The 142,944-nt window shown below is 43.1% G+C and overlaps 6 protein-coding genes and 2 long non-coding RNA genes across 11 annotated transcripts; 5 read left to right on the forward strand and 3 right to left on the reverse strand.

Moving 5' to 3' along the window:
- Window positions 1–476: 476 nt before the first annotated feature.
- On the reverse strand, window positions 477–5,911 carry abt1 (activator of basal transcription 1). Of its 3 annotated transcripts, none has more exons than XM_085444846.1 (5): window positions 5,730–5,911; window positions 3,878–4,228; window positions 1,978–2,153; window positions 1,675–1,860; window positions 477–1,584 (listed from the first exon to the last, which is right to left on the reverse strand). In XM_085444846.1, the coding sequence occupies exons 2-5, from the start codon at window positions 4,224–4,226 to the stop codon at window positions 1,402–1,404; spliced, it is 894 nt and encodes a 297-aa protein (XP_085300972.1). In that variant the 5' UTR covers window positions 4,227–4,228; window positions 5,730–5,911; the 3' UTR covers window positions 477–1,401. The 3 variants fall into 3 exon arrangements, with proteins under 3 accessions (XP_085300972.1, XP_085300970.1, XP_085300971.1); XM_085444844.1 differs by lacking the exon at window positions 5,730–5,911 and adding an exon at window positions 4,364–4,442; XM_085444845.1 differs by lacking the exon at window positions 5,730–5,911 and having other exon boundaries at window positions 3,878–4,443.
- Window positions 5,164–8,658, forward strand: rad51c (RAD51 paralog C). The gene is made up of 4 exons (XM_085444843.1): window positions 5,164–5,520; window positions 5,902–6,145; window positions 6,318–6,534; window positions 6,626–8,658. Exons 1-4 carry the CDS (start codon window positions 5,403–5,405, stop codon window positions 7,124–7,126), a joined length of 1,080 nt encoding a protein of 359 aa, XP_085300969.1. The 5' UTR covers window positions 5,164–5,402; the 3' UTR covers window positions 7,127–8,658.
- Window positions 8,659–12,079: 3,421 nt separating this feature from the next.
- Window positions 12,080–34,551, forward strand: grm6a (glutamate receptor, metabotropic 6a). Its single transcript, XM_085443371.1, has 15 exons — window positions 12,080–12,664; window positions 16,687–16,903; window positions 16,982–17,117; window positions 18,413–18,567; window positions 18,684–18,824; window positions 18,916–19,116; window positions 24,549–24,688; window positions 24,788–24,910; window positions 25,361–25,625; window positions 25,721–25,956; window positions 26,047–26,208; window positions 26,314–26,463; window positions 30,431–30,571; window positions 30,658–30,773; window positions 34,142–34,551. The coding sequence occupies exons 1-14, from the start codon at window positions 12,080–12,082 to the stop codon at window positions 30,745–30,747; spliced, it is 2,742 nt and encodes a 913-aa protein (XP_085299497.1). The 3' UTR covers window positions 30,748–30,773; window positions 34,142–34,551.
- Window positions 34,552–46,307: 11,756 nt separating this feature from the next.
- On the forward strand, window positions 46,308–50,944 carry tsr2 (TSR2 ribosome maturation factor). The gene is made up of 5 exons (XM_085444093.1): window positions 46,308–46,485; window positions 47,555–47,645; window positions 48,410–48,501; window positions 49,721–49,879; window positions 50,573–50,944. The coding sequence occupies exons 1-5, from the start codon at window positions 46,408–46,410 to the stop codon at window positions 50,672–50,674; spliced, it is 522 nt and encodes a 173-aa protein (XP_085300219.1). The 5' UTR covers window positions 46,308–46,407; the 3' UTR covers window positions 50,675–50,944.
- Window positions 50,945–52,336: 1,392 nt separating this feature from the next.
- srpk3 (SRSF protein kinase 3) lies at window positions 52,337–69,406 on the reverse strand. Of its 2 annotated transcripts, none has more exons than XM_085444091.1 (17): window positions 68,956–69,406; window positions 67,866–67,962; window positions 62,227–63,359; window positions 62,022–62,130; window positions 61,846–61,933; window positions 61,668–61,755; window positions 60,739–60,845; window positions 60,487–60,652; window positions 60,083–60,108; window positions 58,394–58,486; window positions 58,250–58,301; window positions 57,952–58,170; window positions 56,869–56,966; window positions 56,659–56,766; window positions 54,638–54,707; window positions 54,425–54,517; window positions 52,337–54,267 (listed from the first exon to the last, which is right to left on the reverse strand). In XM_085444091.1, exons 1-17 carry the CDS (start codon window positions 68,963–68,965, stop codon window positions 54,083–54,085), a joined length of 2,742 nt encoding a protein of 913 aa, XP_085300217.1. In that variant the 5' UTR covers window positions 68,966–69,406; the 3' UTR covers window positions 52,337–54,082. The 2 variants fall into 2 exon arrangements, with proteins under 2 accessions (XP_085300217.1, XP_085300218.1); XM_085444092.1 differs by having other exon boundaries at window positions 67,866–67,959; window positions 68,956–69,405.
- LOC146685151 (uncharacterized) lies at window positions 54,182–56,187 on the forward strand. The gene is made up of 3 exons (XR_014917195.1): window positions 54,182–54,244; window positions 54,395–54,546; window positions 55,917–56,187. It is a non-coding gene; the product is annotated as an uncharacterized LOC146685151 (long non-coding RNA).
- A 4-nt stretch (window positions 69,407–69,410) lies between the features above and the next one.
- Window positions 69,411–71,503, forward strand: LOC146685152 (uncharacterized). The gene is made up of 3 exons (XR_014917196.1): window positions 69,411–69,483; window positions 71,034–71,201; window positions 71,305–71,503. It is a non-coding gene; the product is annotated as an uncharacterized LOC146685152 (long non-coding RNA).
- On the reverse strand, window positions 71,426–102,453 carry plxnb3 (plexin B3). The gene is made up of 38 exons (XM_085444090.1): window positions 102,065–102,453; window positions 101,175–101,898; window positions 98,966–99,145; window positions 95,097–95,225; window positions 94,843–94,943; window positions 94,457–94,589; window positions 93,553–93,712; window positions 93,180–93,288; window positions 92,978–93,086; window positions 92,780–92,896; window positions 88,700–88,813; window positions 88,506–88,596; window positions 87,518–87,687; window positions 87,025–87,176; window positions 84,417–84,519; window positions 84,198–84,334; window positions 83,939–84,115; window positions 83,695–83,860; window positions 83,478–83,609; window positions 82,634–82,738; window positions 82,383–82,544; window positions 82,072–82,223; window positions 81,715–81,815; window positions 81,282–81,499; window positions 80,965–81,143; window positions 80,789–80,855; window positions 80,373–80,519; window positions 80,213–80,293; window positions 79,032–79,110; window positions 78,756–78,859; window positions 78,562–78,649; window positions 78,221–78,387; window positions 77,620–77,780; window positions 77,377–77,524; window positions 77,217–77,281; window positions 76,992–77,067; window positions 76,824–76,898; window positions 71,426–75,531 (listed from the first exon to the last, which is right to left on the reverse strand). The coding sequence occupies exons 1-38, from the start codon at window positions 102,451–102,453 to the stop codon at window positions 75,427–75,429; spliced, it is 5,673 nt and encodes a 1,890-aa protein (XP_085300216.1). The 3' UTR covers window positions 71,426–75,426.
- Window positions 102,454–142,944: the final 40,491 nt, after the last annotated feature.

Here is a 142,944-nt window from a genome sequence, read left to right on the forward strand (position 1 = left end):
GGAACATGACTCAAAAATCCTGCCTCAGGTTGTACAGTTTGGTTTAAGTAGTCATCAATACGTATGGAGGAGGTCAGGAGAGAGTGAGTGTCTGCAGCCATCTATAAAACAGCCTCTGTCATCATGTGGGTTTGGACTTCAGTGTTATTGGAGATTTTGTCAAAACTGATGGAATTATGAATGCAGAAGAGTATCAACATCTTTTGATACATAAAATACCATCTGTGGGGTCTAATTAGCAACAACTTCATTTTTGAACATGACAGTGATTGCAAACATACTGCCAATGCAGTAAAAGCTGCATATAAAAACACAATCAGTCATGGATCAGCCTCCCCAGAGCCCACACCTCATCATCACTGAAGCAGTGTGGGATCATCGTCACAGAGAACAAAAGGCAGCCGACATCCAAAGAACAACTTTGGAGAACTATTCCTGAAGGCTGTGGTGAAAAAATAAAGGCGTCATATCAAATATCAAATTTCATGCTCATGAACCCATGAGTTTATTCAAACTGTTTCCCAATTTCCTAACAAAATATCAAGAAACCAGGAGTGGCTCAAGACCTTTGAATAGTAATTCTCCAGTGATCAGCAGATCCAGCCCACAGAATTTGTCCCCAGTGATTTTCTTCTCTCAGAAATGACCCCAGCTTCTGTCCTCAAGCCTGATGACATGTGAGCTGGTCCCGAAAAGATACCCAGGCAGAAATGTCTGCTCACCAACACTGCATCGCTGGAACAGCGCACAAACATTAACATAAAATAACACGTGAAGAAAAAATATTGAATCTTTCCAAAAATATTTTAATATAATCCAGAACTCCCACTCCAGACTCTCAGTGGACACTCACAGGGTAGCGTGTACCATATGAGGCCCTGTGGATCTTCGACTGCAGTCAAATATCTTTCTGAAGGTTTAAGAGACCTCGCAGCACCACATTCTGCTGAAGTGAGTATCAGAGAATTTCTGCCACACATGGAAACTTCCTGCTCTGGTTAAACTAAGCTTGTAACGCCTGTTGGGAGTCATCACTGGGAAACGTGCTTCGAGGTGACAGACCAATCAGCATGTTTTAGCAGAATGCTAGCATCTTATGAGCAAACTCAACTTTGCTTTAATAAAATCTAAATATAAGTGTTGTGTATTTCAGCTCAGACATGTTAGCGGCACTGCCATTAGCTTCACTGGGCGCCCTCTTCTGTACCTGTAAGTTAATCACAACAATTTCTATACAATGAGCTGAAAAGGAAGTGGAATGACTCCTCCATATTGGCTCTCCTCCACTCCCTTTGCTCCGCCCCCTCCCCTGCCAAAACTGGCCTTTGATTGGTTGGGGAAAGGAATCTACACTTTCTATGGAAACATTGGTCCAGGAGTTCATGAAGCATCTCTCTGTTGTCATTGTGACGGTTTGGAGTTGAAAATTTTGGTCAGAAGCGAGACATTCGATTGGCTCTTCTGCTCCATGAGGCGGGCCTTGTCCAGGTGCTTCTGCAAAACAGAGTCCTTCTTCCTCTTCTTCTTCATCTGGATCTCCTCCTCCGTCTGGCGCTGAGTGAAGTCCCACGTCTTCTCTTCCACCTGACGATGACAAACAGTTTTAGAGCGAACGTGCGTCTCTGCCTGAGCAGGGCTAACATTCGTCGCTTCAGCTCGTGCTTCAGCATTTACCTGCTCTCCGTCTCTCTGCCTCTTCTTTCTCAGCTTGTCCAGGTGAGCGCTCTTCTCCACGTTGTTCAGGTAGAAGTTTGTTTCTCTCTTCGCCTGTGAAACTTCAGTCCTGAGCCTCTGGTTTAGGACCGTCTGCTCGTAGGCCAGCCGCTCACTCAGGTGAATCCACTGGAACCTGTGCAGGTACTGCGGACACAGGTAAGCAGTAGGGACAAATTATTTGACACTATGATGACATTAAACAACTGTCTGTCTGCATTTTCAGCGTAACCGGTGTGCATTAATAGGGAAGAAGAGACCTACCTTCATGCACCACAGGTCAGAGGAGAAGCGCTGGCGTTTCCTGGTTCCCATCGGCGTGTTGTGGAGCGATGCCGCCACTTTCTTAGCCACACGTTTATCTCTGAACTCCACCCATCCTTCTGTGAAGTCACACCTCCGCAGCCCAGCCTTCTTCTTCCGTTTCCTCACCTGTCTGTCTGCAAGATGAGCGCATCGAACATTAACAGGTGATAAATATCTGAGGGGCTATGGTGAAAGCTTCACTTTTCCTCACTTGCTGTTCATGCAGTGGTGCTGACGTGTGAGATCAAGTGTTTAACATGGCTGAAACGTACCATCACAGGATCAGGTTAGCCTCTCAGAACTTTACCTGTCCCCCAACAGGACAGGTGGACCCACAAAACTGGTAGCCACGTTCTCCAACTCCACATCAGACCCACTGATTCAGGTTTTTTAATTTGTCACTCATTTGATCTTTGAGTGTACATTTTCTCAACACAGATTAGGTCCCTTAAACTTTTTTGGTGATAAATTTAGAATATTTATCGTAAAAATTTTAAACATGTTATGTTTCCTATATTTCAATAAAAACAAACCTTTTTGAAAGCAGCTGACTCAGTCTTATAGACATCCAAGGTCTCAATAAATACATCCGTTAAGAGTTTAAATAATGTTTAATAAAGATGTCACCAAACAGACTAGAAGTAAGGATATTTCCTCAATTTATTTTTATTTCAGTAAGCCTCCCAAGGCCCTAACATCTTTGTTAGTTAAAGATCTTTTGTTGGGATGATCAGGTCAGCGGTAAATCTGGAGTCGAGTTATAGAGCAGTACAGACCCGTTGCAGTTCGGGACATCTTGGCTTAACGCTGCCTCTTATTGATTTCTGGAGGAGGAGTTCTGTTTTCCTTTTAGGATGTTGTGGGCTGAAGTGAGATGTTCTGAAGGCTCCTGCCCACATGTGATATAAAACCATTGACTGTAAAATTACAGCTCGAGTGCGTTTCGTGGAGTGTTTTATTTCGTATAAAATAACCCCTCGAGGGGAAACAGAACCAAAAAACAAGCAGAATGCAGACACTCGCTGAAAAATTCTGCTTTAAACATTTAGTATCGCTCCATAACAAAAGGCATCCACACAAGGTTTAAGTCTGAGAGTTCAGAGCACTGCCTGTCTGTAGGTTAATCAAAAAAAGGCATTTTTGGACTGGACCCTCTGGAATTTTTATATCCAGGAGAAGCTTTTAATTGTGTATTTTTTTTTTTCAGGACATAAACCGAAAGAACGAGATCGCGAATACAAGCAGCGGAAATGAGTTTCCTCCGAAGGGTGGCTGGTCTCTCCCTTAGAGATAGGGTGAGAAGTTCGGCCATTCGGGAGGGGCTCAGAGTAGAGCCGCTGCTCCTCCACACTGAAAGGAGCCAGTTGAGGTGGTTTGGGCATCTGACAAGGATGCCCCCTGGGCGAGGTCTTCCAGGCATGTCCCACCGGACGGAGGCCCCAGGGCAGACCCAGGACACGCTGGAGAGATTATATCTCTCGGCTGGCCTGGGAACGCCTTGGTGTTCCCCCGGATAAGCTGGAGGAGATGGCTGGGGAGAGGGAGATCTGGGCTTCTCAGCTCGGGCTGCTGCCCCTGCAACCCGACCCCGGATAAGCGGAAGAAAATGCATAGATGGATGGACATAAACTGTGAAAAATGAAACAGTGACCCTTGTTTCATTTTTTTTAAATTCCATCACTCCCAGAAACACCCAGAAAGCACAGAGAGCTGGTACTCTAGATTACTGATCCAGGTACAGTTTGTTTTCGTTCATTCGTTAGTGTTGTGTGTGTATCGAATGAGTATATCTGCACCACATACTGTCTGTGTTATACTGTGGTAGTAATATCTGTGTGTATTCTGGTAGTACTTGTACCTTCAGGCTGTAGAAATATGCGTCCGATCTCTCCGTACACTGATAGCAGGTTCCTCAGCTGTTTGGGGCGGAACCTCGGAGGAATATGACCCAGGTAGATGATTCCAGGGACGCACTTCCTGTCCTGAAATACGTTCTTTACCTTCTTCTTCTTCTCTTTTACCTCAACAGCGTCTTTGTCACCAACATCTTTATCCTCATCATCTCTTCTGTCTGCAGCAGCTCCCTCCTCCTCCTCATCATCATCATCAAAATCACCATCTTCCCGCTTCTCCTCCTCGTCTTGTTCTTCTTCATCTTCAGTCTGAGCAAGCGCCTTCGTGTCCTCGTCTTCCTCTCTTCTCTCCATCTCTATAAAACAAAACGTGTTTGCACGTGACTCAGACTGAAGAGATAATCGCGAGAGCAGCAAAACTGGACCCAGAATAACTTCCGCGTGCAGACTTTTTCAAACTAAAACACTTAAAACTCACAATAAATGCTTACTTTAGGTTTCTTTGACGAACTTCTGTCACAGTTACGTTTCACGTGCGCAAACCGTCGCATGTGATTGACGAAACAGAGCGTCGCACTAACAAAGATCAGCTGACAGTTGACTTCCGGTTATGCCTTCAAAATAAAACATTAGGTGGGCGTTGTATAATCTTCTTTCATAAAGGAAAAAAATTTGTCTTTCCCCAGCAGTTTATTTGTTGAAACAATTTTTTAATCAGATTTATTTATTTATTTATTTATTTATTTATTTATTTATTTATTGTGTGAAATGATGTCAAAGCTGGGGGAGGTGGGCAAAATGTACCTTAAACTCCATAGCATTTTTATTAAAGCTTTAGGTATTACCTGTTATTTTACTACTACGTTCTGCTGTATTATTATAGCCATCGCTGCCTGGCAGTACAGAAATAATGAAAAACTTCTCAATTACAACATTAAAGTGGTATACACATAAATGGACTAGTATGTCTGATTCATTAGTGCCATGGATATGATTCTGAATAATTAGTTATAAAGTATTTTCACATGCTGAACTTCATGTACTGTTACTTCTGTAGATTATGATATTTACTTAAATAAAGAGTCTGAAAAATCATTTCTCGACTTTGTAAAATATTTCTTAAAAACAATATGATGTTGAATTCTAGCGCAGCTCCATCTTTAGGACATTGGCGGTTCATGAGTCTAAAAATCCTGCAGTGTTTTTCTCTACAAACTTTAATCTAAGCTGTATTTCTTCCACCTTGTTTTTTCAGTTTAATAAATCCCAGGAACCATGTTCTGCACTCAGTCATCGAACCTTCAGGAAACCTGGCGAGAAATGCTGCAAACAGGAGGATCCCAAATTCAGGACCAATATTAGATTTATTTATTTTTTTCAAAAAGTGAAACAAGAGATCATTAACAGCTGAAGGAAGTCAAACGGCTCTTATTTTGAAATTCAATCCGGATGTAAGTTTTTGTTTTCGCGTGTGAAACGCACGCCGGTGACGGCGGGTTGCTTTGAAGCTGTTAGCGTTTAGCAGCGGAGATGCAGAGACCGGTGTCCAGTTTGCCTCTGAGCCAGGCTGTGAGGCTGAAACTGGGTAGTGCTGGTTTCCAGCTCACCGCGGACCTATTGGACTTCAAACCGGACAAGCTTAGCAAAGGTACCGCTCCATTTCCCCCCACAGTTCCCAAAAACTCCGGTCAAAATGTGTCACATTTTAGCTCGTCTGTCTTTTAAAGCCCTGCAGCAGTAAAAATCACAGCTAAAACAGGTTCACAGCGTCCTGGTAACTCATGGTTTTCTCATAGCCTCTGAGAAGACCGTTTGTAATAAGGAGCAGGGATGGCTGAAAGCTGTTTGTTTGTTTACCTTTTATATTCTGCTGAAATGCAGACTTATGGACAGGAAGGTGCTCAAAACACTGACACTGAACTGAGTCACGTTCTTCATCACAATAAACATCAGGCTGCTTTTTATGTGAAACACAGCTGAGCCTTTGGAAGAAAACAAGTACGTGAGATTTATCGGAGTTTCATTTCAGAGACCGGCCTGAGCGAAGAGGAGGCTGTGGAGGTGCTGAAGGCTGTGAAAGGTGGAGGAGGAGGAGGCGGAAGTGGTGACATCTCAGCATCTCTGACCGCTCTGGAGCTCCTGCAGAAGGAGGAGGAGTTAAGGAGCATCGTGACATTCTCCTCTCAGCTAGACGAATGTCTCGGAGGAGGAATCCCTGTCGGGAAAATAACGGAAGTCTGTGGAGTTCCGGGAATCGGAAAAACGCAGCTGTGGTAAGAAATACATACACACACACACACACACACACACACACACACACACACACCATCATCTATAACCTTACAGATGTTTTGGAGCTGTGATGATGGCGTGAGGAAAACAGTTGAGGAAAATTAGTCACCGTGATGTGGATCAGTAAAGTGAGTGATGATGTCGCCCTTTCAGTCTGCAGCTGGCGGTGGATGTTCAGGTGCCTCAGTGCTTCGGGGGGGTCGAAGGTCAGGTGATGTTTATTGACACAGTGGGCAGCTTCCTGCTTCAGAGGGTCACCGACATCGCAGCAGCCGCCGTTAGACACTGCTCCTTATTGGCTGAGGACGATGAGCAACGAGCCGCCATGGAGACCTTCACCATGGAGACCATCCTGTCCAACATCTTCTTGGTAATGTCTACTAAGTGATGTATGCAGTGATGTCACTATGCATCTGCAAACTTCTAAAATTCTGATTGGCTCTCTATCTCGCCTCACTCAGGTGCGTTGCCATGACTATGTGGAGCTGCTAGCTGAGCTCCATCTACTTCCTGACTTCCTGTCCCAGCATCCAAAGATCCGCCTCCTGGTGATCGACAGTGTGGCATTTCCTTTCCGCCTGCTCTTTGACGAGCTTTCACAAAGGACACACCTCCTTAATGGCGTCGGCCAGCAGCTAATCACCATGGCAATAAACCATAACATTGCAGTGGTAATCACCAACCAGATGACGACCCGGATCCGGGACGGCCAATCGCACATTGTCCCTGCCCTTGGGGAGTGTTGGGGCCACGCCCCTACAATCAGGCTCCTCCTACAGTGGGAAGGGTCGCGGCGTCTGGCGACCATCTTTAAGTCTCCATGTCACGTGGAAACCATGGTGCAATACCAGATCACCCCCGAAGGCTTCAGAGATGCCGATCAATCAGAAATGGCGCACAACAAACGGCCTCGAATGGACACTGACCAATCAGCTGCTGAGCCAAAAGACACAAGCAGCTGATTATTGGGAAACTGTCCAGTAAGAAGAGGCTGATTGAGCATTTGTCTTGTGTGGATTTAATGACACTGCTGTGTTCACACAGGAGGTTCCTGTTTAAATAAAGTTCAGTTTGAGTCCAGCAGGTGGAGACACAGAACTGGTTATCAGTCAGTGGCTCCTCCTGTCTGCGCCGTTCATCCCTGACTTTCCCGAGCAGATGCTGAATACTTCTGCGTTTAGAGAAGCTGCTCTGCAGAAGAGCAGGGGTCAGAGGTTAGAGGGTGGCCCGCTTGCTTGCATATTCTTCATATTTAGATATGTCAATATTTATAGAGGGAGATTAGCACTACAGACACATCTGGATTCATTTAGTTTATTAAAACATTGTTTCTGTTGTTTCTACTGAGACGATCTTGTCTTACCCTCAGGTGCAACACACATTACTGTTGTGTTCAAGCTTTTCTTCTGCTGGAAATAGGCAGAAACACTGGCTCGTTTCCAGTCCACCTTCTCAGTCCATGATGAGTGTGATTCTGTTTAGAGTGCCTAAGGGTCGCTTAATTAAGGGGTGGGGTAGAAATACAGCGGCGAGCTTTGGGATGTCCTCGCTTTTCACTGATGGAAAACAAGAGGATTGATGTGTTAAAGCTTCTTACTGACTGATGACTATAAGCATCAAGCCACAATGGAGAGCTTCATGACTGCTTGTAGAAATCGTGTCTGGAATTTTCACCTGTTGAGTTTAAATTTCATTTAGGTCAAGTCAAAGTCAAAAAAACTTTATTTATCCCTGAGGGGCAATTAAGATAAAGTTTTTTGACATGAAATGGATTTATTCTTTTCTTTTATTATTGTGACAGCAACAATTAAAATAATGAACTTCATTGATGAAGCACCTTTCAGATCCAGCCATTTTTGGACAAATGTTATGGCCAGGGTCGCCACCAAGGGGGGCCAGGGGGGCCACTGGCCGCCCCCCAAAATTTACAAGACTGTCCAGTCTTGGTTATTATTTTAAACATGAGCACAAGAGACAGGAAGACACTTCACAGTGAGTTGAAATATTGTGTATCATTTTGAATTAACTGTATACAATTCTTTTGTCGTGCCTTCACGATTTCCCGTCGTCCCTTCCTTCGTTGTGTCCCTGCACTGTTCTGTTTTTGGTGCGCCATCTCAATATTTTTAGTGGCCCCCATATGAAAAAAATTCTGGAGGCACTCGTGGTTATGGCTTCAAAATCCAGACGCTAACAGCAATGCCCGGTGTCCATCTTTTATATACAGTCTGTCTTTTCTCATGGGAGGGTCCACACACAAAGCCTGTTGGGGTTACTTCAGGTAGGACATCTGACATAAATACAAATCTAGCAAATTAAAACATGTCGAGCTGCCTGCTGTGCTGTTGTGAATAAGGGAGCAGCTGAAAAAAGCTTCTTCAGTGTGTGGATTTTCCACACAGAAGTAAGGAGAGAAAGGGCAACTAATAAATAAACACCATCTCCCATGATGCACTTCTGCTGACATGATTGGCAGCTGCAGAAATAAACTGAAATAATTTCAAAGAAGTTTTTGTCATTCCGAACTTTTTTGTTATTATTATTGTTTTTGACACTGAATATTTACAGGCAGATGTTCCCTAGCAACAGATGTTGTTATCACTACACACAGGAAGATCAAAGTGGGTTTAAACATCAGGAGGTAAACACTGAACACCTGTCCGACACCTGAGCAGGTAAACACTCAGAAGTGACGGAAGCCAGCAGTGGTGGCTGTCGGTAAACAAAGGGTCAGCTTGGTACATTTTGGGCACTTTTCAGGGCATTTCTTATAACTGCTGCCCAGAGATGTTTCTGAGTTACAGAAATTGGATATGCCTATGCTTTATTAAAAGTAGGGTGGTTACTGGTTTCTCCAGCTTAGTGAAGACCAAACAGAAGTCCTTCAGCACAGATTTGTGCCTAAGCTAAAGGAAACTGCAGGTCCTTTTCAGAAACCTCGGCTTTCACTATAGATGTTCACTCACTTAAAAATGTTAATGTTTTGTCATTAATGCTTTTATTTCATCACCCCTGGATTGCTGTTGTTCATTGTTCATTTGTCTTCGTAAAACCTCCTCATTAGCTTCAGAGTCCACTTTAAGAATCTGGTTTTTAGTTGTAGAGCTCCGTATGGACGGTGAATCACCCCCATCTCTCAGCCTGAGATCGGTGGATTCAGTCTGTTTATAAAAAATTACTCTATCATTCTTTTAAACTTGTTTATAGGTAACTTTTTGGTTGTGAAGCATTTTATATTTACCTTGAAATGTCCTATATAAGTAAAATTGTACTTTTTGTCACACCTGACCTTCAGAGATCGACTCTAAAATAATCACTGGGCTAAATTAAAAAGCTAATAATAAAGTAAAAACATGTTCACGGAACACACACACCTACTTTCTCGTTGTGTGCTCGCAAAGACCCTCATTAACATGATTCAACCTGATTTGCGGAAACCTTCAAACAGCAGCGAGCAAAACGTGGTCCTCGCGCTGCAGGGAAGTCCTCAGCCCAGTCCTCATAAGGATGGTAAAACCAGTGCACGCCGAGCGTTAGTGTGCATGTTTTAATTAGACAGACAGACAGGCAGGTGGAGAGACAGACGGGATATTCAGTCCGCTGATTGGAGGAGCAGCAGGAGGCGAACCGGAGTTTGACTCAGTCGCCGGGACCAGCGGAGAGTTTACCGGAGAGGAGCGGCGGCTGTCTGCGGACCTGCAGGCGGAGCGGGTTCGGGACTGAGCTCGGACCGCGAGGAGAGGGATCCCGCTGCGGTGAGTGCAGAACCCGGTGAAGGAAAACCAGTCAGAGAAAATGATTCCAGCAGAACCAGTGAATGAAACCAGTCCACGATACAGCAGGACTATCAGGCGAACACGGAAAACAAGCTGCTTTTATGTAATGGTCAACTGTGAGGGTTATTTTTCTTTTAAACCCAGATAACTGATTAACCTCCGGGGAGGAGTGAATGTGATGTGCAGCACGCATTTGGCTGTGTAAACATTCAATGAGCTGAACTCATCTGATCAATATATTTGTGACTTAACTGATCAATAAATAGATACATGAAAGTGATTAATGTCTATGTTCTGATGGTCGCTCTATTACTGTTAAACTTTAGATTGCTTTTTTCAATAATATTGAATTTTTGGAGGATGTTGAGCTGAGAGATGCTTCTTGCCTCACACGCTGCAGATCATTTTTTCAGGACTTCCATCTTCCTCTTTGAAGACTCATTCTGTTGAAAGCCCCTCCGGCTCACTGATAACAGGCTCTCGCTGCTCTTCAGTAACCACCAGGCTCACTGGATGATCCTGTTAATAAAATCTAAATTTAAGATTAAAATATGACACATATCAAACTGACTTTCTACTTCAAGAACAAACTGAGCTGCTGATGGATCCAACATCCTTAATTAAATTCAGCACAGACATAAGTTTCTGACTTTCACTCAAAAGTAAAAAAGGTTAAGTCTGCATTTTTTTTCAGTACTAGGAAACAAATTTTTTCCATGAATATAGAGATAATGCTTTACCAGGGAGTGCTTAGTGAGAATACATCATCTGATCATTACTAGACTGCTAATCTAATCAGGAAGTGTTCCTCTGGGAAAATCAAGAAGGAAGGAGGAGGAAAAGATCTGAGTGAAGCTGGAGTCTCGTTAACATGGCTCGCACTTTTGTTTAATTTGTGTAAAAAGCGTTTTTTCTTTTTTTTATGGTGAGTTTGAAACATGCAATTAAGCTTATCTTTGGTCTTCTCTGGTGCTTTCATCTGCCACGTACGATGTGTCAAACTGCTGAAGGAGCAAAAAATAAAGAGTACATTTGGAGCATTTTATCTGATTCAACTTTAATTTGATTAGTAGTGTGTTAAATGGCAGTGATTATTGGAGTCATTCATCATTAGATAGTTTATTATTTCTAACGGAGGTTTGGAGACAGTGACACTGACAAAAGGATAAGAGGTGGTGCAAGGTGCAAAAGACAGCTCAGCGGTTTGGAGGCAAAGTTAGAGACATGAGGTTGAGAAGGTTTGGACATGTGCAGAGGAGCAGATATATTGGATAAAGGATGCTGAATATGAAGCTGCCGGGCAGGGGAAAAGGAGGAGCACAGAGAAGATTCATGGATGCAGTGAAAGAGGACATGCAGAGTGTTGAGGGGATGGTTTAGAGGGTGCAGTGGAGGTAGATGATCTGCTGTGGTGACCCCAAAAGAGAGCAGGTGGAAGAAGAAGAACAGAGCCAGCTTTTCCTCTGTTCCACTGGAACTGTGATTGCTAATAAAGTTTATCTCTTTAAAATGTTAGCACAGCTGAAAACTGCTGTGATCATCAAAGAGGAAGTAATAAATCTGGCGAACTGAGTGTGTGAAGCAACTGTGGGTTTGACTGTAGCCTCAAAATGCCCCTAAAAGCTAAACTGTGCGCTTGTCCTTTCACAGCCTCGCAGAGTTTGGCTCTGACCGTTTAATGAAGCAGCCATTTGAGGACCTGTGCCAGTTTCTGTTTGTATTTTGCTTATCACATTTTTGTGGTGATATGTGATAGCACAGCAAACACAAATTGTATCAAATTTATTTCATTTTGTTAATTTCCATCATGGAGCTGAAATAAAGTTCACGCCATCCTGTTGGCCATTATCAAACCCACACAAGCTGATTCTTCTGACTCTGAACTAGACACATTTTTTCCTAATGTAGTGAAATATTGCCTCTGTATGCCTACACAGAGAACCAGTCTAATGAGTTATGATTATTATGCAACAGTTCTGATCATTTTCAGGCTATATTAGATCAACCCAGGTCTTATTTTCTTCACAAAAACCAGGACAATCTTTGAGTCGTAGTGGAGTTACTGACACCACTGACTGTTTCTTGTCTCCTTAGGTTTCCACAGCAGGATGAAAGCTCAGTTCTGAACATCACCTCAGTATGACATCATCAGGCCCTGCCCTATCCTCTCTCCCCCTCCGCCATCATCGTCATCTTCATTACCTTCATGTCTTCTTCTGCACTTTCTACCAATATCATCTGTGGCCCCGCCTCCTGCTATCTCTCTGCCTCTGGACTGGTGGACAGGTGGTCCAGGTGAGCGCTTCTCACCAGCACTTCCACCCCCACTCCATAAAGATACCAGGTGACATCACTCTGGGCGGGCTGTTCCCCATCCATGCCCGCGGACCCCATGGTGTAAATTGTGGGGAGCTAAAGAAGGAAAAGGGGATCCACCGCATGGAGGCCATGCTGTACGCTCTGGACCAGATTAACAGCGACCCTGAGCTGCTGCCAAATATCACACTTGGGGCCCGGATCCTGGACACCTGCTCCAGAGACACCTACGCTCTGGAACAGTCACTCACCTTTGTTCAGGCTCTTATCCAGAAAGACACATCCGACATTCGCTGCTCCAATGGCGAGCCGCCCATCATCCGAAAGCCGGAGAGGGTGGTGGGAGTGATCGGAGCATCAGCCAGCTCTGTGTCGATCATGGTGGCCAACATCCTGCGGCTTTTTGAAGTAAGAGCACACCTGTCTTTATACAGCATGAATATAGAGATTATAGCGAGTTAGCCCTAAAGATGGTTAAAATAACTGGAGGTTGTGAAGTATTGAACTAAAAACTGAGAGATTACTCAGTATTTACTCCACACAGAGCAAAATACATCAAATGTCTTGTTTTAGATTACATGGGGTTGCAAAAAGACTTCATAAACATACACTGGTGCTGGAGACTGGTGCACATATGGACTGGGATCCCTTTAAAGTAAGGTAATGAACAAGAAATAGAGTGGCTATTGGAGTATATGTATCACTGGCATCATTTGGATGTTAAAGAGCTTCTTGGTGGATATTCTTGAGCAGTTTGAATTTATAGAAAATAATTTTTGAAAAGCAACTGTGGAGGGGAAGGAGTTCAAACACAAAAGCTGGGCAAAATCCCAACATTGTTGGTCAGATTAAATCTGGTAAATCCAAAAATGGAGACCTTATTGTTTGTTAGATTACAATTACAAAACAATAAGTATAATTTCCCAGTCAGATTAGACTCTGCACAGTTAACAAAGGGATACTGCCATTGCATAATGAAACAAGAACACAGCAGTGTGAGTTAAATCAGGTGTAGAATGAAGTTCAGTTTATTTTATATTAGATCATCATTTACAACAAAAAATTGTTTAGAAAGTTGAGAATTTGTTAGTTTATTTTTTATTTTACTTCATGGTTTATTTATTTCATTTTTGAACGACATAAATTCTTCATGTAAGTGAAATTAAAATGTGTGTTCATTTGTATGGTGGTCTGAAAAACACGTGCAGAATTAGATTTGTTTTTTTCAAGTTCATTCTTTATTTATTATTTATACAGCACTGATCCATTCAAAGCAGTTTCTATTTCAAGATAAAAACCCTTGGACTCACTCTATAGAGAGAAGGCCAACTGTTCTCCTATTAGCAACATGAGGGAGAATAAAACACCCTTTTAACAGGAAGCCGCCTCGAGCACACTTAGAAAAGATCATAGGGAGACAACAAACAAAATAATAATAACACACATTGTTGATTTAGCCCAGGAGCCGATGATACCAGTACGAGGAGGTGTAAGAATAGCAGTGACAAAGCACAAACTACAGGAGACCAAAAACGCAAAGTTAATGATATTCAATAGTTATTAATAACACATAAATGCAGGGAGAGCAAAAGACAGCAGAGTTGGTTGAGGTGGTGAGTGCATTATAAGAAGCCCCCCAGCAGTCTGGGCAATATTGAAGCATAACCTTATGGATGGATCTCAGTAACCTCATTCAGCGCTGACGATAAGACCGTGACCCAGACTTTGACCTGTAAAGTTTAAAAAGTACCGGCTCTATCACAGAAGCCTGTTTGCATCATTCTTCATTAACATAAAATGCAGGACTGAGATCCAGCAGGACAAATATGGAGACGAGTCCATGTGTGAGTCTTTGAGGAGATAGTTAGAGGCTGTCAGCGTTAGAGGCTGGATATCAGCAAAAAGGCTCAAAGTTAAAGGTTTATATATGCAGCCCAGCCGTCCCCAAACTTTTTTGTGCCACGGACGGTTTAATGTCAGACAATATTTCCACCACCGGCCTTTAGGTGTTGTGGATAAATGCAACAAAATAAAATGATACGACCAAAACATAAACTGTGGTATTTTTTTTAAATATAATAATAAATTCTGTTTGTAATTGTGTAACTTTATTAGCAACGTCCTCCTGAAATGCACCGACAACATTGAGAGTAACACCCTCCTCTCTGCCCCTTAGTGCTCTCTGGTCACTATGGTAATGTGTAAATATTTATTTCAAAATAAGACACAAAACTACAACAGGGAAGACCCAGGGAAACTGAGTTAACAACAAAACCCCTCAAAACCATAAATTTCACACCCGAGCCGGGTTTGGATGGAATATTGAGGTTGGTTTAGAAGCAAGCATCTGTGCTTGGTGATGTATCTGGGCCATCTGCAGGAAGCAGCTGAAGATCAAAAAACGAACCACAGCCTTTATTTATATAGAACTTCATAAAGTATTTAATATGAGAACTAAAGGATTACAAGGCTCAACAGAGCTGTGACCCTTTTGTGTTAAAAAGAAGCCTGAAGTTGTTCTTGGTTTCTTAATGATGAATATGAGTATACCCGCCACCACAACTTCTATAGATTAGCATTTTTGAATTGTACAATTTCTCTGAGTTGTTTCTTTTGGTTTCAAAGGGGCTGCATCAACTTAATCGACTTATGTAGGAGTACACTTCAGATCGCCGCTCTCTGTCATATATCAAGAGTGACTGTATTATAATAATTAAATGTGGTGTCTGGCTTTCATTTTCAGTATCTATAGTTCAGGTTTCCCATTTTGGGTGCAAAACTAAGAGCAGTCAAGTGTAGGTTGATTGTGCATGTGTGTTGTAATGGTGCTTTTTGCAGATGCCACAGACAAATTTCACCCACAGACCCATGCATATACAATATGTACGTATCTTCTAGGTGTGGATGGTGAAGCCACCACTATCTTAAAACTGCCCTCCTTATAAGAGCTTTGTGGTCAGCAGGCAGTGGCTCTTGTTAGAAAAACATGAAAGGGCATTGGGTTCAAAGGTATGCTTTCAGATGATTGTGCAGTATTGTTTGGTTTCTCAGTCAGATCCGCCCCTCTTTCATAACAACCCAGACAGCAACGGCATTGATTTTACAACCTTGTAGGTGATGTCACGACGATCACGCCCATGTTTTCTATACAATCCATAACTTCTTATGGATTGTGTATATATATATAAGGATGGCTAATCTGGTTTAACATACACTCTTAGAGACAGACAGGTACAGTAGGGCAGACAGTGAATGGATGAAGCCGTCTGGTTGGTGGATTAATGTTTTAAACAGACACTTTGTGTCTGGATGACTGACTGACTCTAATGAAAGCTTTTAATGACTCTGTTACGGGTGCTCTCTGTGTGCGTTTTTGTGAAGATGTGTGTCCTCAAATTAGGTCAGATTTTTAAAGGGTTTTTGAGCGTTCAGAGCCGGGTTTGAAGGTTCAGTCTAGAACCGGGTTTACACTCCTGACTGAGTGTCCGTGAACCACACACATGTGTCTCGGGTATATTTTCAGCAGCTGAATTTTAAAGCAAACCCCAGCAGAATACACGTAATCACACATTACAAACTTCAGCTTCTGGCACATATGGAGCCCCATCTGTATTAAATCATGACTGTTATGTTTTGACCGATGAATGGAAAGTGCACTGAAAGCCATTTTCTCCATTTACGTACTTTAAGCTCATGATTTGGGATGGGTGTCGTGCTCAGAGACACTGCTGCATGTATACTAGAACAGCCAAGTGTCAAACCACCAACCTTACAATTATAACCCAATTGATCCCATGAGCCATAGCTACCAAATTTAGCAAACTGGTCAATTAGCTGCAAGCAGCGTTATCTGCGTTAACGCCTTCTTTTATAGAGAACCGAAAGCTGAGAGGACCCGATCACCTGAGCACAGACCTGCACCCCTGCTAGGTGATGTCACAGAGAGTTGGTGGGGGGTTGATGGTGCCATGGAGTGTTCCTAGGTGCTCACTGTTGACATAAATTAAGTGCAGAGATAAAAGTGAAGGCTGTAAAGTGAGACTCAGTTCATGTCTGTTTCGCTCCACTGAGGATTCTCCCTGATGATGATGATGGCTGTCATAACGAGGTCTGCTCTCATTAATGTGAAGACCTTCATTATTTTGCTCACAGACACACACACATACACACAGGCGCAGTGTTGTGCGTTAATGTGATTGTTATTCTGTTTATTGAGGCTCTGACACACATTCTGCTCAGCTGTTACACAACATTAATCCTCTATGTGCGTGCGTGTGTGCGTATTGTGTTCCTGGCCTGTTAAACTCCAGCAGTGTCTCCAGTCTGACCAGTGTGTTTAATTTAACCTGAGCGCTGACTGTCAGGATAAAGGACGCGTCTTTGATCAGATTCTGTTTAAACCTGTCACCTGTTGGATGATTGTCTCTCAGATCCCTCAGGTGAGCTATGCATCCACAGCTCCGGAGCTCAGTGATAACAACCGGTACGACTACTTCTCCAGGGTGGTTCCTCCGGACTCATACCAGGCTCAGGCCATGCTGGACATCGTCAAAGCCATGGGCTGGAACTACGTGTCCACCCTGGCCTCGGAGGGTAACTATGGAGAGAGCGGAGTCGACGCCTTCATGCAGATCTCCAGAGAGGCTGGTACACAGAGCTTTCTTTCAACTTACGTGTTTTTCCTGATCTGTCCATCTCTTGGTAACATCTTTCTTTTTATGTCAGGTGGGGTGTGTATCGCTCAGTCGGTGAAGATTCCTCGCGAGCCAACAGCTGGAGAGTTTGACAAGATCATCAAACGTCTGATGGAGACGAGTAATGCCAGAGGCGTGATCATTTTTGCCAATGAGGATGACATCAAGTAAACACACAAACACACAAACATCACTTTGTAGAAATCCCCTTTTTATTTATGTAGCAACAGTTCACAACAAGGTCCGTTTCATAACTGTCTCACTGTATGGTAAAGACCATGAAGTATTAAAGAGAGAACTACAATTACACAATCCCCAGTGAGAAAGCATTTGGCAACAGTGGGAAGGAAGAACTCCTTTGTAACAAGAAGAGATCTCCAACACACCAGGGGCAGCCATTTCTGGTGACATTATAGGAAGGTTCAACAATCCTATGGGAGCTTAAATAAGGGATGCTTCAGGATCAGCTGATTCAGCACTTACTTTAACCTTTAATAAAACCCAAACTGAGAGCTGGCTCCACTGATAGCTGAAGGCGCTGCCTCCCATTTTCCTTATTGAAACTCTAAAGAACCATAAGTAAGCCTGCAGTCTAAAAGCGAAGCGTTCTTTTGGTATAATATGACACTTTGAAGTCTTTGAGACACAATGGAGCCTGATCATGAAACTTTGTATGTGAGGAAAACGATTTAACAGGGAGCCAATGAGCAGAAGCCAATATGGGACACATATGTTCTCCATTTCTAGTCCCTTTCAGTAATCACTGCAGCTTTTTGTGTCCACTGAAGGCTTTTCATGGAGCTTTTAGAGCAACCGGATAATAAAGACTTACAATAGTCCAGCTTAGAAACAAATGCATGAACTAGTTTTTCATCAGCACTTTGAGACCAGATGTTGCTGATTTTGGCAATATTGCACAGATGAAAGTGGGCGGTCCTAGAAGTCTGTTTAACAAAAAACCCAACCTGACCACAACTAAGTCCATTAATCCTTTTACGTTTAGTCCAGATCAGGAGTTTTGACCAGCAGTGCAGGTGATTAGACACTATGAAAAACCAGTGACCTCCAAAAACCACCAGCAGATATTTTACAACATTGTCATAATATGAAGAACTTATTGGAACTTTTCTCAGGTTTAACTGATTTTATTTTACTTCTCAACCGTTTAAGGTTGATGGAATTCGAAGTGTTCTGAAAATCTTGTTAATGCGATAACTCAAGAAGGAAGTCAGAATTTTCAAATTAATACCATAGTTGCATCTATTAAAAACTCAGATGAGTTTCAATCTCTTTGACCTTGACCTCAAGGTCAGAGGTCAAGTTTTCTGGGGAATGAGGCGACTTTGAAATCGATACCATATGTGTGTCTGCTCAGAGGCTGAGGAGTAGCAATGGCAGCGGACTCATCCTCATGTGTTGTCACATCACTTACTGTCTGATTCTTTCTGTCTCTTTCTGGTAGGCGTGTCCTTGAGGCAGCAAAACGTGCTAACCTGACGGGCCACTTCCTGTTTGTGGGGTCAGACAGCTGGGGTGCAAAAAGCTCACCGGTCACTGAGCTGGAGGATGTTGCCGAGGGTGCAGTCACCATCCTGCCAAAGCGGGCTTCGATTGACGGTAAAACCAAGAAAACAAAAACGCAACAGGCTGGAATCCCAAAAAGTTGATTCATCTGGATGTTTTCAGACTCGATGCTGTTTGTGTTTTATGCGTGTTATACTTTTGTTGTGCAGGGTTTGATCAGTACTTCACGACTCGCTCCCTGGAGAACAACCGCAGGAACATCTGGTTTGCTGAGTTCTGGGAAGACGATTTCAGATGTAAACTGACTCGGCCTGGAATCAAACTGGACCCCGATAAGAAGAAATGTACAGGTGTGGCTACACCTGAAGGGCGTCTGGGACCAGCTGTGAGTCAACTTATCGAGTAGTTTCCCATTATATGACACAGTGTGTGTTCCTGCAGGTGACGAGAGGATCGGACGGGACTCGCTCTACGAGCAGGAAGGAAAGGTTCAGTTTGTGATCGATGCGGTCTACGCCATGGCTCACGCTCTGCACAACATGCACCAGGATATGTGTCCCGGCAGCTCCGGAGTCTGCAACAACATGGACCCTGTGGAGGGACAAGTGCTGCTGAACTACATTAGAACCGTCAACTTCAATGGTAAGAAAACACGCAGACAAAACATTACACTGTTTTACGGTAACAGTGCTTTACCTGAAGTAAGGATACGAATGTGTCCTCATACTCAGACCTGGTCTTGAACCTTGGCTCGTGAGGCATTGTGGTTGCTAGAGGAATGGGCAGAGAGCTTGGTTTGGTTGCTATTGTAAAACTGGTTCCATGGACATCATCTCTCTGGGGAAAAAACGTGATGCCAACTGGGTGTAATTCGTCTCCGCACTCTGGAAACAAACCCTTGGAGAGCAGCTGGACTGCCTTTCCGGAGGTATCAAGGTTGGGATTCACACTACGTGGCAGTAGTAAGAAAAACAAGTGGCCCGAGGGGCGGATGCTGTCATATGTGGGTGGTAAACATTAAATTGGCATTTTTGAAGCACCAAAACACCTGAGGACCAGGATGTGGTCAGGTGTACATCTTCCACACTGAGGTTAAGAGGGGAGCAGAGCTTCAGGGCAGAATCAGTCCTGGCTGTTTTGAGTGAGAAGATGATTTGCATGCACTGACCAGGGATAACTGACAAGCAGTGGAAAGAATCCTTTGAGGAACTCCTGAAAGTGACGGATCTGTCCTTAATAGAGAAGGCTAATCTGTAAGACTTAGAGAAAAGCTCACACATATCCATGTACGAGTGTGCTGATGTGAGTCTGCAGGTGTGAACAAGATTCTTCTGAAGATGCTGAAGGCTCGGGACCTGACTGTGAAGCATCACGGCAGAGAGGAGCGCAGGGAGGAGGCTCATGAATCATTTATGTTAACTAAGAGCTTAATGTTAACACAAATGGACGATACAATGAATGTGGCAGTCAAAGGTGTGCCATGTGGTGAAACGACGTTGGATTTCATAAATCAAACATATGCAGGGGGAGAAGAGCTACACTCAGACTGAGGAACAGTGAGAGTTTATAGCAGGGAATGGGATTGTGTAGTTTGCTCTCAGTGCAACACGAGTGGAAGAAGAAGCTGCACAGCTCACATTTAGCAAGCAGCAACCTCGAGGGCTGAGGGTTGTTTTTTTTTAAAGCAACCATTTTTATGCAATCTATCATGTTTAAACAGACACAACAAAAACTGAAGCTCCTGCCAAGTAACCTTCAGTGATGCCACCAAATCCCAGGAACACACCCAATTTGACCACAGAAGGACAAAAGAGTAGAAAAAAATAAAGCACAACATGAACATGAGACAGATGAATAATCTTCTGACTAAAATATTTACCGTATGACTGCAGTGTAGCCTTTTTCTCTCTTTTAATTCATATACAAATATGTTTCAGTCAATTCAATGAACTTTTTTCTGTTTTTGCCATCAAACATTTAGACGTTGATTAACCGTCAGCTGCTGGTCTTTTCATGACGTCCAATCATAGTTGGACTTTACCATGATGTCGGCTTGAGTTACATCTTTGTTTCATTAGTTTCTAATAAGAATGATTCCTTATTCCGGAGTTACTTTCTACAATCTCTGCATCGAATAAAATGTCAAATAAAATGATATAAACACATTTTTAAGCAAGTTGTTTGATAGAAAGAATAACAAGAAACCTCCATTTTTCCTACTGGAATAATTGACTTGACATTAATCAAGCAGCATTCCTGAGTCTGTAAGTTCAGCGTGCCACAAATGAAACAGACGTGAAATTTAAATAACTCGTGTTGCAGCCTGTGCACGTCTGTCCACAGTCATGCTGCTGTTAGTTGTCTTTTAAAAAGAAAAACAGATAAATGTGTTTCATTCTGATCTCTGTTTCTACCTTTGTAAAGACGATTTGATCTTCGATCTCTAAAGATCTCTAATCTTTGTGGATCAATATCAACATTCACACGTCTACAGTTCAGTTTTTGCCGTTGTATCACAACCAGTTTTGACCAGAGAGAAGCTACAAAAAACTCTTTCTGTTATCAGAATCAGAATACTTTATTAATCCATAAGGAAATGATGTGGTTACAGGTGCTCGAAGACAATAAGAACAGCAACAGACTGAATTAAATTAAATAATACAGCATATTACAAAGTTACTGAATATAAGAAACAGCTCTGATACTTACAAATAGCTCAATTAGAGATATCCAGAATATTACAGAGATTAAATATACATGATTGACATTTTAATCTATTTAAATGCTGCATAAATGCGTTAACTGCAACTTTAGTTCAATTTTCAAGAGGAGTTTCACATTTTTAACCGTTAGCATTTCATAGACATCAGGGACACCAGCCGGGTGGTCTGCAGGATTTCACTGTCCCAGTGAAGGAGTCTCCATCCATCCATCCATCCATCCATCCAACATCCATTCTCTTCCATGTATCCTTATCGGAGTTGTAGAGGGGCTGGAGTCTATCCCAGCTACCACAGGGTCAGGGTACACCCTGGACAGGTCACCAATATGATGCAAGGCTAACACAAAGAGACAGACAACCATTGGCACTCACTTTCACACCTGTAAGCAACTTAGAATGAATCAACCAATCAATCTAACCCCATCGATGGGTTTTTATTTTTTGTTTTTTTAGCATCTCTCTACATCTACAGAAACTCCTCAGGACCAGGTTTTAGATTTTTTTTTTTCAAGCAACTGAACAAACTGTTCCTGTTAGACATCAAATCCATATTTTATAAAGATGTGAAGCTGCAGCAGCTGGAAGACCGAGAGGATTTCATCTGTAACCACCGGAGCTGCATGCCACAAAGCACGCCAGTCTCTCTCATTCCTTCGTCTCCCTCTACATAAACTTCATCTTCTTCAAATCATCAATATTTTATCATTTTAGTCCAACTGTTTTCTTATTTATGGTTCTTTCTGATTTTTAGGAGATTGAACTTTAAGAAAGGCTGATTTTTGGTTCTGTGAGACTAGACACAAACCTGAACAGGGACAACACAACCAAAGTTGAATCCTGCAGACAGACACCTGGTGGTCATGTGATCTCTGAGGCCCTCTCATACTAATATTGGGATTTTTCTCTATAATGAAAATATTGCATCATAAAGAGCAACAGAGTACGAGGAGCAGTGTTTTGAGTTCATGTTCTCTTCATTTAGACTGAAAGTTACTTTTAAAGGAGAGCCTGCTGATATATTAATATATTCGGTTATTACTGTAACCTCGGTGTTATGGGCAGCGGGTGCTGAAGGGGGATTGTTTGCTCTGATTTTTCAAGTTTTACTTATATAAAAAAATACAAAGTGCCTTGAAATCATAATAATTCTTATTTTTAACAGTAATAATCACAATAATGACCAGTTTAAGGTACTTTTTATTGTAAAATCGAGTCTTTATAACATTATTGTGAACTACACAATGATCGACAATCCCATTTGAGGAGCACTTGGTAACACTGGGGAGGATAATATTATTACATTGAAATCTATGTAACTATGTAATAATAGGCAAGAAACTGGGGATAATAATGTTATAATAAATTAATGCCTTTGAAGCAAAACCAGTTTTTATAGGACAGTAATATATTTGTAACAATGTCATAACCTGCTACCAATAAAATGACAATATCTTTGCATAATGTGCAAATTTTTATAAAGTGACTCGTGAAGAGTCAAAATTTCACATTTATATCTAATTCCATGTTAATAGCCTATTAAAGTAAACCTCAAGAAGAATGATGATAACCTGGAAACACATGTGATCGTTTATTTATAATTCCCTAAACAATGCAAAACTTCATTGTTCATTCTTAATGTGGAATTAGACAGAAACAGGACCACCATGCATGTTTTCAGTTAATATCACACAATGTTAAACACATTATTTATAATGTTACTTTCAAACAAAAAATACTACTGCAGACATAAGGTAGGATTTATTCAACCATTATTACATGGTAATAATATCTTGAGCCACGGGGCTCAAGAGTTGGGAGTTCGCCTTGTAATCGGAAGGTTGCCGGTTCAAGCCCCGGCTTGCACAGTCTTGGTCGTTTTCTCCTTGGGCAAGACACTTCACCCGTTGCCTACTGGTGGTGGTCAGAGGGCCCGGTGGCGCCAGTGTCCGGCAGCCTCGCCTCTGTCAGTGCGCCCCAGGGTGGCTGTGGCTACAATGTAGCTGCCATCACCAGTGTGTGAATGTGTGTGTGAATGGGTGGATGACTGGTTGTGTAAAGCGCTTTGGGGTCCTTAGGGACTAGTAAAGCGCTATAAAAATACAGGCCATGCCATTTATCCTAATATGGTATGGAATCAACCAATATTATGCTCATACTATGAGGTTATTGCCACATGTCAAGATATAGAAAATTACCATTTTATTGCTGGCAGGTTATGATGTTGTTACCAAAACATCACTATACTACTACAAACTGGTATTGCATTACAGGCATTCGTTATTACCTGTTCTTACCCAGTTACATACATTTCAATCTGATATAAAACCACTAAACAGCTAAAACCACTGTTGACGCAAGATAAATATTTGGATATTACTTTGGCAATTTCCAGTAATTAAGAGGTAAAAATTTGTTTCCATACTATTACTGCCTTGTTTCAGCTTATTACCACACTGTCACCATGTTATTACCAAGTTGTAATGGAAATGACTCTACGAGGACAACACGTTCTGGATCAGCTGGAGTTCTCTATCTTCTGATCGCTGCGTGGTTCAGGTGTTGATTTAATTTCCACAGCTGGTTTTTGTTTTTATTCAGAGTCACGGAGAGATAATAAGTTAATGCACTTTGCCTGTTTCCCCTGTGGACTCGGTCTTTCTGATGTACCGTGTGTGTGTGTGTGTTAATAATTAAAGGATGCAGCTGCTGAAAACTCTGAAGAAGCTTTCTGCTTAAAGGACTAGCGAGAGAGTTGTGAGAGTTGAGTGAATGTGCTGCAGTTACAGGCAGTAAAGGTAGTTCTGCTCTCTGTGATCTGCTGAACTATTCAGGATAAAATCAGATTTAATACAACCATGAATTTCTGATGTCTTGTCTGTATGCACAAATGCAAAAAGACCAGCAGGTTGGCTTGTGTTGGGATAGACCTCAAGAGCAGTTAAACCAAAGTTAAACCAACACAGAGCTTTGAAAGTCAGAGGTAATCCCAGCAGGAAGTCCAGCTCTGTCAAACTGATCCTTTAAATCCCTCCACCTGAAGCTTCAGTGTTCCCTTTGGGTTCATTAATATGTTGATTCATTCTGTCCTACTGTCAAACTGGATTATGTTCCTGCTATTTCTTTCAGCTCAGGTCCACGTCCATGTGAGAATTACCAACTTTTAGCTAAGTGTCCTAACTAGCTACACTCTGAGTTGTTGGGTCTTTAACTGTCTTGTCCAGCTTTCTATCAGCCAAATAATGTAGTTATTGTGCAGCTGGGTGTAGCTGCTGTTTCCCCTTAAAGTGGAGATGCCACATGTGGCCTCACGGAGATGAGCTGTTAAAGGTGACGTGGCCTGTCTGTCTCGCAGGAAGTGCTGGTACAAGCGTTTTGTTCAACGAGAACGGAGACGCTCCTGGACGCTACGACATCTTCCAGTTTCAGATGACCAATCACAGCCACCCTGGCTACCATGTCATCGGCCAGTGGACCAACAATTTGAGACTCAATGTAAGAAGAGTGAACATGAAAGTACTCCTGCTGGGTTTTAGTGTTCTGTCTTTCTTTGTGTGGCTGTATGCCTCTCTCTTTCTTCCTGGGTGTCTGTAGCTGGAGGAGATGCAGTGGTCAGGAGGGGATAGATCCGTTCCAGAGTCCATCTGCAGTTTTCCTTGTAAACCAGGAGAAAGGAAGAAGATGGTGAAGGGGGTTCCTTGCTGCTGGCACTGTGAGGTAAACGTGCAGCATGCATGCATCTTTTTATCTGAATTCTGAGAATTTATAATTAATTTGCTGTTTAGATCATCTTCGCTTTATCTCTGCACTATTATTAAAATTAGGAACATCCTGTCTTAGAGAAAGCCTGCAGTTGATGCAAGACGTTGCAGCAGAAACTAGAAATCAAAACTATTAGCTTCCTTTTATTGTCCCAACAAAATCTGACTACAGTTTAATATAACATCACTCTGCTGACATGCAAAGCCCTCAAGCACTAAGCTTCATCAGTTTTCTTCCTGTTAAAAAGATTTTTGTCCCTCACTGGCACCAAGTGTTGCACATTACAGATCACTGGATTCGAGTTTGTCTTCTAACCTGTCTTTTCTCTGATCGTTTGAATGTTGTGCTTCTAAAACCGATGACAGTCGTTCTTCAGTCTGAACAGTTTCTCTCCCCTGTCTGCAGCTGTGTGATGGGTATCAGTACCAGCTGGATGAGTTTAACTGTGAGACCTGTCCGTCAGACATGCGGCCGGTCCCCAACAGAACCGCCTGCCGTCCCACTCCCATCATCAAACTGGAGTGGAACTCTCCCTGGGCCCTAGTGCCTGCCTCTCTCGCTATGCTCGGTATCCTGGCAACCAGCGCTGTGGTTATCACCTTCATCCGCTTCAATGACACGCCCATTGTCAGGGCGTCAGGGAGGGAGCTCAGCTATGTACTGCTGACAGGTGTGTATCGGTAATTACATCATCAGCTGTGATGATGACGTCATCAGCTCTGAGGGTGCCGTCACCTGTCCGCCCCTCTCTCTCACTCGCTGCAGGTATCTTCCTGATCTACCTGATCACCTTCCTGATGATTGCGGAGCCAGGTGTGGTAGTTTGTGCATTCCGGCGCCTCCTGCTGGGCCTCGGCATGGCCATCACCTACTCTGCCATGCTGACCAAAACCAACCGCATCTACCGCATCTTTGAACAGGGCAAGAGGTCGGTGACCCCGCCCAAATTCATCAGCCCCACATCCCAGCTGGTCATCACCTTCATCCTCATCTGTGTCCAGGTGAGTCCACAGGCGCCACATGGCTTCCTGTTTCCGCCTATAGCATCTCCTCACATGATTCCCACTTTTTGTTTTCTGTGTGCGCGGCAGGTCCTCGGTGTGTTTGTGTGGTTTGGCGTCGTCCCCCCTCACACCATTATCGATTATGACGAGCTCCGCCCTCCGAACCCTGACCTGGCCCGGGGGATCCTGAAGTGTGACATGTCTGACTTGTCAATCATCTGCTGCCTCAGCTACAGCATCGTTCTCATGGTAACACACTGACCTGTAGCAGATACGTCAATGACCATCTTATAGAGCACAGATTCATCGATGTTGCTAGGCAACCTTTATCAATCCTGCTTGTTTCGCTGTTAGGTAACGTGTACGGTGTACGCCGTGAAGAGTCGTGGCGTTCCAGAGACGTTCAACGAAGCAAAACCAATTGGCTTCACTATGTACACAACCTGCATCGTCTGGCTCGCATTCGTACCCATCTTCTTTGGTACCGCACAGTCCACCGAGAAGGTAAGAACCAGGCCAAACCGAGCCAAGCTAGGTCAAGCTGCAACCAGAATCGGGTATATTTAAGAAGGCACGTACAAAAACATAGATATAATCATGTGACCTGACTTACTGGTTTGCATAGAGCTGTTTTGTGGTGGAGTGCATTACATACACACATTTACACACAGTTAATGCTGAGTAACGTGACGTTCAGATGCTGGAGTTTCACTCACCAAAACTAGACTGCAGACTTTTTAGAGTTAATCACACCGCGTTATATTATCTGTTAGATAATGGCATTAAGAATACTCCACAAGACACCAACAGCACAAATACAGTGAAGTGACCCAGTTCACTGGCACATATTAGCTGAAGTTCAGCAGAGAGTCTGAGCAGATGTGCTTCTAAAATGCATAATGTATTAATAATATGTAGATCTTTGAATTACATAAAAATAAAGCCACCATACTGCTGTTACGGTGGGGGGAAATAACCTAAGGATTACAAAGGTGTTTATGTAGCAGGTTGTAACATGTTTATTTCTGATCTAATTTCCTGTTTGTAGAAGATGATTCACTTTTGGACGCAGCCTCAGGTGGACATTCAAAGAACTGCAGTCAACTTGGTCAGAGCGGGCGGTACCAGGCTGACTGTCTTGTCAGCATATTGTTTTCGGGGTTAATCGAACTTCTCTGTCATGTTTTGGTGCTGGTGCCTCTGTGACGGACTTATCAGACAAACGCATGTCCATGCAGGAAGCCTGTGCTTTGATTGGACAAATTAGTTTTATTTTTATGCACTAATTACCAAATATCAGTCTAACACACAGGGTTCAAAATGTGAACGGTATGGCTGACATCATATTGGCTTCATCTGTTATATACATCAATAGATCCTCAGTTTTTCTTGTGACAGACCGTCAGGGAGATTGAACCCAGCAGACACATAAAAAGTCTTTTGATGCTAATATAAAAAATGCATTTCTTTACTCTCATTAACAAATAACCTGAAATGGTGAACCTCATAGGATCTCGTTACTCTTTAAGGAGGAAACCAGGAGTCACTGTTGAATTCTGGTGAGCTGTGCTTGAACTCATTTCTGAACTCGTCCTTCCTGCATGTCCGCAATAGGACCTTCATCATCACGCTGAGGAAGGTCATGTGATATAATCGCGAGCTGTGCCTAAACGCTGGGCTTATTTATTTACAGCCACGGGGAAACACAAATACGTCCTCACCTGCAGAGCGACGAGCTCCTGCTTTTGTTTCCTGTGAGGGGAAAATTAAAACTGTGAATTGACCCAGAAATGTGGTGAAAGCGGGTTTTAGTGTATGTGGTTTAGTCTGAGCTGAGGGAGGGACGAGTCTTTAATGCTGCAGATAAACCGGAGCAGAATTAGACACAAAGTGGAGGCATTTCCAGGCTGAGAGGGGAACAGCTGGATTATACAGATTATGGACAAACACAGGACGTAATTATAGAATAACTTTTTTAAACCAAAGTTACAAAGAGCTCCACCAAACAGATAAAAGAGACAATAAAAGACTAAAATAAGAGGAAGGAAAGAGCAGCGTCAGAAAGAAGCACGTCCAGCAGATTTATCTCAGAGCGGAGAGGAAACCACAGGGGAAGAAGAAAAGAGGCTTCTGGGAAGAAGAGATTTAACACGAGTGCAAACATAAAGATACAGAGCAGACCATCCTCGTGTGTTTTTGCTTCTGCTCTTTCCACTTTAATAGCTCGGATCCTGTAGCCTGAGGTCACCGCTTAGGCCAAACTTTCATGGTAACAGCACAGTTTGCAGTCCTGCTGAATGATTTGGTGACATGTTGTCTGCATGTTGTGTGAAGCTGTACAGCAGACCACAGCAGCCAGTCTGGCAGGTGTTTCATTAGACCTGCACTGAGCAGCCCTCCTTCCAGCTGAAAACCAACCAGAGCTGCCAGAAACAGCACAGAGGTGAAGCACGAGCCAGATTTCCTCCGTGTTGGAGTCGATCAGCTCACACGGGCTCCTGCCTGTCACCGTCAGCCTGAACGGAATAAGCTGCCGTCACCACGGAAACCGAGAAACGCTAAAACTACATTAAGTGCGATTGTTTGTTTGTTTGTTTGTGTAAAATCCAGGAAAGAGTGTGCGATATTGTGGAGGAGCAATCACTAAAATTAGAATTAAAATCCTTCCGCCTCCTCCTCTTTTGTTCCTCCTCTGCTCCTCCTGCCTCACTCTGATAACATTCAGTCCTCCTCGCTCCTCGTCTCTCCTCCTCCTGCCTCAGAGTCGAGGAGTGACGGATGCTGGATGGAGGAGAAAATAAAAGAAGCTGTTTTTATTGTCGTCTTTTTTTTTATCTGAGGCCGAGAGAACAAACACGCACACAGAGCTGCAGGAGGATTAACGGAGAGAGGGAGCGTGTGTGGTTTTACTCTGACTGTGGGGACATAAATCTGTTTACACACTGTGGCCACTCGCCTCTCTTCTGGAGACAAAAACAGGTTCCTGTAAATCACTGCGGTTCAGGAGTAAGACTTCGAGTGAAGGTCAGACCCCAGAAAGCGAATCCAGCTTAGTGTGATATCGTCTGAAGTGATGGAAACACAGCTGTGTGGTTGAGGGAATTAACATGTCTGCAGGAGTTCACACGCACTTAAATAAAGCAACGCGATGGAAACTTGCTGGCACTGTGTTTGTGGGTTCCTGTGCGTGCTGCAGTGTGTGTGCTGTATGTATTTTATGTCCTCACATGTCACACACAGCATTGTGCAAATGTCCTGAACTCTTCCTTTCTTTATTTTTTGCTTCCAACAAGCCAGAGTTATTTTTTTAAACTGGTCTTGAACCATCGCTCGTCAGGCTTTCTGAAGAGGTTTTTCTTTGGACATTCGCTGCTTTTTCTCTCATTTTCAGTCCAGTTTCTGTACCTCATCATTTTTTTATTCATTAAAGATCTTAATGTTGACCAATGAATCATTCAGGCATAAAAACTCTCTCTATGGAAGTGTAGTGTCTACACATAACAGACAATTTTGTTTTGTATATTTAGGCACTGCTACTAACACACAATGTACTCACATTTCTTTAGCCGAATCTAGGAAAAATGGCAGAGATAACAAAATTTGACTGGCATGAAATATTATTTATGCACCGACGAGGTGATTCACAACGAGGTTATAGCTGAAAACGTGGCATATCTCAGCACCGTGAGCAGTTCTCTTTCAAATTTGAGGAAACTAAACAAGTAGAGGACAAAAGAAGAAGTGACAGGCGTATAGAAACATCTACAGCAGATGAACCTTCAGCTGATCTGTCTACTGTTCGCTGAAGCCTCAGTAAAAAGGGAGACAGGAAGAAGAAGCTGAGGTACCAAATTATTCCTGAAGACTACTTAAAGAAATTACAGAAAGCTGCCTTGGAGATTTCAGCATGTGTTGAAGAACAAAAGTATTCATAACAAACTTTTATTTTCCAGCTTGTCAGTCTTGTACAAATTCAGTTTTTGTCTTAGTTTCTGTGTTTCCATCTATGTTTCTACTTGTTTTGATAAATTTCCTGTTTCACGTGAAGCATAAACTGGTAAACTGCACAGCAACACCCAGTACTGTTTACACCTCCGTGTTGCAGTGTGTGTTTTTGCATATTTCACAGGTGCACCAGTAAAACATTCGAATAGCAAACTGGTCGTCCAGTTGTGACCTTTAAAAAAATGTCCCTTTAAGCCTGATTTGGTCACAAATTGATTGAAATTCTTCTTTTCAGGCTGTTACAAAGGCTTACTGAACTCCGGGCGTTCACCGATATCCCACTGAGCAATTTTCTGCTGATTGGAGTTCTAAAGAAAATCTGCCTCGACCATGAAAAGTTTAAAAAATCGTGACTGTTGGTGAATCTGCTGGACGTCGGGGTTGCTAGAAGTCAAAGTAATGAATTTGTACAGAGGTCACCTTTACGTGGACAAACGTTCTTCAGCATCAGCCTCTCTTTCCACAGATGTTCATCCAGACAGCCACTCTTACCGTCTCCATGTCTCTCAGTGCGTCCGTCTCTCTCGGGATGCTCTACATGCCCAAAGTTTACGTTATCGTTTTCCATCCCGAGGAAAACGTCCAGAAGAGGAAGAGAAGCTTCAAGGTCTGAGAGCATCTTCGTCTTCCTGTCGTTGTCGTTGCTTCCAAGTTGCTGTGTTGCCTCACAGTTGCTGTGTTGCTGTGTTGCAGGCTGTTGTCCAGGCTGCCACATTGTCTCAAAAATCTACAAGTGACAAACAGAATGGAGAGACAAGGATTGAACCTGACAGAACGCAGTAATGCTGCAGTAATACTACAAACTAAAGGTACTGAAACTACAAACTGTACACACTGACGATCGGCCTTTGTTTGAGATGAGTCTTAAATGTGGGATAATTAGAGCTCCCCTTTATTGCCATTGGTAAACTTTTCCAATATTTAGCTTCTTCCTGTCAGCACAGTTTGTTCGGCTTATGAGGCATCTCACAGTGCCCTCTGGTGGTGGTTCTTTTGCTAACGCAACAGTGTGGTTAACCTTCAGCAACTGCCCCTCTAACACCAGTGTTGGATGAGTGGATGAAGCTGTCCACAGAGGCTGAGCCTTTTTTCTTTACCAGGCTGTTAGGTCTCCTAACATGTGAGTTTATGATAATTCACTCATTTTTAGAGGCAGCTTCAAGTGGCCATTAAAGGAATTGCAGTTTTTTGCACTTCCGCCTTTGTCTGGTACTAGTAAGAGACGGGCAGGATGTGAGGAAACACAACCCTGAAGCTGAGATGACTCCAACACTCATGTGAATTTATTCTGCTGGTTTGCTGATAGTCCAAGACTCCTGCATGGATGGCAGGTGGAGGTTACATGTGTCTAATGAACAGAAGGCAGATGACTCCTGGCTCGTGGAAGCCACTGCAGATATTTTTGGAGCTTCTGATGAATATTTCAGCCGCTGGTTAAAGATTTATCTTGATGTTAACAGCTGAGGTTCTTTGTCCTCAGAAGCAAGGCACTAGCACTAACGGGTGGCGGTTCTATTCCCTGTGGAACAGGGCTTAGCGTAGCATCTTATTCCTCTTCTGTATTCTCTGCTGGCTGATGCGACTGCTACCTTTCTCCTCGGGGAAAAGCACCAGACTGTTAGCCACAGGGTGAACTTAAGAGAGCAGAGGAACACCATCTTTGCACGTCCAGTGGTTTCCAGTGTTGTGTTTGATCAGCTTTCAACTGTTACACAACTCTGATTATTGCTGATAAAGAGGTTCTGCTGCTTCTAATTTGGGGTTTCATGTTTTCAAATTTGAAACCCTAATCGATGGATACTCCACAGCTGAGCTCTCATTCACTTCAATACAAACTGCACGTTGTCCATGTACTCAGCTCCTAAAGTACATTTCTGAAGGCAGACCATAATGCAGACACAAAGCATTAATAGAAAGGGATGCCAACACAGAAGATGGGTGGGTGAAGTGGAGCAGGAAGGATAAAAAGTGATTTAAAAAATGCATTTTTCTGCACTTACAAGAAGTCATAATTACTGCATCTTCTAGGTTTTTTTTTTTTTTTATTTGCTTCAAACTTTGATATATAAGTTCAAGACATTAAGATTGAAGTTCTAGTCGGTTAAAACTGTTTTTATTATCCAAAATCTGCAGAAAAAAATTAAGACTCATCAGACCAGGCAACGGTTTTGAGCCTTCTATTGTTCAATCAGTGGTCCCCAACCCGTCCGTGAGTCGCTTGGTACCGGGCCACGTGAAGCTCGGGGGGCAAATTTATGGTTTTCAGGGTTTTTATAGTTAACTCGGTTTCCCTGGGTCTTTTCCTGTGTTGTAAAATGGTAAATGGCCTGTATTTGTATAGCGCTTTAATAGTCCCTAAGGACCCCAAAGCGCTTTACACATCCAGTCACTCACCCATTCACACACTGGTGATGGCAGCTACATTGTAGCCACAGCCACCCTGAGGCGCACTGACAGATTTGTAGTTGTGTCTTATTTTGAAAGAAATATTTACACATTACCATAGCAACCAGAGAGCACTAAGGGGCAGAGAGCAGGATGTTACTCTCAATGTTGTTGGTGCATTTCAGGTGGACACCATTAATAAAGTTACACAATTACACCGTGAATTCGTGTTTATTATTATATTTACAAAATACCACAGCTACGTTTTCTTTAAATCATATTAATAGTTTCATTGTCATTTAGAAAATGCTTCACATTTGGAAATCCACAGATAAAAGCAAGTATCAGCACACTGCGTATAATAAACACCAGTGTGTGTGTGTGTGTGTGTGTGTGTGTGTGTGTGTGTGTGTGTGTGTGTGTGTGTGTGTGTGTGTGTGAGTGAGAAACATCACCAAGATTAAAGAGTGCAACTAAACCAAACTAAAACTACCTGATTATTTATGACGAGGTTGAACTTTAAGATGTGTTTTCAGCCAAAACATCTACAGGAGGCTGTTGCACCACCTCAGTGCAGCCTGGTGGTTTTGTGTGGGTAGCTCCCGAAATGCACAAAACATTCGTCCTTTGGTCTCGTGTGGACCTTTCAGCACCAGTTACATCCTGTAAATCTGGAGTTTTACAGTAAATGCACTGGAAAGACTACATCAAACCAGCTTCTGGTTCTTGCAGTCTGGTCAGTTTGTAATAGATGTGAGACTGCAGAGAAAAGTGAACAATGGAAAACTAAAGATTACTGATGATTTTAGCTCCGCCAGCTAAAGGCATGCAGGTATCACTGGGTCCAAGTTCATGTCCTTGGAGGTTCATATATGGACCATGTGCTAGTCAGTGGTACCCTGACCGCTGTTAGGTACCAGGTTAAAATCCTCACATTACTGTCAGTCATATCCTGATGCACTGGGTCCTCAGTTCATCCTGGTCCAGGACAATGTCAAGGCCAGTGTGTGTAGACAGTTCCTGGATGATTAAGCTTCTGACAGGACAGACCTGCATCCAACTGAGAACCTCTGGGATGTTATGCATCCAAATAACACCACAAACTGTACACTGTACACTCACTAATTATCTATTGTTGACTTCTACAGAAAAATGAAGAGGTTGCATATTCAGATATGTTTAGTTGCCATCAGATTAATGAAACGAGCGCATGTCAGACATAAAACTTCTTTCACCTCATTGTCTGATCGACTCCTGCTTCTTTCTGTTCAGACGTGTGCATGAGATTCAGGCATCATACCATTAGAGGTTTGTGTGCCCACCTGCAGCAGACTTTCAGATCCACACTGCAGAAGACAACCCATCACTTTCAGCGTGGCTCGTTGCTCCGACAAATAAATACCAACGTCTGCTGACTGCTCAGAGTGCAGCACAGCAGCTGGCTGTCAGCCTCACCTGCCTTTAGTTCAAATCAATTTTATTTTCAGTCCCAAATCCAAAGTTATGTAACGCAGAGCCACTTTTTCATAGGAAGGTCAAGACCTTCGGTATTAGAGTGAAAAAGCCAGCCATTCTCCACTGAGCATCAGATTAGTGCCCCTGCTTTACATGAGCATTCAGGACGTGTTGTTTTTGGTGTTGGTGACGGAGGGTGGGCCGTCACATAGGCAGGCACTTTCACACAGTTAAAAATTAAATCAAAAAGGAAATGTGAATAATAATCAGGACTAATGGAAACGTGTCAGGTAACACGACTCAAGCACTCACTTGTTTTTTGCTTTTTTCCCCTTAGGTAGCTGTGGACCAATCCCCATGCAGAGCCTGATGACATCATCATGAAGATCACATGGTCACACACACACACACACACACACACACTCAGAACAACAGTACACTCAAGTGCATAATATTATGTCAAAATGTCAGATAAAGCAACACCGGGAGCCTCATTCATAACCATTACATACACACAAAACTAGTACGGCACAGGTAATATTTGTGATCTAAACTCTCATTTTGGAAACGAGGGAAAATGAAACAGAAATACGACACATTTTATTTCTCACTTTCATCATTCCAACTTATTCCTAAACACTGAAATCAGTCATTTTATCATCATTTTCTCCTGCATTAAACCTTTCAACTAAATCAACCAGCTTAAACTTCAAATCAAATTCTGTTTACCACGGTCACCATCACACTCACCAGCCCTGGAGTGCAGATGAGAGGCCCAGGCTGTGTGCTGTGACTCGGAAAAGGTAAACCTGAGGATTTCCTGCCAGGACTGTTTCTTTTTTTTTATTATTCCTTTTACACTAATTATATTTGGTGATATAGCTCTGTTCTGGGACACGTCCGCTCTTAAAAGCAAATATGTGTAAAGCCTAAAGGCAGAGAACTAAACAGAGCAGCCACCGGTGACAGTGATTGTTTAAGTCAGAAGTAGCATGAAATAGAGGTGTTGGGGTGGTGGTGGGTATCAAAGTGGCTTGCAGAGATTTTTCAAAAAAGGTGTGCCGAATGGCACGCACTGGAGTGAGCTGATATACTGGAGCTGCTGGCTGAGCTTGACTGAGTGGCAAACCAGAGCTAATGTTATGTCTACTTAGTGGAGTAGCTCAAATGAAATGCATTATGATGCCGGGATGTAGCAGCTGGATTCTGGAAAATCAGACTCAGTTTTTCCCCAATATTAACCTGTTAACCTGTCAGAAATTTTCTTCACCTCACACAAAAAACACGATCACCGACTAACCAAGAAAACCAAGTCCCAGTTTTAGTGGATCACAAAACATTTAATAGTTGTGAGATTTTTTTTATTTCAAAAAGGAATTTTCATATTTTCTAGGAAATATTTAAAGACTTTTTTTGTTTAAACTTTGAAGAAATCCAATATCTCAAATTATCAGGACATTTCATTCTGTCCTGATAAGTAAATCATTAAATAACTTACTATTAAGACGGCATAATTACTGTGTATCTCTCAGTCTAGTTGGTTGCTGAAAAACCTGGCTGTTCAGAGTGATGTATAGACGCATATTAATGGAAGGTCGGCTGTAAGGTAAAGGTATGCCTGGAGAAAAGGCAACAGGGATGACCACAGCCTCGAAAAGATTTACGAGAAAAGTCAGTTCGAGAATATAAGAGCTTCACAAGGATTGGGCTAAGGCTGGTGTCAGCGTGTCAAGAATCACCACTGATGCATCGAGTCACTCCTGAACCAACGACAGCACCGTAAGCATCTTACCTGGTCAAAGGAGAAAAAGAGCTGGACTGTTAAGCAGTGGTCTGGTTTTAGAAGAAAGCACATTTTGTGAAAGTCCAATCCTAGGATGCTAGAGAAAGTCCCAGAGTCTGGGAGAAGAGGTGAATCCAAGGTGTTTGAAGTCCAGAGTGAAGTTTGGAGTGTCGTATCATCTACTGTTGGTGGTCACCCACTGTCAGGTGCCATTCGGTTCATCTGGACGCAGCATTTTCAACAGGAAGAACATTTCTTAACATTTCTTAAGTCATCCAAGTGAGTTCTTCAGTCTTCAGCTGACTGCAGGTTTCCCCAGCGCTATCAACAGACTCTTATGAAGACTCTAGAGCGGCTCTTCCTCAACCTCCTCCGACCACAGGTACAACATGCCCAGGACCCACTACAGTTTGCATACAAGGCGGGTGTCGGAGTGGAGGATGCCATCCTGTACCTCCTACACAGAGCCCACTCGCACCTGGATGGGGGAAAAGGCACGGTCAGGATACTGTTTCTTGACTTTTCCAGTGCCTTTAATACCATCCGGCCCTGTATGCTTCAGGAAAAACTGAACAGGATGGAGGTGGACCCCTGCCTGGTGGCTTGGATCTCCAACTACCTCACCGACAGACCACAGTACGTCAGGCTGAATTACATCACGTCTGACACAGTGGTCAGCAGCACAGGAGCACCACAGGGAACTGTGCTGTCCCCTCTTCTCTTCACCCTGTACACCTCTGACTTCTGCTACAACTCTGAATTATGCCACATTCAGAAGTTTGCAGATGACACGGCCATCATGGGGTGTATCTGGGATGATCAGGAAGAGGAGTACAGAAGTCTGGTGAGGAACTTTGTCGCATGGAGTCACACAAACCACCTGCAACTCAACACCTCAAAGACTAAGGAACTGGTTGTGGACTTCGGGAGGTCCAGAGAAGGTCCACTGCCGGTTCAGATAGAGGGGGAGGAGGTGGAGGTGGTCAACAAGTACAAGTACCTCGGGCTGTGGGTGGACAATAAACTGGACTGGTCATGCAACACAGAGCACCTGTATAAAAAAGCCCAAAGCCGACTGTACTTCCTCAGGAGGCTGAGGTCTTTTAACATCTGCAGGAAGCTCCTGAGGATGTTTTACCAGTCGGTGGTTGCTGGAGTACTTTTCTATGCTGTGGTGTGCTGGGGGAGCAGCACAGCAAAGAGGGACTCATCCAGGCTGGAGAAACTGATCAGGAAGGCTAGCTCTGTGGTCGGCATGAAGCTGGACACTCTGGTGACAGTGGCAGAGAAAAGGACATTAAAGAAACTGATGGACATTATGGACAATGCTGGGCATCCTCTGCACACGGCCATTAACAATCAGAAGAGTCTGTTCAGTGACAGGTTGCTTCTCCCCAAGACAAGAACTAACAGACTTAAAAACTCCTTTGTCCCACACGCCATCAGACTGTTTAACTCCTCTCTGGAGGGGAGAGGGAGGAGAAACAGGAGGACAAAGGAGGGGGGAACAACTAAGCTGTAGTGCCTCTTCACCTCACTGTGCAATACCTTGTGGGTGGCTGTAGCTCAGGTGGCAGAGCAGGTCAGCCACTAATCAGAAGGTCGGTGGTTCGATCCCAGGCTGCATCCTGGCTGCATGCCAAATATCCTTGGGCAAGATACTAACCCCATGTTTGCCTACTGGTGGTGGTCAGAGGGCCCGGTGGCGCCTGTGTCCGGCAGCCTCGCCTCTGTCAGTGCGCCCCAGGGCAGCTGTGGCTACAATGTAGCTTGCCATCGCCAGTGTGTGAATGGGTGGATGACTGAATGTAGTGTAAAGCGCTTTGGGGTCCTACGGACTAGAAAAGCGCTATACAAATGCAGGCCATTTACCATTTGTGCAATACTTTTTGTAAATAGTCAACAGTGCAATAGACTCAATACTTGAAATGTGCAATTCACTTGTATTTTTATTTTTTATTCCTATTTATTCTATTTATCCCCTTCGTATATTTTATTTATATTTCCCAGAGGAACCCACCCGAGGGATTAATAAAGTTCTATCTTATCTTATCTTAACAGTACAGATTCAGTTGGGTGGCTGAAGCTCAGGAAGCAGAGCAGGTCACCTGCTCCAGTCTGCATCCTAAATATCCTTGGACAAGATAACAGCACATATTAACAATCATGAAACTGAGCTTGTAGATTGTTAAGCAACGGTACTAGTTTTGGTTGTAAGATGGTGAGATATGTACTCTGAGGCCCCCTCTCTGGTGCAGAGATGGTCTTCCCTTTTTCATGTAAACCGCCTCCTCGACTTCCTGCTCAAACTTGTGTTCCTTCCTGTCCAGGATGCACACATGCTCCTCTCTGAAAGAGTGGTTGCTTGCCTTCAGGTGTAAATAGACTACACAGTCCTGGCCTGATGACGTATCTCTTCCGTGTTGTGCCATTCCCTGAGTCAGCACTTGTTTGGTTTGCTCAGTTCAGAACCTGATCCATGCGCCGGATTACTTTCTGGCATGGAGCGTTTTCACATTTGAAAGCCACAGAGACCTGATGTACTGTAAAATATGTCTCACCTGTTCCAATACTTCTGACTCATAATGGCTTACCGATGGTTTCTTTGGGTATCTTACTAGTTTTGACACATGACCAGCTGGGATAAGCACATTTGATCTGGGTCTCTTTGATTGGATGTTCTTCTGCTTCTCTGCCCACTTTGTCTGTGGGACTGGTGTTCGCTCTGTTTTGCAGAGTCCTGTGTAATGTGGTAATTTCACAGTCTGAAAATGCACAGCTGTAATTTTTATATCCTCTCTGGTGAACGTGATGTGTGTGTCCACCAAGTTAATAAGATCAGTGAACTGTGGCTCATCCTGAGATTTGATTTTCACCCAGGTGTCATCCGCATACCTGAACCATTAGCTCGGTGGTGTTTCAGGAATGATATCAGAGCCCTCTTCTTGACTTTCTCCATATGCAAGTTAGTCACAATAGGGTCAAGTGGAAAACCCACGGTGCATCAATGTGTCTGTCTGAAGTCCTGGCCTTTGTATATGAAATATGTAGCTTGAAGTAACAGCTCTCAAAAATCTGAAACCTCACATTCAGCCTTGGTTAAATAATGCCACCCAAGCACTCAGACGGGTGTGTAGGAGAGCTGAACAAAAATAAAGGATAGACTTCTGGTGTCTTTTCATGTTCTTAGAGAGTCTCTGTTAAATTATCAGAGGCGTTCCAGTAAAAACAAAGTGTTTGTCTGATATTGTTTCTCACAACTGTCACAGACGACCCTGTTTTATTCAGCATTATTAACTCTGTTGTTAATCCTCCTGGTTCCTCCTCTCATAGAGTCCAAAGCAGTAGATGAGAATTTGCTTTTGATGCCAGGATTGTAAGTATTCGGTCTCATATCATCCCTCCTGGCTTTGACCCATCGTTTCACACATCCTCTGTTGCTTTTGACCACTTTGAGTCTGTGTCTTTGCCCCTTAAAACCCACAAAATGTCTCCTGGACATTCATCTTGGCGACTGATGGATATTTTTGGCACTATAGCAAAGAGTTTACTCACTATTATCAATGGCCGTGGCATACTGTGGTGGAGTCTATTGTTTAAAAGCAAAACCTTGAGCCCACAGTTTTATCCAACTTCTGACTGATTTCTAAACTTCTTTCTAGTCTAAGGTCCTGGAGAAAGCTGTTTTCCTTCTCTCTATTCCTTTTTGTGTCAAAGCAGTGTTACTGAAGAGTTTCAGAATAAAAGGGGCTGGAATGGTTTAAATCTTGCTTTACCAAACAATTTTACAGCTTAGGCGTGCATCTTCCTTTCTTATGTGGAGCCACTCGAGTCCATTCTTGGTCCTTTTTTCATTTTTAGATGCTTTTAGATGCTCTGGCAGTTGACAGTATTTTTATTCTTTGGCTTTTAAACCGGACTGCGTTCCGATGACTTTTTATCCACGCTGTTTTACTTATCTTCTAATCTTTTTTAGATATACAGCACTTTTTACATCTGTTGTTTTCAAATGTGCTTATAAATAAACTTGACTGGACAGAGACACTTGGTTGGTGTCAAGGGTGGGCTTGTCCTCTAATCTCTTATGAGCTGGTCCGGTAGCTGCAACACAAGTGAAGAAGATGTAACGGCCTCATAAGAGGCCATTGTTTCATCTGGTGTCGTCCAGCGTGATTCGAATGTTGCGTTTGGTGCTGCACACGAAGCGATTCAGGACCAAAGCCAGAAACTTGGAGATAGGTGACAGAAATGATCATATAAAGTTGGGGAAACCTGCAGTCAGCTGACATGAGTGATGAAACCTTTTTTCCCACAGACAATGCTGAATCCAGATGAACGAAATCAACTTTCTGAGATTTCCTTATCTGGATCATTGAGTCTACACCAAGACATCTACCAGGAGTTTTTGAAGTAATGTTTCCTTTCACTGAAAGCTTTATGGAGAAGCCAAATTCCTTTTCACCAGGACTTAGCACCACTCACAATGTTAAAACTGCTCCCAAATGATTTGCTGACCGTGTTATTATCATGTTATTATCATGCTTAATCATACAGCCAACTTGCCTGATCTGGATCCCACAGAGAATCTGTGGAGATTGTCAAGAGGAAGATGAGAAAAACCTGAACCACAGAAGGCTTCTGTCAAAGCAACCTGAGCTTCAGTAACATCCATACCTCCATGCCACGCTGCATTGATGCAGTAATTCATGGAGCCTCAAAAGAGTACTGTGTATACAATCAAAACATAATAAACTACACATTATTACATTATTATTATTATTATTAAAATATATTCTGCCCACAATTCTAATTTTAACCTTTGATTTTATATATTTCGGGTTTTTACTCAAAATAATTGCTTCATGTTTATTGAAGATGACAAATCTTATTATTATTATTATTATTATTATTATTATTATTATTATTATATAATAGATACAGTTTTCAAAGGTTTCTGCATTTCCTTTTTAGATTGATCTTTGGAAATATCCTAATAATTTGAGATACTGGATTTCTGATTTTCATTAGCTGTAATGGTGTAATTAGCCATAAACACCAAAATGAAAACAAAAACCATCATTTTTAGTCAAAATATTCAAAAGTTATTTATTGAAATTACCACAAATTTATTTTTTTGTGATATTCAATGGTTTTTAGATGCACTAGTAGATTGTAGCAACACGTGATCCTGTTAGTTTTAATTTTGTTTTGTGGAAAATTACTGCAGTTAACACAACTGTCCTGTCAAATAAAAAAATAAATGATGTTCACGTGAGAATCCAGAGGTGAAGGTACTGTAGTTGCCATAGTTTCGGAGAGTTGTGGGTCATTTTCTCTGGTGTAAACGTACAAATACTGCAGATAAACTAATGCGCAATGATGGTTAAATGGACTAGTACTTAAATGGCACTTTTCTATTCTTTTCCTCCCTGACATGCGTGTAAACATGTTTTATGAATGAGGCTTCTGGACTCCTGTTCGCGTAGCATTTATTTTATGAAGAGGATTTAGTTTGATGGTGAAGTCACGCGAACCAGCATCAGTTTGATGTTGGCGCTCAGACTCAGATCGGTGTGCCAGATGTTGATGGTCAGAGGAGTTCGGGATGACTCACCTTGTAGGTGACCAGGATTTCTGCCCCGCTCACGCTCAGTAACGTTTATTCAATTCAGTTTTATTTATACAGCGCTAAATCCCAACAACAGTCGCCTCAAGGCACAATTTTTATCCAGCTGCTGCACAGACTTTATGTGTTTTAAACCAGCTACCATTTGAAGACACATAAAACATTTCTACAAATATATGCATCAGAACCTAGACACAACTGAAATAAGCCAATGACTGCTCAGAGTGGGCGTGGTCATAGACAGGAACCAATCACAGTGCTCAGTGTCCTGGATTAAGACCCAGAGAATCTTCTGCAGCTGCAGCTCCATCGTTGCTTTTAAACCTCCTCATTTATTCATCCATTCATGTCAAAGTGTTTCTTTTTCCATCTCATTCAGACAGGATTTAATATTTCAGACAGAGCAGGTGATGAAATATTAGTCTGATACTCAAACACCTGCAGCTGCTGGTCCAGGATCTGGTCTGGGTTCTGGAGCCATGAAGGGTTTTTTGTTTTTTTCTGAGGTTTCTAAATTCATATTTAGTTCTTAAAAATGGAGTTCACATCCAGATCAGCCCTCACGCACTGCAGGAAACATCACATACATACAGAGGATTCACAGATAAACGTGTGGGTGCTGAAATCAGTAAAAGAAGAAACAGAGCACGAGAAGGAGAGAGTGCAGGAGGAGGATTAAAAGCCTGCAGTGAAATCCTGTCTGAATGAGCTTTTATTCTGAAAGAAAAAGAAGACCAGCAGGATTTTCACAATAAATTGGTTGTCAGAGAGACAGAAAGCTGCAGGTCAGCAGCTGATTAATTCGACCCTCACTTTTCTGTTTGTCTGTGAGGACCCGTGATTTCATACTGTACTGCCAAAAGTACGTGGACGGCACCGGCTGGGTGTAGCCAAATATTTAGCATCTTGTTGCCTGTTAAAGAAGAATCTCCCAGTTTCCATCTGTGGTGTGCAAAGATGATGTGGTGATGTCATAATGAAGTGTTCATTATTTAGACGAGGTTAGTTTTTTTTCCAGGTTAAATCAAATATTAATGACATGTCTTATTTTATAAAGACTGAAAGTTTTATCTTGAAATAAACACTTGTTTTACTTTATATTTATCATGTAATTAGACGACTTTTTGAGGATGAGATTACTGAAATATTTTAAGGTACTGCTGAAAGATTATTTTTGCGGTTTTAAAGTTCGTCTTGAGAAACGTCATCAGTCCTTTTGGGCGTTTGTGGTGATTTTACAGTTTAGTTCCACATAAATGTGTTTTTAAGGGATTTGTTGTGTTTGTGTTTTTAACACAAACAGCTGCATGTTACGCTGTCATGTGTGTACAGCTGTCCACATACTTTTGGCCATAAACTGTTTCTATATTTGCTGTGTTTATAAAGTTGATGTGATCGTCATTTCTGCACTGACAATAAAGGTTTCTGTTAAACTGATCAAGGATTTATTATTGTTATTATTATTATTTATTTTAATAAGCTTAAGAAAAATGATCATTTTTCTTTCTCTGAGGCGTCCACGAACTAAATTCTCAGACACATCAATGTTTCTAAATAGATATGGAAACAATACAACCACCTTCCACCACTTTAACCCAGTTAATTTGCAGTTTTTATTTCCTTTTATCAGAGGTAGCCTTCATCATATTCCCCAAATAATTTTTGCATATGACTTTCAACTTTTGGCGGAGCACAGAAAGCAAAAGATGGTGACCAGCTCACCAGCAGGCGACATCTTCATCAACATGTATCAGATTCCCCCTAAAGAGGGACATCTGCTCACCCTGAGCGGCACATGGGGGACTGAACAAAGCAGAAAGGGAACACATTCAGTGTAAAGAGCTGGTTTAGAGCAGAGTGCATTGGTTTTGGTGATCACGGGGCTCATGTGCAGCCCTGGGCCTGCCTACTGATGTATTACATGAAAAATGGCTGCACAGTAAGTTTAAACATTTCCCTTCAGGTTTATTTCTATAGTGCCAAATCGAAACAGCAGTTGCTTCAGGCTCTAAAACTCTACAATAATTGTATGGACAAAGTTTGCATCCAAAATTTTAATAACGCAGAAGAAGGAAGCATAACACAGAAATACTTAGCAAATATATTTGGACATTGACACGAGTTTATGTTTTTTTCACCTGTTTACTGAAGCATATTCCAATTCTAGTTATATAATGGACATGGACATAATGTGCAGACCCTCAGCTTTCATTTGAGGGTATACGAATATTTATGGACCTACCTGTAAATGACTGAAAGCTCAAATGATCATTTTGGAGGATTTCTGGTTATTTTTATAAATTATATACACTGCCAATTTCCAATATATGTATTCCCAGGACACTTTAAACTGTAAGGTAAAATAAATAGCAACGATCACAGAGATAAAAGCATGTGGAGAGAAAAAAAACTCCCTTTTAAAAGGAAGAAGCTTCCATCAGAACGGACACCAAATATCTGCCTTAAAAGGTTGGAGTAACTGGAAAAGAGAAAAGATGAACACAAAGGCCCAAAGGGATGACAAACAGCAAAAGAATATATGAAAAACAACTCAGCAGGTTAGTGGAGCCATCAACCAAACATCAGGAATATGCAGGTCCAGTGTCAGAGATTCCTTTCTGTGGGAATTTATATTATTCCAGGAGAAAGGCACAGAGATAGAGCACAAACTGTTGAAGAGAGAAGACAGAAAGGCAACGGCATGCAAGAGCAGTACATAAATAAATTCAATGAGTGCGAAGGAAATTAGAGATGAAGAAAGCTCCTCCGGGCCTATAGCGACAGAACTAATGCATGCTTCAGGGTCACATTTAAAAATATAATACAGACTAAAAGCAACACAGCTGCTGCTGCCGGTGCTGAAGGAAACCTGGAAAAATGTGACTGTGAACATGTGAGTTAATATTGATAGGATCACTGGGGAGGTGAGGAAGCAAGCGTTGCATCCATTCATTAGGTGAATATTTGAAAATGTCTGGAAAAGTGAAACAGCTGCAATAACACAATCTCCACAGCTGCAGACTCCGAGGTAACGTCAGCCAATGAACTAAAATTCTTCTTTGTGCTTTGATTGTGCGATTAAAGTTTAGTTATTATGCTTTTTTTCTTATTCTCTGTCTTGTGTTACGATGATGGATGTTCACTTTAAACATGGCTGAAGTTTTAAATAATAAGTTTGGCCATAAAAACGATCCCTATGAGCCAAAACCTCCAACATTTTATTCAACAGCGGTGCCGGGTGGAGATCAGCTCCATTTCATTAAATGTATGAATTGTTTAATACAGTTTCAAAATGCAGTTCTGGTTGTGTTTAGAGGTCGTAGGAAGAGTGAATACACAAACAACAAGTAAATGATTTCAGGGTCTGCAGTTTAGGATCACATCCCTGTACAAACACTATGAAACACTCGGACTGCAGCTCAGCGCCGTCCCTGAGAATCTCTTTTTCACAGTGATGTTAATCAGTGAAAGGTGTCGAAAAACTCCTTAATAACTCTCACAAATGGCACACTGAGACCTTTTAATGCCATATTCCTGAGAACTTATTGCTTTCATATGAGCTGAACTGATATCTGGAACCTAACCTGCTTTCACTCAGGCCTCCATCCAGAGGCAGACATTTGAGAAGCCTCAAACTGAATCAAATCCTTTCTCAGACAGCAGATGAAGACAGCATGAATGTAGAACATTTCTAAGTAAAATAATAATAAAAATTATGGACAGTAGGTTTGTTTGTTTTTTGTAAGTCTCGCTTATGTTTAGGTGGATTTCTGTTGAGTTGCTGCCACCTGGAGGTGGACAACAGAACCTGCACAGATCGAAACTGGACAACAGTACATATTTGATTCTATTATGCGCAAATACATACCATTCATCTTACATTAGTGTTGAAAAGGATGATGATGGTGACCCTGAGAGGAAAGAGAAAAAATGCTGCAAAAGCTTTAAAAAAAATCAGGAAAGAAAATGGAAGTGTTTCTGGGACACTTGACTGAACAGCTGCAAAGAACTGCAGTGAGGCACGTTCAAAAGAAGCAGAGGGTTCATTAGTGTTGTGAGATCTAAGGATGTAAGGCAATGAGTGATTTAATCACATCATTCGTTTAATACTCTACACACATGTTTGTTACTGTTTACTGTTAGCGTGTCACTTCCCCCGGCGTTCAGTCAAGTTTTTGTTTCCCAAGAAACGCTTCTGTTTTCTTTCCTGATTTTTTTCCTCAGTTTTTTGTTGCTGTCTTTTTCTATTTCCTTTGTGTTTTGTGTGCTTTTGCAGCATTTTCCTATTTGCTGGTGTGTGTTTTTTTAAAAGTTGCAGTCCATTTGAACTCTCAGGGCCACCGTACAATAACAGTTGAGCAGTCTCCTGTGTGTGTAATGTCTGGTTTAAAAAAAACAAACTAAAATGACAACAGTGGAAACCAGCAGCTACATCCATCATTTATATACAGTCTATGAGAGTTTACGTGTTTCTCATTTTCTCATTTGCTATTTAAAAGTAAGTGCGGTTAGTCAATGGTCTTCCTAGGGGAAGACATTCTTTCAGTTACATAATCTGTAAAACCTTAGATCTTCCATGTCATGTTCATCCATTTATGACCACAGTGTGCCCGTGTTCTGATACCAGGCTAACATACAATGTCACAAAGCTAAAATCATCTTAAACCGGTTTCTGGTTGTGGTAGAAAAGGACATTCACATCATGGACAATTGTGGAGAGCTGGGAGTGACAAAACTGATTAATTAAATAATGAATTAAATGTTTCATTAATTATTTAAAATTGGAATTAATTCATTAAATAAATATTTCAATAATTAATTAAATGGCCATTCATTTCATTTAAAACATTTAATTATTTATTTTCAGTTGTATTTAATTGATGACATTTTAATTAATGATATATTTAATTAATTATTGACACATTCAATTCATTTTTTAAATGATGTATTTATTTAATTCCTTTTGGCACTCCTGGGCCTCCACAGTACAATAATGTCAACATGGGCGGAAAGTTTCCAGCACCTTGATGAATCTGACAATTAGAGCAGTTCAGAGTTTACATGCATGTCTGTTTATTTCTTTAGCTTTTTGTCACAGTCCCGTTTCGATTGGAAGGAGCACGCTTTTCCTGAACGATCGCTTCTGTCTGATCTCTGTTTCTGCACTCGGCTCCTTCCGTCTGTCAGACCCAACATGGCGGCCTCCGCGGCTTCACGTGAGGTCTTCACAGAGGGAGTCCGAGCGGTTCTTCAAACCTGGCCAGTTCTTCAGGTGAGTTAGAGCCGATCGAGTGCCTCCGGAGCGGCAGGCAGACGGGTCCAGCTGATACCCAGACGGGTTACTGATTCAACGATAACCGATATGATGCTAACATGCTAATAGCTTCTCACGTGAGGAGCTTATGTTCTGTTAAACCAAATCACAGACCTACACAGAGCATTTTTATGGCAGCGGGACCTTTTAACTGGATAAATAAAGGATAAATACAAAAGTCACTCTGCCACAAACTGACGGCGACTTCTACCTTGTGAGAGGAATGTTGTTTGTGGCTCAAGATGACTTGATATCATACATGAGGGAGACAGTTCACATATATCTCACATATTATAGGTCAAAATGTCTTTTTTATGGAAGTGTAAATACCGGGAATCACTTTTTGGCACACGGGGGTTGTGTGGTGATTGTTTTTATGTTGCTAAGTAGACTGTAGTCGGCAGGATTTAGAAAGCAGTTTTATATCAAATAAACAGAGGACCTGTTTTGGAAGTATCTTCATGATTCTGCGTTACTGTACCCACATCATCATCAATCCAGTCCTTCTTGACCAAGATGAGTGTTATTTATTGAAGTGTGGAGCTCAGTTCGGATGTGTAAAGATGGAGCTGCAATGCAGGAGGACAATTTGAAGACCAGGATTAGATTCAACGATGTAGTGAAGCAGCACATGCAGAGAGTTGGTGTGACTGTAGACAGATGATCTGCTGTGGCGATCCCTAAAGGGGGCAACCAAAAGAAGGTGATGAACTTTGACCTTTGGATAGTTCATCTTTTTAAATGTTTCAAAATGATTCATTACTTCAGCAGAATGCAGGTAGAGCTTGGAGTGTGGGCGTCTGGATGCTGGGGGGTGGAGTCAACACATAGAAGAAGAAGTGGGAAATTTAAACAGACGTGTGGGGAGGATGTGTTTGAGTTGGGTGCCTGCAACATCTCGCAGGATTCTCTGTTTATGAGATTTTATTAATTAGCTCGTTTATTCTTTAGTCAACATTAGAAATCTGATGTTATGTATGATGTGAGGTCACAGCAATAAAATGTACCATCTCTGTTTGTCGGACAGATTGCGGTGGATAACGGGTTTGGAGGCATCTACGGCCAGCAGAAAGCTGATTGGATGGTGGATGTGGTTCAGCAGTATTTCCATGACAACGGTGGGTATGTGTAGTTGTTACGGTGCTAATTAGAAGTGGGTGAACCCTTTAAATCGAGTTTAAGCTTTCAGTGATCATTAGATGTGATCTGGGTCGTCTCAGTTTGAGCTCGTGAGGATGCATGAATAAAAGTGACTTTGAACCTCCAACGGTTCAGTCTGTTCTTTGAATCTGACAAAGGACAGCGTGAGATATGGATTGAATTTAATGTTGCATAAGAAAAGACAAATAATTAGACAAAGTTTCTGTCGATATCAAGTTGATTAAAGGGAAACTCAGTCAAGTGTGTCTCAGAGGTTTAAAGGGCTCCTGTTGTCCTTCTTTTCTGCTCCATGTTCACATCAAACTTAAGTCTCAAATAATGAGGTATGTATGTAAAAGCAACCCATGTGAGCCTAAAGGCTTCAGACTGCTCCAAATGCTCCTCAATAAGATGCCAGAGAAAGAGGGTATGTTTAATATGTTCATCTCAACACGGCTCTGCCTGTAGACGCTGAAACCCCACCCACCTGTAGTTTAAACCCTCTGTTTACAAGACGTAGCCTGTCAGAAGAAGTTTGGTTTAAAGGGAGATGATCTATAATATTTCAGACAGGATGAACTGAGGAGCAGTTTAAGATGTTTTGAACTGTGCGCCATGCAGAGCTTTACTAGTGGAGTCTAAGAATAGAAATAAGGAGCAGAACCACGTTTAATTAAACAGTGAAAGCTTCAGGGTCATTTTTGATGTTGTGTTAACATCTCCGTGTGTCTGTGTGTGTCAGCTGACCTGCAGCAGTACGAAGTCGAGGACTTCATCGCTGAGCTGATGGATCAGGAGTTCAATACAGTGGTGGATGATGGGAGTTTACCACAGGTACACACACACAAAGACAACAGCAATAACAGTGTTTCTTTTTTAAATCCTGTTTTTAAAATGCACTCATCTTCACTATATTTAAGTCTTCTGTGGAGAAAAGTAAACCCTCGGGATCAGAGGCTACATTTCTCATTCTCTGCATGGATATGATGTTATAATAAAAGCAGCATGTTTATGACATGTCTGCATGTAAATTCTGGTTGTCTTCATCACCTTCCTGCCTCCTGATGTCAGCATTATATCTGCGCGGTCTTATTAACGTCTTCATCAGTTAGTTCAGTAGGACGAGCGAGGCATGAGTTCATCGGTTCTTCTTCTCGCCAGGAGAATATTTAGTTTAGTCTTTTTGTTGTGTTTGTGAAAATACACGGCAGTTCTCGCGCTCGTACTGCCTCACGAACGAAGCTGCAGCGTTCACTATGATGTGATTAATGATGCAGAACTCGCGGTTGAAAATGGGCTGTTCGTGTTTTATGGTCGAGCAGAGGTGGTGCGTTCGCTGTCCGCTCCAGAGCTGGCAGCGAGCTCTGTATTCAGATGGAGGCGGTGCACGATGTGCTACAGCCAGTCTGTGGTTTGCAGAACATAAACACTGTTTGATGATGAGCTCCCAGATGTTTCCATAACCCCGTCCGCCCATCCTGCTGCTTCATCACTTTTCTTATCTGATGCCTCCTCTTTCCTTTATGCGGTTTTTGTTCCTGGGTGTTTCCTGGTCGTCCTTTTGGAGCTGGCGTTGAGTCCTCAGAGATTCATGTCGGTCTCATCCTGGAGAAGAGTCACACCTGCTGCTTTTCTCCAAATTTAGCATCCACCTTAACAACACCTGCTTCTCTGTCACTTTGAAGTTTTGCTGCCTTTTGAACAAAAGCGCTGCGGATTCTGTTAAAGCGGCTCCGTTTGATCTCTTCTGCTTTGTTTGAGCCTCGTTATTTCTTCTTTCCTGACGCTTTCCAGGACGACTCGGTTTCTCTGAGCTCTTTGTTCTTGTAAACATTCAAGCGGCCAACTTTTCACTGTTCAAACCTCTAAACTCTCCACACAGTTGTTTCCTCATTGACGTCAACTTGTTTGAACTAAAGCGCAGCAATTAAAGTAGTTTTATTATTTTATTCCACACCGAACAAAAACTGAAGGAATGAACACAGAATCGTCCGCTTGGTGCTGGTCTGCAGGTGTGGATGTTTGAAGGTGATGTGTGTGTGTGTGTTTGTAGGTGTCCGCCAATCTGCTGCAGATGTTCGGTCAGTGGCGGCAGGGGGCACTGGAGCAGCTCAAACACACCATCAACACTCTGACACAGAATAAGAGTCAAAGGGCAAAGGTCACGGCTCAGCCCACACAGTCTGATGAAGAGAGCAACGATGACGCACAGGTACGGCTCACCTGACAGACACACACACACAGGTCAGAATCAGGACTGTGGATTTTGATCTCCGTCACTCCCACTGAGAATCTCTGAGCGACGTTCAACCTTTTTGAACGAGTAATCTGAATCTTTCACACCTGAATTACATTTTATAGGCTTTGTTAAAACCTGCAGCCCCATCAGTTGTGCGCCCACTCGAGCAGAAATTTTCAAAAAGTGTATTTTGTGTGAGTTTTGCAGTGTTGCATCCATTTTGATCTTCTAGCCGTGATTCCTTTTGTGGTTTAAAAATGACTGTATCACATAACTACGGAGTATTTGCCATGGACTGTCCAGTATGTGTCTTGCTTTCAGCTCCAGCTCTGGATGGATGGAAGGAAACTGTAGTTTGAAAATCTTTCAGCTTCTCTGATGCAGTTACATCCTCGTTCTGTCCGTTTGTAAAGTTGTGCTGCTTCTGTGCTCATATTATAGTCGTAAACAGACAGAAAACATTACGATATGTGGAGTGGGTGTAAAATGGATTTGGTTGCTGTTTTAAAACAAAACTCAAATGTGTTTCATGAAGTTATGAAGGTTTAAAATTCCTGGAAAAACCACGACACTAAAAAGCCAAATATGGCCCCGCCCCGTGTACGTCAGGGGCTCATTCATAGTGTGAAATCACCCGGGTTGAGTGATGGTTGTTTGTGTGTGCAGGAGATGGAGTGTGAAGCGTCTGGTCCATCGGTCAGCAGGACACATCCTCCTCCTACTCAGGATGAAGAAGATGGCTGGACGGTGGTGAGGAAGAAGAAGTGAAGATTTTAGGATGAACTGTTAAACTGAGAGACTGAAGCATCTCACCTTTGACCTACAGGAAGAGACTTTTTAGTGAAAGCTGGGCCTCAGCCTCCACCTGCTCCAGACTGAAAGGGTCCTGCAGGCTCAGAAAGGCGTGCTGTTTGTCGGCCGCCTGCTGGGACGTTCAGTCTGGAGCAGGTGGACGGGGACGATGTCCTTAAACCGGAGTCACTCTACTTCCTGTGGATGAATTTTTTATTATTATTATTATTAAACACTTTGACCATACGCAGTGCTGTCGCTATACTGTACATCACAACATATAGAATTATACATCTTACTAGTACTGGGTCAGACAGACTTCAGAGGTTCGTGCAGTTGCTTCAGGTTTGTGGAGACCACCTGAGTCCAGTGAACTCGTTTTCATTAACTATGTTGCCAAAAGTATTCACTCACCCAGCCAATCACTGAACTCAGGTGTTCCAATCACTTCCATGGCTACAGGCGTATAGAATCAAGCACCCAGGTATGCCGACTGCTTCTGCAAACATTTGTGAAAGGGACCCCAGCGTGGTACCGTGATTGGATGCCACCTGTGCAACAAGTCCAGTGAAGTTTCCTCATTACTAAATACTCCAGTCAGCTGTTAGTGGGATTATAGCAAAGTGGAAGTGATTGGGAATGACAGCAACTCAGCCATGAGGTGGTAAAATCAGAGCGGGGTCAATCGCTACAGACCTCCAAACTTTATGTGGCCTTCAGGTTAGCTCAAGAACAGTTCGCCGACGGCTTCATACTGTGTTTAAGAAACTGGTCCTCTGTGCTGTGCACCACTGCATGGATGACATCGACCTGATGAGCCTCTCTACGGGAACACACCAGGTTCACGTCCGACAGCTTTGTTCAAGCTTTCGCTCAGCTGGAATTTCAGTCTGCGTGGGGTCGTAATTTGAAATATAGACTGCCTCTATGTGCCAGAACTCCTGCTCTCCTTATTTGCTCTGTGCAGCTTGACTTTGCATTAAAGGAAAAAATATATTTTTAGCAGCGAGCAGAGTCTACTGCAAATGCGTCTGCTCGAAATGCAAGCATTGTTTTGAGTGAACACGAGCAGCTTAGTCTACAGGCACCTGTAGTTGAACTACTCACAGCAACTTCTGGCCCGTGTCTTTCTCTGCAACCAGTTGCAGTTCTCACCAACCAGCTGGGGAATACACGTTTTTCCCTAAATAGGGAGGGGGGTCACTGATCGGTCACTGGGCCTGTGTGAGCGAGGCCTTAACCAGCCCACCACAGTTGGAATGTAATGCAGCTGCAAGTGGTGTTTTCCCAGGATCAGTTTCTGCCACAGGCCCATCAGCAGCTAAATCCGGCTCTGACACAGAATCAGCCCCGGCTTCTTGTACACTGATTTGTGTGTTGAAAAGCAGGCTCCCCTTCAATTTAAGCAGATGCAGTGAAATAAGCAGACGTCTCTCGTCATCTCAGGAGGATATAAAGCAGTGAGAACGGCTTCAATCAAAGGCAACGTCTTCAGTTTCAGGTTTTTCTTCTAATGACTGATTTTAAAAAGTCAGAAGAATTAGCCATGAAATAATGAATGCATATAAAGGAGGTGATAAACAGCAGTAACCCAGCATATACTGCAAGTGATCAATAAAGCTTCAACTAAAAGTCAGGTGAGTGTTCGTTCATCTTTATTTTCACAGAAGAAACATTCCACACTGACATGTAGAAAAAAAACAACCTTATTATATCAATGTGATGGGGAGGAGGGGGTGGGGTTATTTCAAGGCACTATTTATCATATGAACATAGAAAGAGGTGAGGGCAGGTGAACAGGGGAGGTCAGAGGTCATCAGAGGACAATTCGGTTTGACCTTCAGCTACAAAGATCAATACCATCATCAATAATACTGTGGTCAGTGTGGGCTGGGTGGGTGGGTGGGGGTCAACTGTTGTCGGGAAGCTACAGTGTGCTCATCTAAACAAAAGTCATCAGGGAGATTCACGAGTCCTAGAAGTCTCTGATCAGTAATCAATAGTCATCATCTCACAGGTTCAGCAGGAAGTGACAAAGGGACAGGTAAATATGAACTCAGCAGAAATCAGAGAAATGCAGCCGAGTGACCGGGACAGAGACAAAGTGCAGGAAGGAAACTTAAAACTCGCTCATTCAACCGAGCCAAAGGTCAGCAGAGGTGAGAAGACTGAGGCTGAATCCAAATGTTTCCACCGTAAGGCTTCGTCAACACCGGCTAGGCTCATTGTAGCATTTCAGCATAGTTTTATATTTAATTTAAAATAAAAATAAAAAAGGCTGAAAGCAGTGGATTGCTTAGAAAACTGCGGGAGGAAGAACAGCAATGGCAAAAGGTTCAGGGCAGAGATATCCTTGCTTTACTGAAAGTGACAGACAAGGATGAAGCAGGTTAGGACGTGAGCCCAGCTTTAATTTTCCCGTCATTTTGTGACTAATAACAGATCCAAACTCTGGAGTAAAGTCGACACAAAGGTGCCAACGCAGCAAACACACAAAACAAAATCCTCTCGCTCATCAAACGCCCTCACACACTTCACTGGCATTCACTGGTGTCGTTCGCTTACAGTGAATGAAACGTAACTAATAAATATTAAAATTTACATTTTTTAAAAATTCTTAATATAAGGAACTTTGATGTGCTCTGATTCAGTTCTGCATTTCCTTCTGCCGCAAACCAACACACTAAACGTCATTTCCCATGCTTATTAACACTAAAACTATATTTAACGTCACAACACTACGCTAATATCCTCAAGCAAAGCCTGCAAAAATGCAGACTTTTGTGAGGTGTGCATAAAGAGATAAAAACGTCTGCGAGCGGCTGATAAAAGTTAGGAGCAGGACGGCCCTGATCGCTGACGTTTGACCTCGGGGAGGGCAAAAAACTCACCTCCGCACAGTCAAACTTAATCAACACAGGAAGATCAAAGGAGGAAGAGTACAGCTTATTTCGCTTCAGTGGACACATCAATAAAGACTGCATGTTGGTTAAACTGGTCTTTAGAAACAGGCTGTGTTTACTGCTGCATCACCTGTTCGGACTTAAGTCCACCTGACTCTTATTTAAGCACAGGAAGTCCCACAACAAGTCAGCAGGAGACGCAGGTTTAAGTTCGATGTAGAAAAAAAGAGAAACTTGGAAGAACTGGAGTTTTCTATCAGAAATTATACTGAACATATTAAAATACTCACATATGAGACGTGAGGACTCCGATTCAGTTTGGATCCAGCCTCAGCCAATCAATCATCCAGTTACTTCAGGAATCAGCGCAGACACATGATCAAGATAACAATTTCCCACATTATGTGAACTCAACAGACGCTTCCAACCCTCCCCGACCGCCGACTGTCTCTGCGTGCAGCCCCTGAGGCTGCGTGCGCATCTATGTCTGCAGCCACGGGTGCTGCAGGCACTCCGCCGCCGTCGCCCTACGCTCAGGCTGCAGCTCCAACATGGTCAGCAGGAAGTCACTGAACTGAGCCGCCTGGTCCAGTGGCCACTCGTACTTCTCCAGCAGAACCTCGAACAGACCCCACGGCTTCAGGTTGGAGATGTGACGCAGGTCACCTGAGACAGGAAGAGTGAGGCATCTGGTTTTAAAAACAACCAGGTTCACTGAATAAGGAGGACAGAAAAACTCCCAAGCTTTACCATCTGCAACAAGAGTTCCAACTTTCCCCTCCTTTCTCTACAGTTTAGGATCACTGAAGGTAAACTGTCTCACCTCTCCTGCTGAAGTACTCTCTGGAGTACCTGCCAGACAAAGCGAAGGGCAAAGGAATCGGCCCCAACAGCTCGATGATGTGAGCGATGTGATCTGAACACACAGTGAAAAGTCACACTGAGGTAGTGTAAACACAGTCAGTCTAACACTACAGTACTGTGTGTGTGTGTGTGGGTGGTACAGCTGAGTGTACTGCCAGCTGTGCAGTAGTACCTTCATCTCTGGTGTAGTCTTCTCCTGAATGGGGCTCGAACAGGTAATCTCCTGTTGCCAGCTCAAACGCCTGAAACACCAAAATCAATGTTTCATTTAGTCATGTGACCACTGACTGAATCACACATCAATAACTTGTCAGGGAAACACAGATGAAGGACACACGGGTGGCGGTGTGTACATTCTCTGCATAGATCAGTGCACGCAATCAGAAGGTCTGCTGCCTGCACCTATAAGAATACCAAGTGAATTTAAATTCGCCTAAAGCAAAACGTCTCAGGACCGAGCTCGCAGTACAGTTTACACAGTTTACTCTGCCTTACAGAAACCTGGTTGCAGCAGGATGATTATGTTAGTTTAAATGAATCAACACCCCCGAGTCATTCTAACTACCAGAAACCTCGAAGCACAGGCCGAGGGGGCGGCGTGGCAGCAATTTTTCACACCAGCCTGTTAATCAACCAAAGACCCAGACAGACTTTTAATTCATTTGAAAGCCTGATGCTTAACATTGTCCACCCCAGCTGTAAAACTCAGAAACCAGTCTTACTTGTTATCATCTATCGTCCACCTGGGCCTTACACAGAGTTTCTGTCTGATTTCTCAGACTTTTTATCTGATTTAGTGCTCAGCTCAGATAAAATAATTATTGTGGGTGATTTTAACATCCATGTAGATGCTAAAAATGACAGCCTCAACATGGCATTTAATCTGTTATTAGACTCAATTGGCTTCTCTCAAAATGTAAAAACCCTTTTATCACACTCTAGATCTTGTTTTAACATATGGCATAGAAACTGAACATTTAACAGTGTTTCCTGAAAACCCTCTCCTGTCTGATGATTTCCTGATAACATTTACAATAATTGATTACACAGCAGGAGAGTAGACTTTATCACAGTAGATGTCTTTCTGAAAAGAGAAAGGCTCTCCCTCCCATTTGTTCCTAGAGTATTTAAAAGTAGAATGGGAGGCAGAGCCTTCAGTTTTCAGGCCCCTCTTCTGTGGAACCAGCTTCCAGTTTGGATTCAGGAGACAGACACTATCTCTACTTTTAAGATTAGGCTTCAAACTTTCCTTTTTGTTAAAGCATATAGTTAGGGCTGGATCAGGTGACCCTGAATCCTCCCTTAGTTATGCTGCAATAGACGTAGGCTGCCGGGGATTCCCATGATGCATTGAGTTTTTCCTTTCCAGTCACCTTTCTCACTCACTATGTATTAACAGACCTCTCTGCATTGAATCATATCTGTTGTTAATCTCTGGCTCTCTTCCACAGCATGTCTTCATCCTGTCTTCCTTCTCTCACCCCAACTGGTCGCAGCAGATGGCCCCGCCCCTCCCTGACCCTGGTTCTGCTGGAGGTTTCTTCCTGTTAAAAGGAAGTTTTTCCTTCCCACTGTTGCCAAAGTGCTGCTCATAGGGGTTCATATGATTGTTGGGTTTTTCTCTGTATCTACTGTACAATATAAAGCGCCTTGAGGCGACTTTTGTTGTGATTTGGCGCTGTATAAATAAAATTGAACTGAATTGACACCACCACACCAAATCTGAGACTTGCAAAATCTCTTCTGAGCATCATTTTGTGCAGTGACAGCCAACACTCCCATTACTGTGTGACCCTCAAACCAGTCAGAATAACAGAAAAACACAGATCAGCAACTTTTATGTGTTGCCAGATGGGTAGAAACTGCATTTCATAAACAATCTGTCAGATCAACCTTGAAAAAAAAACAATCTTCATCAAATTATCCAGATCAGATGACTTGGAAATGGGATCGTGCAGGGACCGTGTATAAAACGCAGAGTTTAGGCAGAGTTGTTTCACACACACCACTGCTCTCATCTCGTTTATTTTAGGGAATTGCTTTCGAAATAAAAGGCCTATTTATTTATACACAGGGACAATATTTAATGGCTACATACAACAATGGTCTGATGAATATGCTGTAACAGTCAGACTGGGGAAAATCCCGCATGTAAAGCATGTCTATGTATTTTGCACCAGTGAGTACGTGTACCATGCAGGCAGTGCTCCAGATGTCAGCCGGGGGTCCGTACTCTGCTCCAATCAGAACCTCCAGAGCTCTGTACTGTCTGGTCTGAATGTCCTCTGTGAAGTGTTTGTGCTGGAAAAGAGACATAAGACGGGAAAAGAGAGAGGAGCCGTCTGATTGGTCTGACGGGAAAATAAACGAGAGGAAGAGATGACCATGAAAAAGGATTCTCACCACCCAGCATGCATTTCCCAGATCAGCGATCTTCACTCTGATCTTGTCTGCGTTCTGGGAATCCAGAGGACTCAGGACAAAGTCGGAGGCGCTGAATGCTGAAATTTAAAAAAAGGAAAATCAGTTAAACCTGATTGGTTTAACTGCTGTTTGTGTTAATGCAGGATTTAGAAGGAGTTGGCTAATTTGCAGACACTGAGTGAGGTGCTGGAAGAACTTCTGCTGGGTGGCTTCAGTGGTCACGTGGACAAACCTGGTGGTCCGGGGTGGTGGTGCTCTATTATTGGATTAGTTTGCCCATAACACCATGTTTGAGCATTAGCATGTTCATCATGAGTCCAGTTAGCAACAGGACATCCTAGGCTGCCACTCAATTCTAGATTTTCTGACTGCATCATCGGACCTGTGGCTGTAACTCTTTCAGCTGTTTGGATGAAGACGAGTCAAACTGTCAAAAGATCACCACTCGGCGGCGAGTAGGATCATGAGGTGGGGGAGCATGTCTGGCATACTAAAGCATATAGCGAGGGTGGAGTGGGAGTGTTTGGCAGAGGTCCCAGTCCAGGAGATTTAAACTTTCATTTGGCAGAGATTACAGGACTCAGAGTACAAATGGGCCACGTTCCACCTCCAGTTCAGAGTTCCCTAACCAACCATTGAGCTGAAGAAGTCCCTTCAAGTGTGGTTAGCTTATGCTGTGTACAGAACATTTTTGGATAGAATTTTGGGGACAGTGGGCTGTCTGAATTGTTGAGTCTGAGGATCCCTTTGATACAAGGAGCACAAATCAGCTTCCTCTGAAAGATCTGTGGGAGGAGCTAAGAGTAGAACAACTCCTTTGCTTCATCATCATATCATTGTAGGGGATGCCTCCCTGGGCTGGTCCTCAGTCCCCTGATCAGAACCTGCTCTTTATCCTAAAATCTGTAGAATAACTTAGAGCAGTGTGAGAAAGATAGTAGTGAAATATAAAACTGGAAGTCTTTCTAGGGAGAATGGGCCAAAAATCTCTCAGTTGCTACAAAAACAGACTACAAACGATAAAGGCGAAGTATTAAATTGAAACGTGTGAGCGTGTCCAACCTTCTCGTCCACTCGAGTATCCGGACTGAGTAGAAAGTGCAGATTCAGACGTTGCTGACATCACTGAGCTGGAGAACCCTGATAGGCCAGAAGCGGGACTTGAGAACCGTCCGGGGGCGTGGCCGTTACACCCATCCTCAAACCAAGAGCAGTTGGACTCTGGGCTGGTTTTGCTATTGGCTATAGAGCAGGACGTGTTGCCATTGACAACCAGAGAGCCTAAGAACAAAGAAACACCGTATTTATACTGTGTTAGACAACAAATTCTACTTCGGCCTTTACTAACGGTCACACTCACCGATACTGTCTGCATCCTCAGCCTGCAGCACACCATCGTCTTCCTCCATCCTCTGAACACACAAACAGAAGAGTTAACCCTGCAGTACTGCTGGAGGACTGGTGCAGCATGTTTCACAGTACTATTACTGCAGTGCTACTGTACCTGTATATCAAACAGTCTCTCCTCTAACAACTTCTGCTGTCGCTTTGCTTTTCTTTTCAACTTCTTCTTCTTGTTTTTAGACAGTTTTCCGATCTGCGCGCACACAGGGCGAGACAGGCAGCAGGACAGTGAGGCTTCAACAACAACAGTAACAATTTTATGTTTCTGTAATCAAGACGCTCAAACACACGCCTGTTGTTACTGACAACACACACCCATGCACACAGTTCCTTTTCTTGACCTTCGGCCAATCAGCTTGCAGTAGTTTACTACAGCTATAACGTATCTGATACCTGCACTACAAGGCAGGATCTGAGGCTGAGTGAGGTAACTTCAGGTTTGAACTCATCTTTTCAGTGTCACAAACGCAGTTCTTATGGAGAACAGCAGCAGGATAACTTATCCTGTTTGAGATACCTTAGAGCAGGAGTGGGAGAACTCCAGGCCTCGAAGGCCGCTGTCCTGCAGGGTTTAGATATATCCCTGATCCAACACAGCTGATTCAAATGGCTAAATTACCTCCTCAACATGTCTGGTAATGAACTAATCATTTGATTCAGGTGTGTTGACCCAGGGTGAGATCTAAAACCTGCAGGACACCGGCCCTCGAGGCTGGAGTTCCCCACCCCTTCTTTGCAGGTATGCAGCACATATAATGCTCGCAGAAGGAGTTTCTCCAGTTTTTTGAGACCCAAATAATTTTTCATTCCTGATTAGCTTCAGTGAGAGATACAGTACTCAGCAGAAGTGAAAACATAATTCCTGCCTAAATTTCTGTCCCACTAGCAGCAAGTAATCTTAGAGCCATTTTGCTCCATATAGAAACAGCAAACCCTTTTAGTTGCACACCAGCGTATTACCAGGTTGATTGTGAACTTTTTACCTACTTGTGGCTCCATAGTGTAACATGCAAAAGGTCCCTGGTGTGACGCTACCTGCTGTGGCGACCTCATGAATAAGGGAGCTTCTACATTTATTACTTTTGTATATGCCTGCTCTCCCCTGCTCTCACATTTCAACACGAGCTGAAGAATAATTATTTTAAAAATGATCTTGCTGTGCCTCAGTGTTGGAACGATGATACCGATCAGTCTAATAATTCACACAGTCTGATTTTCTTTCTGGTTTTAACAGGACTGGTTCCAGGGCTTTCCAGTTTTACTGGCCACTCACACTGTTTTACACTCACACATCAATACAGTGCTTTTTTACACTATACCTGCATATAAAAATATGCTAGTAGACCCTTCCATGTTTTCAGTCGACTACATACTGCCAAACAATTGCCACTGGAGTTTGTGGTGATTCTAACTAAAGGTATCAAGCCGATAATCTCCACATGACTGCTTAGCCTGATTGATGATTTTAGGGTATTTGAAGCCAGATAAAGGAAAGATATCCTAGGTCAGGGGTGGCCAACTCCAGGCCTTGAGAGCCGGTGTCCTGCAGGCTTTAGATAACACCCTGGGTCAACACACCTGAATCAAATGATTAATTCATTACCAGGCCTCTGGAGAACTTCAAGAAATGTTGAGGAGGTAATTTAGCCATTTGAATCAGCTGTGTTGGATCCAGGACACATCTAAAACCTGCAGGACACCGGCTCTGGAGGCCTGGAGTTGGCCACCCCTGACCTAGGTGTTTAGAGGTTGCACTTGAATACAGTAGGCATCACATCTGGACACTTACCTCTAGATCCCTGGGAGCCGTGCTAACTAGAGAGAGAGACACACAGGGACAGACAAACAGGGAGGAAACGGCAGAAACAGGAAGAAGAAAAGGAGGAAAACAGAGAGACAGGAGAAACAGTGCAGTTAGAGCTGTGTAAGAAAGGAGAAGGAGACAGCTCAGAAAGCAGACAGACAGGCAGGTAGATGTCTCTCTGGATGGAGTGGAAACCACAGCTCCCAGTAACTGTATGTAACACGTCTTAGCATTAAACATTTCTGTTTGTCACTGATCACTGAGCTCACTGATCGATTTCTCACTTTGATTGGAAAACACTTGACAAAAGCTTCATTAGCAGGTTCCTGACACTTAAAAAGAGACACTAACGCTTCCTAGTTCCGACCAATCACATAGCAGCTGATCACCTGATGATCCAGAAGGGGGTGGGGCTCCAGCTCTCTGCCAGATAGTAGCTTCAGCTGCCAATCTCCTGACGTAAACCTCATCAACCTCCAGCAGGATGTTCTCTGGTTTGATGTCAGTGTGGATGATCTTACACTTGGTGTGGAGGTAATCCAGACCCTGCAGCACCTGCAAGCGCACAGCCGAGTCCATGCGGGTCAGCAAGTCCAAGTCACTGTATATATACTGTATAGATCTGTGTTTGCATGCGCTACCTGTCTGATGATGGCCTTGACACAGGCCAGAGGAAGTCCCATGTAGTTTGACTTGATGATCCACTTTAAGAGCTGGTGGCCCAAAACTTCCAGAACCATACAGACATCTGAGAACGGCTGAGGAAACTAACAGCCCACTCTTTCTAAAATTAATTATTAAACAGTACCACACAAGTACCAAGTCTACTTGGTAAAAACGAATGGAAAAACATAATCAGCTTCCTCTCCAGCAAGTCTCCTTCACGGATGGATCTGTCCTGCTCTGCAGCCTCGCTGAGCTTCGTATAGCGGCTCGCTAACCGGTTCTTCGTGTGCTGGTGAATCTCCAGAACAGAACCAGCAGATTTGCTTTGATATGATGTCGTCAGCCCGCGTAGATTTACACAACACCACCTTAAAATACCTCAACAAATATAAAAATTCTTAATTGATAATAATCAGGAAAGTACAGCAAAGAGTTTAATTCATTCTCAGCTTCTTCTTCTTCTTCTTCTCGATGTCTTTGATCTGCCGACCTTAAGGGCGAAGAGGAAGGATTCCTGTTCACAACTGTGCAACGAAAGACCTGTGACTTTTCACATTTGCAGTAACAGGGCTCAGGATTGTGTCGATCCGAAACACTGTGGTGTATATCCACAGACAATGAAAGGATAACACAGGTCTTCATGTCTGTCCCACTGCAGGGCCAGACTGTGGCACAGCCGCTGAATGATTCAATGAATCACAACAACAGCGACTGGTCAGCTTTCCAGTATGAAAAAGCTACATGGGAAATGCTGGAGCTAGCTCCACAGCAGTGACTGAACTTTCAAATTACAAACAAGGGGGTCATTTTTTATATTGATCACTAATTAGCGTGTAGCGTCATTCTGAAAGATGGAAAAATAAATCTTTTAAAAAAGAAATTAGAAAACTTGGTTAAAGGATACGCACTCCATTGACTCCAGAGATCTTGAAGTCATCAATGAGCTGGACGATGGTTTCTCTGTAGGGGTCAGAGGGGTCGCTGTCTCTCACCTGGAGGGACCGACAGACACTCTGGTTACCTGAGCCACAGCCCACGTTGTTGCCGTTGTTTAGAGAAAGCATAAGAGAGCAAACACTCACGCATCGCAGCAGTTTGATCTCGTCCAGAGCCGTCTCAGTGTAATGAGGAGCGCTCTTCACCACTTTCAGCGCCACAAAACGCTTCTTCCTGAATCAGACACAGATTCAGATCATGTGACAACAGAAACCATGCAAAAAGCCAACGAACTGTCTTCAAAACATCATGTGTGCCGTACTGCAGATCCCAGCAGAGCCAGACGGTGGAAAAGTGTCCCCAGCCTAGTTTCCTGACCACATGGTACCTCCCGTTAAACAGATCGCCAATATCCACAGGGTAGTATCCACCTGGAGCGCACAGAAAGAGAAGAAACCAGAGCTTTTATTTGATTTTAAACCCACGACAGATCTTTACTCTTGCAGGTTTCTCTGATAAATTCTCACCTTTACAGTAATCAGACGGGTCCTCCTGCTCCTCATCATCAGAGCCCAGCAGCTGGGCTGGGGGTGGGGTTAACTCTGGAGGGGGCGGGGTCATAGCTGGAGGAGGTGAGGTCAGTTGATGGGTTGCCGTTGGCATCATGGGAGGAAGGCTAATGGGAGGTCCCAGAGAGTCGAGAGAGCGCATGAAAGAGGGGGAGGAGGAGCAGAGGGGGGAGTACAGGTGGGAGGAGACACTGGACGTAAAGGTCACTGAGGTAAGCAGGTAAGGATCGGGTTGGGAGGGGCTTAATGGAGGAGTGGGAGGAGCTTTGGCAGGATGCGTAGCAGACACCGACGGGGACTTAGAGGCATTGTGGGTAACCGTGTGCGGTGAGGTAGGAGGCGATTTGTAGAGCTCTGTTTGACCGTCTGCTGTGACGGACTGAAGAGTTCTGTGAGGCGATCTGGAGGAATCCTGGGTATTATTACTCTGAGTAACAGTTGGCAGTGGTTGGCTGGGACTGTGAGGAGAATGTGGAGAAGCTGCAGGAGGTGACCGGTTGCAAAACTTATAGCTGCTGAGGGCAGTTTGAGGAGGTACCAGGGGTTCCTCGGGGGAAATTATTGTGCCTAGAAATGGTGATGAGATCTGGAGGGGAGGTGGTGACGGCGTACGGGGAGCATTCAGCGCTGTGATTTCAGTGGTTAACGGGGGTGTTCGTATGGGCTCCTGTGGAGGTTCTTGGTGGGGTGCCGTGGTAGTTTCATAGGGATCTTCTGAGCATGCTGAGGTGTTTTCATGTGGCGTGGTTACTTCTGGAGTGCTTCTAGGATCATCTGGAGATGTTGACATGTTTTCGTGTAGTGTGGTTGTGTCTGAAGCGCTTCTGGGATATTCTGGAGATTTTGATGCGCTTTTGTGCAGTATGGTTACTTCTGGAGTGCTTCTGGGATCTTCTGGAGATGTTGACATGTTTTCGTGTAGTGTTGTTGTGTCTGGAGTGCTTCTGGGATCTTCTGGACATGCTAACGCGTTTCCATGCGGCGTGGTTGTGTCTGGAGTGCTTTCATGGGGTGGCAGAGCAGTCTGTGGGAGTGCTGTGGGTACCCTGCTGTCAGCATCCAGAGTCTGAAGGTTACAGAGGTCATCAGACCTGATGGTAAAAGAAAGTAGAGTATATTGAGTGGATTGAGAATACAGGGCAGAAAACTCCCAGTAAAAAAAATAAATAAATAAAAAATAGAAAATTCATAATCGGCAAGAATTATGGGGACATTTTTTAGACATTTAGTTTGCTGACAAAAGTATTAAAGATAATTCAGCTGTGAATCTTAGACATGGGTTGCAGGGGAAAGCTATAAACTCACACAAGTGGCAGCTACGTGAGCCCGATCAGGATTTCTCTTATTTATAAAATGTTTCATCCACCAAAAGTCAAAAATGGACAGTGACAAAAAAAACCTACTTTTTTAATTAAATTTTAAATTAAATGCCTTTGTGTCTCTCAAAGGGCTAAAAATACCAATAAATGCAGAGATTTCAGTCGAATAAAGTAACAAAGACTCTGTGTCTCATCATTATGCAGCTTTTATGTACGACCAGGGGGCCAGTCGTGCTTAAGTGCAATCAAAAGGCACATTTTTAGCCAGGAAGAACCCCAGTTGATACAATAATAACAAAAATAATAATGATAATTTCACAGTGTTCAACCATGTGGAAAGATTAAAAGACTTCGAGAAGGGAGTAACTCATGTGTAAGAAGACTACTTCAAAGAAATTTGAAAAGCTCCTTTAAATCTGGGAGAAAATAAACCAACGAGGATGAACCTCAGTCGCTGAAATGTCAAAAAGTTACTGGAAACGTTTCAGGAATATGAACTCTCAGACCACACGACAAATCAGGTGAAACCTCGTACACACAACAAAGATGCGGACAGTAAAATATGAAGGTCGAAGGACTCTTTTTGACATTCGGATGAAGATTTGGAGAAGTTTATTTTGTGCTTTTTGAAATGAAGCAGGTGTGTGTGTGTGTGTGTGTGTGTGTGTGTGTGTGTGTGTGTGTGTGTGTGTGTGTGTGTGTGTTTGCTGGTGTACAAACTGCCGTGGGTGGAATCAGACAAGCAGTTTGTTTTGTTTGTTTCTGTAAAAATAATTTTAAAAACTTTTGAAAACAAAAACAAACAAACAAAAAGACTAAACCCTTAGCTCTGTGGACTGTTACAAGCTCAGTAATTATCTCATTCTGGACACAGACAACCTGCAGAGATCAAATAACACACACACACACACACACACAAACAGAGAGCTGCTTTCCATCATATCTGAGTCATGGACATTGTTGAAGTTTGCCTGAGCTGTACTGAAATAGACTGAAGTGCGCACGTGTGTGTGTGTGTGTGTGTGTGTGTGTGTGTTGTGGGATCATAATTCAGTCTCCGGTTCTATTATTGGATCTGAGTGTCTTCAGGCTGAGACCAAAACTGTTTCTGTCAGCGGGACAGCAGCTAGCTTAGCAGGAAGCCTGCAGCAGGCTAGCTGTTTCGCTGACATTTTGTGTGTCGTTATGTGACGAGCTGTTTATCGACAAGACTCACAGCTCAAAACTTTCACTGGAAATCTGTCAGTCCTCATTCGTGGGCAGTTAAACTCAGTAAATACCCAGTCTGATTGAGTTAACTGTCACATGTGTTGATGCCCTCACTTCGGTCTGGCAGGCAGCTCTTTAGTCATGGAAAATTAAAGGTCATTACTCAGCCAGTGCAATGCCAACCATGAACCATGAAAGGAGACATCTGCTTCGTCTTAACGTCTGTATTACTGTTTCTTCAGTTACCTGAAAAACCAAAGCTACCAGCAAACTTTGAAAAACTTGAGCTTGTTCTCCATCACTCCAAATACTTCGCATGGAAATCAGCACCTACTAATCAACTCATTTTCAATCAGACCCAGGTAGCAGATAGCAGACAGCAGGCTGGATGGCTCCACAGAGACTTTCCCCTTCTGTGCACAAGTAAAAACTTTGATTGTCCCTGTCAAATATTTAAACTACTGCCAACCGCCAGTGCTACCGCTCAGCCTCTGTGTAGACACACCCATGGTATCGATTTCTAAATGATACATCACCTTGTTATAGAGTTATTACATTCACAAGATATTCAGAAAACTTGACCTCGAGTTCAAGATCACTGAGATTTGAACTCGATACACCTAAGGTGCTACTACGTCACCTCATTTTTTAGTTATCACATTCACAAACTTGGGTATCAACACCGGCTGCCTGCCCCGGACGGTGACAACAACACCTCGTCAGCATTTTACAGCTCAGGAGTAAAAATACTAAACATTTGACGTGGTAGCTGTTCTTCAGTTTAAACCTGCAGAGGCATAAAGTCAAAGGTAAATGGTTGGGAGGCCATGTGAACGAGGCTCTGTGTAGTCTCCAAAACAGCCAGTGACTCGATAGCCTCAGTGTGAAAAGGTAAAGTACTTTCACCTGCATTCTTTCTAATGACCAGCAGGGGTCGACTCAACAGAAGTCTCACTAAACACAACCTGATGCCCAGTTTGTAAGGTATGGTTCCATGATCAATGACAATGACTATCATACACTGTGACATATCAGTGAGTACCCCTGATAACTACGAGTACTGCCTCTCAGCAGGCTTCCTGGAGTTGGCCAATCAGAAGAAAATGGGCTTTTGGGCAAGGTGGTCTTAAAGAGACAGGAGCTAAAAGACCACATTTAGACATGTGGACTGAGGGGGCTTCTTAAACTGCATAAACATAAACAGCTGGATATTAGCAGAACAGAAACACTCAGGTGCAGATGTTGCACTCATTTTGTTAGGGTCCGTGTCCACAGCGAGAGAGATTGTTGTTGCTAGGTTACAAAAACCATCTTCTTTAAATTTTTCTTCTCTATCCTTAACTACAGTGTTGATACTGTAAGTCACGACCTTTCTTGAATTTAAGTGGTCGTGAGAGAGAGGTGCCAGTGAAGAGCACAGAAGTGTTCCCAGAGATGGTCTAAGAGCACCGCGAGAGCAGAGCAGAGGGGAAAAAAGAAAAAGAGTGTGCTGAGGCTGTTTTTGTGATGGATTTCAAACACCATCAACGCAGAGATTCAAAAGATTTATTTTCTGTAAAAAAAAACAAACAAAACAAAACACGAAAGAACAGATGACAAAAGTGCAAAAAAAAAAAAAAAAAAAAAGGCTGTCTGTACACTCAGAGCTTTACTCTGGTACAGCTGATCTGCAGTTTTCTATATTTCTGCACAAACATGTCATAGAGGTAGAAATAAGAACCATATTAACCAAATTCAACATAAATATTGGTCTTAGCTGTTGATTTATTTACATAAAAATAAAAGGGAGACAATATTAACCTGTGCTTCAATAACTGGTGCAAACCCATCGATGCTGCGATAACTACAACTAAACATAACTCTTGATTAGTCCTGCACACCGGCTTGCAGGAGTTTTTAGTCCAAACTTCAGCTCATGTAACTGACGTGAACGCCTCACTTCAGACTATTTCACGGCCATCTCCATTATTCTCTGATCATTCTTTGCACTAACAGTGTGTATGCTGATGCTTATTTTCTTGGTGCATGATCGACTTTCTCCTATTTCAGGTTTCCTGAAATTATCCTTCAATGTTTGCTGACATGATTGAGAAAACAAGCCCAAACCATGTACTACTGCCACCATGTTTCACAGATGGGATTAGGTTCGTATGCTGAAATGCAGTGTTTTCCTTTTTCTACAGATGATGCTTCAAAGTTAAACCTAAAAAGTTCTGTAACAGGCTCATCCACTTACAAAGCACTGCTCAAACAGCCTTCTGTTTCCTCCACATAATGTGTGGAGAATGTGCACCGACGTTGCACAGTGATGACACGCTTATGAACATTAACATTAACATGGGTTATGATAACCACACTTTGATAGATCTATGACCTGCAAGGGAAAAAGCGGGGCTTACTCACACCTGATTGCAATCCCACTGAATAAAAAACATCTGATAACAAGTTCATCTTCAAATCTACGGCTAATCCCTCACACACTTTCACCTTCCCCCTCACAGATAAATAATACTGAGTCATTTTCTGAAAATAAATCAACAACAAATGACAATATTTGCATTTTATCCATTTAGTTAGGTTATTTTTGTCTAGTTTTAGAACTTGTATAACGTCACTTTCATGCAGAAATAAAGAAAATCTAAAAATGTTTCCCCACAGCTGAAGATGCTGGTTAAGTTCTGACAAGGGGAAAAATGAACAGGTTGGTTCTAATGTGTTTCTGTGATATTAAAGCATAATAGCAATCTTATCTTATGAAGCAATCTTGAACTTTAAAGTTACACAAATTAGAAAAAGTGAAAGCTCATTAAGACACCAGAGATAATTCTTTGATAAGATAAATGAGCTCAAACTTTTCAGAACTTGTTAATATGACGCGATCAGGAAATCAGATTAAGGAGTAAAAATCAATGCTCTAAATGAATGGAGGTGACACACAGGAAGTTAAAACCAATTTTCTTGGAGTGCACCCACATGCATTCACATTAAGACACGCCTCTAAATTTAGCCTGTGAGTTTGTGTATGGGGTAAGCAGCTGATCCAGTCTACAGTCTCTGCTGGTTTCTTACCGGTTCTCTTCAGCTCGAATTCTCCGGTGTTTTTTGCCTCTGCGGCGGTGTTTCTTGCCCGTGCCGGCAGGGTTTCCGGATCCGGCACCGACTGCTGCTGAGAGGAGGAACAACGTCTTTAAAATACATCATTAACACAAGGTTCAATCACATAACAAACACCATTAATAATGTGAAAATCCAATGATGTGAGCCTTCCTGTTAAAAATATCATCATAAATAAATAATCAAAATACTTTAAAATAACACTATCATAACTCTGACAAGTCTGTTCCATAAATATTAGATAATTTAGATTAGCATTATGTTACCAGCATTTTACAAAAAGTAATCTTTTGTATGTTGTATAGTTTAATTTGCATAAAGATGTAAAACTGCCAGATTACATGTTACTGTTTATTCTGATGTTTGATACTAATTAATAAAATACAAGAAAACAGTACATAGTACACACACATCACTGCTACAAATATCCAACACATTGTAACCAGCTGTCATGCATATATTCCCTAGATTCACGACAAAACAGTAGAACACGAACCAAACACGATTCATAAAATTCTTAAATTTGGGATCTTTAATAGTTGTGTAGCACCTACACAACTATTAAAACAGAAAACAGCACCGGATGATGGTAACCTGACACAACCCTACAGTACGGCCTGAAAACATATAACACAAGACTGCACGTTTATGACCGAAAACAATAACTCCAAAGATCCTGTTCTCCATAACCCTGAACCCGGGATGGGGTGGTGTAGAGGCGACAATCATGGAATACATTAGAGATTTGAGTTAATGAAGTGTCACCTGGAGGCTCAATCGTGTGCCGAATTTATCAGCAGACGTTTTTATTTAATTTGAGACGTAAGTCAGGTCGGTGAATTCGACAGTTATCTGATAAAGAGGCAAAACCCTTAAATACAACATTTTTCGAATGGAGTCTGGCATTGAAGTTGGCGGAACCCGAAACCCCAGTCCGTGTGTGTCACAGCCTGGTACCTCAAGCTGATGCGAGCTAGCTTAGCATGTTAGCGTTGACTCCAACTGTATCGAGCTGTAACACCGAACTAAATCCAGTCTACTTTACCTATCAGCATCTCGGCTCCCGGTCCCCAGTCCGAACCGGTCAGAGAGCGTCTATCTTGTCCGGGCTGACGTGCTCTGACGGCTCTCGAGCGTCCTCGACCCGGTCGAGCTTCACAAAAAAACAGCCGCTGGACTCCGTAAACAATGCGGCTGCAGGAGGTTCCGAAAGTCCAAAAATTAGATCGGGTCGAGGCGGATCCGCACGGTGCAGCGTGGTTACCACGAGCCGCTGGCCTGTCCGTTAGCCCGTTAGATAAGAGCTGTCGGTCCGCTGTCAGTTAGCCTGTTAGCTCCGTTAGCTCCAGCTGCAGATCACCAGCTGGTCCTGCTGAATCCGCCCCGACCTGTTCGTCTCTGAGCCGGTCCAGAACCTGGTCCGCACGCTTTATTTGGGTGTGTTTAATTCGCTGTCTCGGTCTTGCCGTTCATGGACTCAACAGCTGCTGACAGCCTGACACCGGACACCGGGCTTTACGCATGCGCAGTGACCGGCCACGAGCTAAACTGGGAGCAGTGGCGCATCTAGAAGGTAATTTAGGGTGTCTGTGATAACAAAACAGCAACAACCCAGTGCCCATTCTTATTGTTCATGTGCAAAAATGACGTCAGAGAAGTCAGAGGAAGTAAGCTGAATCTGCTGCTGATGCTGATGTTGGGTAATACCTGGGAGACCAGGATAGGATACATGTGTACATAGTTACTATTTCTATTTATTTATTAGTGTCCTTGAGCACGATGCTGCTTTCTCATGGCATTCCTGTCAATGGGTGAATGCGAGACACATTGTTAAGCACTTTGCAGGACTGCTGAGATTAAACGGTGGAATATATGCATTAAACCGTTTAGGTTTAAGCCACAAAACTCCTTGGCTGTGGTTTCTGTTAAAATAGACCATGTTAGGCAAGCTTAGAAAGAATATCTGTCAGAAAGCTTTTCTTCTTCTTCTTGCTGTCATAAAGTGCTGAAGGCAAACTTCTCCTATGTGTGCTGGGATGTGGTTAATTCACTATCTGTAATCACAGCAGGATGGCAGGCTTCATTTTCCTCCAGCATATGCTGCAGCAGAGCTGATGCTGAGGCAGATTCCAGATGCATTCAGCTCAAGAACTTGTATATTGTGGGTTTTGTGCACACAAAATGCTTACATTCATCAAAGGGCTTTCGTCATTTCTCACATTTTTTGTCTCATCGACGGGAAATTGATCTCTGTGAGCCATGCTCAAGTTGATGATGCACATATAAGAGCCAACACACACACACAGCTGGAATATTAGCACAAGTATTTTTCTCTAGAAGTAGTTTCAAATATTTTTGAGAATGATGACACATTCTTACTGCCCTTTGTTTAACTGAAAGGTATGCTATCTTGTCACATTGCCTTATTATGAATTTAAATAAAGGTTCAATATGAAATATTGTAATATATGTTACCATAATCTCCGTTACAAGTGAGATCATAAAAGCAGCTGTAATAAGGCAATAATATAACAATAAATGATGCACACTGCAGCTGTGCCAAATATTATTTCAATATGGAGAGATCATTCGGAAGAACTGAACAAAATCTATTGAGACAGAGAAATTAATTCATCTATTTGGCCACTGGACTCTGATGACCCATCATGGCAGAATGGAATCCCAGCGGGGACAGGATTTAGGGCAGGACCCCCGTAGTTTAGGTCCTGATGGTGGTGAAGATTAAGATGAAGGCTTGGATGGAGTGAGTAACTCGGGTGAGGTGAAGATGGGAAGGAGAGTCTGAAAGGGAGAATGTATCTCAGTGCTCTTCTTCAAAGCATGCAGAGTGGCGGCTGACTGGGTCAAAGAAGGCGGCAAGAAGATGACTGGACTGGTGTAATGATGCCAGTACGGAGTTTGACAGCATGGGAAAATGGTAGTGACTAGCAGCTAAACATCCAGGAAAGCAAGCAGATGAGTTAATATTGCAGATTGTTCTTGTTGAACTTATGCATGAACTTCATATCTTATTTGAAAAGCTTGAAAATGAAAGAGATGAAGAAGGTTTCATGTTGTAAAAAGCCTGTTGTCCTGACTATTCTTTCCTTCTCTTTGGAGCAGAGGGAGACCAAGGGCAAAACACAAACTACAGGAGAGAGAGATGGCAAAAGTTTGTGACTTTTCCAACACCAACATCTCTGCTGCTGCTCATTCAATGGTCTGAAATCAAAATGGTTGATGCTATAAAGTGGGTCATGGGGCTGTGACAACCCTAGGAGCTAAAGAAAGGTGATTTATTACGATTCATAAAAAGATCCAAACATACTGTCTCACCTCTTTTGTCAAAAACATGATAAAAATAATCCAGAAGGAAAAATGTTTTTTGCTACAGGTCCAGAGGGCCTCGTTTCCCCCCAGGAAACAGAAAATCCAGACTTCTCATGATGATGTCGTGAGAAATGATGTCATCATGACATCAGAACTAAAGTTTGAGATGCCACAGCACAGCTGAGAACTGTTAAAATTATAACTTTATTTTTACATGATACAAATTGTGTTTGGCCTCCTGCCTTTTCACAATAAAAGCACATTTCCATTGCAGACTGAATCATCATCATCATCATCCTCAGACAGGTATTTACAGGCACATTTACACACTGTTAGCAAACTGTACACAGTCAGTAGAAACAACTGATCCTGGAGTTCTTTTATACAAACCCTTAAAGTTTCTTTTATTTATTTTTTATTCCCTTATAGTAGAAAAAAAAAAACAATTTCGTAACAAACAGAGCTCAACCAATTAGAGCTGAGGATCAAACTGTACAGAGATCAGGTGACATGCGCATCATCACTGACAAGGCAGGTTTTAAGCCCCGCCCCTCACCTTTAAAACAAAAGAAAGAAAATTATACTGAAGAAGCACCATAAATCTGCATCTGCATCATCATCATCATCAACACACGCATGCAGAAATCTATTGTGACCGAAGAACTACAACTACGGGTCAAACACAGGCTCAAAAAGCACACAAGCAAAACACAGAGTCAGAAATAGAAGAAGAAGAAAAGTCCAGCAGGAAGAACTGGGTCAGCAAAATCTGGTTCAGGTCTCTGGTTTGGTTCAGTTCAGTAGCAGGGACCATCATCAGAGTCCACCTGCTAGGTTCAGTCCAGCCAGAGGCCATAAACACCGGGGGCACGCACCCAGTGTCGTCAACGCCATCCACAAAGACCAAGACGACACACTAACAGCTGAAACATCATGGCTGCCTTGAAGACCCAGCTGTGACGTCGAGCAGAATCCAAATATCCCGAGAGATGTTGACTCTTTAAACCGGGATCTGGAATTTACACGACCCTTTAATCCCGGTATGTGCAGTGAGTCCGGATCCTCGAGGGCTCCGACCGTTTTTGTGCTATAAACATTACAATACTGATGAGAACGAGAAAGCATCCATAGATTTAAAATGTGGTACTGGATGTGAACAGCCCAAGACCTGAAAGCTCTGTGGTTGGTGATTAAAACCACGCAGGGCATCAGCAGCATCCATCTACCCAGTAAAAGTGATACTGGTGAGATACATGCACAGATAAAACCCACCCCATCCACAGCCTGTTCACCCTGCTGCCATCTGCCAAGCAATGCAGGAGGATCCAGCGGTGTACCACCAGATTTCTTTCTTTTCTTCCTTTTTTTTCTTTTCTTCAGGCTGCTGAATTCATCGCCCATCCTTTTTTCATTAGTAGCATGCAGCAGCTACGTCTACAATTTCCTTTTACCACCGTGTGTTGGGTAATGGTAATAAAAATGAGCCTTCGATCTCTTAAACTTCACTCATTAGATTCGGGCAGATCTGATATCAGAGCTGTAAACTAATACCTGTCACGTGTAGCTCAGCAGATCTAAAGTAGATGAAAACGGCTACCATAACAATGGATGTGGCAGCAGTCGGTAACAACCGTGGCACGACACCTGGACCAGTGTTTCAAGTTACTCGTAGCTTCGTTCTTGAAGTACACTGCGTCCACCTAATGATAAAAAACATTTTTAACAGTTGCAACTCAGCAGAAATGCTGGGGGACATACACGCCAAGCAGAGAAAAACAGGAAGCTACAATCGCCACAATCTGTGACCTGAAACAGCAGCCGAGCACAGTGTGGTACGTGCTGTTTGTGCTCAGGGTTTGTGGCTTTACTCTGTTGTGTTTGGTGGGGGTGGGTTCTTCTGGCATATTGTCAGGGTTTGTGTAAGTTGCTGTTGTTGTTTTTCCTTCCCTGGTTCAATACAAGTTAAGCATTTAAACTGATTTATTTTCCAAATGAGCAGGGGGATACGTGATCAATAAGGCTGCTGTCAGAACAGACAGTGCCACCTAGCTGCAAGAGTGAAGGCACAGCTGGGATTAAATAAGTATAAATAGGACTTACAGTATGTACACACAATAAGTTAGTAACTAGCTAGCACACAGCCACTCTTTATCTCTTTATGTCGCTTACACAAACACACAGACACACACACACACACACACACACACACACACACACACACACACACACACACACACACACACACACACACACACACACACACACACACACTCTTTAACTCCTCCCACAGATTTTAGATTGTTTTTTCAGCAGGTTCGACTTCAATGTTTCAGTTCAACATTCAGTGTGACTCCAGTCTCCGTCTCCACCACTGCCTCCTTTCACCTGCACAATACTGTCTAAATTAAGGACATCAGTCATTCGTAGGCTGGACTTTTGTTCAATTCCTTCGGTCCTAAGAAGCTCCAGCTGCACTCTGAGAAGCCTTCAATCACCTAAAATGCTCCAGCAAGCGTACTAGCAGGAACAGGGACTGAAACAAGACAGAAAAGAGCTTCAAGGGTTCCTTTCAAGGAGAAAAGAGTTAAAAAGTTTCTTGCACACAATAGCCATAGTGACCTGCTTCTTAGCTTCATTATGGAGTTACAGGAAAACGGTTATAAACCCTTCTGAATAGACAATTCAAAAGGGTTTATTTATAACATTAAAATAATCTATGAACTTTAACAATTAGAAATAAAATGACATTAGAGCACATATCCTTCAATGCACATCAGCAATAGGCAGGGAGAGCAAGATAAAACCCAGCACAGGGCAGAGCAGACATCAGTGAAGATATATCACTTTGATGAAGTCAGATGCACCATGAAAGGTGAAGCTGGGCTGCAAAGCAGCTTGCACATCAAAGCAACTGCGGGCAGGCTGAAGCAGTTAAAAACATGCTGAGCTACCAGCTGATGTGGGTGAGGACTGTGGCTGAAGTTTGCAATTGTGGTGTGTATGAGCATGCATGACACCCACCTGATTCATAACTACTTCTGTAAGTGGTAAAAGTACTTTTTCCTTTCAGCATATCAGAGTGGAGAGATGCTGCTGAACACATCTGGTGAAATCAAAAGGATTGTCTAGAGTAAGGGTTTCCTAAAATAGAAAGAGAAGTAGAGCCAGCTCCCACTTTGGCTTTGGGAAGCAGACACCCTGTTTACTTTGAAGACTAAGCTTCAAACTCTCACTCTTCTTAAAGCTAAAGTTCAGACTGGATCATTAGTCTGGGACAGTCTAGGAGAGGACTGTCACACTGGATCCTGTTACCACTGCAGTCCCTTCCTTGGAGTCCACAGTTTAAAAAAGATGTGGATTGAATTTGTTTTCATCTCTGACAAAGATCCTCACTTGGTCACATTCAGCACTCGCTGGTTTAGTTTCAAACTAAATCTAAAGCTGCACTCATACAAAACAGATTGATGAAGCAGTCTGGACCCACACCTGTAACTGAGGAAGGCTGGAAGGACTGGGACCAGCAGGTCACTGTTAATGAGAAACTGGAGTCACGCTGAAACGTGGTTTAAATGCTCCCTGATTTTGGTTCTTTTATTGCGCTTCTTAAAACTCTGCCCAGATCGGCAACATCAGAGCTGCTGGTTTCAGTAGAAAAGGCGAAACTTACAAACAGCACGTCTGCGACCAGGAGCTCAATAATCAATACATGAGAATCTGAGTATTTCACTTGTGCTTTTTGACTCACAGACAGTAGAACAGCAGGGAACTCTGGGAAACATAGTGCAAGGCAGCAGGTGATGGTGATATTCCCTGATCTAATTGGTAAGATTGTCGTTCTCCACCATAGGCTGGTGTCAGTCGGCGTAATGCGGCTTCAGGTTTGGTTTAGGTTAGTTTAACTTTAGTTTCAGTGCTGCTGCTCTGTGAGGAAATCTAAAGACCTAGGATCTCCTGAGTCGGACTATAAAAGCTCATATATCCTGACACACACACACACACACACACACACACACACACACACACACACACACACACACACACACACACACAGATGCACACAGCAGGAAGACACAGTGCCACAGCAGTCCAGTCATTTCCACTGCTTCAGTCTTTGTAAAGATGTTTCTTATGATTCTTCATCCCCATCCTCCATCATCCTCCTCTCCTCATTTAAGATAAAAACACATCAGAGGTCCGTGACCTTGTTCTCCACCAAGGCGGCGACCTGCTGCAACCGATAGGCCAGCTGCATCTTCTGCCCTGAACTGTCCTCCTCCAGAGACATGATGATCTGAGCAGTAGACACAGTACAGAGAGTTGGACAAGTGCAGAAGTGTAAGATTAGTCTAGAGAGCTGCTAATAACCAAATACATGTTTGTTTCTTTTATTGTAATCTGTCATTTTAACCACTGGATTGCAAAAATGCAATGTAATCTGAATACTTCGTGATTTCTTCAGAAGAACAGAGTGCACCTGTTACCAAGTATTTTATTTATATAATACACTTAATGCACTGCAAATGTATATAAAACATTTGTAGTGCAATTAAAGTGCTAAGTGAGAACTTACAGGTGTTCACAGTAAATAAACTTTATACGAACTATTCAGACACAAACTGTTTCTTAATCAGAAGACTTGTGGAGGACTCACATATTGTAGTATAAGATAAGTTTTCCCTCAGAACTACTTTTATATTTTATTTTTCCTATAAATAAAAACAAATAAAATGGCTATTTTTTCACAGATTATCATAAAAAACAGATAATGATCTGGCAGCGTGACTTACTTGGATACACTGACTTCAACATTTAGATTTATTTAGAAACAGATGCTGAGATAAAATCAGATTTACTGTTCTGTTTCTTTTCTTGTAAATAAAATAATTTATTTTTTATTTTATTTTATTTAAAAAAAAGTTATCAGGTAAACCTGACAATGAACCTGTAATCTACTTACAGTTGCTTAAAAAAAAAAGTCAGGGCTGAAAATAGATTTAGTGAGAGGTGAAAATGCCTGTCAGACGATCCCATTCTTTACTGTTTTTATCACTTTTATATAAATACCATGCAGCACTCTCTCACAGTATAAGGCCCTCATTAATAGGTGGCACCTTTATTTTAACTATGTTGCTTATTTATTGTAGACTCCATTATTTTTATTTTTATCTTGCTGCTGTAACACAATATTGATGCCACAAGGGAAATTAAAGTATTAAAGTATCCATCCATTGATCCGTCCATCTACATCCCAATAGCATCCAAGCCATTACCAGCCCATAGCCTGTGTGTGTGTGTACATGTTTAGACATCTATGTGAGGACAGAAAATTTGCATGCTACTAAAATTGTGGAGACCAACAGTCGCTTACGGGGACAAAATACCCATTCCTACGAGTTTGAAGGCATGTTTGAGACTCAAAATGTGGTTTTAGTGTCAGGTTGAGGGTTAGGGTTAGGCATTAATTTTTGATGGTTAGGGGCTAGGGAAAACATTATGCCAATGAGATATAAAAACAAGTGTGTGTGTGTGTGTGTGTGTGTGTGTGTGTGTGTGTGTGTGTGTGTGTGTGTGTGTGTGTACTACCTGATCATAATATTTGTTGATGTACTTGTAGAGCTCATGGAGAGCCACAAGATTGTTCATTTCTGATGCAAAACTCTGGAGGCAGACAGGCAAAGACAGTTTTAACATCAGTTTTTCTTACAGCTGAATTTCAGTATTTCAGGCTCTGTTCAGTCTGTGTTTACTGACCCCAGAAAGTTCAGTCAGAGTGGAATTCATCTCTTGATAACAGCCTGACGCAGCACTGTGGATGTCACTGTAATACCTGAGCGCATACACAGAAGGTTATCAGTACTGCGGCTCTCGGGCTCAAAGAATCATCAGCTAAATTAGATCTTATCTTCCCCACAGCATAAAAACAGTCTCTCTATAGTGCATTATGAGTTAAACAATGGGGACAAGAAGCTGTCTCACCTTTCCACCAGCTGTTTGTATCTGGGGATCTCTCTGGCGTACAGCAGCTTGTTTACAGGCGAGTCCTGATTGGAGAAAAAGTAACCATGAAGCCTAGAAAACAAAATCAAAAAACCAAAACCAATACATAGCCAGGCTGAACAAGAGACAGAATTTTTACCCGTCCCACTTTGTGCTCAGAGGTGGTGCAAGAGTCTATGAAGGTCTGAGCGATGACAGACAGAACGGCGTCGATGCTGTCGGTCACCTGAACGTCCAGAACGAACTGAGGGTTCTTCAGGATGTTGACCCAGAACCTAAGAGGGAGACTGGAGGGAGAAAGACATGGGTCAGAGAGAGGGAAAGGGGTGAGAGGGTTGTGGGAGTTGAAAATCTCGATCGGATAACCAGATGTGTGCCTCACCTGTTGGTCTTCCAGATGTGGACAGTTTCTGGGTCGTCAATTCCATGTTTCTCAGCCATGTCGTCCAAAAAGTCGAAGAAAAACCTCACGGCGATCGGAGGAGGACGCTTTGTACTGAGTATCGCCACAAACACGTCATCCACAAACTTTTGCAATGTCCCCTAGTGAGAGACAGAAAAGTAAAGTTGAAGGACAGATAGCCAGGCGGTCAGTTCTCTGGCGTGTATTTGTTTGTACTTATCACATGGCAAGGACAGCTACCTGATAGAATGGAGACCAAACAAACAAGTCTGCACAAAAATAACCTTAAATTTAACAGGTATACCTGTAAAGGTTTTAGTGTTTATCCCACACACTCCTCAGACCAAGAGTTTGTCTGTGGAGGTGTGTGGTGGAGAGTTAACTCTTTACCGCCCCCTAGTGGTAAAAGATGGTATGGCAACAACACACACACACTAATATCAGAACACACACACACACACATCTATTTTGCGCATATCTCCACCATGTGAAATTAATTTGCTGTTTAACCTCCAGAATCAATGGTGCCCACAATGTCTGACGTCCCCACAATGCTTAAAGGTAAGGATATGTGTGTTACCTTCATGGACAGCAGCCTGGTCAGGTAAATCTCTGGGATGGCCTTGGCTCTCTCCCTCTCCCTCATACTGCTCTTTCTGTGTTTTGGGATTTCAGGATCTTCACTGCTCTTCACCAGGTGCCATAGACGGAGACCCTCCTCCTCCTCACCCTCCAGCATTGGCGTTTCTGCAGCCACCATAAAGAGACGGTCAGCCACCATGTTTTGGTGTAATACTTTTACACAGAGTTTTATTTTTCCTCTTTTTTGTGCTACATTAATTTTAATCTCTGGGAGTATTAGATTTTAGGGTTATATTATATTTTTAATATTGAGATATTCTGTTAAGATGTGTTTCTTACTCTCTCCAGTTTGGAAGACCTGGTTGACTCCCACTCCACCTGAACTTTGAGAACGAGGGATGAGAGCGACTGTGGCGCCGTCGGGAACCTGAAGAACCAAAGAGCAGAGAACGATGTGAACAAGGAGATGGACAACTGGAAGGAGGAGCAGAGAAGGTGGTGATGGTGGAACACGATTGGCCAGTTGTTTTCACCTTATAGTGCTGCAGTGTGTTGAGTCGTTTCCAACGACCTTGAACCACTGCTGTGACATCATCATCCGACAAGGTCAGATGACCTGCTTGGCCTGAACGCCACTCTATTGACAAAGAAACAGGTACATATGAGCTGCCAGTCTGGATCTACGGATATGATGACACTATGCATTCTCAGATCCACTAACCGAATATTTAAAACACCCACTAATGCTTCGGCCAATTTAATCTACTTTCAGCCATCTCATACAACAGATAGGTGAGACAGGTGTTTACCGAGGTCAAGACTGTCAGCTGATGGTCTCTGAGAGAATGGAGCTCCTCTGTAGACCTGATCCAGAATCTTATCTTTCACCTGAACACAAGCAGACAGCAAAGTGACAAAGGTATTTAGAAATCCCAGTGGAATTAAGAATATAGACGACTACTTCTATGAATCTGAAATTAAATGCTGCAGTGAAATTTTGTATTGTAGTGCAACAGAAAGAACATGCCACCAGAGGGCACTTTTTATCGATGGATCGATGTAGCTGAGCTCAGTGAGCCGTGAAAAATAGCGAGACTGGGAGGGGCTTACATTGCAGAAGGTCAGAAAGGTGAGACAAAAGATGGCAATGCTAGACACTGCAAATGCCACTGGACCCTTCGGCAACCAGAAACAAGAAGGTAGGCATTTCCCCAAAGAGTAATTGCCTAAATGAAAACTCTAAAAGTAAGAAAACTAGTCAAAGGTGGCTAACTTTAGCAGTTACTAACTGCAGGGGCTTTTCATTGCAAATGAACACTGCAAATGAACACACACAGTATTATTAGTATTATTAATATAACCAATACAGTTTAGATAAAATAACACTTTTTTTAAATCATCATTTAACACCTGTTCCGCCTTCCAGCTTGCAGGTTTGCAACATCAGGACTTCGGTTTTGACAGAGTACAGCTGCCCTCAGTTGCAGCTATATGGGCTGTAGCCACTGATTAATAGCTGCTTGCATGACCTAACAGTTGTCCCTTGATGAAACATCAGTAATTATTAAATCATCTATTATTTCTTATGCAGCAGCATATGGTCGCAGCAGATGGCCGCCCCTCCCTGAGCCTGGTTCTGGCATAGGGTTCTTCCTTTTAAAAGGGAGTTTTTCCTTCCCACTGTCACCCAAAAGTGCTTGCTCATAGGGGGTCATGTGACTGTTGGGTTTTTCTCTGTATGTATTATTGTAGGGTCTACCTTACAACATAAAGCGCCTTAAGGCAACTGTTGTTGTGATTTGGTGCTGTATAAATAAAACTGAATTGAATTGAAATGATGCCAAGCAAGGTTTATTCAGCTAATCAAACATATATTTGTAGCCACAATAACTATCACCATCACATATCACTTACTATCATATGCAGTATAACCAAAAGGTGTGAAGGCATTAAAAATAGACACCGCCCTACCGTACAAACAAGCATGTACCTGTGTGATCGTGTCGGTGTCGAGCACTTTAACAGGACATGGCTGAACTTCGACTCCGTTTTTCACCAGCACTGTCAGAGTCTGAGAGAAAGAGATGACTTGTCATAAATGAATCAGTGATTCAGCTGCAGATCAGTGTGATGTCTGTTACTCTGGTTACCACTGAGCAATATTCAATGTCCTCCCGCAGCAGGTGACTGTCATTGAGCGTTCGTTTGGCTTTTCCCGTCACAGCATCCACCGGCCCTTTGTCCACCTGATACTTTATGGCTCTGTAGAGCATGTAGAGAGGCTCTCCCGCCACCTCCTGATAGACAAAAAGAGCAGCGACCGGGTGGCCAACATTATGCATGGTAGTTTTATACCCAACACTGAGACAATCTCGTGTTTTTTGATTGGTTCTAATTCACAACACTCAAAAAGAAATGTATCAATCTCTGGATACCCTCTGCTGAAATGTGAATTAACAATTATGGCAAAAGAAAAATGGACTACACCTCAATGATTCTACTGGGATGTGGTCAGGGACCTGGTGAGATGGGACAGGCAGTGGGACAGAGCCAGAGAGACACTTACCTTCAGGAAGGAATAGAGGCAGATGGACATCCAGTTGGTCAACATCTTCTCAACGACCGTCTCTGTTCTGAAAGACAAACAGGCAAGCCAAGACATCAGTAGGACAGACACCTTTAAACCTGAAAAGACTTCCTGTTGAGTTCTAATGTGACTGAAGTTGCTTTTGCTTTGCGTACCGGCGCAGCATGAGTTTGGGGTTCTTGGCAACATACTGCTGCACCAGGTCCTGCAGCAGGCTCTTCATGACTTCAGTGAAGTATTCCAGTTTGTCGTGCAGAGCCATGGTGAGCAGGCTGGCCACGTAGCCACGATCTCGCTGGGAGAAACCCTGCTGGGCCTCCAAAGTGTGGATGAACTGAGACACACACACACACACACACACACACACACACACACACACACACACACACAGAGGCATATAGAAAAAATGTCACCTGTGAGTCTTAGACGTCATATGACCATTCTCCTGCCTCCTCCCACTATCTCCACTCACCCTGGTGAGGAAGAGTCTGTTATTGAGCAGGTTGTTGAGCTGCTGAAGGCCCTGCTCCACAGTCTGCCTCCTCGATTCAGGCAGATCTAGCTGACGACTCAGTGGCGCCGTCTGCTGGCCAGGGAAGAAAACTCTCTCTGCATATATCCTGTAGTCCAAGAGGGGGACTCCTGGTCCTCCCACATCACTGCTCAGATCCATCATCTCTGTCATCAGGTCTGAAGGACAAGAGGTATACGAGGAGCAAATGGCAGCTTGAGATTTCAAAAACGTAAAGAGTTTAAATTTAAATGTATCCAATCAAACACAGAGGGCTCAGTAAATCTTTAAAGTTTTAACATTTTTGGGCAGATCTGCCATCAGGAAATCCAGATGACTAAGAAGTCCAACACAATACGAAGGTTTGCAGTTCATTTAAAATGTGTTTTCATACCAGTGAACTCTTTGCGGCACTGATCTCCCACGTTGATCTCCAGAGTTTCTAACTGCAGTAAAACCTTTTTATAATCTCGGAGAGCCTGTTTACTTTTCCTCCTGCACAAAGCAAAAAACAACAAAACAAAAACACTGAAGATTAATGATGAGATGAAGAATATTCTCATAAAAACATTGAGTCGACTTTTAAAATGTCACTGCAGACAAAAATGAAGTGATTGTCCTTTTTGTTTTTTAAGCACAAAAATACAAATAAAGGCGTTTGAGAGGAAACAAAATCCAAAACAAGACGTCACAACAGCACAGAAAAGTCGCCTAAAAACACACCTGGTTTCACACACAGGTGGATACTTACCTGTACATGAGGATGATGACCAACACTGACAGGATGATGACAGCTGCTCCTGCCCCCAAACCGATCTGAGCAGCCAATGGGACAGCAGGCAGCAGAGAGTTGCTGTCGTACTGAACCAATCCCAGGTCCACTTGCAGGTTTCCCATGAAAACCTAACAGAAGACATGCAGACAGAGAGTGAAAAAGGCTGAGTGTGAGAATGAGTAAACCACTGGCCCTTGTATACCAACCGAGCTGGAAAATCCCTAAAAAGCATCTCTGCCTTGGATATGAATCCCTGTAAAAGCCAACAGCTCAAAACCAAAGATCACCTTGAGGCTAGGAAGTTCATGGCTGTCATCCACACTGAGTGGTTGGACCTCTGGAGGGTCACAGTACAGGTGAGTACTGTCCAAAGTTTTCACGTCACACTCCTGATCTCCAAGCCAAGCCTTCACTTCCTCTTTGGACATGGCTCTGGTCAGGTCCTGGCCCTGACGGACGAAAAGAGACAGAAACGGAGGTTAAATCTGAATTTATTCCGTCTGCATGGCTCAGGATTCACGTACGACAGTTGCTGTACCTCCACAGCGATCACTCCTCCAGGTTTGAAACGGAACGGCACATCTAGATTTTCTCGGTTGATTGGAAATAAAACTGGGTTTGGATAGTAAGTGAAGCTTTTACCCTGGAAGACAGACAAGCAGAGAGACAAAAAGGTTTTCCATCAAGCATTAGAAGTGGAAAATTGTTCAGTAAGGCTTCATTCACACTGGATTTCTGTCTGTCAGGCAGGTTTCAAAGCACGTATGCCTCATTTTTCAGCCTCGGGAATAATTCCAGTTAAAATCTGCTTTTTTTTAATCTCCTTTTATTTAAAACCCTTTCAGTCCCTTCCTTTTCTTTTAAGTAAATTGCTATTCAAATCCCTCTAGAGCCTCATCCTTTATTTTCAATCATCTGCATCCTTTTTTTATGCTTTTATATTTGACTATGTGAAAATTAACGAAGTGGAAATTTTTGTGGGGCTCTGCTAGACGTTAGGGAAGCAACGTGACAACATATGCCCCATTTGTTCATATTAATGCGTCACACTGTGTTTAAAGTGAAGTAAAAAATTAGGCTTTGATAAAGAAATGCATGTGTGCCGCTTCACTCCTAATTCCAATAAATCCATACAGCAGCCCAGTATCACCCCTTAAAAAGTATTTGAACTGACAAAATTCAGATTTTGGAGATTTAATCTGCTCCTATGAAAGCAGCAGAACTGACTCTGAGCAGCTCCTGTTCGCAGTGCATCGTGGATGTACGATCAAACGTCACAGGACCAGACGCTGAAGAAAACTGGACGAGTGAAGGAAGTCATCAAGGATGTATTCTCACTATAATCCACCCTGGTGTTTGACCCTTTTAATCATGGGAGGTACCTTGATGCTCTCATAGTGGACTCTGACGTTATCAAGCTGAAACCAGACGCCCTTAACTTTGACCTCTGGGTTCACTCTGGGGGTCGGGCAAGTCATCTGAGAGGACGACAGGATGGAGCAGCGCTCTGATACCTGAGAGGCAGACGGGGAGGTAAAACAGGCGTGAGACAGGCTAAGAATTTTAAAAGCTCGTCTCCGATTGGTCCGTTTGTCTTACCGTTGTCATGGTGCTGTTAAAGACAAGCTGCTGCTTGGAGGTGAGAAGAGCCAGTCGTTTCTTCCGTTTCACCCTTTGTACCTCTAGAGGCTCCACCCACACAGATATGATTGGCTGCTGCACCACATCCAGGTTCCTGCCCTCCACTCGTATGACACGCCCACCCCTAAAACGGTCAACAGCTAATTAGCAGGTGTGCGTGTGTGTGAGGATCGAGTGCAGGTGTAAGGCGACTGGCGCTTACGCGTAGAAGCTCTCGGCAGGTATGGCGCTGGTGATGACGGGGTCTTCGAGGTAATGGAAGGTAACGTTTGGAATAGTCCGCTCGGCTTTACCAAACAGAACCCGAACTGGGACGAGACCCGTCCGATTGCTGGAACCAGTCTGACACACCAGCTGCGTGTCATTCACCTCTTCAACTCTGAGAACAGGCGAGGAGACAGACAGTCAGGCAAGTAGTAGTATTGGTGCTGCAGTACCAGAAGCCGTGGCGTTGTACTTACATGTAGCAGGGCTGGGTGCCCAGGAAGGCGCTCAGGTCAGACGTCTGCCCGGTGAGCAGCTGTCGTCCTTTGATGGTCAGCCTGGTTCCTCCGGAGACGGGACCTTTATTAGGAATGAGATCCTGCAGCAGGGGATCCTGAACCACAACATGTTAGACATCAGATATACCTTTATACTGGTGACCAGATACCACGTAACACTGGGCTACTCAGTCTTACCTGATAGGTGAACATCTTTGTTGACCTCCCACGAGTTGTTCCCACAGTAACCAAGATGGGCCCTTCTTTCTGCTTCCCACTAGGCTGCAGCTCACACACAACCCTGATGCACACACACAAACACACACAGAAAAAGCAAACATGAGCTTGTGTGTCTCCATGCAGAGGAGGACAGCTATACTGGCGTGCCGACTGTGGAAGATTCCTATTGGTGGAACAACACTGGGAAAAAAACAACTTTTGTTTATTCCTTTGAGCTCTGAGTCACCATAGCCACATCCCAACTGTTCTGACGTGTGTCACTTACGTGTGTGTTTATCTATTTATCCAGTGACTGTTTTGGAAAATCAATTTTCAAGGTCAAAATCACATATTCTGATAACATAGCCCTGCTATAAGACACACTCGACTCGCTGCAGTCTGTCTACACCTACACGACAGATGTCACACCTCAGAACCTGATTGGTTCCACACTGGAATAGAAATGGAAAAAGTCAACTCAGGAACCAAAGTAACCATCCTCAGAACTTTCTAGATTTTTAAACTGATGTAACAGTCTCATCCTCACTCTTTTTACTCTTTAAAACATGTTCTTTCTGATTAAGATAATAGTTAGGGCTGGATCAGGTGACCCAGAAGTACCTGTGCGACAACCGTATAATAAGCAAGCCTGGTTAAACCCTGTGAATCTCATTTATCAAATGCACTGGAGCATCCTTCATGGAAGCAAAGGAGATGATGATAACCCTCAACTCAACGAGTGCACCATAAGACTATTAATGAAAGCAAAGATAAAAATATCTGACACGATGATGGAGGCCAGCGTGTAAATTACAGCTGCGGCTTCCATCTTTTACAATAATGCATATGCTTTGAACTTATAATAGCCTTTTATTAAAATCTGCGTGTTATCTGTAATGTAGATTTAGAAATATAATAAGCTTAATTAAAATGATCAAAGTGAAGCGAGGGTTACAGTGTTACACTGGCTATGTTCTCATTTGGGATATTTCGGGATTAGCATCAATTAATTCTATTTCAGAGATGCTAAAAGCCTTAATATGGTTAGGAGATGTTAGATTTAACAATATTTCTTAATACCAGCATTTTATTTCACCAGCATTGATGTTACATTATATTGTTCATAGTTATAAAGCCTCCATAAAACGTCAAGCAAAGAACACAAGTTTTTGTAGTCCCTCTACTAAAATTGTAGTTTTATCACGGAAGACCAGCGTCAACAGAATTCACTGTCACAAGCTTTTGCATCTTTTCTTGACCTTGTGACATTTTCCATGAAGGTCAAATAAGATGTGACCCAGTTCTTTTTTTCCCCTTGTTATTTAGCCTCGTTCCAACCTCGAGGAAGCGTTAACGTGTTTGTCTTTACTTGGTAACATCAAGCTGAAGTTGAGATAACAACATAAAACTAAACTGATAAAGTTTTAAACTTTGGAGCAGGTCCCAAAGTTCCTAAAGATACGAAATCCCCGAGGCTGAGTTGGTGAAAGTATTCTAAAATTAAACAAAGTCATGCGGAAGATTTCAATCTGATAGCTTATTCAAATAAAGCACGGAGGCTAAATCAGAATGGAGATTTTGCTCCCGAGGGAGTGAGTTCAAACAGAATCAGTTCTGAAGAGAAAAAGGCTTCGCTCCATAAAAGCTTGTGTTTGAATTTTCTCCCTGTGTGAGCATCAGATAGATTTGTCTCCTGTTAAAGGTTCTCCCTGATCTAAATCGAGGCTCTGAGGATGGGAGGCGTTATGCGCTGTACAGGTTGTAGAGCTCCTTAGGGCAATAAAGAAAAGTGACTCAACGGGCTGCTAGTGTCACACAGACAGGAATAAGAATATTTGACTATGTTAGAGCTGCTGAAAGGAAATGAGAGAGGACACGTTAGAGTGGCATCCTTGGAGGATTTCACCTGATTCTAGACTTTTTCTGTTTCAAGGTGTTCACTGAAGACTGTTTCAGCGCTTTAATATGAGACATATGAGCACAATCGAGCACTGAAGCATGGCTGGAAGTGTTTCTGATTTTATTATGATGTCGGAAAGGTGACCTGTTACTGTTTGGATTTAATAGGTCATTTCACGTGTCAGAAGTCAGTACACAGCTTTGTGATCACATCCACAGTACGAAATAAAATCGTAAAAATGCAGAAGTGTCTTAAACCTGCATGGTTTCTAATGGCCAGCAGGGGGCGACTCCTCTGCTGCTAAAAGGAGCCTCAGTTTCTCTATCAGATCACACATATGGTTTAAAAACACCAAGATGGCGACAGCATAAAGACTCACTTGAGGCTTCTTAATGGGACTTCACTAACCAGTGGGTGATGTCACGGCTGCTACGTCAGTCTACAAGTGGGTGTCTGTGGTTTTACACCATTCAGAAGAATATTGTTGGATTGAAAACTTCTGGACTATCATCATCAAGACATCAAGAATCCCAGTTATTGATATGTTATTGTGCTGAACTGGTGACTGCCAGGTTTGTTACAGAGCAGACAGAAAGGGAGGTCTCATCACATCTCTCTGTGATTCAGTTATGTGCTGAACGTTTGCATAAATGAATCCCGTAAACACTAATGTAATCATCATGTTACCTGGTGGAGATCTTGTAACCTTTAGACTGAGGCAGGCATTGAATACCCGCCACAGTGACGCCGCCCACCACATCCTCATACTTCATGCCCAGGTTCGATCCTGTGATCGTCACCAGAATGCCGCCCTCTAGAGGACCGGAGGCAGGCTCCACCTGCAGACAGACAGGTAGAAACAGTTTGAACGAGCTCTGCAGACACACAGACTGATCTTCCGATCATTATAAAAGGACGAGAGACGGAAATCTGCGGGAGAATTGTAGGAACACAAAGATGGCAGCTGTCCTGCCCCCAAATAGCCAATAACCACCTTTGAAGCTGCTTTTATTGGATGTGACTGATGATTCTGTACATGCAGTTTTTAGGTCCCAGTGACCACTGAAATTAAAGTTATACCAGGTTCACTCAGACAGGGCATCAAAATTACTGCCTGGATTTGATCCAGTATGGTGCACAGTTGCGGGACTTCCTCTACGTGGACTTTGACGAGACCCACCTTTGTGATCTGAGGAGGCGGGCAGGTGTCTGCAGGTTTACTGGAGCAGGTTCGGCTGTACACACAGCTCGGGGCTGGGCTTCCAGGACACCATACACAGCCGTACTCTTTAGGCACCGCCCTGCACTGTGAGCAATCTGATTGGCCAGCTGAGCAGTCATACAGCTGGACTGTATATTAATAAGAAAAGGAGACAAATATCATGAATGCATTTCTCTTTCTGTCTTTGTGAAAACATTAACCCCCATCCTCACCCACATGCTGACTTTGGTCAAACACAGTGGGCCTCATCACTGTGTGAATGCATGAGTCTGTGTGAGTGAGTGTTTTTCACACAGACTCAGACTGTATGCACAGTTATAGAATGACACACAGCTGTCCTAGAAAATGTTAATGCAGATATTTAAACTGAATAATACTAGTAGTGATATTAATACCAGAAACAATATCAAAAATAGTTAAATCTATAGTTGCTCGTTTCTAATTCTAATAAGCAATTGATCTTTTATACTATATAAAAAAGATCCAAAGACTTAATAAAGATAATATCTGAGTTTCAAATGTTTAAATTAGAATTATTAAAATGCTTTAACATTTAAAACCATTCATTTTCTAATGCTTTGGTATTAGAGCTGTATGAAATAACCATGAAATTGATGTCCTTTCATCCTTACTGCTGAACCTTCATTTCTTGGCAATATTCCACATATGGTTTCAGTAACTGCAGCGAGGCTTTTGTCGTAGGTTGGAGCTTTCCCTTTCCCTGCTTCCTCTTCCCCTGGTCTGTGTTTATTTTATGTATCACATACAGTTCAGGATTCAGGGGACACAACACTCTGATTCACTAGTAAAAACAGTACTGGGCACTAGAAACTTGTCATGAATCCAAGTGTAATTTCATGTGTGTACTTATTTTTTGTCTAAATATTAGTAAAGGAGGCCCACGCCCTCAGTGTGCACTACATCCGCACACAGGTAAGGCTCTTACGTCGGAGTCCAGGTGAGGCATCAATGCGTCGTTCCCCTCTCCGCAGGTAGACAGGAGCAGAATACTGAAGTTGACTGACTGGATGTTGAAACTACAGACAGTGGGACAGGTGGACAGACAGAAATTTAAATATCAGCTGTGTGGTTACTGCCATTAACTAATTATCTGCAAACGTGTTTGCGTGCGTCTCTTACTTGATGCTGCATGCAGGTGAAGGTGTGCGTGTTGTCGTGCATTTTCTCCACAGAAGCTGTCAGATTAGTCCGGGATCCTTCGATTTCAACAACACACACATACGGAGCTTCATCCTGCAGAGAGACCACACACAGACACTCAGCTGTTTGATTTTAGTGATTCAGGTCAATAGAACAGACCAACGCCCGAAGGCTGGTACCACGAAAATAGTTCAACATACCCGGGATACCTTTGCCTTATCTGGTTACATTTCATCTAAACGGCCTATCTCTTTAAAGTAGGTACCAGACAAAGCCTGGGGGCTAGAATCAGCCTGCCACTGATTCCAGTCTTTGAAAATGTGAAGGAGGGTGTATAATCTAGACTTTTAACTGTGTTTTTAGAGCTTGTACTACTGATAAAAACCTCCCCCACGCCTATTCATACTACACGAAAGTAAATACGATATATATAAACAATTAAATAACAGAACATTCCCGTTTTTTCACTACTACAGGAATTCATGATTTTTACAGTGAGTCCACAGGAAAAACATGAAAAAAGAAAAAACAATCTGTGCACTGAGCTAACAACATTTTTACACATTAATTTCTTACAATTTAAGCCAAAAGTATCATTATTGTATCACACAGACAAACTGAGATGTATTGTTGAATTTGCACTTTTTTGTTGTATTAAAGCGTCTCAGGAGTTAAGTGTGTGGTTAAACTGTGCGGTTTCGCTGATTCGGTCCACAATCACAGTGGCTCATGATGTAAAATGAATTTGAGATCCCTGCTATACTCTCTCACTATCTGCACACAGAGGTTCACAGGATTTTGCTGCGTTGGAATGATTGGTCAGTAGGTGGTGGTTTTGCACATGTTGATCTTGTTTCTTGTTAAGAAGAGTAAACCAAGGTTAACCCTAAATAAATTCATCCGAAAGTCCCAAATCATAAATTGCAGCACACGCTTACGTTTTATTAGCAGACTGATGGATGAACATAATATAGAAGGTCGTTTATTTTAATTGAAAGCAATACTTTTTAAGTGCATATTATCACAGTAACATGATGGAGCTGCAGCTGCTTTCAGGATTAGTTCAAAGCTGAATTTTTATCTGATGTTGGAGGTTTTTTGATGACAACAGCTCTGAAGATGAAGAAGTAACTGAGGCTGCTCATGAGGATTCTGTGCCTTTTACTATTTACATTCAGAGTTATTGCAGTTCTTTTCTAGGAGTCTTTATTTTGTACAAACGGTGGTGTACCGCAGGGTTCTGTAAGACGGCTTGTGGCTTCATAAATGTCAATTTACATAAGAATGAAATTAATTTATCCATCCAGCAGCAGCAACCTGATAATACCACAATTCTCCAAAATCCTAGAAAACCTGTTTAATAAACGATTAGACAAATTCTTAGATAAATATAAATTACTCTCTGACAGTCAATATGGATTCAGATCAAAAAGATCAACATCTCTGGCATTAATCGAATCAATTGAGGAGATTACGAATGCTATAGATCAGAAACAGTATGCAGCTGGAGTATTTCTGGATCTCAAGAAAGCATTCGACACAATCAATCATGACATATTAATTAATAAACTGGAACGGTATGGGATTAGGGGGGTTGTACTGCAATGGGTGAAAAATTATTTAAGTGACCGGAAACAATTTGTGAAGCTGGGTGTCCATTCCTCATCATGCTTGGACATTGCTTGTGGTGTTCCACAAGGCTCTGTACTGGGTCCAAAATTATTTATTATTTATATAAATGATATTTGTAAGGCATCTGATATATTAAAATTAGTATTATTTGCAGATGACACAAATATTTTTTGTTCTGGGGGGAATCTAAAGGAGCTGCTGGATACAATTACTTCAGAAATGTGCAAAATTAAAAAATGGTTTAACAGGAACAAACTATCGCTAAATCTAAGTAAAACTAAAATTATCTTATTTGGGAATTCCCTTAGAAATGCACAAGTGCAGATTCATGTAGATGGTGTGGAAATTGAAAGAGTACTTGAACATAAGTTTCTTGGTGTGATTATAGATGATAAATTAAACTGGAAGTCTCATATAAATCATATACATAACAAAATTTCAAGAAGTGTCTCAATCTTGAGTAAAGTAAAACACATTCTGGACCACAAATCACTCCACATTCTCTATTGTTCCCTGATTGCACCGTATTTGAATTACTGTGCAGAGGTTTGGGGCAATACTTACAAATGTTCGCTATCATCAATCTTTATATTACAAAAAAGGGCCATAAGGATAATCCATAAAACTGGTTACAGAGATCATACAAATCCACTATTCTTAAAATCAAAAATTCTAAAATTCACAGATCTGGTTCATTTTCTCACAGCACAAATTATATATAAAGCAATAAATAACCTGCTTCCTGACAATATTCTAAAAATGTTTTCTAAAAGGGAACGGGGATACAATTTGAGGGGGGAATTAAATTTAAAACATCCTCGTATCCGTACAACATTAAAAAGTTTTTGCATCTCTGTGTGTGGAGTGAAGCTGTGGAACAGACTAAGTAAAGATATGAAGCAATGTCCAAGCATGGCGCAGTTTAAAAAGCGGTTTAAGGATATGGTTTTTACAGGGTACAGGGAAAAGGTAGAGATTTGATAGGGTGTTCTTGTCTAATATTTTCATGTGTGTGCGCATGCACGGGTTTGTTGGTATGGGTATATATGTATGTGTATGTGTATATGTATGTATGTATGTATGTATATGTATATATGTGTATATGTATGTGTATATATGTATGTGTATGTGTGTATATATATATATATATATATATATATATATATATATATATTAAATATATATAAAATTGTAGGTTGTGTATCCTTCAGGTGTTAATGGGGTTATTGAAAATGTGTATATGTGCGTATGTGTGTATATACGTAGGTATGGATAGATAGAAACATATATGTGTATATATTAAAAAAAAAAAAAAAAAAAAAAAAAAAAATTACACATAACATATAATGTAATTACAAGGAGGTATTTCTGTAGTCTATTGATACTAGATAGTGGAAAAGGGGTGGGATTAAATAAGCTTATGCTTCTTCCTGCTCCTTTTTGAACATGGACGTTATTTGGAGTTGTGGTTGCTCGTTTTCCTTTTGTTTGCTTTGTTCATTTGTCTCTTTTAATTCTATTTTTTTTTTTTATACTTTTTCAACATGTTCAAAATAAAGATTCAATCAATCAATCAATCAATAATTAGCTCAGACTAAAACACTGAAAATGAATTTATGATTCTCTCAGCTGCCTCGAACTCGCTGCTGTTAACAAACAAGCAGATATCGAGTAAAAATTTCCTTTTTGTGGAGCCAGAAGACCTGACGCACTCCTGGAAACACCTGCCTACAGCTGCTGCAGACACAGATGTAGAAACACGATGAGGAGCCAAGGCTTACGGAAACTAACAGAGACTCCTACACTCTTCAGTCTCTGAGCGTTTCTTCTTCACTCACCTCTCTACGTGTTCATTCACCACTTTGCATTTAATCGTTAGTTATGATTAATCTCTGGCTCTTTTCCACAGTCTGGTTCTGCTGGAGGTTTCTTCCTGCTAAAAAGGAGGTTTTCTGTCCCACTGTCACCAAGTACTTACTCATAGGGGTCATCTGATTGTTCGGGTTTTCTCTGTAATATTGTAGGATCTTTATCTTACAATATAAAGCACCTTAAGGAAGACTGTCTAAATTGAACAGCATCAAATCGGCTTCGTGTTTATGTGCACGCCACACTCAGACAGAGAACAGTGTAGCAGTGCAACCAGATACAACGACCAGGCTCCAAGAAACAAAAGCTCTAACTTGGTTACGCTAAGTGTCACTTTTTGGGAGGTTACAGCAGATGTTGCGGCACCAGACAGTCGAAACATGAAATATCAGTCTGATCTGACTAATGTTCATCCACTTCAAACAAAGACTGTTTTTACAGTTTTAGACATGAAAAACATTTTTTTGGTGTTTTGCATTAAACTGTTAATGGGACCATTCGATTAGACTCCATTTAGATCCCCGTCAGACTGAAATGAGGTCAGAGACGCGGACTTACAGTGTAGACGTCCAGGTTTCGTCCCCGCAGCACCACTGTGGCGCTCAGGCCCATGGGAACTAAAGCAGAGCTCTGTAGGTCGTAGACTAGCGGACAGGAAGTAGGACCAGGAGAGTCCTGCAGACAGAGAGGAGGCGGGGTTAGAGACAGGCTGACAGACAAAAAGATGGAGACAGACGGGGCAGCGGGCCGTCTTACTCTGTGGTTGAGGATGATGTGCTGGTTTGGACAGCTGTGGTTGTGAGTGCAGAGTTGATCCAGAGGACACCAGTTACAGCGCCACACACTGCTGACACACGCCAAACACCTGAAACACACACCACGGCCTTCAGCGTCTCCTCCATCACTGATTTAGATTCAGATAAACGTACAGCACTGTCACTGTGCCTACGTGACTTACTGGGAGCTCTGGTTCAGTCGGCTTACAGCCATGCAGTCATAGAAGGTCATGTTGCCCGTTGTGACGGTCACATGACCAAACATCAGTGACACGGGCAGGATCATGTGATCTGCAGGTGAGAGGTGACAGAAGTTACACAGTAGCACACCTGAATGAAGACGTTTTTACTGTCACTGCGTGCTGCACTCGGACTCTGTCACCGGCGCTCAAACTGCTGCGTGCTGTAAAATGCTTCACATGCAGTTAAACCTCCTGATATTTTTGGCAGACTCATTCTGAAACACTGTGTACTGGGACACACTAAATCTGTTTCTGGCATGCTAAGTAGGATGGTATTATGGAGGATTGGAACGCGCCCACAGTTCCTACTCACTGCTTCCTGTGGGCAGAGGTGGGAGGTGCTCCGGGGCAGGGGATTGGCAGGTGATGCTGTTTCCCATGACAATGGCAGGCTGAGGCGGGAGGAGCCCGAAGATGCAGGACAGAGACTCCTCCTTTGCGAGGGCGGGAAGCTGGGGGACCGACAGCGTTACCTGAGAGATGAACACAGAAACACGGTTACTGCTTTTCCATCGGGACCCTTCTCTCTGTCTCTAGAGCAGCTGTGTCTCGTATCAGCAATCCTTCCATTGTCTTACTGTCAAAAAAAGAAACGCCCATTGACAGTTTGGGGTCTTTCTATTATTTTTCTTTACTTATTTATATATTTTAGGTTTACAAACGAGAACAAAACCACTTCTGTGCTGGCTGAAAAAGCTCACAGTGTTACTTTTTTCTCCTTCTATTTTAAAAATAAACAACTTTACTTCACATCACAAAATCTTAAAAGGTTATTGTCTGAATTCATTTCACTCAGACCGCAATAACTCCTATGTTTGTGCTGATCCTTATAAACCCTGTGAAGATACTCGGTGAGGCACTAAATATGAAGATGTTTCGTTCATCCTGTCAGCGCTGCAGCAGTAAACAGCTGCTGCAGATGTTCATCGGCTGCTGTGAATCTTGTCTGAAGGATTGGAACTGGCTGGACTTGCAGTGCCTCTGCAATAACACACAGCCAACACAACAACACAACTGTGTTGAAACAGAATCAGCAACCTTCAGTCAATCAGAGAGCTGCTGAACTAGCACCTCAAGTTTTCCTTCAACCTGGACTGATACAGACACCTGCCAGCAACACCTAAGGGTGCCCTGACCCAGGCTGTCATCACTGCGGGAGTGGCTGACTGCATCATAACGCTGTCAGTCAGAATCAGATCAAAACAACAGCAGCCTACCTGCGTCTGCTCTTCTTTGCTGTGATTGGCCGGCTGCAGGCTCTGCACTGTCACGCACTGACTGGTTGGTTCAAAGCTCCAGAGCCAGTGGTTGGGCTGCAGGTGACGCTGACACTGATGTTTCCGGGAACATCTGCACAAAATACAAACATTTGCAGATTAGTAACAGCAACAAACAACCAAACGCAAAACGGCGTCAGAGCAATGTCACATCAACGTGCAGATGCTGCTGTGAGCAAACCAAATCTACTACACTTTCTTCTTCTACTGTCAGTCAGACTTTTTACAAAAAAAGTAAAAAGTTTACATAAAGTTTACAAAAAGATATAAAGAATAAAAATGTACTTTTAAAAAGTTACAAAACACCAGCCGACAGGTAGACCTACCTTCCCTCCAGGACACACCAGCCACAGTACGGGTCTCTGACAGCGAGACAGGAGCGACAGTCTGTCTGTTTCTCACAGGATGACACAGGAACCTTCGACAGCTGGGAGAAAGACAGGAAACAGTTTGTTTTCATTTTTTCTTAAATGGATCGTCTGATTGGATATTGGGGACAAAAGGAGGAAGGAGGAGGGGGAAAAAACTGAAGAAAAGAAAGTGAGACAGGAACTGAGGAAGGAGGTCGACTGTCTCTCACCCTGCTGTTTGTTAAAACATAAACATGTTCCTGGCTCTCATCCAATAGGAGATCAGCGCTGACGGCACTGCCACTGTCCACCAACTCGCTGCCATACAGATGGCCTGACTGATTGGAGATCACCAACACCTGAAAAACAACAACACAGGTGAGTCCACAGATTCCGACACTGTTCTGTTGTTTGGTTTGTGCAACCTCAATCCCTTTCCTCACCTCCTTTCCTTGTGTCCTTTATACCAAACAACAAATTACACATTCTGTTACACACACACATATCAGGTATTCATATCTTGTGGGGACATCTAATTGACATAATGCTTTCCCTAGCCCCTCATCCTAACCATAAAAAATGAATGCCTAACCCTGACCCTAAACCTAACCATAACCCAATTACAATTGTAACCCTGTCACTAAAACAACATTTTGAGTCTCAAAAATGCCTTCAAACTTGTGGGGACCAGGATTTTGGTCCCCACAACCATAGTAAACTACACACTCTCTCTCTCACACACACACACACACACACACACACACACGACTGGAGAAAAGCAGAAAGCTTGACAGCAGATTTCTAACATAAGGTATGAATACAAAAGAGAATCATTGTCCTCCCGCTATGTCTAATGCTTCTTTTAAACATCACAGGTGAAAAGACATCCACAGAGGGGTACACCTGTGCCTCCTCTAATCACCGTTCCTACAGCAAGCCTCGCGTCTCCAACTTCAGGTACTGACAAACCCCTTAAGATGGCATGACTGACTTCCAGATCAGAGACACGGAGACAGAGAGAAACAGGTTGGCCCTGGTCGGACCCTCCCTGCTGTCAGTACATCTCAGTGAAGGGCGGAAAATTGGCTGATTCCATCCCAGTTTCACTAATTGGCTCCATCCACACCCTGAGATGTTCTGGATCTGTACTAATGCCACTAAAACACAAACACACATCTCTGTGTACTGTTCATTGTTTATTTGTTCTGAGTACAACAAAAGAACGCTCTTTCTCTGCTGCACAGTATTTGTCACTGAATGACTTTCCTGCTCGAGTGATGAGACGGGATCCTTTCATGTGGACTCCTGCTGTGCCGACTGTGTGAAGTATTTTGAAAAAGTTAACTCAAGACGGAGAAACTCGTGTCAGCAAATATAAAACGTCTAAGAGCTGAAATGTTGTGACAAGTAAAAATGATGATCATCAACATTTAATTTCAGTAAAGTGACAACATGAAAGCAGCAGTGCCTGCTGCCGCTGCGGCAGCAGCAACAACCCGCCAGCAGGTGGAGCTGCTTCACCCCGACAACACCCCTCAAGGCACCTGCACTATCAGCAGCGTGTGACAAAGAGAACAATTCAGACAGTGAAAAATGCAGAAAGGAGGATCGTTTGAGTTTGAACAGACTCGATCCTGCTGTGCCACATCCAGTTTATTTTTTGTCTTTTTTTATTCTTGCTGAGATGGAACAGCAGCATCCTGACAAAGTAGAAACTCTGGAAATCTCTACCATATCTCAGCCACTTCACTCACTGATTGGTCAATTGTGTGCAAGTATAAAGGTATGGCAGGGCTTTAGTGTCTCTCTTATCCCTCTGTGTTCAATCTTCACTCAAATACTTTTGTCACGTTTCTTGTGTACAGCTGTGAGTTTGTGAAACACTGAGTTTTTTAGAAGAATTGAAGTACTGTTACTGCTTTTTCCTGTAGAAATGCGAACCTGTCTCCTGGATTTCACCTAAAGGCATCAGGGTGTAAATCTGAGTTCAGGAGACACTTCTGCACCGCAGACTGCAATAACCTAAAAACACAATGCTTAGTGGAGTTTAATGCTGAGCATTTTCATCATCACCGTCTTCTTCTTTTAAACAGGATGCAATGAGGAAAGGATTTTTCTGACTGGGAAACTGAGGACATCACAGGTTCATTTATGTTTAACAATTTAAAAAGACAAAGACTATCTTCTCTGACTTAAAAGAACCATATTTGTGTTTCAACAGTAGACGGACTAGTTCTTACATACTGCTTATCTACTCAACTTGGGCATTCAAAGCACTTCATACAGCATTTGTCATTCATCCATTCACACAAGCACTTTCTTCTACACCTGAGTCCTTTCTATCTTACATTCACACACATTCATGCTCCGCTGAACGCATCAGAGATCAGCTTGGGGTTCAGTATCCTGCCCAAAGATACTGAGACATGCAGACTACAGCAGCCAGAATTTGAACCACCAACCTTCTGATTAGTAAATGACTTTCTCTACCTCCTGAAGAACAGCCACCCCCAGTCATAATGACCTGAATGACCTGAAACAAGTGAGTGAGCCCACAAAGTCTACAGGGCAAAGGAGCCAGAGCTGCTTTCACATCGATTTCTATATAACTAGAAGTCCTTTTACAAGCAGAGGAGTCAGGAGTCACTGTGCTTCTAGTATACATCCGCACAAAAATTTAAAACAAGTGCGGGGACTCTGCCTTTAGATATGTTAAAGTGCAGGAGGAAAACATGTGCATATGTGTTTCTTTAGTTCGGATAGCCTCGGGTGCCACGCCCACAGAAACACTGCAGGAGCATCACATGCTGGAGAAACTGGTGCTTGAGCACCTTTCTGATAGATTCACTATTTCACAATCCCAACAGAAGCACAGCAGTTAACATGTGCCCGGGTTCGCCGCGAAAAACGTGGTGTTGCACTTGTACATGCCTCTTGTTGTTGATTGGTTATTGGTCCCTCAGGTGCACTCTGGGTAAGGATCCAGCAGGAGGCCCTGAAACATTTACAGTGTGTGTGATTAAATATTAACGGGGAGAATCAAAGCTCTGCTGTTTACCTCGCTGAGGCTCCGAGGCAAGATTAGAGCTCATTAACGCACACACGCACACAAGTTTGTCCTTCTAACTTTGCGAGGACTATGAGTCACACGGTGCATTCCCAGGACCCTTACCCTAAACTTGAACTTGATAAAAACTTCGAAATGAAATGGAAAAAAAATGCCTCTTAAGGTGTCCCGCAGCGAGAACAATTGGGTACAGAATCTCATCACTTTTCAAATGTCCTCTCTAACAATGTGTAAGACTGGGTCCTCATAAGCCACATGTACAAGTACACACACACACACTTACACCCAGTTAAAAGCTTCAGGGGTGTCCTGCTGGATTCTTACCAGACTGCACCTGAGAGACCAATCACCAATCAACAACAAAAGTCTGAGCATGCTCCCATGTGACCCTTCCCACTCTTCCCAAACGCACCACACCCTCGAGCTAAACGCCTGTTAGTCACACACACACACACGCATACATAGAGTGTATCATTGTGTTGCTTATAAAGAGCTTCAGGCTACAAGCTGCTCTGTTCAGTGTGTGTGTGTGTGTGTGTGTGTGTGTGTGTGTGTGTGTGTGTGTGTGTGTGTGTGTGTGATCATTTTCCTGGTGCTTCTCTTCAGACCTTCCAGTTACAACATAAACAGGAAACAGCTGATTCCTCCCTGTAGCTAGAGATGGAGACACAAACGCCTAAACAGGCCTTTTCACTGCCAAGTAAAAACCAGTCTCACCAGCTGGTCTCTTAGCAGCTCCATTAGAGTGGAGGGGTCTGAAGCCTGTTCAATTAAGCATTATTCGTATATGCATTTGCACCCCAAAACTTTTCATGTGAGAGTACAAACGGTTTTATACTACAAGTAACTGTCTGCTAAATTCACAGCAGGGAGATTAAGCATCATGTGTCATATCGCTCCATGTTCAGCCACAATGTGCACCATTTCAGCTGTTGTGTGGGACATGTGGGAAAGGGTAACTGAGGTCAATGGCCCAACCGACGGCGTCTACTTCATGTGTGAAACGGCTGTAAAACATGTTGGTGGTGTCACCTTTTGCAGTTGTCCCTTTCTATCTCCCAGGAAAGCGATGGTGTGGCCCGCCTCAGTTGCTGTGGTGACAGCAGTCAGCTGTATAGTGGAGTTGACAATGGGCGTGGCTTTGAGGGGCACGGCGCTAGCGATGGGGTTGGGGGTGTGTTCCCCTCCACAGGGGTACTCTGAGAGAGAGACCTGATAGATGAATAAACAGAGAGAGAGAAGCCAGTGAACACAGGTATGTGGTCAGCCCTGCTTTATCTGTTTACGTCTCTAAACACAAACAATATTGCTTCCATTCACCTTTAAAACTCGTGCTTTTTTCCACTCAGCCTGTCACTTTAATCTGTGTATTTTTGCTCTATGTGGGTCAGCTCTGTGTTACAAGCTCTGTGTTTGAGTGGCAGCTGTCTGATGATAAGTCCAGATGCTGAAGATAACCACTCTAATCCACACACACACTCACTCACACACACACACATAGTATTAAGGTCAGCAGCGAGGCAGATGACAACCATCGACAGCTTCTTGCCTAAAGCAGCTGCTAATCTGTGATGTCATCACATGTAAAATGTGATGTCATACGATGTCCCACTTGGCCGACCAGGACCTCAGCGATCCGTGGGATCATCTTTGGACTCTCATTGGAACAAGTTTACTGTCCCATTGTTTTCAACTGTCACCCACACTTCTGTACTGCACTCTCATTACTAGCAGTAGCTCTAACTCTGTCATCTGCAGTATCTGGAGTTTATATTTGGCTCTATCGCTCTTTGCTTGGACCTACTTCTGAGAGCAGCAGCAAAGACAACAGATTGGTCAACTTTATTAAAAAAAACATGAAATTAAGGACTTGGGGTGGAGGTGGGTTGCAAAGTGACTTGCAGATCAGAGCAACCATTGGGTGGGGAAAAGCAGCTTAAAAGCATGTCCTATATGAGATTTACCAGTTGGACATGTCGAACGGTAAAAATCAGCTGATTACAAATAAGCTTGACTTTGTGGTCTGAACTGAAGCTTTGGCATCAGTCCATTCATATATATTTTCAACGTAGAACTGATATTATCACAACTCTATTGCCAAAAAACTTGAACAGCCTACCACAAAGTTATTGCATAGAAAACTGAAACCACAGCTTTCATTCGCTTTAGGAGGGGCTACCTCCCACCCCCCAATCTAAAAAAAAAAGAATAATAATGATTTGCAAAATCAAAATACATTATGCATGTATTATGTGCACCAAGCTAGTGAGTGTTCCAGGTAAGGAGGTTACTCACAGCCAGTAATGGTAAGTGTTAAATCTACATTAGTGCTTTCTATCCAGCATTCATTCTCCGACGGATGCATCGAAGAGTATCGATTTAGTATCTTGCCCAAGGATATTTGGTATGAACACCACCAACCTTCTGATTAGTAGATGACCTGCTCTACCTCCTGAGCTACAGCCACCCCCAGTGCCAATGCTGGGTGCAACATGTTACTGGTACCACATTATATTTTTCAGTCATGCAGTAATGTAATGAGTTACTGTACAAAATTCAGTAGTTACACTACAGTTGCAATTATGTCATTACTTGCATTACAAAGGTTCTTTAGTTCTGTGCACACTGAGCAGATAGAAAGAAAAAAACATTCACTTTTTCTTCTGCACCCCTACGCAAAAAACAAACACCTCGTTTTGATTGTGTACAAGGAGGAGGGAAATGGTTTAGTGGTCAACAACATTTGTTGAGTGGTGATATGGAAATCGCTTTTATTACAAGAGCATGATTATATAAAGTGCAAACTGTGTCCAGGACAAAAAATGACAGTGTTATACCGCTAACATCGACTCTTTGTGAGCATCTGCACAGACAGCATGCTAATACAGAGCTAACGAAGAAGGCAGTGTGATGTTAAAGTTGAGCGTATGCTGACCCCAGGCCTGCATCCAGAGCCTGAGCTTCAACAGGTAACAAAGGCAGCGATTAAGTGACGCAGCCTCCACTTCTGTTCATGTTTCTACAGCAAAATCATCGTGGCGATGACTTTGAAGTTTCATTGAGCTGGTTTCAAACTTTGTTATGTCGGCTTTGTGTTCTTACATAGCCTCAGGTTTACATTGTGTTTCAGGTCACGTTACAGAGTAGCAAGAAAGTAACGTAATGAGTACTTTCTCTGGGGACAAATTCATAGATTACTTTGTTAATCACCCCAACACTGCTCAGGTGTTTGTGAGTTTACCTTCGGCAGTTTGAGACATTTTGATGACACGCCGTACTCGATGTAGGCCTCCTCCTTTCCACCGCTGCCTTGTCCTCCCTCTGTGTAACACACTTCCTGTGCTCTCCGCAACATTGTGTCTAACTCCGCCATGCCATAAACGCAGAGAGCTGAACGATTTGTTGCTACGGGCGTGGACGCCTGCCCCGCTGCCATGACGACAAACAGGTGAGGTTCACCTGAGTGGTTGCCTAACCATGCACCCTGTGCCAGGTTATACCCACCCTGGCACAGCAGCGGCACCTCAACGTACGAGTAGAAGCTACGATCAGAGATGCAGAGCCTAGAGGCATAAGTCCGGTACTCCTTCTTGTGCCGCCGTGAGAACAGGAAGTAGACATGGTTGCCATGGACAACAGCCTTCACAAAGTGGTTGTTGTAATCGGAGTAACTTCCTACAACAAGTTTTCCAAGCTCCTCCTCCTGAGAGAATGCTCTGCGGGGTGGAACCACTGGAAACAGCCGCCGTGTCGTGATTGGTGGGATGTCACCAGGGCCTTTGCTAGTGTAGCTTCGACCAACCAGCATCAGGCGCAGCACGTCACCATCCCCACCCCCTTCCTGCTTATTTTTCGTGGTTATTACCACGGCAACAGTGGAGACACCTGGAGCGTTGGCTGCGACGTACTGAGTGTCAACGGGATTGGACGTCTGATAGATGAGCTGAGAAATATTGGACAGATTCCTGCAGAGAAAGACAGGACAGAAAAGTCATTCTTCATACGTGTTTTGGCTAATCCAGACATCAGTCACCGTTGATACATGCAAAGAACAGATACAGTGTGAGAAAAATGTATTTGGATAAACTCTGGGAACACAGTGAGGAAAACTAGCACAGTAAACTGACGTACCTCTTTTCACAGATTCCCTGGAACAGTGATCCACAGACTATCAGACTCCCTGGCTCCACCCCCTGCCCCGTCTCCATCAGCAGCAGTTTGTTGTAGTTGTCGGTGTCCTTGGCTGATGGGCATTCCTGGAGCACGATTGGTGGGAGGCACTCTGGGGAGTCCCGGTAAGGGCCGGTCTTTACGTGCAACAACACCTCGAGGCCAGTGGTCAGCTGGTACAGATTATTGACCCCGCCCACATAAATATGTCCCGCTCCAGGATCCAGGAGCAGGTGCGACAGGGGGGCGCCCTTCAACTCCACATGTTTCGAGGCATCCACAGGTTGGGAGAAAGGGGAGAGGATGTGGAGGAAGAGGAGGAGTGACGGGGGGATGGAGGAGGCCAACATGGCAGCTCCTCTTTACCTGAAACAGATTAAAGTTCAGGAGAATTAAAACTTGTGAAAAGCAGCTGCTTATGATTATTCACAGGTCAGCAGGCCCACTTGCAGTTAATCTCACTGCCCGCTGGTCAAAAACAGACAAAACTTGTTTTTCTTGTTTTATCTGTCCAAACCCTAAAGATATTCCCTTTACAGGGCGATCTGGTGGAAAAAGGAAATGAAATAAACCCTCCGAGAAACTGAAACAAGACAATATTGTAGATTTTTGAATTGTGCAGAAACTGACCCCAGATCTGAACTTCACTGTAAAATTTGAAATCAACTAAAGAATGTCTTCTTGGCTTCACCGTCCGCCCACAGAAAGTCAGCGGTCTGTCTGAATACAAAACTCAAAGCTGTGATTGCATCTTATTTCCACTTTCTCCCCTGCAGCAGAAAACCTCGCCCGAGTTTCAGAGCAGAACTGAACCATGACTGTCTCAGATTAAGGTGGAGAAACACGGATCTATTTCATACCCCAAAAAGAAAAAAAAAATCTTAAATATGTAAAATACACCTGAGCAGGTGAGGCTCAGCCCTGCAGACTCGCTGCACCGTTTCTCTTTCTCTCTCTGAAGTTATTAATAAAATATTTTTGCTGCTTCACACTTTTCATCTGGCGGTCAAACTGTAGTTGCCTGTAGTAACATCACCATGGCAACAAACCGGTATCCACGGCAACACTGTGAAACGACTCAAACCTCTGGTGGGTTGTTTGGTTTTTATGACAGAGTGGAGTTTTAAACTGGTGTCAAACTGGTTTCAATCTTGCGGGTCCTTCTGTGTCTTCAGGTTGCATCACTCTGTCAAAGTGTAAAATATTCCTCAGACCTCATTCCTCTTCTCCTGAGGATAAATCCACGATCTTTCCTCCAGCTCTCCCACTACTGCTACAAACAGCCTCCGCCTTCACTTCACCTGAAACAAGCTGATTTACTATACAGCCGAAACGAGGAGAAAGAATCACTATTTAAAGATGAAATTTCAAGCAGCACAAAAAGTGTTCTTCCAATGCTGAACCTCCAAACGGTTTTATTCACAGGCCGCCTACAACAGACACGGTCAGCAATTAGTTAGCTGTTATGGGGTTTGTTTTGTGGAAGGCAGAAGTAACCATATACTGATGAGGGTGGAGTACTACGTTATCAGCCTTCGTAGACTGCAGGGGTGACTGGCACTAACACAAAACCTGCTAATTAGTGCTGATGATACTTTTGTTATTCCATCTGTAGTCATCTCTAATTGGTTGTGTGGCTTTGAATGGAAAGCCAGAAGGCAGTGAGAGTAGCACCACCTACTCACAGAGCAGAGTATGTATTATTACAATGGCTGTGTTATTGATAAAGTCAAAGATAGCATGAATGGCCTGAAACAAGCTGGGGGTGGAGGTGAGGTTGCAAAGTGGCATGCAGAGGTACCAGTAACCCTATGTTGAACAGCTTAAATATAATGTTATGTATAAGATTTACCAACAGGATGTACAGAGGGGTTTCAGGCGACATCAGCTGGCACTGAATTATGCATCTCTGCCAAATTTGCAGGAATTTGGCTCCATGGCTGTGATACAATTTTAACTTTTCATATTAGTCATATCGTTTATAAGATAATTACATTAAATGACTCTAATAGTGTCATTTATGCTTAGCTTATGCATGTATGTGTGTACATGTTTAGACATCTTTGTGAGGACAGAAACTACTATACTTGTGGGGACCAACAGTCAGTTATGGGGACAAAAATGTCCATCCCCAGGAGTTTGACGGCATTTTTGAGGCTCAAAATGTGGTTTTAGTGTCAGGGTTACAATTAGGTTATGGTTAGGTTTAGGCTGAGGGTTAGGGTTAGGCATTCATTATTGATGGTTAGGGTTAGGGTAAGGAGCTAGGGAAAGCACTATGTCAATGAGATGTCCTCACTAAGATATGAAAACGAGTGTGTGTGTGTGTGTGTGTGTGTGTGTGTGTGTGTGTGTGTGTGTGTGTGTGTGTGTGTGTGTGTGTGTGTGTGTGTGTCATTATGAAGGGATAAAGCAGGTTTATTTGTACTGTAAATCTGGGCATTTTAACACAGGAGTCTATGGGGGCTGACTCGCTTTTTGAGCCAGCCTCAAGAGGCCATTTGCACTACAGTTTTTGGCGCTTCTACTTGGACTTCATATCTCTGTCCCAAGTGGTTGCCACATGGTTCTATCCAGTATGTGTTGGAAAACACGCCTGTTTAGATACTCAAAATATGGAGAGAATGCACACAAACAGCTTAGCTTGTCCATCGGTGTAATAATGTGTAAACATTTTCAGTTCAGATATAATCTGTTTTGATTTTCATTTTTACCTTATAAAGAGAAGCCCAGGGGTTTTCTTTGACTGGTATTTTCAGATAGTGGGGCCAAAAAAACTCCCAAAACTCGAGCAGAACCATGCGCAGGAGGAACTGTTTGGAAACATTTTTGCAAATCTGTATATTTTTTGCTTAAAGACAACATCAAATAATCCTGGCAAATATCCAGTCTTTCAAACAACCATCAGGTCTAAATCAAACCGCAGCAGTTAGAAAAGCCAAATTCTATCCATGACATAAACTCACAGTTATGACATTTGATCATCAAACTCCCAATAAAATGGTTTTTAATCTCCTTTTTTTAACAAAGGTCAGTCAGATTAATCTTGAGCACTAATGTGGTCAAAGGTTTTACCACAAGCCTCAGAATTTCCTCTGAACACTTTCAATCAGTCGTCTTTTTCTCGACAGCAAAACAGATCTTTAACTCACATTTCCACACAAACAGCCAGCGCATATCCTCTTTTTAACAATATTCCCAGTTCGGCAACAAAGAGGACTTTCTCTTGCTTTCTCGACACGTCAAAACAGTCACACATCAGATCTGATTCAGCTTCATGCAAATCAGAGGAAGAAAAACTCATTTACATCTGTAGTCTCAGAAAATACCACAAACTGTGGGTTTTACTGTGCTGTGGCGTGCCTCTGATTAGAGCCTGGGACCTCCAAACCAAAAAATAAATCATCAGGATTTTTCCTCTTAATCCAGCTGGAGCCTGAGGGAGACGACACACCAGGCGTGCACCGATTGTGAAATTCTGGGTCAGTACTGTTTGCAATTTTCAAAATAAAAATCTGCATCCTAGTATATACATATACATATAACACTCAGAGGGTGATTTCAAACAGAAAGCCAAACATTAAGCCCCGATTAACATTGATTAACAGTATTGTTAATACATCACATGTGATGACATCACATAAAAGAAGGTCTATGAAACATGAATTAAGAAGTTGTTTAAAGGAGGAGGTTACTGATTTCATCAGTCGTATCTCCTCAGGCAGGTTGTTCTAAAATCGAGGGCCCTGATAGCAAAAGCACAGTCACCACCCAGGAGGATCGACATATCTGGTATGTATCTCAGGCTCAGACTCAGATGTACTTTTAAAGGGATCAGCAAAATCTTACAAGTTGACTCTATAAGCTTACAGATAGTCAAAGCACAGAAGTCAGGACTGGGGTGAAGCTCTGCAGTCCACCAAAACCAATAAAACCCCAGCTGTTGCATTTTGAATGAGCCAGAGGCGAGAGAGTAACTTTGTGTTTATACGAGTGTGGACAGAGTTGCAGTAGCCAAGCCTGGAGAAAACAAACATGGGGATGACTTTTTCCAGGTATGACAGTGAAAGCTGTGATTTAATTGAAACAAGACCAGGCGGCTTCTTTGATGTGTGCCTCAAAGCTGAATCAACTTGTGCTCACAAGATCCTGGCAATGGGCTTCACTTATGTGGACCAGGGTCAGGGTAATGGTCGCGGGGCGCGGGTAAAGTTGAGTAAAGCTGGGGTCAGCGGGGGAGCTGGCCCCAGGGAGGGGTCACTTGCCCCTCCCTTCCTTCCCTCCCCATCTCCAGCTGCCTCCCTCTTCCCGCTCCACCACAACCACCCACACATGCAGGACCTTGGAGTAGGGGTATGTCACCAGGGTGCAGAGGAGGCCACCCCCCCCCCCGTCCCCTTCTGGCTGCCTCTGCCTCAATTTTATCCCACAACTTAGACATTCACATTACTCACACTCTCATTACACATACATATAGGATCTTGGGGGTGGGCACAATACACGGAGTCCAAGTTACCATCAGGGTGTACACCTCACCCCTGGCGTTGTTGCCCACCTCTCAATGTTAAACACACTTAGACATTGAGGGCTAGCAGGAGGGACCATGCGCTTACCTGCTGCTCTCTGGCAGGTAGCTCCATGCCCTCCTGGGTTTTAAATGCACCTTAGAACACACATGCATCAACACTACAATGAGCAGGTGGAGGGAGGTTTGGAGTCTTCTCTCACCCCCGTTCTCTGCGACCTGCTGGAGCGGGGGGGCTAGGAGGAGGAGTTGGCCGTCCGACTGCGGTCTGGAGTGTGGGGCCTCCCTGCTGCTGCGGAGTCGGGGCGGTCTGCCTCCCCCCACCGCAGGGAAAAGGGTAACACCACCTGGGTCTGGGTGCAGTTCCCCCCTCCAGGGGCAAGGGTACCTAGACCCGGTTTGTAGAGTACGCTTGGGGAGTGTGATCGTGTGTACAACGTCTCTTTATGTCTGTCTCCACGTTGGTTGAGTGTGGAGTAAGTGCATATGAGAGCATGAGGGTGGGAATGGATGTTTGTGTCTGTGTGTGCCTGTATGTCTGTGTCTATATGTCAGGTTGGGTGTCAGGCGCCACCTCTCTGGGGACATCTCAGGCCCTCCAAGCTTTGGAGGCCTATCTCCCCCTACCACCACTTCCCCTGCCAGTGGCGGACTCCCTCAGACATTGGTGCGTTGGTGGTTCTTTGTGTCCGGGGGTGGGCGTCCAGGTACACACCGGCTCACTCCTTGGCGGCCGCTTATCGGGGCCTGGAGCCTGGGGCTCGCTCGGGCCACTTCGGAGGTGGGGTGCCCCCGGCCTCTCGGCCTGGGGCTCGGTCACTCAGGCACGGCTGGCTGCCGGCGGAGCTCACGGGCGCGTCACTAAAACTCCCCCTGGCTTCTGCTCCGCGGCTGCTGAGTGAGCCCTCATCTGGGACTCTCCTCAGCTCTTTCTGGGACAGTGGCGCAGCTGCCCCTCTGTTGGTCTTCCTTGGTCTCTTGTGTTCTGGGGGCCTCTGGATGTCTGGAGTTTTGATCTCCTCCATACCTACTTCATGCCCTGGAGGACGGGGCTGTGGCCCCCCCACACCCTCTAACAGATTATTACATGAAGGAACCTTTTAAAAAACAAAAAACAAGCGCGTCCATGCTCACAGGTGTACACACGGGTGATCACACCCACAAACTACACCCTTTTTGGCTCCTACCTCAAAGCACACTGTGTTCTGTTGATCTTATGTGCTGCACAATAATGTTTAATATTTAGTATTTACTGTCATATTCCCATATGTCATTGTGATGTTGTTTATTCTATTACTCTTGTTCTCTTCTGCTTGTTTTCTTTTTTCTTTCTCAGCAGGTGATCCAGGTGATCGATAGATGCATTTTTTTTCTTCTTTTTTTTTCTGCTCATTCTGTTGGTTTTTGTCTTTTGCCCTTCTCCCCGTCCCTCTTCTCAGCTGTTTCTCTTTCCCTCTTTCTTTCTCCCCTTCTTTACCCCAGTCAAGTCTGTCCCGTATTCAGTAAGTGAAAATAAAATGAACAATAAAAGGTGAATCAAATGGACCATTACGGCAAGGCTGGGATGGTCAATTTGGTAAAGTAAATCCGTTGGGCATCTTTCTTTGCCTTTAGACAACAATTCTGATGGCAAAAGAGCCAAACGGGACAGGCAAAAAAAAAAAAAAAAAAAAAAAAAAAAGAGTTGGAAAAAAAAAAGACTAACATGGTGGGAAACAGCAATTAGGCTCTTAAGGTCACCGAAACTCATGGGAAGGTACACTGCATGGACAAACCTACTGGGTCACCTACACATTACACCTCATCACCACAGAAACCCAGCCATGAAGCTCCTGGTGTGTAGTTTTTGTGCAGCTCAGCACTTGGTAACAACACTCTCTAACTTTTCTGCTGAATTGCTGTGCTTCTTAAACACTTTCTACGTTCGAGTTCAGTGACCTGTTAATAGTGACTCATTGTAAAGGCAATCGGCATGGCTTGGTGCTTGACTTTATACACCTGTGGATATGAGACTGAAAACATTTTAGTCCACATATCTGTATGTTGTGAGAGTAGCGAAGAAAAAAGATTTAAGATTTAGCTGAATGGAAATGAAATTGAAATTAAATAAAAATAGGACCTAGAATTGAACCTTGCGGTACACCACGGTTAGTGTGAACAGCAGCTTAAACACAGCAGCTTTAATGCTTTTTCTGCCCACCAAAGGACAAACTACAATGTGAACTTCAAGGCCATTTTAAGACACGTTTGACAGCTTCTCCTTCATCCCTTTATCAGATACCTTAATTCAATCACACAAACAGTCTCACTGAATCTGGTTCATACCCAGTGCTTTATAGCAGTGGGCCATGTTTCCATCACTGATACTTGGTGCCATTTGCTTGGCACCATGTGAGTATAAGTCAAGTTATTCACTCATAGTAAGCCATAAAAGAGGTGGCTTTATCTGTCAACTGACAAGGTTTTTTCTCTCTCTCTCTTTCATTTGGTTTTAGGTCCTGTGCAAAGGTGGTTAGTTGTGGTTGTAATCGGTGCTCCTGTATAAGAAACACCTCAATGTCAAGCGGGGCCTTTGATGTGCCACAGTCTTATAACCATCCCACAGCTACACAGACACATTTTACAAATACACAGAGACACTCAGGTAAGGTGAACATAGCTGTAGGGAACACACGACCGAGGTAACGAGGCTGGGAAAGTAAAACTGAATACTAAATACAGAGACAAAGGCTACCAAAATAAAACAGGAAATAACATTACAGGAACAGCTAACACAGAGACGAAGGCTAGACAGGGTACTAGGGAACATGCGGGAGGCGGACAACTGTAAATATAGACCTAAAGAGACAAAACTGAGTACAAAAACAAACAATACCTGTAACTGGGGATATATATACTAGGAATCAAACTAAACATAAGACCTTATGAGTCCAAATACAAAAAACGATGGGTCAAAGACCATCTCAGACCGCAAAGGTACACCTGCACTTGCCTCAAGGCACACCATTTGGAGATCACTGTTCTCAAAGATAAGAATTAAAACCAACCAAATGCAGTGTCCTTGATGCAAACTCATTTTCCAACAGGGGGCAGTCGCTTAAAATGGCATGATCTACCCTGAGTGTGACGGGCAGATATCAGTCAGCAGGGCTCATATCGGCTGATATGCACATCCCGGTGCCGTCCTGCCATGAAGAATAGGAACTGGATGTGACAGCTGATTTGAGCCTAGGTGAGCTGGTCAGATAAAAGCTGAAGTTGGAGTAGATAAATAAAAGCAGACTACTGAGTGTAACAGTTTTTTAAAAGAAAATGAATTTAAAAAATCTCTGTGCAGCTGGGCTGATGAAGAAAAAGTGAAGGCTTCAAACCAGCAAGGACAGAAGAGGCTAATCTGAGTTCGGCTAGCCCGTGTAGCTTTCAGCCAACTTCAGTTCGATCCAAAGCTTCAAGAGGACTTTACACGATCAGTTTGGCTTCATATCTCTCAGGAAAACAAGATTTTCTGCCCCAGTAAAATTAATAAGAGCCTCTGATATGTTTTACAGAGTGTGTTCCTCTGATACAAAACACTATTCATCTCTCTCTCTCCTGGTTAACTCGTGCTCGCTCTACCCTCCCTCCTGCTGCGTGTTGGTACAGACTGAAACTCGCTGTTTAACTTCCCCCCCATTGCATGCTGGGAAACAGCCAGTGAGGCCTCGGGACACACAAACACACGGTGCCGAACACACACAGCAAGAGGCACACATGCTTCAACATTTCCATGGTAATACTGATCATCCTCACACACAGTCAGTCTGTATGCTAATCACTTCCTCCTTCAGCCTGATGGGTGGGGAGGGGGGCTTCATCTATAATTCATGCTGCTGAGGAGAGAGAGAGAGAGAGAGTTGTAGGCTGTCAGAAAGTAAAATGAGAGGGAGAGTTAAAGTTGGAAGAAAGAAAAAGAGAGAGAGGTTATAAGAAGGACAGAAGAAGGCGAGAGAGAGCGCTGGAGGCGACGGAGCGTTAAAGTAAAAAATGAGGAAAAAGACTCAGAGAGAAAATAAATTCATGTTTGATCTGCTGAATTCAGATCAGCTTCTGTCAGCCTGTCTATCTGTCTCTCTGTTGACCCTGAGAGCTCTGCACACTGCAGCTTAAGAAAGCTCAGGCATGGGAAAGTGCTACGGACACGTCCATGATACCTTTTTAAAATAAAGCCAGTCTCCGTCCATACTAACGCGCCTAAGAACATATCGCGTACACCGAGCCACGTCTCCTAAGCACAGATGCAGAAGCAGAATGATAAAAGGCAAAGTTGAATGGCAACAGCTGGTGCCAGACATCAAGGTCAGCAACGCCTGTTATTCATCCTGCGTGTTAGTCAAGGCTGATGTCTTTGTTATCTTCTCAAAAAGCATCATATGATAAGAGTGTCACAAATCAGAGTGGAACACTTAGCGCCCCAGCAAACACGTGCGCCTGCATCGCCGTTTCCAAAAGTCAAAGTTTCCGTGAAAGGCTCGGTTTTCAGTCTCAACTCAGCTGCATTTACAGAAGCCTCCACATGCCAGGCGAGCGTGGATGCTCGGTCAAAGCACAGAAGAAGAAAGTACATGAACATAAAATGCATAGTTTATGACTAGTTGGTTAACCCTTGAATTGAAATTTCTATGTTAATTTTCATGTTGCTCTTATTATACTCATCATGTTTTCAGGATTATTTAAACAGGAGGGCGAGCAGGGTCAGAGAACGAGGCAGGGGTGACTGCAGGAAACCAGAATAGCTCATCATAGATAAATACACTGTAAAAACTGGTGTATTGTTTTAAAATACTATAAAAAATTAGATTTCACAAAAACATATATAATATAATGCTGTCTATAGTAATATGTCCCAGTGTAATAATAACTAAATAATAACTAAAATCAAATCAGGGATGTGGAGTACATTTACAGCTATAATATATTAGAGTAAACTATATTTCAGTAAAGTACTCGAGTAGATGTACCAAGTTGCATTCCCCCATTGGTCCCATCTCTGTCATGAGGTGGCACATTAACTGTAATTTTAGTCCAGTGGAATTATTCAGGAGGAGAGGACCCCCTGAATGAGACAGACAAGCTCATTGTCATAATAATTGCTAAAATAATTAAACCATAATTAGCTAAACAAAAAAAAGTGCGTTTGAGAGACCACGTTTTATCTTCAACGCTTCTCTTTTCAATGCAATCATTAGCTGTCGTAACCTGTCAGCTGCTGTAAGAGCTCACAGAAGGAGAAAGCAACAAACGCCTTCGTGTTCACTGTGAGCAGAAAGCCAGCATCTGAATTTAATGACAGCCAAAACTCCAAAAATGTGTTCAGGGTTTAAATGAAACAGCTATACAGCTGAAAAGTGAGGCGTGATTTACATATTTGTGTGATGCCTCAGTTTCCTAATGACTCTGATCAAAACAAAGCCAGGAAACAGACTGTGCCTGGAAAAAGAGTTTGAGCAAGGCAGTTGCTCCCGGCCATCGAGACAGACAAAGATCCACAGTGAAGCAGACGCCCGAGTTTCTCGCTAGATTTAAAGGCAACTTTCCCAAAAATCCTGTTGACATTACACAATTACCACAGATATGTTATTCATATTTATTTTTAGGTAAAACTTTATTATTTAATGATAGTTTGGTAACACTTTATATGGTTCAATTTAAGTAAGCTGTTTAGTATAATGTCTTATGTATTGTATTAAAGCTGTTAAAATATTAATAATTTAATTTAACATATAGAAACTGTTAAAAACTGTATTATGTATTTGCTCATGACTGTGTCCGTTAGTAATGGGTCATGTGATACTTGGGCTGAATTCCTTGCTGTCCCATTTTAACCTGTTAAGCACTCCGGGGCATCAGTTTTTCATGTGCAGGGCTAACAATGTGAATTTTAAACCTACTCAAGCAGTTCTGCAGCCTAAATCTGACCGTGTAGTGAGTGAAAGTGACATTAGAGGACACAGCAACCTACCAATATACCTGAAAAACTATCTGAAGTGTCCTGAAGTGGCCTTCAGGTCAACACTTCGTGTATTTTAAATGTGCTGTACGTGATAATAAAGCTGACTTGACTATAACTACAGGTTAATTAACTCTCACTTTACTGTTTATTACTGATGATTGTTACAAAGTAACTGCTCAGAGGACAGTTGTCTGAAAACTTATTTCAAAACTGGGGGTATTATTAAAAAAGGTCAGAGAAGCCCTGAAACATGCAGGCAAAAACACAAAAACTGAAACATGACCGAGGAGAATCGTTTTCCCTTCCAGGCTGACCAAACCCCCTTGAAGGATCCCCAGAAACTATTCCAGTAACCTTCATGCCTCCTCAGGGGCTCGAGGAACATTTTTACAGGCTTATTTAACCTCCTTAAAAGGCCTGACAATTTCTTCGACAACCCCTGGAAACTTTTCATGCTCCTTTGGAATCACCCCAGGGGCCATTTTCACATCCTCCAGGTCCCCCGAAACTTCTTTTGTGACCCGAGTCCTTTCCAAGGACAGACCCGAGGAATTAGCTGCACTAAAAGGCACCTGAAACATCTTCCATTACTTCTGAACCCTACTCCTGCTTCCTCAAGGACCACCGTCACTTCTCCAAAAGCCTTGAGACCTCCTCCAGGACCGCTAGGACTTCCTCTGCGACCTGGAACTTTGTCTAGCGCTCAGAATTAAACAGCCGTGAAGAACAGGTCCTGCTCTCTGATTGACCGCCAGGTGAGCAGATTAACCTCTGTTTCTGCATCGCAGCTCCAGGTGTTTTATTGTGCTAGTAACCGTGGCAACGGGGACGATGCTGCAGGTGTGTCTGCAGTGAAACACGCAGCAGTTTACTTTGCTAATCGCAGCAGTTTGTACTTCACTCGTCTTTTGTTCCTGCCCTCCCTCCCCTCTCTCCCTTCTCTCTTTCTCTCTTTTTTTAATTTTCTCATGGGTCCTCTCCTCGCTCGCCCCCCTTCTTTTCTCCGCTTCCCTCCTCTCTCTCTCTGTATGTAAATGAAGGACAGCCTGCTTTCAACACAGTGAGGTGATGATTACAGGCTGCCTTACCTCAGGCGCACACACACGCACACACACACACACCTCCACCCCCATATTATCTCTGTGGTTTGGTGCTGACTCTCACACTCACTCTTCAAAGAGACGACAGAATCAGACGCATACACAGCTGTGAGTGTGTTACCGTGTGCAGTTAAATTTCTTGTCTTTGTTCATTTCCTGTCCTTCCCTCTCGGCGACTCCCCTCCCTCTGTGTTTGTACTCGTCCTAGTTTCAGTCTGCTGAGGAGCCTCAGAGCCAGGCAGCTGCAGAATACCCTCAGCACATCAGGGTCCATCCTGAACCCGGTCTCAGCACAACCTTTGGCTCCCGCTTTCTACCTCATAAGAAAGCAGAAATGAGCCAGCCACACCTTCCCGCTTACATTCCAGTGGAGGAGATTCAGACCGCCGTCTTCCTCCCTCTTTACCTTCAGGCAACATTCCAGAGTAGGAAAAATTTCATGCTGATGCATCAACGGCCTCGCAGAGCATCACATGTTCAGCATCATATAATGCAGAGGCTCGTCACATGATCTGTGGTGCCTGAATCTATGCACTGTGTCTGCAGCACTGACAGGATCCATGCAAGTATTCAGTAAAAGCATCTGAAGTGTAACACAAAGTAAGACGCTGCACAATGCTGTAATACATTAGTGTCTGCAGCCTCTTCCATCCACCTCCAGTTTTTGGCACACTGTATGTTAGGCACATGTAGCCTGATGGCATCATTATGACTGCATTGTGACATGCCACAAAGGGACATCATCCAGCTCTTTTTACACGCCGATGAAGAACAACCAGGACACGAGAACCTCACAGCTGCTTCTGGATTCACATCTATCACAGCATCTCAATCGGGGAACATCTGCAGACCAACTACAGCTGATGTGGACGTGCCAAAAGCTGCAGTTCCTCTAATGACCACATCACAAAGCTGACTCTTAAAGCGAGTCGATCCCTTCAACTCCCATCTTTAAATCCCCAACCTAACAGCAAAAATGAGCCATGTTTGTTTCGGTCTGTGGCTGTTGTACACTTTGATCAGCTGCACTGTGTTCTAATTCACCCATTAAGGCTAAACTGAGGCTTAAAGTTAGGGCTGGTCTGGTCTGATAGCTGCTCAGCTTCAGTAAAATTCTATTGCTTTATTTGTGCATTAGTACATTTGCATTTTAAGTACACCCTGCTGTTACTATAACACTCCACCAAATCATCCAAATACAGTCACAAATATATGTGCTATGGACAAAACGCTACTATCAAGGTTTCAAAGCAAAATGCAATAATAGAATGATAATACAGCAGTAAGAAAGCAGGAGAGAGCAGGGAGAAGACACGCACTGTCTGCAATATCCTTACGTCATATGGGTCGCCTGCTAATCGGTGGACTCTGGACACCCCCGCAGAATACACTTAGTGGGAAGGAAGCGCTTTAACAGGAAGAGACCCCTAACAGATCGAGGCTCACCCTTAACCATGTGACGTGTTGTTACAACAACAACTTTCTTGTACAGACAGAATTATTTGCTGAAACATTTTATAATAACATGAAAAGTATTCAAATGCTTCAGCTGGTAACAACAGTGTTGTGGTAAAAACACGAGAAGTTTCTTTGTTATGAGGAGAAAGCAGGTCAGAGCTGCTGTGGGACAGAAAACGGGAACAACGGCTGATGAGACTCCTAACAGTGCTGGAGGTCCTGGGGACAGGTACACTACAGGGTACAGACACACAGCAATACTACCTCAAATACTAAAGAATGTGAACCACATACACACAAACACTCATGTCGGGTATTCATATCTTGTGCAGACATCTAATTGATATAGTGTTTTCCCTAGCTACTAACTCTAACCATCAAAACTAAATGCCTAACCCTAACCTTACCCTAAACCTAACTATAACGTTATGGTAACCCGGACACTAGAACCACATTTTGAGTCTCAAAAATGCCTTCAAACTTGTGGGGACCAAGATTTTGGTCCCCATAAGGGCTCTTGGTCTCCACAAGTATGGTAAACTTCACCTTTTGGTCCCCACAAAGATATGAATACACACTTACACACACACACTCAGAGGACTACCACTTCTCTATGCATTTCCTCTCCCTTCCTTTGTTTTTCTTTTCCTTCTTTGTCTCTTTCTTCTGCTTCAGGATTATTTTGTTGTGTGTTTGGCTTTGTTATCACACACACACACACACATACACACACACACACACATTAAAAAACACTCCCCTGGTGAGCTCATGAATATTTTTTGGTGTTCGAAGAGACGAGGACGGTTTGATATCATCGAGGGTGTGTGACAACTGTGACACACAGACACACTCCGTGACACACACACTCTAAATCCCAGTGGGATTTAGAGTGTGTGTGTTTCTCTGTGTGTCTCTGTGTGCGTGTTATGCATGTTGTCAGCTACTGTCACAAAAAGTCATTTCCCAAAAAGGCATTTTTTATGTCTGCGTGTGAATCATAGAGCTGACTGTACACAGACCTTCATCATCGTCCCCACAGGAAGTCAATTTGTTGCCGTGGTGATGCAGCTCATTGATGTAGAAACATGATGAGATGTTTAAAAACAAACAGCCCATGCTCCGGTGCTATTATTATGGCAGTTACTGTACAGCAGGCTCGTAGCAGGGTTTGAACTCGCAGGTCTTTTAGTGTTTATTGGTAAATGTTTAGCATTTGAATTTAAATAGTCTGCCTCTGTGTCACTTTTTATTCTGCTGCTGTTCAGTACAACATATACACAAGCTGGTAGAACTAAAAGGAGGCCTCGGAAGCATATTACCAGCCAACAAAAACTTACAGAAGGGCCAACTTTGTCAAACTTCTAAACAATGTTGAGGTTTTATTAAAAGGTAAAATGTAAGGGTGTGTCTGCCAAATGAAAAAGCTTTGATTTAAGTCTAGAAAGTCACTTCTTTATTTCTGCATCGTTCTCAGATGGTTCCTAAAGTTAAACCGTTGAGGCTTTCACTTTGATAGTGACGTCCCACCTGATGTTCTTTAGCTCACTAATCAACAGGAAGCTGTCCAAAGGGGGTAAATGTGAGAAGGTCAATGGTTGAAATTTGGTTGAATTCAAGAGAAGATTACTTTTCACCTTTCACTTCTAAATTCTGACTTACAGGGGACATGTTATTAAAGAACATAATGGGTCAAACTGTTACCTACATATTGTGTCATAGCAACGTGATGCATATCATGTTACTGGGATTAGATTTAATCATATATCTCAATACTTTGTGATACTCTGAGGATTTCTTTCAGGAAATCTGATTGTAAAGAATTTGTCTTATTATAAAGAAAACCTTACTTAATTATACCGTTAGATTTGTGGTCTTTGTATTTGCTTTCATCACAGTTCAGTCAGGAGCACTTTCATCAAAATATAGCTGTTATTCGGTCTGCAGTAATTTGTATTTGGTGGAATGGGTCTGAAAAGCCTGAAAAGGGGGGACCTGACATAAATGTGGGTTGCAGAGCGGCTTGCAGAAGTGTGGGAAGGCTGAAGCAGCTTCAATAGCCAGTCTTAGATTTTTCAATTGGATGTGTAGAAGGATATCAGCTGAGCTATCAGGTCACATCGACGGCCACGGAGCCGCTGATCTCCCGTCATTACAGCTAAACTAACGCTGTGCTACAACCCAGGAAGGTAGCAACATTTTCCCTGTAAAAGCTTTGCTTGTTATTTGCTAACAAGTGGCTAAATAAGATAATAAGATAAAACGATGATAAGATGATAAGTTGCCACAGACACTGAACATCAGTAAGCGGAACAAAGGAGCTTAGTGATAATGACCTTACAGTCATGCGACAGTGGTGTAGTTTATTTTTGTCATTAGAGTTTTATTTTGCCGAATGCATTTACACTCAGAATCCACAAAAACAGACTAATTTCTGTAGATCATCTTTCTAAATAAAGTCTCTTAAGTGTCATAAACCTTTATGCCAAGCAGACCTTATTTTTTGTGATAATCCAAAAACCTGAGGGAAAATCCTTGTGTCGAGGAAAACAATGCTAACTACCAGGGTGGCCTATACAAGCAAGCTATTCATGCAGAACTGTTTTGATAGAAGTGTGTCGATAATTTCTCACGGCTAATCGCGTTAGCTTGATGTGGACACAGGACCGAACTGTAGCTCAGACTTTAGTTTTTGTGCAGCAGATGTCTTTGTCTCCGTCTGAACTGTTTTCAGCAGCAGTGGGACTCACTTTGATTCTGGGCCGTTGTGTTCTGATCCGATCTGAATGGAGCTAATTCCTCTTTTTTTTTTTCACAGACAGAAGAATGGTCCATCGGGCTTTAAACTGTAACTGTGTGCTTTCACATAATCATCAGCTCACACTGGGTCTTTTTTGATGATGACGAGGCTGCTGAGCAGCTATTCCTGCCTCTGTGTCTTTAATCTGGATTAAATCCTGTTTGCACTGACAACACATGTAAACACACTCAGAGCCGAACGCTTGACAGCAGGATCAGATCAGAATAAGAAGAATTAGAGATTCTCCTCAGCTTAATCCCAGACACCAGATCAGAATAATATGTGAATAACAGCAGATTAACAGCAGTTCTCCTGCAGGGAAACAACAACCATCTAAAAATATCTGAAACTCGAAGGAATTAAAGGAGTCGTAGCGTTTCTGTGAACAACTGCAGCTCAAGTTTGGAATTCACATTTCTGCTGCACATCACATCTTATTCATAAAAGCAACAGTCCAGCAGTCTGTAAATATCTCTGTTCTGAGTGCTTTTGGAACCCGTAAGAACCTGTGCAGACTGGGTTGCAGGTTATGACTGCTTTTCATTGTGCTTTCAAACCAGAAGCTTTTAGATAGGTGTCAGTGAAGGCCAGCACTGAACACGAGGTGTTTAAAAGGCAAATATTGACACCAAATATTTGATTCAGGCTTTTAGGTACACGGGTACTTTATTGTCATTCAGTGCACTCCCGCCACAGTATGTGAGCACACTGTGAATGGAAATGCTCAAAGTAAATAAAGCAGTAAGATACTAAGTGGCCTGAACATACATTTATTTTAAAATTCTAGTAATTTAAAGATTTTGATATACCTGTTACAGTTTTCTTTCTTTCTGTGCAAGTTAAACTGTTTATGTTTGATTACATTTAAATATTTAGTAGATTGACTCAGACACCTACTGAGTCAATATAATGACTTTACTGCTTATTTCTATTGTGTGGATCTGTTTTTCTCTGTGCTTGTCCATTACTGCTGTAAGATCCAGACTGAGCATGTAGGCAAAGCTGCAGGTCTGCAGGAGCAAATTACAGACGTTAGCTAAAATACTGCATGCTGTCATACAGGTTGTTTGTTTTATCTTCATGGTAGAAACACTCTGAAAACTCTGACACCATGAATACATTAGGTTGCTGGTTTCATCACCGTGTCAGCACTGATAGAAGTGCACTGAGGGATGGCCTTCTTATTGTAGAAGGGAAGCTTTTGAAGTAAAGCTATTTTATTGCCGCTCGTCAAAAGTGAAACATCACTCACCATAAATATTTTAAGAACTAATAAGGCAAAAATGAGATCTAAGTCATGATCTGTGATGACCCCCAACCCTACGGCTTTGTTGTCAATATATGAGTTTTTTTATTGTTCTCCCATATTGCAGGGAATAAAGCAAATAGTTCTAAGCAACACATCAAGAACTCTTTATTTTAGGGTTAAAACCTAACAGTTGTGTTCCTTCAGGGCAAGCAAGGCGAGGAGTACTAGTTTCTAATTTAGCACTACCAAGTTCGAAAAACAGACATTAATTAAAACCAAAGTAAAGCAATTTCTCTATTTGCATCTAACACAGTGTTCTGTCTTAAAGCTTCTGGCTTGTTTGCATTATACCTTTAAATTTTTGCCATCTTGTGGCTGCAGTTGGCCACTGTCTCTGGAAGCAGTCTTAACTCTGCTTGACTATGAGCCACTGAAATCTGTATCGTGTCAACAGCTTTTTCTGGTTGTGTTTGTGCATTGCGGATGAACCTAAACTAACTCAGAGTAACTGAAAGATAAAACAAATCCACAGACTTCTGTTCTAAAATATATATATATTTCTTTATTCATCACATCCACCAGGTTACAAATAACTTGGTGGATAAACTGGTTTAGTTGTAGGGTTAAAGGTCAAGGTTAGGCTCCTACTACTCCAACCTAACCCTAACTGTGGGGACATAACAGTTATTCAAAGGTGTAGCACTGGACCTCAGTTGCCCTCTTAAATTTTCTGTCAACTTATTGGGTTTCACAGTGAGCGCCAAACGTTGAGGCCTCAGAAGTCATCTGTGCTGAGTAAAAGCAACAACTGTGCTTGTGCTGTCAATAGATTTTTGTAATCAGATACTTGCATTTTTTCCTGCTGAACATAAATATTTCAAAAAAGTGGCCATGCAGCAAAATGTTAACTGAAGGTGAAAGGTCGCCGCTGCACTGACAGCAGGACAAAAGTAAAAGGGATTGCTCCGCCCAAAGCTCAGAAAGATCAGCAGAGGAGTTTCTTCTTCTGGACCGACAGAATAAATCCACTCGGCCTCAAACACACATCACATAGTTTCTACTGCTCCCTTTCTGCACTGATGTTTGGGGGTCTCTACTTGGTTTTCCACCGCAGCATAAAATCTTTAAATTTGTTCATTTCACAGTTTTCATCTCACACTGTGCTCTGCTGCACTGTACTGTACTCTATTGTACTCTACTGTAATTGTTTCTACTGTATTTGAGTGCAGTCCTCTGCAGCCACAGCAGCAGCAGCCTGTTCTCCTCCACAACCTGAATACTGATCACTGCAAACATTAAATATTAATAACTACAAGACTTTGATACTCAAACTATAACACACACACAGATGTGTGTGTGTGTGTTTGAGGGTAAATGTGTGAACAAGTGCAGGGAGGTGATGGGCGTTAATGATATTGATGCTAATTCCATCACTCTAAGTGCAAGTATGTGTGTTTCTGTGTGTGTTTCTGCATCCGTGTCTGTGTGCGTGGGTATGTGTGTGAATATATTATCTCTCCAGCCTCCTCTCCAATTAGCAGACTATGTAAGTGGTTCTGATCAGCAGGAGATCACATGACAGGATTTACCTACACCTCCTCGGCTCGCGGGTCCATCACAGCTACACTGAGAGGCTGTTAACACACCTCAGTGAGCCAGAGTAACACTTCCAGTCCCTGTCGGCACCCCTGACAGGATGCAGCCTTCAGAACAGAAACGATGAGCACAAATGATGTAAACAAATAATCGTTCTCCGAGGAGTGCCTTTTTATGCAATCGTAATCCTCCACAACATAAGACCATCCTTTAAACTCTACACAGTGTCACTCTCTAGAGAGTGAAGTCCTGTTTTAAGCCCTAATATTAGCATTTGGGTGTTAGAAGCAACCCCTAGCAGCCATGTGAGTACTTGTAAAATGTATAATGTGCACTGGTATCACCACTTCTAAATGAGGTGGTAGAGAGGTAAGAGATGGTTTGGACATGTGCAGAGGAGGGATAGAGGATATATGGGACAAAGAGTGCTGAAGATGGAGCTGCCAGGCAGGAGGAAAAGAGAACTACAGAGATTGTTCATGGACGTAGCGAACAAGGACATGCAGAGGTTGGTGTGACAGGTTTGGGATAAGGTGAGGCAGATGATCCTCTGTGGTGACCCCTAAAGCCAAAAGAAGGTACTCAGCACCCTGGAAACCTAAAAAAGGAAATCTATTAACATGTATTTAACATTGTAAAAGGGGGCATTTCAACCACAATCATGATCTTAATAATGCTTAGCATTAAAGGTTAAAGTTGTTTTTGTACCTAAATTTAACAAAAAATGAAAATGATTCTTAAAATGAGTCCATAATGAAACTCTAGCTCCAGTCTCCCAGTTGATTCATGTTTATGGATGTATGGACACATCACACAGACACCAAAATTTTAACCTTTTCTTCGTTTTTGAATTATTAGTACAATTAACCACACATCAAACCATATTATTTGTCAGATAGTTGTACTGGAAATGCTCCAACAGTCGCCATCTTCCCCCCGTTCAGCGCAAACATTCAGTGAACCAATGGCGCTAAGGTAAAGTCAGCTACAGCTTCCTGTCACTCAAAGTGGCCACTCCCCTTTCTTTAAGCCTTAATAAAAATTTTAATAAAACAATCTCCCTCAGTTCCTTTGAAAGGCAAGCTTAGCCAAAGAGGCCTGAACCATTTTTGTGCCAGACCGTAAACATGTGTTCTCTGCTGTAAATTTGCCCATTTAACACAGGAGTCTGTGGGGATCTAATCAGTTTGAAGTCTCAAGTGGCCGTTAGAGGAACTGCAGTTTTGGGCTCTTCTGTTTCTCAGCCCCCGAGGCTGTTTTGTTGGACTGTCCACCGCTCTGCTGGTTGGGGTCCACCGGGACCAGCCCCTCCATCAGATCTAATTCTGCCCCCCAGGCTATTAGACTCCCTCCTGGACCCAATCCCAGCTGAGGACCAGGTGTTTGCCTTTAGACCAGAATGCTGAAAACAAATATGTCCAGTATCAATGGATTAAATGATAATTGTTTAAGGTAGTCCTACCCCTCTCACAATACGAGCCCAGCTGAGGATCGGGGGTCTTTCTGAGATACAGTGATTTAGTGTTTGGGGTTGACAAAGAAGAGGGAAACAAAGTCATGTTTAAATCTGGTGAAAGTGTCTTATTCTGAACCCTGGACCTGAATTCACCCCAGAGCCTCACCTGGACCCGGGGCATCATCTCAACAAGTCATCTATTCAGCCCCCATAACTGCTGCCGGTAATAATAACTCCTCAGCTGCGGCACTGAGACCCTCTATTAAATCGCACGTTGGTCCAGATTCAGTTGTCATGACAACAAACACAAAGACGAGCAGAAGAAGACAACAGCTGGACGGAGAAATGGTTAAAACGGGAATGAAACAGGAAGTCGACCTCAGAGCGTCGCCGCTGACACCGATAATCCAGTGCGAGCATGAAAGTGACGCATCAGCAGATTCAAACTACCGAGGCGCAAACAGGGGAGAAAAAATGAGGGCTACATTTTCCTGCATCAGGGTGGAGACGTGTAGAGGAGAAAGAGGAGGAGGTGCAGTTATATTAAAACCGAAACCCTGACTGTGTTTTACAGCTGCTGTCTCTGCTGCCTGCCGCCCCTCCCTCTGTAGCTAACAGGCGTGAACCAGCTTCATTATGTGTTTATGAGAGAAGAATTTTTTACAAGATTAAAACAAGGCTTTGAAGGGGTGTGGGAGGCAGAGGGGGGCAGTAAATGACAAAAATACTGTAATAACAGAGAGGAGGAGGAGAAAGAGGAGGGGGGGGGGGAGATCTGAACTCTAATAAACATGGGGGAAAAAGCAAAGGGAGGAGATTCCTTTATTTAGCAATCTGTTTGATTCCCCACAGAAACAAGAAGATCAGGACGAGAGGAGACAACTGGACCTCCATCATCTCCTCCCGCACCGGAGGACGACTGAAGCCAACGAGCCTCGTGGAGCACAGATTTCCTCTAACAACCTAATTGAATTTCTGAATGCATGAGTGACTCCAGTGTTGAAGTCACTCGTGCAATATATATATATATATAAAAGAAGGAATATGAAAATAAAATGAAGATAAAACACATTAATGGCTGCAAGTTCACCGCTTTTATGATTTTTATAGTCACATTCTCTCCTTTAACATCTCCATAACCATTACATTAGACCTAGTCTTGTCTGAACTGCTCATTAGATCCGTTTTTATTGCTTTTTTATGTCACACTGTTCCCCCTCTTCTGTCTGCTCCAATGGCAGCTTTATTTTTAATATATCATCGTTTCAGTTGCTCTTATATAACCCCCGACTGTGGTAGCTGTACTGTTGGGGAGTAGTCAGAGAAATGTAATTAAACCCGTAGTTGAACTACATTTCACTGCATCTTGCTGAGCTTTCAGCTACAATCGCAATCATCCCTCAGGTATTTAGATTACTTTTTTAGCATTTTTGTTGAAGTTAACTATTGAATAAGGAGCACGGAAAGAGAGGAATGTTGTGTTAACTCATTTTACCGGTGCTCCTCTGTTGCCTCACTCCCTTCTCCTTTCATCCTGACCACTGTAAAGGCATGCAATCATTCATCAGTCAGCCGCCACCACAGACTTTAACTTCACCGGAGTCCACGGGGGAAAAGAGCGGGCGTTACCCAGCATTCACACAGCAACAATGCCATACATCTCCTGCATCTCAACCTAAAAAAAGCATCGCCACAAAAGTCACCAACAAGTCCTTTGTTCGTGTGCGAGCAACGAAAGCCGAGAGTAAAACACACTCTGCACTGCAAAGACTGATCTTTTTTTTTTACAAACTAGTTTAGATCACCTTTATCTGAGTAGCTTTAGTTAGCTACGCTAGAGTTCTCCCTCAGGTGGCTTTTATGTAATTTGGTTTCTCCCTGTGCAGAATAAGTGGTAGGTCTGCTTTCACAGAAGTTTCCCCACCAGCAGATATCTGGAACAGGAATTTAAAACATTTTACTTCCTCACACAAAGCAGAGCAGATAGCAGATCGGTGGAAATTCAGGTGGTGATTATGCTTGTGTTGTTTTTTGGCTAATGCACTTCATAACTGAGGTGCTTCCATTGTCTGTGTGAGGTCATCACACAGTTAATTAGTCCTGAACGTGCAGAACTTTTGCACAGACTTTTTAATGATATTCATAATTCACCGCACTCAATGGAATATTCTTCAGATAATTGAATTAAAAATGCTCCAAAAGGCCTTCATATTACAAACACAGTGGATTGGTTGAGTTCAGTCTGTAATTATGAAACTTTAGGCATTAATGCAATCTAAACTCTCTGGGTTATAAAACAGTTGCATCCAAAGCCTAAAAGCCTAAAACCATTTTTGTATCAGGCTGTAAATGTTTATTTCTGCTGTGCAGTTTAACATTAGAGTCTATGGGAGCCAGCCTCAAGTGGTCATTGGAGGAACTGCAGCTCTTTTTAAGCACTGGCTTCATTTGTGAGCAGAACTCAGGTTAGAGAAGTTCATGAGAAAAGACTGAATTGTTTTCAATGAGACTCAAACACTTTAAAATGAAATTTGTATCAGCAGCCACAGACTCAAAGTTCTGCTTTAAGTAATCGGTAGATGTGCTTCAAACACTGAGTTTCATCAAAAACTGGGTCTTTGCTGCCAGAGCACAGGCGAATGCGCCGACCATCGGCCAGAATCCAGCTGCTTCGGGCTGTTTTTCTCTTTGGTTCATTCATAACAGAAGAAAATGATCAGAGACTGTCAGCGATGAAACAGTAAAGTGTCTCCGTCACCGTCTGTGCTGCACACATCTGCATCTCTCAGAGTCTCAGAGCAGGAATGCAAAGATGTCAGGTGCCAGACTTCGGCACAAACAGGTAACCACAGAACAAAAGGCCCGTACTGCAGCATCATGTGGACCACAGCACCGATCTGATTGGTTGATCTGTCCCCTTACAGAGAACCGATTCAAGTCATTAACATGTAAACTGGATGCGGTCGCCCACAGAGACGCACGTCGACACATTCAGGGCGACACATCAGATGGTTAGCCTTCCACCAAAGATCAGCTGAACTTCTAGAAAACGTTCAAAAGAAAATTCTGACTGAATGCTCGTTTCCATGCACTGCGGCTGATGGCCGGTCGGGCGAGCAGCAGGTGGAGAAAATTCACCACAGAACCACCGAAGAACCCACGCGGTCGAGGTCATTAAAATGACTCCAATCGCAGCTGAAACAGTGCAAAAGGGAATCAGAAAACATGGCAGAAACAGGCTGTTTCTGTTGGCTTAAAATGACACTAACAGAATCAGGATTTCCCTTCATGATTATCATGGTTTTGGCATTATTGCAGCTATAAAAAAAAAGCAATAAAGCTGTCAGTCAAATTCAGATTATATTACTATACTATCTGTGGCAAGATAATTAAACTCATAGAACAGGTGCACGGAGGTAATGAGAGTCTGTAAACTAAGTCTAAAGTGTACAAAAAGAACAAATATTTATAATATTTTCATACGTGCATAACTAACACGACCTTTCGGTTGTCATGCCACCGCTAGTCAAAGATTCATCCTTGAACGTGCCCTCGTCCAAGCAACAGCTGGCTGTGTCACCTGACAGCAGCCAACAAATTTGTTATTTACAGAGACGACATCCGTTAAACCGTATGTCGAGAGCAGAGAAATCCAAACTCAGCATTCAGTCGTTCAAACATGTGCTTCAGCTCGAAACTACTCTGGACAAAGAACATAAACGTAACCTGCCAGCTCGCTGGCACAAAGACCGTGCGTTGTGCAAAGCCACAGATGTGCAAACAGTGGAACTAATTCCAGTGCACTCCCTATTAAAGGCTGGTGTCTGCCTCCATCCAGGCTGCTCCATCACCTGAACCACATACAGTCTGTCAGTGCAGAAGTTAAATTGTCCTCAACCTGCCAATTCTCTAGCACACATTCCCCATCACACCTGAATGCACCAGTGTGAGAATAACACAGGTAAATGAGTGCAACACGACCTGCACACTCCATCCCAGCAGCTCCCAGCATTTTTATACTATGAACATGCATTAGAGGTGGGCTGCGTCCCACTGCGTGCTACGTGTGAGAAGAGGGATCTCCACAAGGTTAATGTGTGAAAATGGCTCAAGTTAAATTCTTTTTGCAAACCTGGATGATTTACTGACAAACGGCAGCTCTGCATGTTGTTTGTGCAGCAATGTGAGTGCATGTAACAAGTGCTTCAGTTTCACCACCTTTAGATGGGACAGAATTAATCGCTAACCCTGTGGTTTCCTCTGGCGTGCTGAAAATAGTCCTTGTATCACACCTCATGCTTTGTTTGTTTTTCCACTTAATCAGTCATACAAAAATCCAAGTAGAGCTTTATATAAATACACTTCACCTTTATTTTTGCAGGAGCTATGACCCCCTCTCACCAAAAACATCAAATTCACTTTATCTTCACTTCGTGTTATTAACCTAATTGTTTGCACACAACTTGCAGCGTCTTCACTTCCCAGTTTAAACACCACCGCTCTAATCCAAACCTAGCCCCGTGACATATTCTCAGAAATAAAGCTTTCAAACAGCTTTCAAGCTTTCAAAAGCTTTTAACCTTTTAAAGGGCTGCCTGATGTTTTCCTAACCTGATCAAGAGGACACGGATGAAGACCGAGCTTTAAAAAAAACTGTCCCAAACCAGATTTGAACCCAAGTCTCCTGAAACTTGGGATGTTTCCTCCTCTATGACCTGATTCACTAGTGAGACTTTATATTCTTGGAAATGGTTGGATACTTCAGGCGCGTTTACGTGGACACAAAGCGGTCAGGTTCGTGACAGGTGCTTAGAACATTGGAGTGAGATGATCAAACCACAGAGCATGTTACATACCGAGAAATGTCACTCTGTTAACACAGGAAGCCCAAATACTTCAGATATGACACATTTCTGATGCTGCAGGAAATTTTTCTGCAACGGCAGCATCACACCTTCAGAGCACTCGACTGTGTTTCCTGGCGGAGCTCAAAGTTTCCTCAGTGACTCACTGAAATGTCCTGATGGTTCAGCCTCTGTCTGAACTGACAGACGAGGCAAACGCTGCAGACAGTCGTGCATGCGTGTTGCAGACGGCAGAGAAAACCGAACTCCGGCGAGTTCGCTTCAACATCTGCAAACAATCTGCAGATTATTTTCCCATTTAATCAATTAATTGTTGCTGCTTCCAGTCTGAATCTCCAGCTGTGACGCATTCAGCCACCATGAAAACTCATTAAGGGCATTAAAACGCTGCACTTCATTCAAAGAGCGCGTTTAATATTTATCCCATCACACTGCTCTCAGTTATTGCTGTGCAACCTAATAGTTTACAAACAATAACTACAATGAGATAATAAAATATAAAGATTTATTAAACTAAACTGCAGTTTAAATGTGATTTCACTGTAGAGCTATTAAAATCTGCCCCTCCAGCTACTTTATTACTGACGCATCAATAATAATGAAATATATAAACACAGGAGGGTTTCACACAGCATAACACACACACACATGAAAAGAAGGATTGTACATTCACTGATCAGAATTCATTAAACTTTATTCATGAGATAAAAAGATAAAAATGAGTTTTTTAAACACCCAAATCAGGCGACATCATCAAAACTTAATTAGCTTTAATTAATTATTCTGCCAAACTCTGCAACCTTTCGCCTCAAAAATCACACCCAAGCAAAGAACGTGACAAGACCGATCAGACAAATATGGTTAATTATTCTTTGATTCATTGCTTCTGCTGTTTTTGCCACACAGGGCGGGGCTGTTATTGTCTAATGAGCCCATAAAGCTGGTTAACTGACCTTCATTTGTAAAGATGTTAAAGGATCCTTTGAGAAACAGACAGTTTTATTCAGTTATTAACTCGAGGTTTTATTGTCCGGCTCTGTGTGTCTCTCTCGGGGCCCTGCAGGTCCACGTCACGAGCTGGTTCAGTTTAATTAAAGCGCTTCATAAGACAGTATGAGAAGCTTTGCTGTTGTTCAGCAGGTTTGGAGCAGCGTTCACGTCCCCGTGCGTCCTGTACTGTGCGGTGTTCACACATAGAGGGGCGAGTGTGACATAATTCTGCCTGTCAGGAGTGGATAGCTTGCATGTTTTTGTTTTGATCTTGTTTTTACCCACAAATGTGTTTCACTTTTACTCACTGCTGAGAATCAGACACAAACTTTCTGAGGCTTTGGAAAGCACCGCTGGCTTACATTTGGACACTCCTCACTGAGAGGGACGATGCTCGCAAGATGCCACGGGTGTTGGTTGCTTTTTGGTTTTTCTGCCCTCACTATTTAAAAAATATATATGTTATGACCGGCAGCCCAAACGCAGCCGTCAGAACTAAAACTTAAAAGTTGCTGCAGCTTTCAATGCTTGGGCTAAAATATAACCCTTCGCAGCATTTGTCATGTAGGTTAAACGATGACAGCCACCAAGAGCGTTTAACGTGATGCTTTAGAAGTGTCCACATGTGATGAGCTGTGAGTGACGGGCCTGTTTCACTCAATCTAAACTGCTTTGAGAAGTGGCAGGGGCTTTGAAACAACAGCAGTGTTTGACGCTGTGTGAATCAGACTGAGCTGACTGTTCATAGACGTCCAGTTTCAGGTAAAACTGACTGCGTTTAAATCCTGTGACACTTGTACTAACAGGTTGGGGCGGGTCCATTTTTGACTGGGATGGTTCTGCTTGCTTTGAAATGCTGCTTCATCCTGAATTTGATGTTTTACTTGTAATTTACTGTAAAATATTTTGTTCTGAATAAAGATTTCCAGGGTTTTACTGCACAGTGTTGTACTTTTGCAGCAATGCTGCATTTTTGCCCTGTGATCGACCGGTGACCTGTCCAGGGTGAACCCCACCTCTCGCTTAATGTCAGCTGCAAAAGGCTGCAGCCCCCCTGCCTCTCTCCAAAGGATAAAGCAGGCAGAGCTAACAGATGGGTGAATGGATGGATAGATGGAGACCCGCCGCACTTCTTCTACAGTGTACATTGTCAAGCAGCTTTCAAAGGAAACAACACAACTCAGACACAATAATGAAGGGTTAAGTTACCGATCACTGCACACGGGGGACACTTTTCATTTCAAACTGCAGGATCTACTGTTTCTATTTTATTTCACTGTCGGTGAGTTTTTATCTGTTTCACGTCAAACATTTTTGTCCCAAATGAGACTTCAGACACAGACCATGACCATGAGTCTCTGCTGCAAAGAAGCACACAGATTTCAGCATTACATGGACTCGTGCATCCTCGGGTTGGCACATTTTTAAGTGGAGGGGAGGGTTTTCGTGGGAAATTCTTCCACATCTTAATTGAATAAAGCCCTCAAACAGCAGCAGCTTTGTCACAGAGCTTGACACAGCGGCTGCACCTTTATGCGCACAGCGCTGAATAAACTGCCAGCAGCAGGAGGAAGACACAAAAAGATGTTTACAGGGAGATGCTTCACGTTTGTAGCTTCTTTTCTTTCTTGTTTGACATGTCTGAAGTTCATCACTCTGAACACTTTACTGAAGCCGTGACTGCACTACCACGGAATAAAACCAGCGTGAAAACAGAATTCAACAGTCAGCGACACATTTCAGAGCAAAAGAAACACAGCTGCGGGAAACTTCTGCGCACAGCGAGAGAAAGCGACGGTCAGAGTCCACGGCTCTGTGCCACTGATCTGATTCCTGCTCCACTAATTAAATAACGGCGCAATTAAGGAGAGTCAGCTGTCAATCAAAGCCTCCTCTACGAGCGAGAGGAGCGCACAGCGAGGACGGAGTGAGAGAGGGGGAGAGAAACGGGCACTTACTTCTTTCAGGAAACAGTCCGTTTTTCTTTCATTCCTCCAGAAAATTAAAATTAAAGAGGCGACAAGAACTGAAAGAGCCTGAACACCGGGCGAGAGAGAGGGGGAGAGAGGGAGGACGCAGGACTACCAACAGACAGATGGAGAGAGAGAGGGGATGACAGGAGAGAGAGAGAGAGGGAGGGAGGGAGAGCAGCCGGCTAGATGGCTGTAATCCCATTATTGTGAACGACACATTGTTCTGAGAGAGAGAGAGCGAGAGACGTTCACAGGAAGCAGGGAGAGAGAGAGCGAGACATTCAAAGAGAGCGGGGAAGAGAGAGAGAGAGAGAGACCCACTGGGAATAAAAGGGGCGGGGCTTATCGGCCACACTTCTAGGTGGTGTCAGAGGGGGCGTGGTCTTATATTAATATTTAATAGGTAGGTTGAAGCGTGAAGTTAGAGAAAGAGAGGGCGAGAGGTAGTAAATCAGAGTGTCGCCACACCCCTGCAACTGTGTGAGCTGCTGTGGGCTGAAGGAGTCCAACCATGAATCCAGCCCCAACATACTGCGTGCTGCAAACTTCTGTTATTATTACACTGTGTGCTGCAAACTTCTGTTATTATTACACGATCAGACCAGGCGCTTCGACATATTCAACAAGCATGTGAGTTTATGAGAATGAAAAATAATTGCTACACCTGAAAGGAAACCGACCAGCAAAGCTCAACGTTTCTCACACAAACAAGAGTTCTGAGTATTTTTAAAGTGGTTTAAGTTTTATTTGCACGCGGTTATCGAGACGGCTGTGGCTCATGTGGTTAAGCTACTCCGGCTACCCCGGTCCACATGTTGAAGTATCCTCGGGTAAGATACCAAACCCTGAGATGTCCCCAGTGCATCTATTGGGGTGTGTGCATGGATGAAAAAGTGTTCAGGCATGGAGTTGTGCGATTGGGAGAATGAGACGTGTAGTAGGAAGCACTTTGAGTGCTCACGTTGAGTAGAAAGGCACTGATCCATCTTTGTGAGGGTGCCTTTGCACTGCAGGAAAGTTGGACTGTTAAATAGCAGCAAATCAACACAACAGTTGGCCTCAAAGCGCTTTATACTGTAAGGTAAAGACCCCACAGTAGCACACATGACAACTCCTTTACGGAAGCGTTAACACGGGGGTCTATGGGGGTTTAATTGGTTTTAGAAACAGCCTCAAGTGGTCATTGGAGGAACTGCAGCTTCTTTTTTCCACTTCCGTGTTGGTTTCCTTTTCAGCCTGGAGGTCTGCTGCTCTCTAACCGACCCTTTTAGACTTTATGCTTCCACTGCTGTGCAGTAGGATCCATCAGATCGAACTGATGATGAAATGATTTTGCAACAGCTTTGTGATGCAGTTGCATCATTGCTGTTTGTTGCATCCACCTAAATGATGAGTTTTATGTTGTCGATAGTCAAGTGGAAGAGGAGACGAATGCTACCGCTAATACATTTGGTGCTTCTTGTCATCGTTTTCTCCAAGTCGACCTCCACCCTGCAGTTTTCTGTGCCCAGAGAAGTACCTACCCCAGAGTAGGCCGTTTGTTCTGCCCCGAAAATAGCAGTAAAAGAGGCTCTTCAAAGGCAGTTCCTGCTGTTGGAACCGGAACAAACAGCCACCAGTACATGCAATGGGAAATTATTACATTATACTTGTTTAGTCAAAACTTTGTGTTAGTTTAAATGAAGTGAAAATGCAAACAGAGCAGGACTGGGGAGAATCTGCTGCTAAATCAATTCGGACTAATCTCAACCAAACCCAGTGGAATCACACACTTTATATAAATAAGTGTTCCAGATATTTGACTGATTATTGATGAGCTTCTCCTGGTCTGTTTTTTTAGTTCATGTTTTCTCATGAACTGCTTTAATTGAACAGAAGCGACTTTTTCTCGCATGAAAGCCGAGCAGCTGCTATCTGAAGTGCATCGTGAATCTTCAGACATCTATCTCTGTTCACTTTGATGCTGAAGAAAACTTAAATACTAAAAGGTTCTCAGGCAGAGTCAGAACTTTCTGTGGGTTTCTCGTGGTTTATTTTGGATAGAGATCAGACACAATGACATCCTCAGGAAGTGGAAGTAACACAGAATCTAAACATGCTGTGTGCGCGCCTCAATGTGAGGTATACGTTCTCATTTCTAACACTAATGCCTGCCTCGCACCAAACTTTTCAAGCACTTTTAGTGTCTCAGACAAATTTCCATCGTGGCATTAAAATCCTGACAGTTTTGTGGAAGCTCATTTTGATGGTTAGGTGTAGAGTGAGCATAAAAAAGTCTTTTTCTTTTCTTGAATGACTGATAAATTCAGATTTCTCTAATATTAATGTACATTTTTCCGACTTGGCCTTCTCTCTGACTAAAAACCGACACATTATCTTTAGACATGACAATTTCCCAGACCATAGCAAGTCTTTTCAAAGTCTTGTAGAGTGTGGTAGGTATAAGATAAACTTCCTGTTCTGCTTACATATAACCTGCAGTTCTCTGATTGAGGATGTTGGCCTCATGTTTCGCTGACAGTCTGAAAACTGCCTTTTCACAACTGGAAACAAATCAAAACCAATTTACCTGCAGGATTACAGGATACAGCTGCCAAAATCTGACAACGCTGGAGCCACTTCCTGTCAAAGCAGGCATCCGGACGTTATCTGTCCGTGTTATACATGTTATGAGATATTTGAGTCATAATTAACAGGCTCGGGGCTCAGATTTCGCGTGCTTGGGGAACGCCGCCTTCTTCAGTAAAACCTCCTCTGCAGCGAAATGAAGCGTCTCACAGAGAAAGCAGAGTCCCTCTGAGGATGTCTCTCTGAGGATGTCCCACAGCCGACGCGTCTCTTTGATTCTCCTCCATCAGCTGCTGCTGTGGGCGGCCCAGCAATCCCACTGCGAGCCACAGTGCATGATGGGAACCAGCTGTTTAGTCTCCTACATGTTCTCACAGTCTTCAAATTGCAGCAGGTGCTCGTCATTTCCCTGCTCCGGACCGAGGTCGGTCTTATTCATGTCTTTTTGATGTTGTTTGCTCTTCTTTGCTCTTCCTTTGTCAGGTTTTTTGTCCCACACAGAAATGAAATCCAGCAGCAGAGCAACGAGCAGACTCACGTTATCAGATTGGCTCGGGCTCGACACTAAACGTCTCTGCTAAGGTGAGTGAAAGTTTCTGTTTTCTGTCGCCTGATTGGTTCACAGCTGACGGGTCACAGCAGGTGAGAATCCCAAAGTGTTCAGGTCGTCATGGTAACCACCGACTGTTTAATGTGATGTGAAGACAGCGTGAAGACTTGGTGCGTGCGCGAGTGTGTGTGTGTCTGTTATCGCCGTCATCTTATCTGTGACACACACTCTGCTGGTAAAACATGTGTGTGACCTCAAGTTACTCAGTGTGTGTGTGTGTGTGAGACGATATACTCATGCATTCATTCATGTGTGTGTGTGTGTGTGTGTTAGAGCTCAGCTGGGAGTGTTTGTCCACCTCTCATCAGGAGCCCTCATGTAATATTAATCACACACGCATACTTAGGGTCACACGCACTACTGAACACACACACACACCGATCACATCAATCAAACACACAAAGAGAAACACACACAGCCGTACCCCAGGATTAGCTACTATCTATCTTTGTGGGGACATTTTGTTCAGGCCTCACTCTGGGACGGGCCTCAAAGGGCCGCTCAGGGTTCAGATCCGTGGAGCAGAAGCAGGTTTACGCTCAGGGTTACAAAAGCGTCACACTTTCCGCACTCGTGGGCTAAATTAAGTCATCGGGCTTTTGTGCGGTTGTCTGCAAACTTCACATTGTCGCTGTTGTTGTGTAGACTTGTCTGCATTGCCGCCACCCAACTCTGCATATAAGTAACGCGTTCTCCAAGCAGACCAGAAAGTGCATATAATAAGAGCAACCACCCGTCCGTTGTGCCTGCAGCTGTCCGTGTGTGCATCCGCAACCCAGTATAATCCGGGCCCGAGTGTCCCAGGAGTGCAGTGTGTGCCTGAGGGTCCTCGCAAAGATAGGAGAACGGCCGTGTGTGTGGCCAGCTGGTGCAGCAGCGTCCATGATGTGATTTTATATTTCTGCATTAACGTCTCAAACAAACACTCGTTATTTAAAGGCCATTTAAAATCCGTCCACTCGACAATTTACTGCCAGTCACACAAAGGAAATAAAACATGCGACCAATTATAGCCTGCTCTCTTTTTCTAAATAATCCACTGCAGGACTGTGTCCTCACTGAGCCACACACTCATGTTCTCAGCTTTTCCATTAGTTTCAGCAGCTTTTCAACAAACAACAACAGACCACATACCTCCACCAAGGCTGGAAAGTCTCTCTACACCCTCGATTCAGAATCATATTTGGGTTAGTAGTAGATATTTCATCTCAAAGGATGAAAGGAGGGATAAAAAAATATTAAATTTTTCCTTCAAGATTCCTGCTTCTGGATCCCGGTCTGAAACAACTCTAAAAGTTCATGATGTTGGGCCGAGCTCTGGATACCATCCACCCACACACAACTTCTTGAGCAATCTTGCTAATAAACTGGACAAATAAAAAATAAATTGAGCCAATCACAGTGGAGATAACACCCATGGGAACAAAACAAACTTGAAACTTGCTAACTTGAAATTCAAAACTTTGCTACTTTCTGCTGCTTGCTCGTGCATCCTAAAACATCTGATGTAGACATGAAGAAAAGTGAATAGATTCTTGAAGTACAGTGAGACTAAAGTCAGAGTTTTCAATATTTCATAAAGGGATCTTTACACCTGGCCTACTGTGGTTCCATGTAGATGCTCAATCATCCAGGCAAGGAAATCCCAAAAAGTTGATTCTGTTCATCTGGACAGAGAAACGTTTCGTCACTCGTCCAAGTGACGTCTTCAGTCTCAGCTGACTGCAGGTTTCCCCAATCTTTTAAACAGTACATTTTCACAATAACTGAAACTAGCACCACTGAGGGAACAATGGACTGTGAGGTCAGGTTTTTGATCACTAATATGCAAATTGCCATGACCATTGATCAATGGCCATGAGTACCATTCACAGTGTGTTGGGGAATGGCTGCAATCACAGCATTGTAAGATGGTGAAAGAGGTCCTCTTAGGCTCCCTCCTTGATTCAGAGATGGTCTTTCCCTTTTCACGTAAATGGCCTCCTTGACTCCGCGCCCATCCAGAAAGTGCACATCTTCATCATTGAAAGTGTCCACTGGCCCGTAGGTATGTTTCTGCCACTGAAAACGGTTCATCCAGATGAACAGAATCAACTTTTTGGGATTTCCTTGCCTAGATAGATTGCAAATATGTTCGCAATCTGTCTGCATTTATTTGCAAGTTTTCATCAATCTGTCTGATTGTTTGGAGTCAGGTTGCCTCCCACCAACCAATCTGCAGAATCAACGTGTTAGTGCAAGTGCTCGCCCAGGTCTTGGGCATGTTGCACACTCCTGTTTATAAACCAGGCGGTCGCCACAACTAATTGCGAAAACGTCAGTGCAGTCACCACTGATTTTTCATAGTCACGAGGAGGCTGCAGCCTGTTTTTCCCTCAGGATTCCCTCAGGAGTTTGCATGCATGCAGGTCAGAATGGGGGGGAAAAAATAAAAAGAGCATAAATATATGTCATGTTTAGTGTTGATTTGCAGCTGTTATTACAGCTAAAAGCAGCTAAATGCACTTCTTGTGAGCATGTTTAAATATTTCTAGTTTTAGAAAATATTTCTACAATTTTAGAGCTTTGTTAACTGCTGGGAATCAGTCTGCAGGCACTCAAAGGGCCTTCATGCAGTTTCTCGTTAGACATGATCGGCATCACTGAATCCAATGAATAATAGAAAAAATATATTCATATATGAAGTTACAGAGGTAACTATTTTCTGCCAGCATCCTGCTATCTCGTCTTTTCTCTGCACCAGTGTAGATATTTGCTGTGCAAAGAGTCAATTGATGCATCAAAAGCCCTCTTTTATGTGAGCCTGAGGAAGAAAGCCTGGGGTAACAAAGAAAGTTGATAACCGCTGATGTGATACCCATTATCTCTGATTGGAGTTTTAGGTTTTGATTAGGCAGCCAACACAAAAGAAGGCTGGCTATGTCAAACTTCACAGCGCAGCCCTCCTCGAGATTTCGGCATGAGATAAGATATGATATTTCGGGGTGCGTGTGTTTTTTCCCAGGTAAGGCTTTGCAGTAGAAACAAAAGATGAAGGACGAGTGAAGAGGCTTTAAAGGGGGCGGAGGATGGGTCGAGGAGGAGCGGGAGGAGGGGAGAGGTACGTGATGAAGGGGGAGGTGGGGGTGAGAGAAGGGGGCAGGTTTAGAGAGCGTGAAAAGCAGCTTGTACAGAGACGAACCAACCAGGCGGAGTAATGAATGAGGGGGGAGGGGAGGAGGAGGTGAAAGGTGACACGCAGTAATTGGGGGGAAGTGTGTGTGTGTGTGTGTGTGTGCGATGCAGCGAGGCGACGTGTCCCAGATAAAAATCAAAAAATCTAATTCAGCTTTATTTATCTTCGGGGTCGTTTCGTTTAACAATCAGTGAAATAAATTAGGTTAACGCAAACTAACACATGACGGGAAATACATCTGTGTTTATAGATATGGATACAGATATAGCTGTATGAGAGACAGGAGACGGAAATGAAAAATATGTTCTTATGACACAGCTGAATGTGGAATTTAATTTTGGGTGAATTTATGGCCGTAGAAATGTTTCTTTTATTAAAGTCATCTGTCTGAATTTTCCTGTCTGTAATCTGCAGAAACTCATTTCAACAGCAAGGCAGCTGAAACCTGATCACGCAAAAGTTTGATTAATCACGCGATTGACTACCCTACGAGAGGGAGAGAGACACAGGAACACAGAGAGAGAGGCGCCCTGGTAACAATGGCTCTTCTGTTGCAGTAACTCTCTCTGATGATCTTTGGGTCACTGATCCTGAATCTGCAGATTCTCTGTACCAACTAATTAGATCACTGCATCCTCCATCTATCACTGAACTCCCAGCGACTGTAATAAGCCGTTTTCACACGTGAACTTCGGCGTCGGAACAATCAGGTCAGGACTTATTCCACAGTTGTCGTTTCTAATGTGCAGCGCGCAGCAGGAAATAGTCCGCTTCCGACTCGTTCTCGTTTCTAATCCGTTTGGTTTAGGCGAGGGCGCAGAGGCAGCACACACGACGCCCACTCACTCGCTGTGAATTAACTGAACAATTAGCTGCGGTACTCTCACATGGGCACAATCAAGCATCACATGGACTTTGTAGCAGGGAGCTGGCAGGTTAGAGACTGTTTAACGTCCAACTCGTTCTCACGTGCAGCTCCGTCAGTTGAGAAAGGTTCAAGGCTTCAGGTGTGAAATGCAATACAGACACAATAAGCAGCAGAATATCACACAAAGGCAACTCTACGGGGCAAGCGTTTAGTCTCAGTGATGTTCAAGAATGATGACATCATCAGGAGCCATGTGGCAGCTGCCTGTGAGGTCACCGGTGAGGACATCCGGACTTATCAGAAGACAGAGATTAGAGCTGCACCAACCTGTTGAGGCAACCTGCTGCTGTGATGTAGAAACTGAGCTGTGAGGAAGAGGAACCTTCTTCATCAGGAGGATGTTCTGGAGGAACACAAAGATGTACATCAGCACAGATGTGAAGTGCATTAATCCCAACTTTTCTTCTAATGGCCGGGGGTGACCTCTCTGGCTTCAAATCAGATCAGTTTGTATGGAAGTCTATGGGAAAATGACTCACCTGATTTATAAGCTCTGCAAACACAATTCTGAGTTTATGGACTCAGCCTTTACTTTAAAGTCTTATTGAATACAACATGATGCTAATTTTTTAAAGTTTTGGCCCTGTGTGGAGTAAAACAGGTGATAAAACAGTAGAAACTAGTGCTGTCAGCGTTAATCTCTTTAAAATGGCGTTAATGCCATTACTGCATTAACGCCCCAAATCTCAGTTATCAAGTTAGCGTGGATCGCCCCATGAGTGGGATTGGACGGCACTAACGCGTTAACAAGCTAACTGCCCTGACGCGTTGACACCGTGCAGCCCGACGGATGGAACGATCGCACTAGAAGAAACATATAAACAGGTGTTAAACAGTCTGAAAATTGAACTCAGTTCCTTAAACTTGTATTATTTTATGACCAGCAGGGGGCGACTCCTCTGGTTGAAAGAAGACTTCCAGTTGTATAGAAGGGAAACTGCTCCTGGGCTCCCGCGCTCTTTGGCCTCAGTAAAATTGACTTTATGGGCGCAAGTGTCACATAATACTAGATAAAACACAAAGTTCAGTTTTGAAAACTATGGTCATACTAGGGTCAGAGAGAGGGATAAACAAGCAGGCAGCTTTCTTTCATAAAAAAAGGATTTGAGGCTTTCAGAAAGCAGTTGGTGACGTCACAGTGGCTGCATCCATCTTTCATATACAGTCTATGAGTATCTGTCTCTGTTAGTGAAATGAAGTTTCATTCAACTTGAGGCAGAAGGCTTTTTTTCTCTTGGTCAACATGTTGACAAACTCTCACATCCAGCAGGTTTATCTGACCCCCGGGGTTCAGGTGTTAATCAATAACAATTGTCAGCACCGCAGATGAATTATTGATCGGCTCCCTGATAAATCAATGGTTTCGGCATTATTTTCATGTGTAATCACAGACATTTCCCCGTCCGCAGTCTGAGATGTCAGAGCTGTCATCGGGGCAAAGCAGACAGCGGCTGCGGGCCCCTGAGGGTCTAAAGTCCCTAAAGGTTTCTGTCATCATTCGAGCTAGGAAACCATGGAAACAGGCGTGTTCACCCTGTCAAAGTGTCTCCTGCATCTCCTGGCCGTGTGCCCACAGTCTCGTGTTTTGGGTGGATTACTCCTTTATTGGCTCTTCATCAGCCATCTGCCTTCAAGGCCAACTGTGAGGTCAAGCAATGAATCACTTCCTGTTTGCCTGCCGGAGCCTATAATGAGTTAATGAGCTACGTGGAGTGTACAGCTAATCAATCACCGCAGCTATTGATTGATGATCTATAGACCGAGCTGCTGCTGCTCATCTGTCCTCGTCAATACAGCCGCTTCTCGCTTATTAACCTGCACACACCCGAGATCTGACATCAGCACATTTAAAGAGGACTTGGGCTAAAGTGCACTGAGAACTTCTCTTTGAGACTGGATGCTTCACCAGTTTAATCCAAACTGGGAAAAGGGAGATTCTCTGACAGCTGCTCACCAATACTTGCCCTCTAAGTGAATCATAAGTGTGAGTGTCATAAGTATTTTGGCATCTTCAGCTGAGGTTAATATCTACATGTGTGTGAACAGGCCGAGGAAAAACCTCCCACCTCCAACCCTTCGCAGTCAATTTAAGACTGACTTTAAAAACTGAACCTGTCCTTTAATGAACACAGCCTGCGGCTCCGCCCCCTGTTAATCAAACACAGTCATCAGGTCACAAACGCTGAAGCACTAAAGCAGCTTCGGTCTGTCGCTGTCAGGCGTTTTAAAAAGAATGAAGGACGACCGACAGCGCAGAGCCAGCTGAGGCATTCGGTGACCTTGAAGACAAAAACCGGGGATTACGACCCTTCCGTATGTTTGTGTTGTCATTGTCTCTTTTTGAGGATCAGTGTCCTCGCTGCTGATAAATCCAGCCTTCACTCCCTCTTACAGCAATAAAATCTGATCTTAAGAGTCCGTTTGTTTCAGATTTTAACAACAGGAAGCGTACATGAAGTTAATTTTTTGGAGAGTTCATGTCTTATTCATGTTTTCGCGTTTTTCTTTGAAGATGTTCGTCCTTAAGCTGAGCTGAAGTCAGAGACAGATGTTGTAGATTTGTTCTATTTTAAGACTCAGCAGCTTGTAAAGTCACGCTTTAAGGATTACTGTCGACAATGTGAGGAATTTTCTTTGTTTTGTGATATAAACTCCTGAACGGAGGCGACTTTAAAGACAAATAATCCAGCCTGGAGGATCATTAACTTTTATTTCACACAGTTTATTGTTCATACGAGGCTCCATATCGAGCCTTTTTGTTGGCTGTTTGTTTGGATTGCAATTTTTCTTTTTCGTGCACACACTTTCATACTTAATGCTCTTTTATGCTAATTTTTATGCTTCAAGGAAACTTACATTTCTGTTTTGTTTTTTGCAGAATACTAAAGTCTCCATTATATTCAGCAGCTCGTCTCTGTCTGTCAGTTGTTTGCTGCATGTGGCTTTTTATAGACGTTTCTCCATAAAACACCGCCAAGAGTGAGGCAGAGCTGTACAGTTGTAGCTGGACAGCTGAACAAAGGGATGACTCGCTGTAAAGAGCAGAGCTGCAGAATCAGCTCATAATTGTCTGCAGCTTTGCTACTATAACAATTAAATCTGTTTTCACACTGTCATTAAATACAGTGGGATAATAAACACAGTTTATAGTCTGTTTAATTAAAAGTGGTGCAATTAAAGCTGAAATATCTCTCTGAAAGGCAACATTACGTATTTGTTGTGAATGTGGATTTTGCAGTTCAGGCAGGCTAAAGAGGTTTTCAGATCATGTCTCTGGGTTCTAATAGTAAACCAAAAACAGGAGCTGAAAGAGGCTAAAAGAGCAGAAGATGCCGACTGATGGCGTTTCAGGTTCTACACGAGGTCGGCGTCTTACTCTGCACATGTGACTGGTTTACAGTCGGCCTGGTAGCGATATCAAACAGCACCAGTGTCACGCTGACCTAGTAGGTGTGGCTGTTATTCCTCTTTTCCTCCTCCTGCCCTCTACCTGTTCGGTGCTGCTGCTTACCCATGGCCGCTGATTAGACCTTGGGTGCAATCAACAACTAAGCACGGCCTGGTGTGCGCCGCCCTGCCAGGTGAGCCACATTAGAGCAATCAAGGGTGGGCGTGCCTAGTAGACCTTAAAATGCATGCAGCAGTCATTTGACCCGTGTGCAACATACTGAGAGGACGGCAAACAAAGCACTTTTCCACTGTGAGGAAGACTTTGAACAAGACAGGCTATCGGTAAGCTCTTGAGTTCACATTTTGCTTTTGCAGATGTATCTGGGACTATGGAAGCTCAGTTGTGCAAATGTTTTACGCTTAGGGAAATAGTTGCTGCATTTAAGTTTAATTATATTGACAAAAATGAATGTTTAAGTTTGAATAAATTGTTTGTGCAGTTAGTGTTCCCACATATTTATGTTAATTAATATTAAAAATAGTTACCCCAAATCCTTGGGTGGATCGTAAAACTAGTGAATAAATGTTTGGTTTTGATTTAAAGAAAATAATTCTTTGTAAAGAAAATCCTTAGTTAAAGTCTATTAAAATGTTTGTGAACGCTAAAATGTATACTTTAAAATACAATTGTTTATAAAAAAGTGTTAAATGCAAAGAAGACACATTGTGTATATTTATTTAAGAACCACAGTTAAATTAACACAGTTAACCACATGGTAAATGGCTTTACTGAAGTGTATTTTGTTATTTCATCTGTCTTCTGTGTAATTTATCTGAATGGTTAATGAAATGTTCTTTATTTTTGTGTTGAAAGGTTTTTTACCTGCTGCTACCTACCAGCTATCAAACTAGTTGGTCTAAATAAAGTTGAGTGAAATTCAAAGTCTGGTCTTTTTCAAGTGTGGACACCTCACAGTCAGAGGAACACTTGACAGTAAAAAACCGGCCTGGCCAGTAGAGAAACCGGCCTTGACCAGTGAAGACTCCACAAAAGCTCACCACAAAGACGGAGAAGACTCCACCTGGGGGCCTGGAGGAAATCGCGACTTGCCGTTTGCCAGTCCAATCAACAACCGAGAAAACAGCATGGCTGAGTCCAAGTCACTCGAAGAGCTGAAAATAGAGCGAACCACTGCAAAGAGACTGTTTTCCAGACTCACCAACCATATAATAAGGACCCACATGGATATGTCTGTAGAGGAGCTGCAGGATTCCTTCAAGAGACTCACAGTAGAGGGCTCCAAAGTGATTGACGCGAACGAGGAGCTTGAGGCCGCCTACATCACGCAGTGTGAAGCAGAGGGCACACCGGAGCTGATGGGCCAACAGAGAGCAGACGTCGAAAAAACGGAGAAGGAATGTGAGCAGAAGTTGAAGGAGGTGAAGCACCTGATCAGAGAGACACTGTGGACATCATATGGTGAAAAAGAACTGACCCTTGCTCTGAAATCAGCAGAAATGGCGTGTGAGAACGTCACATCCACTCAGCCTGATACACCCCTGGAGGCATATGATTTTATGCTCCGCCATCTAGAAGAACTGGTGAAGAAAGCTAAGCAGGCACACCAGACATGGAACCGCTGGGCTCCACCTGCTGAGAGGCGAGATTGTGATCGTCGACTGATGGAGCTCGAAACCTGCCTTCCAAAGCTGGTGTCAGGGAAGGCAGTCCTGATCAAAGCAGAGAGGATTAAAAGAGATGCCGACCAAGCAGTTGTCACAGTCCGCAACACAGCCTCGGTCGCAGCCATAAAACTGAAAGCCACAGCTTTACCGAAGTTCACCGGCAGCCAGCGTGAGTTCTACAGATGGCGGAAGGAATGGGAGGCTCTGCAAAAGCAAGGTGAACCAACCGGGTCCGTGGAAGTAAAGAAATTCCAACTTCTCGATAGCCTCGATGATAAAGTGGCCAAAGATCTGCGCCTGTCCACATACACCTCGGCCGATGAGATCTTCAGAGTCCTTGAGAACCGCTATGGAAATCAAGCCACCATCGCCATTGAAATCATTGAGGAGCTTCAAGCTATCCCTCCTGTCCGTAGCAACCAGCCTAGAAGAATTATAGAGCTTATCCACGCAGTTGAAAAGGCCCTCTATGATTTGAGTGAGCTG

Source organism: Copadichromis virginalis, linkage group LG20 (genome assembly GCF_057382275.1).
Source record: "Copadichromis virginalis isolate Kocher_CV1m ecotype Utaka linkage group LG20, C_Virginalis_male_GT1.1, whole genome shotgun sequence".
Classification (NCBI taxonomy): Eukaryota; Metazoa; Chordata; class Actinopteri; order Cichliformes; family Cichlidae; genus Copadichromis; species Copadichromis virginalis.

What these genes read in the sequence shown, in the direction of transcription:
- abt1 (XM_085444846.1), bottom strand. Translation starts at nt 4,226, where the DNA reads ATGGAGAGAAGAGAGGAAGACGAGGACACGAAGGCGCTTGCTCAGACT. An exon ending in CATATTTCTACAGCCTGAAG is followed by an intron (nt 2,154 to 3,877) that starts GTACAAGTACTA and finishes CTCATCTTGCAG; the next exon opens with ACAGACAGGTGAGGAAACGG. An exon ending in GGCAGAGAGACGGAGAGCAG is followed by an intron (nt 1,585 to 1,674) that starts GTAAATGCTGAA and finishes TGTCATCGTCAG; the next exon opens with GTGGAAGAGAAGACGTGGGA.
- rad51c (XM_085444843.1), top strand. Translation starts at nt 5,403, where the DNA reads ATGCAGAGACCGGTGTCCAGTTTGCCTCTGAGCCAGGCTGTGAGGCTG. An exon ending in ACCGGACAAGCTTAGCAAAG is followed by an intron (nt 5,521 to 5,901) that starts GTACCGCTCCAT and finishes GTTTCATTTCAG; the next exon opens with AGACCGGCCTGAGCGAAGAG. An exon ending in ATCGGAAAAACGCAGCTGTG is followed by an intron (nt 6,146 to 6,317) that starts GTAAGAAATACA and finishes TCGCCCTTTCAG; the next exon opens with TCTGCAGCTGGCGGTGGATG.
- grm6a (XM_085443371.1), top strand. Translation starts at nt 12,080, where the DNA reads ATGACATCATCAGGCCCTGCCCTATCCTCTCTCCCCCTCCGCCATCAT. An exon ending in TAGAACCGTCAACTTCAATG is followed by an intron (nt 19,117 to 24,548) that starts GTAAGAAAACAC and finishes TCTGTCTCGCAG; the next exon opens with GAAGTGCTGGTACAAGCGTT. An exon ending in AGAGGAAGAGAAGCTTCAAG is followed by an intron (nt 30,572 to 30,657) that starts GTCTGAGAGCAT and finishes GCTGTGTTGCAG; the next exon opens with GCTGTTGTCCAGGCTGCCAC.
- tsr2 (XM_085444093.1), top strand. Translation starts at nt 46,408, where the DNA reads ATGGCGGCCTCCGCGGCTTCACGTGAGGTCTTCACAGAGGGAGTCCGA. An exon ending in AAACCTGGCCAGTTCTTCAG is followed by an intron (nt 46,486 to 47,554) that starts GTGAGTTAGAGC and finishes TTTGTCGGACAG; the next exon opens with ATTGCGGTGGATAACGGGTT. An exon ending in GCAGTATTTCCATGACAACG is followed by an intron (nt 47,646 to 48,409) that starts GTGGGTATGTGT and finishes TGTGTGTGTCAG; the next exon opens with CTGACCTGCAGCAGTACGAA.
- srpk3 (XM_085444091.1), bottom strand. An exon ending in ACCCCCTTCTGGATCATCAG is followed by an intron (nt 60,109 to 60,486) that starts GTGATCAGCTGC and finishes CTCTCTCTCTAG; the next exon opens with TTAGCACGGCTCCCAGGGAT. An exon ending in AGAGACTGTTTGATATACAG is followed by an intron (nt 58,302 to 58,393) that starts GTACAGTAGCAC and finishes TTGTGTGTTCAG; the next exon opens with AGGATGGAGGAAGACGATGG.
- plxnb3 (XM_085444090.1), bottom strand. Translation starts at nt 102,453, where the DNA reads ATGTTGGCCTCCTCCATCCCCCCGTCACTCCTCCTCTTCCTCCACATC. An exon ending in TCACCTGCATGCAGCATCAA is followed by an intron (nt 88,597 to 88,699) that starts GTAAGAGACGCA and finishes CACTGTCTGTAG; the next exon opens with TTTCAACATCCAGTCAGTCA. An exon ending in TCAACAAATATTATGATCAG is followed by an intron (nt 75,532 to 76,823) that starts GTAGTACACACA and finishes TCTACTGCTCAG; the next exon opens with ATCATCATGTCTCTGGAGGA.